At 42.8% G+C, this 144,179-nt stretch overlaps 1 protein-coding gene across 2 annotated transcripts; it reads right to left on the bottom strand.

Moving 5' to 3' along the window:
* Window positions 1–29,582: 29,582 nt before the first annotated feature.
* On the bottom strand, window positions 29,583–134,544 carry znf608 (zinc finger protein 608). Of its 2 annotated transcripts, XM_078566892.1 has the most exons (10): window positions 134,307–134,544; window positions 131,142–132,238; window positions 101,543–101,795; window positions 48,594–48,681; window positions 44,549–47,045; window positions 39,802–40,219; window positions 38,735–38,907; window positions 37,835–37,994; window positions 36,428–36,509; window positions 29,583–30,511 (listed from the first exon to the last, which is right to left on the bottom strand). In XM_078566892.1, exons 2-10 carry the CDS (start codon window positions 132,054–132,056, stop codon window positions 30,505–30,507), a joined length of 4,593 nt encoding a protein of 1,530 aa, XP_078423018.1. In that variant the 5' UTR covers window positions 132,057–132,238; window positions 134,307–134,544; the 3' UTR covers window positions 29,583–30,504. The 2 variants fall into 2 exon arrangements, with proteins under 2 accessions (XP_078423018.1, XP_078423027.1); XM_078566901.1 differs by lacking the exon at window positions 29,583–30,511 and having other exon boundaries at window positions 36,424–36,509.
* Window positions 134,545–144,179: the final 9,635 nt, after the last annotated feature.

The following is a 144,179-nucleotide window of genomic DNA, read 5'->3' as shown; positions in this document are numbered from 1 at the left end:
CAATGCCCCAACATTGTAGTTCAGCTTGAGACAGTGGCCAGGCAAGGGGATGGAATAAGAAGGAAAGGAACAAATTATGTAGCAGGCCCCAGTAACAATAGCTATGGTCTTCATTCTGATGAACTGGATGAAGCTATGAATCACCCAAGACTGGATATTGGACAAGCAGTCATACAACACAGAGTGATGGAAAGATGGAACTCTAGCCTCAATTTTAACCCATGCCTGGCAGGAGAAGATTGGTGAGAATTGTTAAAATATCAGGATCATGCAACCTGATCCCAACCTGACCCTATTCCCACCCAGTTAAATTTTGAAGCGCAGTAATTTGGTCGCAGATGAGGCTCCCATGAAAGGCAGGTGGGAACCTAGTTAACATACCAGAGTCATAAACTGATAACATAATTGGTGCCACAATTTAAATTTAATAGTGATTGAGGGGACCACATGCCTATGGCTGATGCTACTGAAGCACAGCAAATACAGCATGTAAATGGTTAACAGGAGAAGCCAAAGAAAGTTCCTTGAGAGATTATGGAAGTGACAGTGCAGGAGGGAAATGAGAAATTATTGTTGGAGAAATGTTGGCTACATTTGGATAGTTGGAATGGAATCATGTAAGAACAATCCCACAAAATTTGCAAATCAGGAAACATTTTGGAGATGAATGGTATGGTCAATTGTGCTGAATGTCAAGAAGAGGTCAAGGAAAATAAGGAGGCTTCATATGCTACTGTTGCAGTCATAGAGAACTTTAGTTAGAGTTGTTTCTATGAGAAAGGCAAGAGCTGGACTGGGGGAATTTGAATGTCAGCCAACATGATGACCTGGAAGAAAGCTGTGTGGTCAGGAGCTGACTATCAATGGGATCGAGGGAACAGGAGTGGATAGTTGTCATGAATAAGATGAGCATGGAGAGGCCAAGAGGGAAATGGGAGTGAAATTGCAGAGAAAATGGGCTTTAGAGCTCATGTAATACTGACTGACATCAGCACTGCTCCCTGGTTCTCCCCTCATCCCAACTTGAAGCTAATACTTTGGAAGATCAAAATTCTTTGATAAGGTGAAGGTAAAATTTTCTCATCTTGCAATAGCTTTGTAACATTAGGAGCTCCCACTGGTAGTATACAATAGAGCTTAATCTCTCTGAGCAGCAATTCAAGTAGCAATGAGGGAGGAATCATAGATTAGCAGAGCCAATACGAAGGAGTGTGAATCAGAGAAGATTGCTTCTGTGAATTAGAAGGGAAGAAGAGTGCTTGTTGGGAAGAAGAAGATGAAGCATGATACCATGAATTAGGGGGTTGGGAGACAGTGCTTCTTTGCCACTGTGACTATTTTGAAATAACTAAATATCAAACCTAGTAGCAGAGATCACCAGGGCACACCAACAATAGCCAACATTTTTCCACAAGGGCATCATGTTGAACACTACTTGGAAGAAGCACTGAGGGTAGCATGTGCATAGAATGCACATTGGGTGTGGGATTTCAATGCCCATCACCAAGAATGGCTTGGTAGCACTATTACTGGCCAAGCCTGCCAAGTTTAGAAGTATTGCTGAAAAAAGAGACATGTCTAAGCTTTTCGCCTTGCACTCATTGGGATACTTGCAAGAATACCAATATAATGGGAAGACAACAATTTATACTGTATGTGAAGAGAGTGCTGATTGGTTGGCAAGCTGCGTTGCCATGGAGAATGCACCATTGATGGTGACTGACAGTCAACTGCCAAGCATTGTTTGAAATTTAAACCAGGCAGCTTGATGGGTTGAGGCATTGCCCTGTGGAATGAGTCAGCAAATGGCTTATTTTGTTTAGCTGAAACAGGCACAATGTATGTACATGTTCTTTCTGCCCGCAAAGAACAGAGCCCTGCATGTTAATATATGTAGCTTCCAGCACATACAATTGTGCCACATTACGAGCCCGACTGACAACCTTAAAGACAACCTTAACTGGCTGTCAGCTGAATTCTCAGCACATTGAGGATCATTCAGAAAATATTGTCCAATCACAGAATCACATTTAATTTTGTACACTATTTTGAGTTTTGCAAACACAGATCGGTTGGATACAGTCTGTACCCTGCCCATTGCAAACAGCGGTTAGGACATGCTAGATCCACCAATTTTTGGGATGTATGGCCTACGTACTTAGCATCACACTGGCACTGAAATTCATATACCACATTACTCGCTTGTGTGATAGGCAGAGCATCTTATTGGTTTGATGGCAGCATCCTGTTAGTGACAAACACCACTCGTGTTGCTACTGCATAGTAGCAACGTGAAACATCTAACTTCACCTGTTGCTCAAATTTTTGAAATATCTTGCCCCTCCAGGGTAATCTGAGATAGACTGGGCACTTTTCAGGGCCGAAAGTGATGGCCTTGGGCCAGTTCATGAGCTTGCGTGATATACAGCGAGAAATTATCTGATCAGGGTAGCTATTATCCTGCAGGGTGCCTTTGATGTGCCCTATTTTAGCATCAAGCTTGCATGGTGAGCAAATGGCTCGGGCCCTATTTACAAGGTTGCCAATAAGACCAATCTTATAGCGATTAGAACTGTAAGAATCCCAAAGCATATCTTGACCAGTGAAGGTAGGCTTGCAGTAGACCGTGATAGAGAATCCCCTTGCAGATTTCTCAACTAGTACGTCAAGGAAGGGGAGTTCATTTGACTGCTCCATTTCATAGGTGAATGTGAGTGCAAGATGGAGCCCATTAAGACATATAAGGAAATTGTTACATGCAGCTGCAGATTTAAATATAGCAAACACATCATCATGAATCGGAATTATGCGAGAGGTAGGAGGTCAAGTGTCACTCCATCGATGGCATGTTTGTCATGGAACCCAACAAGGGTGTTTACGAGAGCTGGGCCTAGAGGGGATCCCATGGCAACACCATCTATTTGGGCAAACACAGTGTCATTAAAACTGAATTCAACTGGGCAAGTTGCCGAGTTCATAAGTTCAACTATTATTGATTGACGCAATGGTAGCAGGTCTAGATCACCATGATATAGTGCAGCAGTGCAAATATCTATGGCTTCTTTAACTGGGACATTGGTGAATAGACTAACAATGTCAAATGAGTACATGGACACAGCATTGCTTTCGATATGCAAGTCCTGTGTGGTCTTTGCGAATTTGAAGGGGTCCTTCACCGTGTATGTGTAAAACTTGGTCAAAACTGGTTGTAACAATTCGCCCAGACATTTGGCCAATTCATGCTGTGCAGAACCAGTCATAGATAAGATGGGGTATAGAGGGACATCACTTTTGTGTGTCTTAGGAAGCCCATACATATGTGGACACAGGGAGCCTTGAGGACTTAGCTGCCTGAATGGGCTTGTGGCAGGTCATGAAATAACTAACACGTCAACACGTAGGAAAAACCTTCTTGATCTCCACCGCATCAAGCTATCTGTCAAAGATGCACGTGTCCATTACAGTATTGATAGTAGTGACCAACGCACAGCCCTTGTGAATATAATGCCCTGTCTTCACACTGAGAATACCCTCCATCATGTGTGGCACTACCACTGTGCTAAATCAGTGAATTCAGAACAAGTCTTGTAGCTCAAAACAGCGCATCCATGAGGCTCTATATGGGCCATTAGTAGCAGCAGAATTGTATTCCACCACAATCTGTAAGCCCGTGGACCAGCATATCCCTCACTAGAACCATCAAGCCAGGAGACCATCCCTAAATCAATGAGGAGCATAAAAGAGCATGTCAGGTGTAGCATCGGGCATACCGAAAAATATGATGCTACAACACCGAACTTACATGCTTGCCAGCATGCGATAGTCAGAGCTGAGTGATCCCACAACAGATCAAATCAAAGCCCTGTCATGTCCATTCGTGAATGGTGGTGGACAATTAAACAATGACCAGGAGGAGGAGACTCCACACTGATCCCCAAAGCTATTGATGGTAGGGCCCAGTGCATCAGTGCAAAAGACAAGTTTGAAGTGTTTTCAACTACTTGCGGCCAGAAGTGCCAAGTGGATGATCCATCTTGGCCTCCTCTTGACATCTCCTTCATCACAGATGCCAGCCATCAGATAATTTAATTCATTCCATGTAATATCAAAGAAAATGGCTGAGTGCACTGGATATAGCAAAAGCTATGGGCCTTGAAAACAACACAGGTGTAGTGCTGAAGATTTGTACTCCAGAATGATCCATGCCCCTAGGCAAGCAGCTCCAGTACATCTATAGCACTGACATCTACTTGACAATATAGAAAATTGCCCACGCATGTTGTTTCCACAAAAAATAGGACAAATCCACTCTGGCCAATTACCACCACCCAGTCTATACTCTCAATCAACAGCAAAGTGGTGGAAGGTGTTGTTGACAGTGCTATCAAGTAGCACTTACTCTGCAATAATCTGCTCACTGATGCTCAGTTTGGATTCCCAAGGGCAATTACGCGACACCCACATCCCATGAAAGAATAAAATAAAATTGCACGAGGATCTTGGTTCCACATTTGAGACATCAATACAGCCTTGGATATGGACAACACATGGAGAAAAGAGATAAATTCCAGATGTGATTGTGACATCATGAAGCCCTAGTAAAATTGAAGTCAATAGTAATCATTCTGCTTGCTTCAGTCATACCTAGCACAAAATAAGATGTTTGTGGTTATTGGAGGCCAATAACAACACCCCAAGATCACCCTTGCAGGATTTCCTCAGGGAGGTGGTATAGGCTGAACCATCATCAGCTGCTGCATCAGTGATCTTCCTTCAGTGTTCAACTCCATTTGCAATCCTCAGATAATGAAATCCATGTCCACATGCAGCAAGAACTGGACAACATTCAGGCTTGGGCTGATAAATGGTTAAAAACATTCACTCCACACGTGTGCCAGGCAATGAGTGTTTCCAACAAGAGAATTTAACCATCTCCCCTTGACATTCAATGGCATTACCATGACTGTATACCCCAACATCAATATCCTGAGGGTTATCATTGATCAGAAACTTAACTGGACCAGCCACATAAATACTGTGGCTACAGCAGCAGGTCAGAGGCTGGGAATTTTACAGTGAGTTATTCACTTCCTGACTTCTGAAGCTATTCCATCATCTACAAGACACAAGCCAGAAGTGTGAAGGAATAGTCTCCACTTGCCTGGATAAATGTCTCCAACAACACTCAAGAAGCTCAATGCCATCTAGGACAAAGTAACCCACTGATCAGCACCCATCCACCAGCTTAAACATTCATTCTTCCACCACTGGTGCACAAAAACTGCACAGTGTACAAACTAGAAGATGCATTGCAGCAATTCACCAAGGTTTCTTCAACAACACCTCCAAAACCCGTGACCCCTAGTATATAGAAGAACAAAGGCAGCAGGCACATGGGAACACCACCATCTGCAAGTTCCCCTCCAAGTCACATACCATCCTGACTGTGGGTGTAATTTCACCACATACAAACATACGAACAAGGAGCAGGAGTAGGCCCTTTAGCCCCTCGAGCCTGCTCCGCCATTTAATAAGATGATGGCTTAACTGATAGTAACCTCAAATCTGCATCCCCATCACCCGATAACCTATCATCCTTAAAAACATTCAAAGACTCTGCTTGCACTGCCTTATCAGGAATAGAGTTCCAAAAACTCATGAACCTCTGGGAGAAAAAATTTTGCCTCATCTCCGTTTAAGTGGCAACCTCTTATTTTTAAAAAGTGACCCCTCATTCTAGATTCTCCCACAAGAGGAAATGTCCTCTCCATGTCCACCCTGTCAATACTCCTCAGGATCTTATATGTTTCAAACAGGTTGCCTCTTACTCTTCTAAACTCCAGCGGAAACAAACAAAAAACTGCGGATGCTGGAAATCCCAAACAAAAACAGAATTACCTGGAAAAACTCAGCAGGTCTGGCAGCATCGGTGGAGAAGAAAAGGGTTGACGTTTTGAGTCCTCATGACCCTTCAACTGTTGAAGGGTCATGAGAACTCAAAACGTCAACCGTTTTCTTCTCCGCCGATGCTGCCAGACCTGCTGAGTTTTTCCAGGTAATTCTGTTTTTGTCCAGCGGATACAAGCCTGGCCTGTCCAACCTTTCCTCATAAGACAACCCAACCATTCCAGGTAAACCTTCCCTGAACTACTTCCAACACATTTATACCCTTCCTTAAATAAGGGGACCAATACTGTGCACAATACTCCAGATATGGTCTCACTGGTCTCTGTATAACCGAAGCATAAATTGCCATACTTTAGTAATCAATTTCCCTCACAATAAATGATAACATTCTATTAGCTTTCCTAATTACTTGCTGCACCTGCATACTAGCCTTCTGCGTTTCATGAACTATGACACCCAGATCACTCTGCATCTCAGAGCTCTGCAATCTCTCACCATTTTGATAATATGCTTCTCTTTTATTCTTCCTGCCAAAATGGGCAATTTCACATTTTCCCGCATTATACTCCATTTGCCAGATCTTTGCCCACTCATTTAACCTACTTATGTATTTTGTCGCCTCCTTATGTCCTCTTCACAACTTACTTTCCTACCCATCTTTGTGTCATTAGCAAACTTGGCAAACATCCCATCCATCCCTTCATCCAAGTCATTTATATAAATTGTAAACAGTTGAGGTCCCAGCACTGGTCCCTGTGGCACACCACTCGTTACATCCTGAAAAAGACCCATTTATGCCTACCCTCTGCTTTCTGTTAGCCAACCAATCTTCTATCCATGCCAATATGTTACCCCCCATATCATGAGTTTTTATTTTCCACAATAACCTTTAATGTAACACTTTATCAAATACCTTCTGGAAATCTAAGTACAGTAGATCCACCAGTTTCCCTTTATCCACAGCAAATGTTACTTCCTCACAGAATTCCTATAAGTTGGTTAAGCATGATTTCCCCTTCACAAAACTATGTTGACTCTGCCTGATTACCTTGAACTTATTCAAGTGCTCTGCTATAGCTTCTTTAATAATAGCTTCTAACATTTTCCCTATGACGGATGTTAAACTAACTGGCCTGTAGTTTTCCACTTTCACTTTCTGTCTGCCTCCGTTTTTGAATAACAGAGTCACATTTTCTACTTTCCAATCTAATGGGACCTTCCCCGAATCTAGGGAACTTTAGAAAATTAAAACCAATGTGTCAACTATCTCACTAGACACTTCTTTTAAGACCCTAGGATGAAGTCTATCAGGAGCCAGGCACTTGTCAACCCGCAGCTGCAACAATTTATTCATTACCACTTCTCTGGTGATTGTAATTTTCCTGAGTTCCTCTCTCCCTTCCATTTCCTAATTTATAGCTGCTTCTGGGATGTTACTTGTATCGCCTATAGTGAAAACTCATACAAAATACGTTTTCAATTCATCGCCCATTTCTTTTTTTTCCATTATCAATTCTCCAGACTTATTTTCTATAGGACTAACGCTGACTTTGTTAACTCATTTCATTTTTAAATATTTCTCTGTTTTTATATTTCTGCCTAGCTTTCTCTCGTACTCTAAGTTTTCCTTCCTTATTAATCTTTTAGTTATCCTTTGCTGTTCCTTACATTCTGTCCAATCTTCTGGACTTCCACCTAGCCTTGCACAATTATGCATCTTTTCTTTAAGTTTGATACTGCCTTTAACCTTTCTAATTAACCACGGATGGTGTGTCCATCCCTTGGACTATTTCTTACTCGTTGGCATGTTTCTATTCTGTGTATTCTGAAATATCCCCTTAAATGTGACCTATCCCTTACCCTAATTTGCCAATTCACTTTAGCCAGCTCTGCTTCCACGTCCTCGTAATTGCCCTTATTTAAGTTTAAAAACATGGTCTCAGACCCACTCCTCTCTCCCTCAAACTGAATGTAAAATTCAATCATATTATGGTCATTGCTACCTAGGGGCGCCTTCACTACGAGATCATTAATTAATCCCATCTTGTTGCACAATGCCAGGTCTAGTATAGCCTGCTCTCTGGTTGGCTCCATAACATGCTGTTCTAAGAAGCTATCCCAGAAACATTCTATGAACTCTTCATCTAGGCTACCTTTGTCCATCTGACTTTTCGAGTCTACCTGTAGATTAAATTCACCCATGATTATTGCCGTGCCTTTCTGATAAACTCACATTATTTCTTCCTCTATGCTCCATTCTACCATGTGGTTACTGTTAGGGGGCCTGAACACAACTCCACAAGTGACTTCTTGCCTTTACCATTTCTCATCTCCGCCCAAACCGTTTCCACATCCTGGCTTCCTGAATGTAGGTCACCCCTCTCTATTGTGCTAATATTACCATTAACTAACAGAGCCACCCCTCCACCTTTTCCTCACTTCCTGTCCTTCCTAAATACTCTGTACCCTTCAATATTCAGCTCCCAAACCATGTCCTCCTGCAGCCATGTCTCCTTAATGGCTATCAAATCGTAATTATTTATTTCTATGTGTGCTCTCAGTTCATCTGTTTTGTTTTGGATGCTTCGTGCATTCAGATACAGAGCCTTTATTATTATCCTTTTATTCTTTTCATAACCTCTATTGATTTACTGTTAGATTTGAACTCTCTATCCCTTCCTGTCACAGTCAGTTTTTCATTTCATGTAATAATATCTTTTTCTTTTGCATTGCCTCTATTCTTTGATTTATCACATCTTCCCAAATTTGATTCCTTGCTCCCATGACTTAACTTAAAACCCTCTCTACTTCCCTAGTTATGCAGCTTGCAAGAACCCTGGTCCCAGCACAGTTTAGGTGTAGACCGTCCCAATGGTACAGATCCCATTTTCTCCAGTATTGGTACCAGTGCCCCACGAACCGGAACCCATTCCCTCCACACCAGTCTTTGAGCCACACATTCATCTCCCTAATCTGATTTGTCCTATGCCAATTTGCACATGGATCAATTAATAATCCAGAGATTATGACTTTTGAGGTTCTGCTTCTTAATCTGGTGCCATGCTCCTCATACTGGCTGTGTAGAACCTCCTTCTTTGCCCTGTCTATGTTGTTGGTACCAATATGGACCATGACAACTGGGTCCTCCCCCTCCCATAGCAAGTTCCTCTCCATCCCCGAGCAATTGTCCTGAACCCTGGCACCGGGCGGGCAACACAGCTGTCTGGACTCATGCTCTTTGCTGCAGAGAACTGTGTTAATCTCCCTGACTATACTGTTTCCTGCTACCACTACATTCCTTGTAACTGCCCCCTCTTGAATGGCTTCCTGTACCATGGTGCCATGGCCAGTTAGCTCATCCACCCTGCAGCCCCCACTCTCATCCAACCAAGCTGAAAAAACCTCAGACCTGTCGGATGATTGCAAGGGCCGAGGTTCCTGCTCTCCAGCCCTCTGGGTCCCCTTACCTGCCTCACTTGCAGTCACACCCTCCTGCCCCTGACCACTGGTCAAATCAGAAGATTCTATCCTAAGGGGTGTGACCATCTCCTGGAATAAAGTGCCCGCAGTGTCTGCAGCTCGGCCTCCAGCTCAATAGCTTGGAGCCAAAGTTCCTGCAGCCGCAAACACTGCAGATGTGTTTTCCCTAGATCACACTGGTATCCAGAAGCTCCCACATCCTGCAGTTGCAGCACATCACCTGCCTACCATCTCCAATATGTGTTAATTAATTAATAATTGCTATTTAATTAATTGTAATTAATAAAGCCTGCACCTCCCAATAGGTTTTGACACTGCCAGTAAACGTTACAATACCGATAAAATAATGCAGTACTTTCATACTGATAAAACAAGTGATACAAATTATTGGTTTACCTGCTCCTTCTGCTGCAGCAAGTGGAAATAAAATACTGGAGGCTGAAGAAGAGTAGAAGAAAATAACACCCCCTCCCTGCCCTTCACCGAACTCCCCACTCAGCACAATACTTGCAGTAAAAATTAGCTAAAGCACCTCTTTCCCCCTGTGCACCGAATTCCTACTTTGAACCAAATTCCCAAATACACTCACTTAATCTCTGTCTCACTCAGGCTGATGTCTCTCCTCGCTGACCATGCACCACATAGACTGTAGCTTTTCAAGAAGACAGAACACTATCTTCTCTAGGGTAATTAGGGATAGGCAATAAATGTTGGCCTTGTCAGTGAACGCTATCAGTGCCCACATCCCATGAACTAATATTAAAAAATAAGGAAACATGGCAAAAATGTTTGCTGTAATTGATAGAATGCTGAACTGCGGCTACGATAGGCTTGGCGGCTTTATTCACTTGGGTTTAAATAAGGGCGTGCTTTTCCTGAATTTGCTCTCCTCCTGTGTTCACTTGATGGGGTACAGTTTCACAGGCACAAAATGCAGCTTGAACCTTGAATCTTCCCAGCCTGCATTTGATCTGTTCCATACAGGACAGAATATTTCGCAACTGGGCCATTAGTATGGCACATACTTTGAGTGTATGTTTTACGATTGCCTCAAAGTATTTATGGAACATAATGGCTTTTTAAGACCCAAGAGCCCCATTCTCATTGCAACAATCTTAAGTCCAGTAAAATATTTGCAAAATGGATATCTGTAAACTCTAAGTGACTAAGCCTGACACTGGGCTGTTTACATTGACAAATTTTGATGTCAGGCAAATGTCAAGAGAATGGTAAATGCTTACAGGCATGCTTTAATGCGCTGATGTCATGGATTTTTCTAATCAAACATCTGGTATTCAAATTACAGATTCCTGTTGTGGATAAAGTTATACTGAAGTTTTCCAACAGGAACTGACCTCTGTAAAATTTAAAGAATTTTTGCCTGACCTCTTCAGTTAAAATCCCACTTACATTGAAAACTGTTTTCCTGATGATTTAGGGTCAAACTGCCTTGTGACCCGAAGGACATTGCAAACCTAAGTGTAATGTGAACAGGGCACATTTCACAACCCCCACTTCTTACTCACTAGGCAGGTATTAGTTTCAAATTTCTTCAACACTGGAACATGAAAATTGTACTCATAAGTGGACTATGAGATGTTGCAACTGCAAAATCTGTTTTATGCTATTGTTTCAGAATACAAGTTTTTTTATTATATTTACTTTCCCTGGCTAAAAAGTGTATTTTGTGTTGCTTATGTATCTCACATATTTGATGGTTGCAATAATAACCTTTGTTTTTTTATTAATTAATGTCAATAATTTTTGTCTCTCCTGAAGGTTTTGGCTAATTGCAGGAGTATAATTCCACAGATACTTGTGCATCTATGGGGACTTCATCCACGTTATCCTCATTCATGTGTAAATTGAGTCTAGACAGGAAGTACAGTTAGCTGAGGCAGAAGAGCTGAGGCAACCTTGGAGAAAAGGCATTTACACCTTCTTTCCAGAGTTTCCACAGCTCCTTCATCAAACGAGTACAAGAGCCCCTGCAGAAGCTCATCCCCTCTAACTGTGAGTGTGGTTGAGGGGGAGGCAGGGTGGTGATCCCAGCTAAATTCCAATCCTATTTCTACTCAAGTTCCACAGCAGGCACTTGTGAGTGATTGTTGCTTAGTGATAAGGAATAAGAAGCTTAACTAATTTTCCTTCCCTAACCCCCAGGTTAAGAGGCCAAATAAACAGCCCTAATGTGATTGACAAACATAGTCTGAGTGGGGATTGAACCTGGGATTTTTCTGGTCTATATAATTCAGCTTTACACTGTCTAACCCTCTGAGCCACTGGGAAAGCCCATAAGAGATTTGAATGTCCTTGACAGGTGGCTCGGTGCACAAAAATAAAAGAGAAGTGGATGATTGAGGAAAAATAAAGATTCAAATTGAACTCCAATTCACACAAGGAACCAACTTTGAATGCAGCTTAGAGAATTCCAACTAGCTATCCAATCACGCAATGGCGTAGAATTGGAGGTATTTCCTAAATCTGCACCATCACTCAATTCTACTATGAAAACATATTTTGCTCTGCATTGTAGTCTAGCTACTGGGGAATTCTTTGCAGTCTGAATATAGAAAAACAAGTATTTCCAGTTTCCTGGCAAATTCCCAAAACAGCGCGTTCTGCAGCCAGCTGGGCATAGTATAGCTGGAACAGCTGTATAAAATATGCATTATAACAGAAGTTGTTTTTTGTGATTGATTAATTCCTTAGCTTCAGCTTATGGTGGAATATGTACCTTCCAAATTGTCTTATCAGCTGTATATCGTAATATGTAAAACAAAAGTATCCTGTTACCATGTATGCATTTAAATTCTCATGCAATGAGTTCAGCTGTCCAATTAAGCACTGCAAAATACAGGGAAAGTTAACTGTAAAATGGTCATGTAATGTAGTTGCAGTCAGATTGAGAGAGCCCAAGATGGCAGACAGCTGAAGAGCCATGGTGGACCACTCCAACAACATGCTGCAGTGCTCGGTATTAATGGGCCATGATTGCCCACAGTGGCTCGGGGGATCACTGTACTTCTACCCCTCCAGGCCATCAATTCAGGTGAGGTTGGCAATGACTGTTTTTAACTGAGATTTTTCTTGGTGGGGGGAGCTGAGGCCTGGCGCAGTGTGAGGCCAGGTTGCAGGAATGGCTGGAAGCCACAGGGAGTGGAGAGTTGGAATGGCCCTGGGAGCTGCTCTGTGGAATCAGGGAGGGGGGCCTTTCCCTCCAGCACTCCAGCGATGCAGGGAGCTGTTCTCCAGATGCCAAGGGTCCAACTGGAGCTACGCTGAGGCCTCATGTTGCTGAATCGCATATTTTCTGGCCTGGTTTTAGCAGAGTAAGGGGCTAATTGGGAGTACTAGCGTCATAGTGAGGGGGTCATTACTATATTTTGGGGGTGGTTTTGCTTTGGAGAGGAATTATTTTTTGGAGATTTAGGGTTGAGGGTTTTTTTGTGGGGATTGATTCCTGAGGCAAGGGGTTTATTTGAAGGGTTTTAATGTCGTGGTGAGAGGTTTATTGGGGAATTTAGTACTTTGATGAGGGGCTGTTGGGGAGAGTTAGTGCTGTGGTGAGGCCTTTTGGGAGGTTTTAGTGCTGTGACAGGGTAGTTTGATGGACTGAGGTGGGTTAGTATTGAGATGTGGGTTTTACTGAAGGGATTAAATTACTGAGATGGTGAGCTGGCAAGGGGGTCTAATTTAACTTAATTTAATTTATAGTCATTTGGTAGCATAGAACTTGGGTATTGCTGAAAAAAGGCACTTTGTCGAAGCTTTTCATCTTGCACTCATCAGGACAATCGCAATAATACCAATGTCAGGTGAAGCAACAACTTTATGATATATGAGAAGAAAGTGCTGGTTGGCTGGCAAGTGGATCCCGACGCCTCTACCAATCAGTTCTGTACTACCAAACAACTATTAATTTGCTGAGGTGGAGACTCTATCGGGGAGAATCAATGGCTAGGCTGGGCTTCACCGACAGGCACCAGAGATGGGGGGCTGGCCGCCGTGAGAGGGGACAGGGAATGGCACACCTGGGGCTTAATTTTTACCTCATCTGGCAGGCACGGAGGGCGGGCCATCATGGACTGGGCAAGATCAAAAATAATGGACAATGCATTATGAGCATTCTGAACCATGCGTCATCAACACCCTCCAGGGAAGGCACTGCCACTAGGTATCATGGCATCACACAAGGGCTGGAAATTGGTACCAACTATACCTGGTTATTACAAGAAGGTGCTATCTGTCCAGTGTTCTCCACAGCCACACCTACTGCAGTGCAGTCTGCAACACCAGTCACTGTCTTGTCAGCAGCAACGTGAGGGTGCACGCCGAAAGTGTCACAGCTCCAAACATGGCGGCCCACCACACATCAACATCCATTGCAAAAGGAACAATGCCAAATATTGCTTTGCGCTGTCAGTAGAATGAGTGCCAGCCGCCAAAGGTTTACTAGGAAGCACTGATGCTGGTATCGATGAAGCTTGGAATTCACTGAGCTCAAACATCTAGGAAACAGTAGAAGCATCAATTGGTAAAGGTGGAACATACAATAAGGACAGGTTTGAGACCTGCTCAGCTGAGATGACATCTGTCATTGATGCAAAATACAATGCCTACATGATGCACAACATAAACCCAACAGCGAAAACACTGCATGACCTGAAAGTAGCCAAGACAGCTGTGCAAAAGATAGGGAGAACCTCGCAAATAAACACTGGATCAACTTATGTCAAGAAATCCAAACTGCCTGTGACAATGGAAATCTATGAGTTATGTAGAAGGGATCAAGAGGGTGCTTAGTCTTACCATCACTAAATTTGCACTCCTGGAATGGGCAGATGGTGAAATGCTCATGAACAGAAGTAAACAGATGTCATGCTGGGCTGAACACTACTATGAGCTACATACCTGTGAGATGGACATTTCCCAGTCCACCCTTAATGCTCTCCCTGTCATGGATGAGTAAGATGAAGAATCCTCATCATTTGGGTTCAAGAAGGCCATATTCTGCTAGCCAACGAAAAGACACCTGGCAAGGATGGAATTCCAGCCAAACTGCTCAGGCATGGGAAGTCCCACTTATTGCCACACCTATATGACTTTCTCCTGCTCTTAGCAAAAGGAGGCAGAGGAGGCAGTGGTGTACTGGTATTGTCACTGAAATAGTGATCCAGGGACCCAGAGTACTGTTTGAGAAACCTGGGTTCAAATCCCACCATGGCAGGCGGTGGTAAATTCAATAAAGCTCTGGGATTAAAAGGTGATCAATTTGTAAAAAAATAAACCCAACACATTTAGTTCACTAATGCCCCTTTAGAGAAGAAAATCTGCTGTCCTTACCTGGTCTAGCCTACACAGCAATGTGGTAGACTCTATAATGCCTGCTGAAATAGCCTAACAAGCCAATCAGTTAATAAACAGCTACAGAAAATTGGATAAGGAATGAAACCAAACAGACCACCAAGTATTGACCCAGCTATTGGAAAGGACAATGGCAAACTCAGCTCTGTTGAAGCTGCAACATCCTCCTCACTAACATCTGAGGGCTTGTGCCAAAATTGGGAGAGCTGTCTCACAGCAGCAGCCTGACATAGTCATTGTCATGGATTCATACCATACAGACAATGTCCCAGACACCACCAGCAGGATAAGAGTGAGCAGAGGTGGCAGCACAGTGGTATACAGTCTGAGAGGGAGATGCCCTGAACATCAGCTCTGGGCCCTATGATGTCTCATAGCATCAGATCAAACATAGACAAGGAAATCTCCTGCTGATTACCACATACTGCCTCATGTCAGACCGGTCTGCAGCACCACTGCAGACCAGGCTGGCCAAGTCCTGAAGGACATAGCTACTAGACTGGGTCTGTGGCAGGTGGTGAGGAAACCAACAAGCAGGAAAAAACCTCATCTACATCAACCTGCCTGCTGCAGATGCATCTATCCACAGTCGTTGTGGAGACAAGGGGTGGGATTTTCTGCACCCGCCCACCACTGGGATCTTCCAGTCCTGACGCAAGTCATATGGGCTTCTGGCTGGGGCACCACCTCGCCCGCAGTGGGTCTTGCCCAGCTGCAACGGGGCTGGAAAATACTGTCTTCATGTTGAGGATACCCTCCATTGTGTTTTGTGGCACTACCATCGTCCTAAATGGGATAGATTTTGAACAGATCTAACAACTCAAGACTGGGCAACCATGAGGCGCTGTGGGCCATCAGCAGCAGAATTGTACTTGAACACAACCTGTAACCTCATGGCCTGGCATACTCCACCATTACCACCAAGCCAGGGGATCAACCCTGGTTCAATGAAGAGTGCAGGAGGCATGCCAGGAGCAGCACCAGGCATACCTAAAAATGAGGTGTCAACCTGATAAAACTGTAACACAGGAACACTTGCCTATCAAATAGCATAAGCAGCAAGTGATAGACAGAGCTAAGCAATCCCACAACCAACGGATCAGATCTAAGCTCTGCAATCCTGCCACAACCAGTCGTGAATGGTGGTGTGAATGGTGGTGGACAATTAGACAACTCACTGGAGGAGGAGGCTCCACAAATATCCCCATCTTCAATGATGGGAGAGCAAAAGATAAGGCTGAAGGATTTACAACAATCTTCATCCAGAAGTGTCGAGTGGATGATCCATCTCTGCCTCCTCCAGAGGTCCCCAGCATCACAGATGCCAGTCTTCAGCCAATTCGATTCACTCCACGTGATATCAAGAAATGGCTGAAGGCACTGGATACTGCAAATGCTATGGGCCCTGACAATATTCCGGCAATAGTACTGAAAACTCAGGACTTACCACGCCCCGAGCCAAGCTGTTCCAGTACAGCTGCAACACTGGCATCTACCCGGCAATGTGGAAAATTGCCCAGATATGTCTACTACACAAAAAACAGGACAAATCCAACCCAGCCAATTACTGCCCCATCAGCCTGCTCTTGATCCTCAGTAAAGTGATAGAAGTGGTCATCACGGTGCTATCAAGCAGTACTTGCTTAGCAATAACCTGCTCATTGATGCTCAGTTTGGGTTCTGCCAGGGTCACTCAGCTCCTGACTTCATTATGGCCTTGGTTCAAACGTGGATAAAAGAGCTGAAATCCCAAGGTGAGGTGAGAGTGACTGCCCTTGACATCAAGGCAGCATTTGACCGAGTGTGGCATCAAGGAACCCTGGCAAAACTGCAGTCAATGGGAATCAGGGGGAAAACTCTCCACTGGTTGGATTCATACCTAGCACAAAGAAAGATAGTTGTGATTGTCGGAGGTCAATCATCTCAGTTCCAGGACATCACTGCAGAAGTTCCTCAGGGTAGTGTCCTAGGCCTAGCCATCTTAGTCAATGACCTTCCTTCCATATTAAGGTCAAAAGTGGGGATGTTCGCTGATGATTGCACAATGTTCAGCATCATTCACAACTCCTCAGATATTGAAACAGTCCATGTCCAGATGCAGCAAGACCTGGACAATATCCAGGCTTGAGCTGACAAACGGCAAGTAACATTCGCGCCACACAAGTGTCAGGCAATGACCATCTCCATGAAGAGAGAATCTAACCATCACCCCCTAACACTCAATGACATTACCATCGGTGAAACCCCCACTATCAAGATCCTGGAGGTTACCATTGACCAGAAACTGAACTGGATTAGCCATATAAATGCTGAGGCTATAAGAGCAGGTCAGAGGCTTGGAATCCTGCTGCAAGTAACTCATCTCCTGACTTCCCAAATCCTGTCCACTATCTACAGGACACAAGTTACTTTTGTCGATCTCACTACAGCATTCTACACTATCAGCAAGGCAGAACTCGACAAGATTTCAGGGAAAATTGGCTGTACACCAAAGCTCCTCAGCCTCATTTGATCCTTCCATGACAACATGTATTGAACTGTACAATTTAATGGCTCCACTTCTGACGGTTTCAGAATGAAGAATGGAGTGAAACAGGTCTGTGACCTAGCGCCCACTTTGTTTGACATCTTCTTCTCCCTGGTCCTGACCTTCCCTTCCCTGCAGATATGGAAAGAGTTTACCTGTGCACTAGGTCAGATGATAAGCTCTACAATCTATCAAGGGTAATGGAATAAGACGTCGTCTTGTATATTTTTTCTAAAATAGATAAAGATATCCTCATGGCTATTTTAAAAATTTTTAAAACTGGACAAAGACCTTATAAAATGGTTGAAACTACTTCAGCCTGTGACACTCAAACAAAGGGAGCTACCATTACATATCGAAGAAACTTGCACCTCGTTATCTCTGAAGAGTCATGAACAACCCCCCTGTGGGCTGCAAATACCACATTCAAAGAGAACTACACAAAGGTTATCTACATTTCAGAACTCAGGCTGGCCAACTGGAGCTTATTCGTTCGCCAGGACAAAAGTTCCTGCAACCTTCCTTTCAATTCTTAATGGTTGGGGAATTGAACAATCTCAGGAACCCAGATGAGGTATACACATCCCTTGTCAAAGACAATGTGGAGAGGTGGGAGTCATGTGACATGGACCTCGCGTTTGTGAAACCAGTAATATTGCTTTGTGGAACTGCAAGCTGAATTCTGTACCATCGCCTACAAGGCTGATTCATCTCTGCATTCCCATCTCATTGTGTGAAGTCAACACCAGCGGAAAAAGTGAGTTATGCGCAGAATATTACGCTCGGTGTGCGGGCACGGACCCAACATGCCCAAGCTTAAAATGACGTGCACTGACGTTGGGCGTGCGTCCTGACATCATCGCGCAGTCTCGCGATATTTCGTTCGATGGGCTTGCGCCAGAGTCGGCTGCGCACCTGCTGGTAATTAAAAGGCCTATTAAGGCCATTAAGAAGTTCATTAAATTCAAATTTACGCTGCCTGTCCAACTTAACGGTTGACGGGCAGGCGACAAGGTCAAGCGGCCTTTACATTTTTAGGAAACCTCATCCACCAGTGGGGTGAGGTTTCCTAAAGCAAATAAACATGAAATAAAAACTTTATTTTTGAATAAAAAACACGCCGCAGCTCATGTTACAGGGCCATATGAAGAGACATGTTTTATTAAATTTTTATTCTCATTATCTTTTTTAAACAGTGCTTCAATCTCCGTGAGGCACAGAGCTGCCTCAGGGAGATTGAAGCGCTCTTTCTCGTGCATGCGTGAACTGTGCGCTGGGCCCGCTCTCCCTCCTCCCCACTGCCGACACAGGCAGTGATCGGCGCTGCCGCTTGCAATCCACGCAGGGTGGGCCTTAATTGGCCTGCCCGCGTGAAATCGCGGTGTGGAGCTGATCACGGAGGGTGGTCGGCTTCCCGACCCCCCTGCCCGCCCCTGCTGAGCAACCCCGCCAAGGGCAAAATCCTGCCCTATATAGCATCGGTTTTCAGCCTGCCAACCTCCATGAAGGAATACCTCAGTGGGCTTTGATTGTGGACTCTGGAACCCATGTGAAACACCATTTATTTTCTCTGTGGTCTCTGTACTGTGAATCTTTCTTTTCACTATCTCTCTTTAACTGTATGATTGCAAAGGGGGCAATATTGCGACCCCCCCACTCCCGCGTTTGAGTTTGTGCAAATAAACTAGCCCTTTGAGTTCATCGTATTTTGATTTACTGTAGTGTTATTATTAAAAACTGGATCACACCAAAACTGAGTGGTTGGGAAATACACCATCGCTTATAAAGGGGGAAGCAAACTAAAACACCTTTCTGTTTACGGATGGGTGATGAGAGGAGAAATTAGTGCTGCTTAAATTAACCCCCGTCATGTCCATAACACAAGACTGAAATTGAAGATAAAAACACATCATGTCCTGATTTGAGAACCCCTCAACGCTGATGATGCTGCACTAGTCACCCACACAGAAACTCAGTACAGTTACAGGACTGTCTCTCCCATGCTGTAACTTGTTCTCCCTGACTATAAACATTAAAAAAAACCATGGTCATGGGACAAGGTGTTGCATTTCCCCCCCTGATCACACTAAATAACACCCTGCTGAAAGTGGTTAGCAAGTTCTGCTACCTTGGGTCCACAGTGACAGACAATCTGTCCCTTGATACAGAACTTGGTACACACATGAGAAATGCAGTTACCAGCTTTGGCCAACTCACAAAACGTGCATGAAATAACATCAAACTGAACCTTAGGACCAAGCTAATGTTTTATAAGGCCCGTGTTCTCAGCACCTAGTTGTATGGCTGTGAAACATGTATGACTTACAGCTATCAAGAAAGAAAGCTCAACAATTTCTGTCTTCACTGTCTGTGGCACATTATTGGTATATCCAGGCAGGACAAAATCACAAATGCAACAGTCCTCTCAAAGGCAGAGCTCCCAAATTTGTTAGCACTCATCAAACAGAGATGGCTTTGTTGGCTCGGACATATCCACAGGATGGAAGGCGGGTCACATACCCAAGGACTTTCTGTATGGTGAGGTAGCCAGAACCACACAACCAGTAGGATGTCCAAATCTCTGCTTCAAGGTTGGTTGAAAGTGTGACATGAAGACCCTAAATATTGATTATTGCACCTGGGAGTCACTAGCTGACAACAGAAGAAAATGGTGACACTACCTGTGGGCCGGCATGCACAACCATGATGACCAGTGGCTACAGAAGCTTGGCAACAAACGCCAAGGCCAAAAACAACAACCATAACGACACTTGGAAGCTTCATGTGCACCACTTGCGGCAGAACCTGCCTCTGAAAGATTGGTCTCTAGAGCCATCAGCAAAGGTGTGCTACCTAGAGACACCCCATCTGAAATGGATTGTTTCCTTTGTGTCCATCATCTTTCATAGGTGGAAGGATGCTGTAAAAACAAATTACAGACTGATAAAGAGAAACAAAAAAAAATGATTCAGCCATGGGTAAGGATGGAGCAAAGGGGATATTAGAATAAATAAATGATTGCTTTGCTGTTATATTTAAACATAAACATACAGGGATTATATCTAATTGATAGAGACAATGGGGTACAGAATAAAGTCCACATTACCAACCTACTGCTGACTGAAAAAACAACTGACTGCTTCACAGTAGCTACTAATAATGGTTAATTATTTTCTTAATTATATTTTTGCCACAATTATTATTTGTTTTAGTTAATCTGTTTAGTTATTAGTTATTACTTTGTTCCAAAAGGACCATTTCCTGCTGTGCAGTACACAGCAATTAAAACAGAGAGGCTACCATCAGTTGTTTCTGATAACCAACATTGCAAAGAAGGCATCCAACTTCTACAAATTTTCTTCCCAGCTCTGCTGAAGGCACTGATTCCTTGCCAGATTACAGTTCCAGGCACCAGAATAATGGTTTACAACTGCCAGCTGCCTGTTTCTTACCTGAAGCACAGCTGGCCAACAATTGAAAATGAAGAGTGTCAGGGGAGGGAGGGTGGTATTTCAGCCATCCCATTAATTCCTAAGGCCTGGTTGAGTCAATTCTAACGCGGACCTCTAAATTGCGAGCTGCCCACCCATCTGAAGAAAACAGAAGGCTGCTTAACTGAAACGGCTGTAGGAACCCAACTGTAATTTTCCCGTAAGAATCTGTGGAGCACATGCTGTGGAGGATCCACCCACTCGCAGCAGGAATTGAGCAGCTTAACTGATGGTCCTTAGGAGCCTACTGGAGGCTATTCATAAGATGACCCATGTGTATGGCCCACAAAAATAAAAACAGCCCATCCAAGGTCCTCAACCTCCAATCACCCTAAGAATTGGCTTGTCTAATGTTCTCCTAACCAATCTTCCACCTCACTTTCCACAAACTCCAGCACATCTGAAACACGATGGGTACACCCTCAACCACCCTGTACTCCCAACAGCCTCGTCGTCTCCAAGTTGCACTGGACCTCCATGCCTCAGCAATTCAAGATTCTTAGTGTTACTTTCAAATCCTATAGCCTTACCCCCAAATTGTTTATTCCTCATGCCTTACATACCCACAGGTAACCTCTGTTCTTTCAGCTGCCATGTCCCTGGCCTTTGGAATTTGCTCCCTAAATCCCTTCACTGTGGCATCTGCATTCCTCAAATCTTGATAATAGGCTCTAACTTCGGCCCCTGCCCTAAGCTCCCCTTTTCCCTTCTGCTCAGTATTCATAATTTTTCTTCCAAGTACAAATTGATTTCAAATGTGGGAGATGCTTTGAAAATGCAAGTTGTAGCTGTTATTACCGTATATTTAGCAACATAAAGCAACACTTTTCTCTCTTCACCTATTGTATGTTACAATTGTAACAATTGTAATAAGTTTTGAAAACTAATTGGTTCAGTTTTGTAATTTTGCAGTACACACAAAAATTTATGTAGTGCCTTTAATGTAATAAAATGCCCGATGATGCTTCGAAGGAGCATTATAAAGCAGTTTGACACTGAGCCACATAAGGAGATAATAGGTCAGATGACTAAAAGCTTGGACAAACAGGGAGGTTTTAACCAAAGTCTCAAAGGAGGAAAACAGGGTAGAGAAACACTGCGTTTAGAGGAGGAATTTCAGAGCTTAGGGCTTAGGCAACTGAAGGCATGTCCACAAATATGGAGCAATTAAAATCAGGGATGCTTGAAAGGCCAGAATTAGATGAGCACGGATATCTTGGAGGGTTGTGGAACTGGAGGAAATTACAGAGATAAGGATGGCCAAGCTATGGAGGGATTTGAAACCGAGGACGAGAATATTAAAATCAAGATGTTGCTTGACCGGGAACTCATGTAGATTAGTGAGCACAAGGTGATAGGTGAACAGGGTTTGGTGCAAGTTAAGATAGGAGCAGCAGAGTTCAGGATGACCTCAAGTTTACAAAGGGTAGAATGTGGGAAACCAACCTGGAGTTCATTGGAATAAATAAGTCTAGAGGTAATAAAGGTATGAATGAGGGTTTCAACAGCAAATGAGCTGAGACAGGGGCAAAGTTGGGCGACGTTACAGAGGTGGAAATAGGCGGTCTTAGTGATAGTGTGAATATGTGGGTGGAAGGTCATCTCAGGATCAAATACAACACCAAGGTTGCAAACAGGCTGGTTTAGTGTCAGGCTGTTGCCAGGGAGAGGGGTGGAGTCAGTAGCTGGGAGTAGGGAGTGCCAAAAACAACGGCTTCAGTCTTCCCAATATTTAATTGGAGGAAATTTTTGCCCCTCCAGTACTGGTTTTTGGATAAATAATCTGAAAATTTAGCAATAGCGGAGGAGTCGCGAGAATTGATGGCAAGATAGAGCTGGGTATTGGCAACATACATATGACAATTAATGCTGTGTTTTCAGGCGATGTTGCCGAGAAACAGCATGTCGATGAGAAATGGGTTGGGGGGGGTGCAAGGAAAGATCCTTGAGTGACACTAGAAGGAATGGTGTGGAAGGGTGAAGAGAATCTATTGCAAGTGATGTGCTGGATAAGATTAGATAGGCAAGAATAGAACCAGGTGACTGCAGTACCACCCAGCTGGATGACAGTGGCGAGGCGTTGGAGGAGGATGGTGTGGTCAACCATGTCCAAGGCTGCAGACAGGTCGAGAAGGACAATGAGGGAAACTTTACCATTGTCACAATCTCAAAGGATGTTATCACACTTACACTATAATTAATAATTGAGCTGTAGTGCATTTGTGAAAGTCATTATGAAACAATTGATGACAATTATGCTAAAAGTTTGTTATTATAGTATTATGTTTACACACACAACCCACTTGGCAAATGTGATCCTCTATTGTACAATAACCTTGTATCTGGTATTTTACTTAGTGGTTCAGGCAAAGAAATATCCTTTCTTAGATTTCGACATCTATATTTTTTCATTTTGCTTTTGGATTCAATGATTTTCCCATATTGTATTATATTGCTCTTTTTAAAAAAATTAATCAATAAACAAATGATATACTAAAAGTCAGTGCTAAACTAGGCCTGGGTATTCATCATGTCTCTGACAGCAACTTAATCAGAGTAAGAGTAACCACAGATACATACTGTGGATGAAAATATATTGAATGCCTGATATATGTTGTTGTTCACACAAAAACACAAAGCGTTCACTTGGACTCTGCTCAACTGCTTTAAAAATTGGCGTGTTTAAGGCCGGTAAATGAACAGAAAAACTAAACAATCACATTAAAACGAAATTTTTTTTTAAAAAAGCAAAAAGCTTAGCTAACTGATCTCAGGACTCATCTAATCTTGAGATTAGATGAGGAGAGATAAACATGAGAGGACATGGCTTTAGGGTGAAAGGGGAAAGGTTTAGGGGGAACATTAGGGGGAACTTCTTCACTCAGAGAGTGGTGGGAGTGTGGAACGAGCTACCATCTGACGTGGTAAATGCAGGCTCACTCTTAAGTTTTAAGAATAAATTGGATAGATACATGGATGGGAGAGGTCTGGAGGGTTATGGACTAGGTGCAGATCAATGGGACTAGCGGAATAATATTTCGGCACAGACTAGAAGGGCCGAATGGCCTGTTTTCTGTGCTGTAGTGTTCTATGGTTCTAATTGGCTAACAAGCAACTTCATTCTAGAAGTTGATTAGGCAAGTGTGAACATTAGATTATTCACTTTTCAAAGTAATCAATAATTGGAATAATTAAAATTGATAGCTGCAAATAACATGGCTTGAATCCACTGCTGGAATACCGATTGCATATTAGCTTCAGAAATCTAGGCAGTGGCATGGAACACTTACTTGCCAATTTGCTTTTAGCTGTGCACAAATTGCTTTAGCTGTATCCAGCTGATTTAGACCTTTGCCTGGAGGTGCACTAGATTAATTGGTAGCTACACATTCATTGCTTACAGAATGGACTCTGTAATTGGGGAAATTTGTTAATGCCAGTTATAAAATAGCAATATAGTTCAGCTTTCCTGATAGCATTTCATTAGAGAAACCATGAAATCTCACAGTCAAACAACATTGTCTTCAAGTTTTAAAATCCATTATTATGACTTTCTGTCTTTACATTTCATACATATTCTCATTAATGCTAATTTTTTGGAGTGCTTATAAAGTATGTTAAGAGCATGAAAATTAAACAATGACCATTCAACACTGAGGGCTTCATGGATAAGTGCAGCACTTGTTACTGAGCTGTTAAGACCAGGAAGGTTTCAGATTTGACATCCAATCTTATGTGGAGTGAACGGACTGATCTCAGCCAATTACTTTAGCTGACAGTGCAGTATTACACCATCCGCGTATCTATCCTTGGAGCTAGCGGTAGATGCTCACTAGTCAGACTGCTTTTACCATGACAAAACATTCTGTGCAGATGACCAATATTAGCTTATTCACATCTGTTATATCTTCATAAGTGAGCTAATTCATTGTACAGATCTTCGTGTCTTCAGGCATGTCCTCTGGACATGAAAGTATGCAACTTTAATTCCTACAGCACATTTAAAAATCTCAGAACTGATTCTACAATGTTTGAAAATTCTCCTAATAAAGAGCAATGTGTCTCTTTCCTCCACCTAATTACTGACCCTGTAAGGAAATTATGGGAGCGTGTGATTTGTGAGAACATGGTTTAGTTAGTAGACCATTAATTACAAGGAAGAAAAGACATTCATTGGCATGATTTCACTCCCCTCCAGTGATTGCCAAAAATAGCTCCATGAGGATAAGAAAAAAAATGATCAACATCTGTAGAACTGGACACGAAGGAAAGCTCTACTTCAACACCATGAGCAACTCTACTTCAACACAATTTATAGATATTGTGTCACGACCACCAGAGAGTTCAAAGTATCTTTAGAAGTGAACCTGACCAAATAATTTGTGTGAGTCATGGCCAACATCGCAAGTGAAGATATTTATCACCATGTGCTGGCCACTACAAATTCTATTTATACCACACGTTTAAGAGATCTTATCAAAAAAAAAAGATTGTAAGTGTGGAACTGGGGGAAAAAACTCTCCATGCTTTCCAGACTCTATGTGATATAAAAAGCTGCAACATTAGGACAGCTCAGCAGCATGGTTAGGAGATACAGTATAATCATATTTGAGGGTTGTAATGCAGAGGTCATGACACCAGAGGAACATAAACAACCTCCTCCTTCCTTGTGCTGACTTATTCACCTCAGCTATGCTATTGCAGGAGGTGTTGAGGGAGCAAGTGCAGAGAAAAGGTCTGGCCTCTCCTTACAAGGTTAAAGGAAAATTAGAGGGAGAATTACCAACGTAAGGTTTCCATGCATTATGCAGCACTCGGTCAGAGCAACTGGAGGAAGCCTAGGGGATTGGTTAATGAAAATTGCCAAATGTGAGAAATCCTTGCTCCTGAGGAATGCATCAAAATAGTATATATTTTATATGTTCACCAAAACTACAAAATAAATAGCTTTGGGGGAACAATCGCACCATTTTAAATCTTTGTTTATTAATAACTAATGGTAGGAGTTGCAGGGTGTAGCTAATTGTAACAACTGTCACCCTCCCCCACACATAAATTACTCAATGCAGTGGAGCAGCTTTTGTTTATACCAGCATTCAATACAAGTAGGCTAGAAAGGCCTTGTATAAAGCTTCTAAAGTTAATTCAGTTACCAGAAGGTTCATTAATTAAATTGATAAAAAGGCCATTTACACCGTTTTTACAAGATTCCATATAGTAGACCATCAGGAAAAGCGCCATGGAGTTTACTGACATGCTCTTCTGCTCAGTTTAAGTACACAACTCAACTGGATAGTGACTTAAAAAATTGAGCTATCTGATTTTCCCCGTCTGTGTCCTGAAGCTGGTGACCCATGAAGGGTTACAATCTCATAATTGATAGCAGTCTTCCTGCATTGTTTTTCATGTTAAGGTCTAATGAGTGAGAAGTGATAGATATTGTAGCCCAGCCAGTCCTTTCGTCATTCAATGTCAAAAAACATACACTTTTCCAAGGTCACTGGATAGTGAATTCTGGCTGATTTCCCACCCAGAATTATTGAGGCCAATTGTAGCATTCCTGTTGTTCCTGGATGAGACCGGCTAATTTAGCGCAGACTTGGGATCAGTCTGGGGCCTTCCTGGCCCTGTAGTGGCAAAACAAGTAAGCATCAACTGAGCTATTAGGGAACCATTCTTCTTTATTCTTCCTCCTTTTCTGCCTTCCAGGAAGTGTTTACTTCTTACAGAAGTATGGTTCCATAGTCACCCACTGGTCCCTGACCAAAGTGGACATTCTTTGTATTGAAACAGCAAGTATTGCCCAGCAATTCCCATGGAGAAGGATGTCACAGCTGAATCTTATCCTAACATCCAGGCCCCACATGCACTTTTGCAGCAGTCACTGGATAACAAACAGGAGCACTGAAGGCCATCAGTAGCCATACAGTGTCAGTGTCTGCTGTGGCTCAGTTGGTAGCATTCCTATTTGAATCAGAAACTTTGGGCAGAATTTTGCCCCTGGTGTGTGGGCTCGGCAGGGGCAGTCGGGAAGCTGACCGCTGCCCACAATTGGCACCGCACCGCGATTTCACGCTGGTGGGCCAATAAAGGCCCGCCCAGCGTGAAACACAAGCGCTACCTGTGTGGGCTGGGGGAGGAGGGCAAGTGGGCCTAGCGTGAACTTCACGCATTCACGTGAGTCAGCGCTTCATAAACTCCCTGAGGGACAGAGCTGTCTCAGGGAGATGAAGCGCTGTTTAAAAAAAAATAAAGAAAATAAAAATGTCATAAAACATGTCCCCTCATGTGGCTCTGTCACAAAGGCAGGGACATGTTTTTAATTCAAGTGCAAAATTTTTATTTGCTTTAGGAAACCTCATCCCACCTATGGATGAGGCTTCCTAAAAGTGCAAAGGCCGCTTGGCCTTTTTGCCTGCCCGCCAACCGTTAGTTTGGATGGGCAGCGTAAATTTGAATTTAATTATCTTTTTAATGGCCCCAATAGGCCTTTTAATTGTCGGCGGGCACGCTGCCAACTCCGGCGCACCCCTACTGAACGAAATATTGCAGGACTATGCAATGACATTGGGACGCTCGCCCAACGTCATCATGTGTCATTTTACGCTCGGTTGGGTCGGGCGCGCGCCCGCCCACTGAGTTTAATATTCTGACCTTTGGGTTCAAATCTCACTCCACAGATGTGAGCACAAAATCTAGGCTAACACCCCAGTGCAATACTGTGGGAATGCTGCACTTTTACAAGTGCTGTCCTTAGGATGGATAAAATGTTAAACCAAGGCCCTGTCGCAGGTGAAAGTAGAAGATTCCATGGCAATATTTTGAAGAAGACCAGGGATGTTCTTGCCAATATTTGTACTTCAGCTAATATTACTAAAGAAAAACAGGTTATCTGGTCATTATCACATGGCTGATTTTGGGGCAGTGCTGTGTGCAAATTGGCTGCTGCAATTTCTACATTATAATTGTGACTACACTTCAAAAGTACTTCATTGACCAAAAGGTGTCCTGATGTTTTGAAATTTGTTATATGAATGTAAGTCTTTTTCTTTCTGAATGACTCAACCACTGATTGCTTTATGAGCTTAGCCAAAAGAGTGGGTTTTTAATGGGACAATTAAAAATAAAAGCTTACTAATAGCAGTCAATTTGTCCTGTAAACAGGATTTAATGTTCCTGATGTGGGTCTCACCCATCAATTGGAGAACCAATGGGAAACCTGTGTTGCTTCAGTGGGGGAGGCCTGATCAAATTAAGCACCTATCAGACACTTAGCTGGCTAGCACCGGCAGTGATGTTGGAGGCAAGGGCAGGGGGTGTGTGGCTTTCAGCAGCTCCCCCGTTCCCAAAGTGAGGTCTCTCAATCGGGCTTCGAGTGCCTGACAACGAAAGCACCTCTCCACCCCCGGGTAGGCTATTGGCAAACCCTACAGAGTTTGCTGGGCAGCCTTCGGGGAGGCATGGGAAAGCTGCGTGACTCCCATTTAATCCCTGAGACACCACTAAATTCCAGTGGGCTCAGGAATAAATGGTGTCAATTGGCTCATTAATGAGCTTAATTCACAACCCACCTCCAGCGAGCGAGTTTCTTGCATCGGACCCTTCCCCGCCTTCAACTTAATCATGGAAGTTTTTCCCACTTGTGGCAGACTGATGCATGGCTTCTCCTGCGATTAAAAGGGCCCAGCTGCCATTTTTCCCACTGCGATGGATGGATTACATTCTGCCCTATGTTACAGTTATCAACGGCCAGCTAGTAAACATACTTCTGGTTATTTATACTATGGTTAAACTGCACAAGATATGTGGCAGGAACAGTCATCGCACAGCGAAATTGAAATCTGTTATAACAATGAGCAATTGGTTGCTTTTTTAAATATTCAGAAATACCAGACTATAAAGAAAACGAAATGGCTTTTATGGTACGTGGGCATCAATGAGGCTGTGGCCATTGTTCAGTTAATTTAATCTGTCAGTACGTCTTACATGAAGAATTAGGTGTCGACTTGATGGAATGCTGAAAGCTTCACCAAAGTCTTAATTTAAAATGAACAGTACTGTTATTGTCAGCAGTTCCAGGCAAGGATAACTGATGATGTATTTAACTGTGGCTTCAGTTCTGCATATATAAGTAACACAACAACTCAAGGTTTAACCCAGCAAAGATAATTAACAAAAATCAATAGTGAGGGTTCTTGTCACAGTTTTTTCCAATCTACATGATACATCAGAAGGCACATTTTAACACATGCTGGGTTTAGAAAATAATATTGCATTGATTTCTGTAAATACACTTAGTTTAAAATTCTTTGGCCACAGATTAAACAAAGACTACAATTTTATATAATACCAAAGATGGGACTGGCTTGGTCTACAGTGCCTGTTTCCATGGTATTGAGCTGGTAACCCCCCCACACTGGTCTTGCTTTGATACAATTCTCATCACCTTCACTCATGGGTGTGGTATTAACATCACTGCTGTGCAAACAAGACCTAGGATAACACTGGATTTCACCTTTGATGCCTCACACAATTTACCTCTAGGCAACAAGGCAACTGTGATGTGACAGGGCAACATCATGGTGCTGCTGACTAACCTGAGCAACGTGCTGGCTGCATTGGAATGTCTCCAGCGTGTTAGCTTGTAATAGTGTTAAAGAAACGCTGCAAATTATGGACATGAAACTGAGCACCAACTATCAGGGTCACTCCAGCTGCAAGTGCAAACAAAGATTTGCATTCTGCAAAAGCCAACAATAATGCTACTATAACATCAAAATATAGCATAATAAAAGACTCAACAACACAAATACAAAAACATTTTTTTTATTCTGATTGCCGAATTATTTAAGGCAAGTATAAAAAATGAAAGCATTCAATATACATTTTACATAAAATAAACTAGATTACAGCATAAAACAAGTAACCAGGCAACTGCACAAGTTCTTCCTAAATCTGGATAATTGTAAACATTTAAAACTGCTGAACTAGTTCAAGTAATAAACAATCACAGATGTCTTGTTGTATGGGTGGGTGGAAGGGGTTATGTAGGCTATGGGGTAATCAGCCATTCAATATCATAAAGACATTTTATATTCACAGATGCTCATTATTTTCCATTTCAAACCTGTACATTATATACACACACACAATCACAATGGGCGTTCTTACAACCCTCAGAGTCCTCTGCATGTATAATCTTCACAATAAACAACAATGCAGTGGACATGTGAATACAGTTAGCACACAGATGCATTTAAATAGTGTCTAAGTGTTTTCAAGGAGCCACCAAGTACACGTAAACACTGTACCAAAGTGTCACTGTCACAGTCAGCCTCTCCAAGGGTCTAAATGCCACACTCAGTTCAAGGGAACATCTACCCAGAACAGTATGCTCTACAAAACCAAGCAATTGTCTTCTTTTGTTGCTGACACTTTCAGGAAATGGCGAAGTACTGTGACACTGCCAACAATAATCAACCCTGCTTTTGTGAGCCTGGTTACCAATACAAAAAAAAATCAATAAACAAAAAGAATATATTTCAACAAAAGTTGAATTACAGCAACATTTGTAACTCAGTTATAAAATTTGCAATTTACAAATATGAAATGACTGGTTTTGCCTGACATCAAGGCATTTGAAATCAACACCATGGAACTGATGTCTGTATAAACCTCTTCTTCATGTGATCCAGTCACATGACTATGATTCAATATACACTCATGATGCCATCACTCCCTGCAATAAAACAAAACAAGATGTTAGAAAGGATTACATAGCTTCTGGGGATGTAACAGCATGTTTATCCAGTAACTAACAAAGCTACACAAATCCCAGGTTCACTTTCCAGTCTGTGCCAATAGCTGTCCTTGGCAAAAGAGGCCACAGAGGTGCTAGTCAGCCTCACTAACCCTGGGTTAAGGAAAGAAGAGTCAGCCAGGATTGCAGGTCATGATCATTGCCCAGTGAACCCTGGCAAAATAACACACGTGTAGATAATGCACAAGGACAGGCTGAGGTCCAGCTGTGGTTAAATAGCTATTCACGTTTGTATGTGAATAATGGCCACTTGCCCAAGACAATGGAGGATTCTTTGTGGTCAAGGAACTGTAGGCCATCAGGGAGTCTTTAGGAAAAAGGAGTCGTGGGGGAGTCAAAATTGGTAAAAGAGTTATTTTCTTTTAAAAAGACCAATAAAAACTATTTTATAAAGTGCTTTTTGTATCAAATTCCAAGTTGGCACAGCAAGCTTTCATAAAAAGCAATGAATGACCTGATCAGAGGAACTGGCCCCTCTCTGGTTTCCTAACCAACTGATTGATTTTTATTTATGAACATCTTAAGATGAGGTGAAACGGAAACCGCACCTGAACCCAATTCTTTCTCAGGGCAGAATTTTCTGCCTACCGGGCAGGCGGGCCCGATGCAATCCCCACCGGAGAAGCGGGTCCTGCCGCCATTTTAAGTGGGCGGGCCAATTAAGGCCCACCCAGTGTGACATCCAGCGGGAAGCGCTATGCGCTTCCTGTGCGGGCAGGGGGTTTCCCCAAAAGCGAGAGTGCGCTCTTTCACGCATGCGCATGAAATAGTGCACATCTCCCTGAGGCTAAGTGCTGCCTCAGGGAGATCGCCTGCACTTGTTCAAATATTAAAAATAGAAAAATAAAAAAATCCTTAACATGTCTCCCTCATGTGACAATGTCACACGAGATGGGACATGTTAATAAATTTCACTAAATCTTTATTGAAGTTTTTTAAAACCCTGCATGAAACCTCATCCCACCGGTGGATGAGGTTTCATGGGCTGAATTTTGCCCTTAACGGGTGGGCAGGCCCAACCAACTTGGTGGCGGGCGGGCAGCTGATCGCCACCGCTGAAACGGGCCGCGCTGCCATTTTGGCCAATTAGGGCCCGCCCAGCGGGTTTGTGACTCCTGTTTACAACAGGAAAATCGAATCAGCGGTGGGCGTGTTCAGACTGCCGGTTCCAGTTGGGGGAGGGGGTTGGGAGCAGCCGTACTATCTTCTGGGGAGTGATCACCAGTAGCGTGGACAGGAGCCGCTGGAGGCCTCAGATGGGCCACTGTGGTTGGGGTGTGGCGTGCGCGTGCAGAGTACATGGGTGATCAGCCCCAATAAATGCTCTTCTCTGTTCTGCAGCCAAAAACAGAGCACAATATGAAGGAGCGCCAGCGGACTGGTGGTGGGCACGCCGTGCTCCAGCACCTCACCACCTATGAGGAGCAGGCCATGGAGCTGGGGAGGAGGCAGGCGGCCAGGTCAGCTGGTGTCAGCGAGGCTGGGGTGCAGCGGCCAGGTATTTGAGGGCCACAGTCCCATCCACTCTGTCTTCCCACCATCCAAAGCACTGATGGTTGCTGCAATGCAGCAACACTGCTCAGTCACAGACTGATACAGTCAGACTTGTGGGTCATACACAAAGGTCCCTCGGCCCCTTGAGGATGCGTGTCTCTAGCACCTTCCAAAGTCGCCTTATCCCATTTGTGACCACTATCCCCATGGCCTAACATGCCATGGCATCGCTGCTGCACACCCAAAGACTTATTGCATCTTAGGAGGGTTTGTACCTTCACCACCCTTTCAGCCAGTGCGTCCCACATTACTCTGTCCAAAAGGTGTGCTCAGCACCTCACCTGTCAACCTCATGGCACTCAACTTAAATAAATGCCACCACGTTAGTCATCCCTACGCCAAGTGGAAATGTTGCCTTGTGTCCACCCGGTCTATGCCCCTCCTAACGGTATGAAGGTCAATAATGTGACCTGTCAATCTCCTGTGCTCCACGGCAAATGTCACAATGTTTCCTCATGACTCCAACTCTCCAGGCCATCATGCATCCAGGTCAGGAACCTCTGCACTCTCCCCACTCCAATGCCATCCCTCCCATGAAGCGCAGGTCACAACTGGACGCAGAAGTGCAGATGTGGCCTCAACAGTGTTTTCTGCACTTGCAACATGACCTCCCTTTTCCTACATTCTATTCCTTGGTTAATAAAGGCAAGTTTGGCTTTGACATTGTTAAACGCCTTATGTTCCTGTTCTGCTACCTTAACGGGTCTGCCCAGCAAGGTCCCTGTAATCGTCGTGACTTCCCAAGGTCCTACCATTGCTCATGTATTCCCGTACCTTGTTTGTCTTGCCCAAGTGCTTAACCGCACACTTATCCACATAACATTCCATGTGGCACTCCTTAGGCCACCTGACCAGCCTGTCTGTATGCGCGTGTAATGTTTGGGCCTCCTCTTGACTATTTACCACCCAACCAATGTTCGTCTCCTTAGGTTCTTGAAGGGTGAGCGCCTTACGAGGCTGGGAGGGAAAGGGATGAAAGGTGTTACTGACTGAACGCTAACTGATGCACTGTCCTTGTTGTTAATTTCAGCATCATCACCGCATGGCCGCCACCAACACGTCCAGAGCCCTCCCTCCACACCTGAGGGCAAACCACTTGCAACTTGCGGCACATCATTTCAGCCAGCCAGGCACCAGCGCAGCGACAAACACTTCGGTGGGGAATATAACGTTGGCTAGTGTCCCGGGGCACAGTGGAGAGGGCACTTCACAACCGCTGGAGGAGATGGCACGGACAGAGAGTGCCGATGGCGCCAGCAGCTGGAGAACTGCAGGGGACCAGGCACATGCTGAGTGGGGCAGTGATGATGTGCCTCTGGAGATGTCACCAATGCAGCAGCTGTAGGACAAGTGGCAAGATGCGCGGGAGCGTCTAGCAGGAGGGTGTGCTTCAGTTGGTCTCTGGGGTGGAGGAGTCTAGGCAGAGTGTCAGTGAAGGCATGAACCTCAGGACAGAGCTTCAGGCTTCCTCCATTGAGAGATTGGCGACTCTCATGGAGAGGGGCTTCAATCGGATTGAGACTCTTCTGATTGGGTTACGCTCTGACCTGCAAGCCCTCACAGTGCTAATGGCCACAGGTGGTCATTCCCAATGTGGGAGATGTTCTGGGCACCAAGTGTCGCCGCTCGATGCCCATCCATCTGCGGTGAGCAGGGAGGTCCAATGTGACCTCACGTCGGCGCAACAGCTACCTGTCGTCTCTGCGAGCTCCTCTCAGGGCAATCCAGATGAGGGCAGCAGCTCCTCCACCCATCTGCCAGTGACCATTGCATCCGTTGAGGTTGTGACAACTGGGGAGGTGCCAGTTCTGGAACTGGCCACTCCTTCCCAGGCTGGGCCATCACAGGCTCCACAGGCCAGAGGACGGCCGCCAAGGGCATCCAGGCCAACAGGACAGCAGAGTGAGCAGGCTGTCTCACAAGCCACTCCGACCGATGGGGCGGCACCTAGACGTAGCACCCGGAAACGTAAGCATAAGGCACGTTAAGCACTCCATGGGTTTGTCACTGGTGATTTTGTGTTGGCCCTAGATTAGGGAAAATATAATTATGTACGTCAGAGTGACGTTTGTGTTTTATGTTGGTGGGAATAAAGTCCACTTTTCTGACCATGGCTGAGGGTGTTTCCTTTGTGCTGCACTTGTATGTTTCACAGACATCTCATGAGTGTTTGAGTGGACATTGATGTTTCTGTACTAAGCCCTTAGTTGCAGCTGATGAGGTGGAAGATGTAGCACCTAAGTGCCACGTGTGGAAGCACCAGGCAATGCTGGTCCTGCTGATCGATGTGTGTGGAGCTAGCTGAAGGTTCGTTGGATTAAAATGTCCCGGGTGTCCCTGCCTCCTTGGTCGGCGTGTTGCTGTCACCCTGTGCTTCCTCATCCTCTGAGCCACTGCTGGATTCATCATGTGCAGCCTTATCCAGTGCATCAAGGTCTTCATCATCAACTGCATCCCCCCTTTCCAGCGCAAGATTGTGCAGAGCGTAGCATACTACCACTATCACAGAGATGCGATCTGGGAGGTACTGGAGTGCACCCCCTGAGTGGTCCAGGCAAAGGAAGCGCATCGTGAGAAGACCGTTGGCTCTCTCCACAGCCCTTGTGGTGCCATGGCTCCTCAGCTTCTGTTCTTGAATGGCAGAGAGGTGTCATGAGCCACCTTCTGAGGGGATAGCCCTTGTCACCCAGCAGCCATCCATCCAGCCGGGCCAGAGCACTGAAGAGCCCTGGCACCTGGGAGTGTCTGAAGATGTAGGCGTCATGGGAGCTGCCTGGGTACCTTGCACAAACTTACAGAATCTGCATCCTGTGATCACACATTATCTGCACATTCATGGAGTGGAAGCCCTTCCTGTTGACAAAGGCACCGGGCTGACCTGCTGGTGCCTTGATGGCCACATGTGTACAGTCTATTGCACCCTGGACGCGGGGGAGGCCAGCAATGGCCGCAAAGCCTCTGGCTCACTGTGTCTGGCTTGCCTGGTCGCAGCGGAAGTGGATGAAGGTCAATGCCCGTCTGAACAGAGCGTCTGTAACCTGTTTGACACAAGTGTGGACAGCTGATTGGGAGACACTGCAAAGATCACTCACCGAGCCCTGGAAGGAGCCAGATGCGTAGAAGTGGAGGGCAACTGTGACCTTGAGAGCCGCTGGCATGGGGTGTCCACCCACACAGTTAGGGGAGACCTCAGGGCCAATCATCTGACAGATATAGTTGACTGTTTCCCTTGGCAGACGGAGTCTCCTTCAGCACTGCACCTCAGTCATATTGAGGTAGCTGCTTCGCCGCCTGTATACCCTGGCAGCAGGACAGTGGTGTCTTCTGCGGCCCTTTCCACCTTGGACAACCTCTTGGCCCTACGCCCCTTGTGCCTGCGCCTGGCCTCCCAAAGGTGGCTCCCCTGGAGGCTGATTGTCCACTCCTGGCCTCCTCCTTATTCTAGCCCTCCCTTCCTCCTCAGAGGAGCTGCCTCCAATGGTGATGTCAGAACCCATACTCAGGCTAAATGGAGGCCTCCAGAAAGCTGCAGGCCCAATAAAGATTACTGTCTGCAGAGCGCTGAGCTGAAGCTTCAAAGTACAGAGAAAACTACTGGAAATCGATCTGAACTGCTAACAATCACACAGGCAAGTTTAAAACACTTTCTGCATTAAATACTTCAGAAAAAACATGAACAATCCCTCTGAGCCCACATATCCCGCCTGTGGATGAGATTTGTTAAAAAATCAGTTACCCGCCTGCACATTGGGCCCGTGCACCGAGCCGAAGATCACACGGGCTCCTCAAAATCGGCTTCAATTGCCGAGTTAAGGGCCTTAACAAGGCCTTTAATTAATGGCGGGCGCGCGTCGTGCTTCATAGTGCGCCCGCCGACCTAAATATCGCGATGCCACACGCTGACGTCGGGACGCTCACCCGATGTGTGGGCTCCGCCACCTGCACGTCACCCAGAAAATTCAGCCCCATGTTTTTTCAGAAGCTCGCCGGGGTTCCTGGCCTGCCCGCCAACCTTAAGGTTGGACGGGCAGGTCCTTTAATTGTTTTAATGATCCTGTCAATGGCCTCACCCCGATGTCATCCTGCGTCATTTTGCCGCCGGCGAGCGGGCCCCGCCTCCTGCTCGTCGACGGCAAAATCCAGCCCATAAAGTTCAGCAGTCAGCAACATGGCAGGGGGTGCAGAATGTGGACACTGCCACAAATATTCGCAACATCACATTTCCAAACCAGTACTTCTAATAATTTCACATGCAATATGTTTTTTAAAGCTGTACCTCACCTCCTCTGTGCAGGGAAAATGGCGGATGCAGAAGCCTGCGCAGCCACCTGCTGACCGGCAGCGATGGCAGCGGATGCCAGCCCTAAAAGGGTTTAATGCAAGCAGAAGGCATGATTTACAATTAGTAGAACATGTAGCCAACATATCCCAAATATTACAACTAGAAATGACAGGAACTGAAAAACTTAAAGCATAAAAATGGAGTCTGATTGAGGATTTGCTGGACTAAACCACATTGTGTTTAATTGCATCTATTGAAGAAAAGCAGGTGTGGCATCACTGACTTCTATTATTTGGGATAGTAAAAGGTACATTTTCCATTTTGCTTCCAACATAGATTCACCATGAGTATATATCCACAGACGGAAAGTGTCAATTTATGCACAAGGTTTCAGATATGTGTTCTTGGCAAATGAGGTTCCAAATCAGCTGACTGCATTGGGAAAATATGTCTTTAAGTGGCATGCTCCAGGTTTTAAAGTCATTGCTGCAGTGTCTATGTTACACCAGTTCCAAGTTATATTGTTGCTCATCTTTCATACTTTATCTCATCAATTTCTCCCCTGTACTTTGTCTCCTGAAGAGGATGACTCCTTTCTGGAGTACTTTATCATTGCTACTGGTCATTCCCCAGTACAATGTCACTATTCATATATTAGCCTAGACAGTGAAAGTCAGCAGTCCATTTAACAGTACGGCATGTTGTCATGTTCCAATTCTCTATTCACCAGACAGGTACCGTTCCAGTGTGGGCTGTGTTTTAGAGATTTTCCTCTTCATAAACCTGGGGACTTGAGACTAACTATAGCATGCCAACTGCTATGCCAGCTAAGTACTGCTAACTCAGCACAGATCAGAAATCAAACCTAGGCCCACGTCCATATGGCTCAGCTAAGAGAGGCAGAAATGCACTGAGTCATCAGGGAGCATAACACCTTTTGAATTATTTTGAAGTCTAAGTCAAACTGAAAGTAAACCAAGTGTTTTTACTCACCAATTTGGCTCACTTGAAGTTTAAACTATCAAATACCCAAGATGTAAAATACTAAAAGTGCAATTTTAATGTTTTCTAAGTGCCCTGAAGTGAGCTTGCCCTCCCCCTCCCTGGTGCTTCAGAAAATAGGACAGCAGAGAGCAGAAACTCGGTGCAATTAGGCATCAAAACCCACATCTCTCCCCTCTGTCCCAAAAGTACAACGTGCACCAAATGCTACAAAAAAAAAATTGTTGGAGGAATAGATGTTAATTATTTCTTATTATCAAGGTAACGGAAAAACTGATAGTCGATCAGTACAAAATGGAGGTTGAAGTGAAAGAGTACGTTAATTAACAGCACGTTTCAACTTTTACTGTGCAACACTCATCTCTAACAAATGAAAAAAAACAACGGCTCAATCAGGTTAGTACCTTGATATGGGTCATATTGGCCAGGTATTAGTGGATAGCCCATTCCAACATGTGTGTGGTGATGGGTGTGTACGTGCCGCTGTGCAAAAGGTGAATGCCGTTCTCTTTCTCGCTCTCGCTCAGCTTCTCTTTCACGTTCAGGTGGCGCCTTTTCAGCAGGCTACAGATGAAAAAAATTGCAACGTTTCAGAAAAAGTGTAGTTCTGCAGAATTAGACTAATTACAATATAAATTACCGTCTCCGACTCATTGCACCAAATATTTAGCTCATATGCATTAATTAAGATGCACAACTTAATATTCTACACATGTACCAATACAGCAGGAACGAACTTGAAAAGGAAACAGAAAACCGTGTATTTTTTCTCTTAACAAAACCATGAAGAGATAAAAGGAGGCATTTATTTATGGAGCATGTGGCTATGATTTACTGTACAAAGGTTGGTGTTCCCAGTAGGGGATCCCGATATTTCAAAATCTCTTAACAATGCTAAAACCTGAAACAGAAATGAACCAAGAAAACCAATCAATTTGCGGCTCAGTTATATGCCAATATGGATGTTTCTTCGACATTTGAAAATATATTCATCAACAACCACTGCCCAAAAGTGTGGGTAAACATGCCAAAAACAAATTAGGAACAAAAAGAAAAGCCACGTGTTGATAATTTATAGCGGCTAGTTCAGATTTCATTTCACGTGCTCACTATGGACATCTTTATCTGCAAGTTTTTACAAACGTGGTACATCACGCAGGACACATTGTCAAAGCAAATCATAAATTACTAGATTTATATCCAGGTTTATTGCACTGCTGATTTTTTATGATACTGCAAGCCTTTGGCCTGCGCTGTTTCCCAAGCTTGAGCAATCTTGGCAGAGCTACGGTCACCATACTCACCCCAGGAGACTTGCTGCGGTACTGATTGGCATGCTGCTGAAGCAGGTCGAGTGCCTTGGATTCAGCCGCTGGTTTAGTGTTTACATTGGGACTTGTGCTTGATTTCTCCGTCTCCTCTCGGCTGGACATCTTCCCATAGACAGGGTAGTGAAACCCTGGAGAGAGATATGCTCCTATGGATTGATAAAAGAAAACATGGTTGAAGTCCTTTTTAAGTTTCCAAGAACTTCCTGTTTTCATGCTACCAGCAACAAGATTTCATGTCATGTGCCATGCATATAAATCAATGAATTGTCTGGAGATTTTACTGGGTCTTTCTTTATGAAATCCAGGGCTATGGTTTGCATGCAACACTCTCTCATTTCTAGACTGTTTCTTTTTCAACTGATCTCTGCTGAAGCTGCTGTCTCATCTTAACGTACATGACCCCAGGATCTGGCAGCCCACCAGTGCTTTGGCCAAATGACCATCATATGAGCCATGAGAGCAAGCATCAGCTGGCTGTTAACTGTGAGGGCATCAAAGCACTGTGCAATCCTGCCTACACTCAAAATCCATACCGGCACCCTTGCCAGCAAGAGTCAATGGACAGTGTCCGGTAGCCTCAGTCATCACTAAGTTTTCCTCTCCCCAGTCCAGGAAGAGCAAGGCTAGTTGTAGCACCCCCACTTTTACCTGGCCGAGATCTGCCTAGCTCAGTGCTGACTGGGACCCGACACAGAATCTTCCTGGTTTGTATTTCTCATTTATACACAGTACAGTGCATTTATCATCTAACCATCAGACTGTTTCGGGTTTTTCTTTAAAATCAGGACAGACACAATCATACAATTTCAGTCATCCATGTTTCTCTATTTAATACCTAGAAACAGAAAAATTACATCAGAGAGCGAAAGAGCTACTGAATTTTTTTTCTCTCTTCTCTACCTCCATACCAGTCTTTTCACATTCAAAACGAATATGTCTCATGACCTCAACTATTGTAGCTCAAAACTTCTTTTATTATCTTTGATTCCTCTCCTATGCACCTACATATACACACACACACATGCATCAGAATGACCTACCTGGGTAGCTATGCATTAGCACTGGAGACACTGCTCGGTAGGCTGGGTCATACATTTGTGAATAAGGATTATAAGCGTGCAGGTACTGAATGTAAGATTGATGCTGATTCATTGGCGATGAGACAGCAACACGAGCTCCTCGCGATTCCTTCGCAATGACAGGAGTCTTACGATCATCAGCTTTACTTTTATGGTCCTCCACCGACAGAGACTGGGACTCAGCCCGTTTGGCATCTTTGGGCTCTTCTTTTATATTAGTTACTGCCATGGGAATATTAGATACATTTCCCTCTTTGCTGGATGCCTTCATTGGACTGTCTTCTTTCTGCTTTTTCTCTCGTTCAAAATCGTCCATCTTTTGCTGCTCCATATACTTTGGCTGGTAAACGTAATGGTGCCATGCCCGGGTATCTGGCTCCTGTGGAAGATCATAGAAAAGGTTACTTAGATTTCGTATTCCAGCACCTCAAAATGCGTGCAGTAAAATTATATGCTATTAATTCACATTCACACACACAGACACACACACATTAATATATTAAACGGACTTTTTGATACAATTGTCTTGCAATTGTGCAGTGTTTGTATTCATTTCTAAGTATGCTGCAATCAACCTTTATCCATTATGCATAAAAGGTACGAATCTTCTGCACTCTCTGGTAGTGAGCTTGGAAGGACATTTAATTAGGCAAGTCGGTGGCGTACCTGAACCCCGCCAGCTTCCTATCTCTACAAGAATTAAGGGAAGGCCACTGGCCGACCGTCCCGCCCCGCTGCTAATTGAGGCCTTAAGTGGCCAATGAATGACCACTTAAGGTCCTCATCCTGCCACTGTTAGTATTAACCCAGGTGCAGGCGAGCTTGTTGCCATGCGGTGTGCACGACAGCTAAAATTGTGAGGACCACTTGTCACCTCCTAGAGGGGAATCCCAAAATCAAAGCCACTCACAGCCTGGGAATCAGGAAGTCCCGGGGGGAGGCCACTGAGAGCCAGCCCCCACCATTGCTGCCCCCCCCTCTCCCCCCCCACCCCCACTGCACCCCTCTGCCTGGTGACTCCCACCCCACGAGAACCTCCCTCTCCCATTACTTTCCTGTGGCCTGGGTTGCTCCACAAGCCTGGGATTCCAGTGCCCCCCCTTCCAGCAGCAGCCATGGCCTCGCCATTGACGCTGCTGGGCACAAGAGCTGCCAGCCTCCGACTGGTCGGCAGCTCTCAGTAGGCGAGACTTCCACCTCTAGGTCCTTGACCCCAGGTGAAGGCCCGTTGCTGGCCTCGCCACTGCCTGAATGACTTGTGGTTTAGTGGGCCTTCCCGAAAAGAGGCAGCGCGGGTCTCTCGCCAGCTCTCTAGGCAGCAGGCAAGGCCCCCAACGCCTCAACAAGATTCCGCCCGAGGACTTTGCACCTCATAGGAATTATCAGGGGATACACTTCAAACTAATCTCTCGAAGATCTCTATGCAAAATGGAATCTGAAAAGATTTTTTCCAATTATAATTTTTTTCTTCTATGCAGAATAGAATCAAGGAGAATCCATTTTTAGTCTTAATAACTAGCTCCTCTGCTCAATGTATACCTTAAAAGTGCCTTGGGCATAATTTTATATGAAGAACTATAAACTTTCTGCAAGTATCTTGAAACTGCAAACTACATAAAGTGCAATGAAAGGTTTGAGTTTATATGTTCTTTTACATCTAAAGGGTGATCCAATCATTATCAATTATCAGCTCAAAGTGATCTACTTTGACTAGAAAGTGAGGTGGTTGTTTAAAATGAGCATTTCAATAAAGTTTTTCATATATTGTCACTTGTTTAGCATTACTTTTACACTTTTCTACAAAATTTTCAATCATTCCAAAAAGTATCACCAAAGAATATTCCCACCCCCAACTTTCTGATTCATTCTAGAATACAGCTGATGCAGGTAGTCTTCCAGGAATTGGCCATTTATCCTGCTGAGCCTGTTTCACCATTCAGTGAGATCATGGCTGATCTAACTCCATACCCCTTTACCCATATCCTTTAATAACTTTGGTTAACAACAATCTCTCAATCTCATATTTTAAAAAAGCAATTGATCCAGAACCAATTGTCATTTGCAGAAGAGAGTTCCAAGCTTCATCACAAATGTGTTTCCTAACTTCACCCCTGAAAGGTCTGACTCTAATTTTCACACTATGTCCCCTGGTCCTAGAATTCCTAGCTAGCAGAAATAGTTCCTCTTGATCTATCCTATCTTGTTCCCCTTAAAATCTTGAAAACGTCAGTCAAATCACAGCTTAATCGTCTAAATTTCAGGGAATCCAACCTTAATTTGCATAATCACTCTGTGCAATTTAACCCTTGGAGTCCATTCTGATAAATCTACGCTATGCTCCCGCAAAGGCCAAAATATCCTAGGGAGGAATTTAATGTCCTCCCTCAGGGGGAGGTTGTTGGTGGGGTGGCATCTGAAAGGGTGGGATGGTGGTGGGTGGGGACCACACTGCCTTCCCACCTCTGACCCTATTAAGTCCATGGCAGGAAGGCTTGTGGAGGGCCTTCCCGCTCTGCTAGCAATTGAGGCCCTTAAGTGGGCAATTAATGCCCACTTAAAGGCCTCATCCACTGCCACTGGTATTCACCCAGCAGCAAGTGGGGGACTCGCCATGCGGAAAGCCCAGGAAGCAAACCCTTTTAGGTTTGCGGTTTTCCTGGGAGTTCCTCATTTAAAGGCATTCAGTGCCCAATTGGGGAACCTGGCATTGGGAAGTGCTGGGCTGGGGGGTTGCCATAACCCTCCTTCCCATAAAACCCCCTCCTGCCATCACCCAACTGAAACCTGGGTTCCTCAGTGATCCTCGGCCTTGAGTGGGTAAATTACCGGCAACAGCAGCTGCTGCCTCCCCGGTGACACTGCCCAGCAATGAAGAGTTGCTGGCTTCTGATTGGCTGGCAGCTCTCAGTGGGCAGGACTTCTGCCCCTGGGGTCCTTGATCCCAGGGAAGGCCCGCCTCTAACCTGTCAAGTGCCTGATTGGCACTTAATGTGACGGGCCTTTCTGAAAAAAGGTGATGTGTGGCTCTCGCTGGTTGTGGATGAGACACCTGTCATCCACATTAAATTCCACCTATAAAGTGTGGTGCCAGAACTGCTCACAGTCCACCAGGTTTGGTCTAACCTAACTGTGAGATAACTTTCACCTCCTGGTTTTCTAGTCCCTCTGAATATAAAGGCCAGTATTCTTAGCCTTTTTGATTATTTAGATGGTGGAATTGTGAGACCACAGAAGTATCAAATGTTAGAGAGCCTCTAATGTTGGTAGTTTACTTCAGTGGGGAGGTGTTGAGGACAAGCCTGAACCTCTTTTTAGCTACCAGTCACACACACAGGGCGGTATGTTACGGCCCCATCACAGAAGGAGTGGGGCAGTAAAATGCAGCGAGCCGTTTAACTCCATTCACTTCAGCGGGACTGGAAAATCCCGCCGGCAGGAGGTGCCGTAAAATTCTGCCCATGCTTCCCAGTAGAGGTTGCGGCACAGCAACTGGGACAGGAAAGAATATTTTTCTTGTCCTTTTCCTCCTCCTCAATGTGTTGATACCAGTTGTAGTGCCTCTATCAAAGCTAAACTCAGTTAACCGCACAGAACGTGGATTGAAACTGTAACCTTCTGCCCTTTCCTAAAACCCATCCGCCCTTTTTCCCACCATTGAGATAAAGGTTTCAGATTCCTTGGTCCCATGGGCTGGATTTTCGGGTCACTGGGCAGACGCGGTAGGGCGGGCCCGGGCGCAGCTGGGAAATGGTCTGCTGCCCGTGGTTTCACGCTGGCTGGCCAATTAACGGCCGGCCGGCCAGCCAGCCAGCGTGAAATGCGCGCCGAAAGGCTCAGCGCTGACGGGGTGAGGGAGGGTGAGCGCTGAAGTCTGTGGGGGAAGCGTGAAATGAAAGCTCCCTGAAGGCAGAGAGCTGCCTCAAGGAGCTGAAGAATTTTAAATACAAAAGTAAAGATTTTGAAATTCTGAATATACAGATTGTAAAAATTCTGTCAAAACATTTTGTTTAAAATTACTATCGAAACCTCATCCGACCCATGGATGAGGTTTCCTCAAAAATGCGAAGGCTGATTTGCCCGCCCGCCAACTGTAACATTGGATGGGCAGCGAGAAATCGCTCTTAATTAATAAATTAATGGCCTTAACAGGCCTCTTAATTGTCGGCGGGCGCGCTGCCGATTCTCGGACATGCCTGCTGACCGAAATATCGTGCGAGTGCGCGATGATGTCTGGACGCTCGCCCGATGTCATCGCGTGCTTTATGCCCAATCAGGTCGGGTACACGCCCACCCGCCCTCAGGCCGTAAAATTCCGTCCCATGTTGCAGAACTTCCTCCTTACATCCCTCTGTTTCTCCACTTAACTATCTACCTTTAAAAACTGCTTTAACAAACTTTCTGCCACCTCTCCTAACCCTCACATCGTGGCTTGACATCCGTTCCTTCATCTATTTTCTCTTATCACACTGTAAAGTGTCATGGAGCATTTTCTATAATAAAGGTACTTTATAAACATTATAAAATCTAATATAAATGTTGTTGCTGGGCTCAGAACCTAAAACCTGATGTGCATTTAGCGACTAGCCACTGGGAGAGTAATATATATTTTTAATAAAAGTATGAAAATACAGAATTGATGACATAGGCATTGATTATCACGCTAGCCCCAGTATCATCACCCACCTACAAGCAATGAAAATCTAGCTACCTGTTTAAAGCGTATGGTGGGATCTACTCCTGTTTGTTTCATAGAGTCCATAACAGACTTCATTTCCACTGCCTCCTTGATGAGCTGGTGATTTTCCATTTGCTTGGCTTTAAACCCATCAATTGTCATGTGTTGCTGCTGCACAGGTTGAATGTGTGATTTCACAAGCTCATCTGGTTTGTTCATGGTCCCGGGCTTTGAGGATTCTGACAGCAAGAAAGAATCCTTCGCTTTTGTGCTACTTTTGTTTGGCTCTGGGGTAGAAGGGGCTTTTGAAATTGTAGCAGTCGGAATATTTTTCTGTTTTAATTCATCTTTCCCCAATTCCTTTTGCTGCCCTTCATTTTTTCTTTCGCTATCTCTCCCCATCTGCTGCAGCTTCTGCTCTGCAAACCGCTGCTCCTCATAAAATTTTTCATATTGCTGCCTGTAAGAAGGATTTGTCATTATTGACTTCTGGTCAACATAGCATAGGCCATATGCATATTGTCCATAATAGAGTGACTGGGCAAGTGCTGGGTGTCTCTGTGTAATAACAGATTGGTGCTGAGCTTGAACATTTACTGTATTTGTGTCACTTTTTTTAACATCCAAAACCTCCACCTTGTCCTTTTTCTCAGTCTCTTCCTCTGTCTCTTTTTTCACTTTGATGCTCTGGGATGAAAAAGTGTTCCCGGTTGTGGTGCTACTGACCTGACTAGGGTGCATGTAATTAGGGGAATAGTAAGGCTCGTAACCATGGTAAAAAGGTGAATGAGTCTCTTTGCTTTGTGTTGGCTGAGAAGAGGCTGAGGAGTGAGCTTTTACAATAGTCTCCTTGGAGGAAATTGTATCTGCAGGAGAATTAGTCTTTGACCTTGTGCCCTCTGACCTGCTGTCAGAGCCTCCATCATCAGCAGCATCAGAAATGTCCGAGTAAGCTGGGCTGTTTGTTTTGGTAGCAGTCCCATCGCCACCATTTTGTGTTAAAACGTGCAATGGTGTCATGGGAGATTGTCCATTAACCAGACTGCTGCATTCCAACCTACAGGCACTCCCGATAGAAGGGCTGGGTGCATTGTCTGTGAATGTGTAAACCTTATCAGCCTCGGCTTTTATGCTGGCCATTCTGCTCTCCTGAGAGTCACATAAACCATTCACAAGCACTTCATTCTTATTGAGATGCTCTTTTAAAAAATGTGCAGTCAGCTCTTTTGCAGAAGCTTTTAAATCCTCAGGTTTCCCTAGTTTAGAGTCCATCTTTGGGCTTACTGTCTCTTTGCCCTCTTTGTCTTTCAGCTTTCGCTTCTCTTTCTTCTTTTTATCCTTGAGTGAGGACAGGGCTGGGTTTACCGCACTAGGCTCTCCCATAATTGTAGGCTTTGGTTGAATAGGTTTCAGTGGTGGACTCTTTGGTGTTGCCTGGACAACTGTTGTAGTAAGAGAAGGTAGCCCTGGTATTGTTCCTGCAGTAGTGGTTGTGAATGTGGCTGTGGGAATAGCGATCAACTGTGGTGGGGGAGGGGCAGGGGCAATTGGTCTTGTTGTTTTCGGCTTTGATAATGTTTTATCTACTTTTCCATTGCCATTCTTTTTCCCCTTTTCTTTCTCTCCCATGCTTTTCTTATCTATGACTCCTTCTACTTCAAGTTTGGGCATTTCTGAAGCAGAGCTACCATCAGGAACTGAGCAACTTTCCAAAGCAGCAGTCATATTGGATATCACAGGAAGGTTATTCAGGTCATTGTTAAGACCTTTCCTTTTACTAGCATTCTTCCCAGGTTTAGAGTTGACTAGTGGGCTTTGAGTACTATTAGCCAACTCTTTGCGGCCCTTTGGTGTCCCTGGAGTGCTAGGAATAGGTGATGGAGGTGCTTTTATCTGATCGTAACTCAATCCGCCACCAGAAAGCAACGTGCCATTTCCTGCTTCAGCAGGTTCAACACCAATTGCCACATTACTCAAAGCCTCTTCACAATCTGACATTTTGTCTTCAATGTCTGGTTCAAATTCCAATTTATTCTCAGGGTCTAAGTGTGCATGAGCCTGGTGATAACGCAAACCATTGATGTGCTTGTACTTCTTACTACAGTTTGGATGGGGACAGTCAATTAACACTGGAGAAGAGCAGCCTTGATCCACAAAAGTAGCCTCAGGCTTCCCCTGCGGCGTGGTTGGAGTGCTTCTAGAATTTGTGCGGACTCTCTTCCCAGACTTGGTGTCCTCAGAACTGGAGTTTAGGTCCAGCTCCATGGGAGGCTTGTTCTTCCTTTTGTTGATGGGTGAGGGGCTTGTTTTCACATCCTCCATGGTACAGTTAGGGGGCGTCCTACGTCCACTCGAGTTAAGACTTCCTCTGCGTCCTTTTCCGTTGGCACCACCTCTGTTCTTGCTTTGCATGCCCCTGGACTCTGTAAAACTGGCTTCATTCATTGGAGCGTTAGCAACAGACCGTGCCCTTTTGCCTCGGCCTCGGCTCGCTCGCATTTCAACGTCACTTGTGGGCGATTCACAAAATCTGTGGAACATAAAGAACATTCAAATTAGTATTAGCCTGAACTGTACAAGGCGTGTATCAGTCAGCAGTAAATGAAGACTATTAAAAAATAGAAAGGCTACTTTTGACAGAATTTTAAATCAAGAAGCTCAATAGTACCACGTAAAATGCCGGCAAGATGCCATATATTTTTGAGATAAATTTCCATAATAGATTGTAAAACACTTCTTGTGACTGCTGGTCTGTAATAATACTATAGTTTTTTTTAAAAATGTAATGCCTCCATCGAAAGGGTTACCAATTTCTGTCAAACCCTGGTAGGGAGACTGAATAGTAGTGGATTACACTCTAGCTCTTTAAATCTGGGAACTGGGTTCAGAGCCAGTCCAGGCTGAAGAAACCAATGATCCCCCTTATCTGTAAAGTTCTCATGTCAAATGAGCCTGTCTAATTTCAACGTTGGGACTGCCTTACAACATAAAATTATTATACACTTTGGTAACTGCTGTGAAACTGGCAGCCATATATGCTTAATTAATGGTGCAGAACTAGCCAAGGAAGGGACTGTAAGAAACCTTGGATTGGGCCACAGACAAACAACAATGCAAGTAGAATGTTCAGCCAAAATTCGTAGAGTATAAGTCAGAGACAAAGGCTGTCGTGCTGAACTGTATTGTACTTTGGTCAGGCTGCACCCTGAGTATTACACTTAGTTTTGGTCACTAAGGCTTAAATGGAAGAGTCACAAAGCTAAGCTACAGTCCCAGAGGGATAAGCTATGTGGCCAACTTAGAACAGCTTGAATTCATCAACCTTCAATGGGAAAAAATGGGAGAAGACCATTTAGAGGCATTTACAGATCCTTTTCTAAATGGATTAGAAAACGTGAGTCCTGAGCACAATTTGAAGGAATTGAAGGATTGCAGAGCAGAGACACAAAAGTACAAACTAGGAAACGGCAAGTTCAAGACTGATGTCAAGAAGAACTTTTTTGTAAAAGATCTTCCAGGTAGGGCAGTGAAATCAAAACTCTCGCATTGCTCAAAAAGCAGTTAAAATAGTGTGATGGGGTGGTTTTCAGTGTTAATTGTAAATCAATTGGGTGTTAATTGTATTCAGGTGGGAGACATTAATTGGAAACTCATTAGTGTTTTTATATTTGAAAGAGCTTTTCTTGTTGGAGGCGCTCAGTATGCAATGTGTGTCACTGTATTCACTTACAAGATTTTATTTAAAGACCAGGCACCAGTATCCTACTGTTCGCCACCTTTTTTCCAAGTTCTGACAACAGGTTTCTATGGAAGAAAGAGCTAGATGGGCTGAATGGCCTCTCTGATCTGCATTTATTGTTGTGACGCCAGAAGCACATGCTTGGTATCATGCTCTGTTGAAGCCACAGAAACTAATACCAACTAGGTGCAAGCAGCACGTTTTTCTGTTTAGTGTATTTTCTGTAATATAACTTTTCCAAGTTGGCACAATTTAAAATTCTACACATAGAAATCAAAAGTCTTTTTGCAATTATCCTGGTCTACAGGAGGATTTCAAATGCATCCAAAGCGGGGTTACCTTGGAGGTGCCCAGTCATGTTTTGTGCAGTCCAAAAGTGTCCCAACGTATGTTTTATTTCGCCAGGTCACATTTACCACCAGAACACCTACAGGAGATAAGAAAAAAATAAGAGATAACAAATAAATCACCTATACATTTGGAGCCCTTTTAACTTTTCTGTCATGCACTTAATACACATTTGTTTTCTGCGACTGTGGTTTTGCATTCTTCCTCTTTCTGGCTTCACTGACCTCAAGTCAAGACCGACAGGAAATTGTTTTTTTTCATGTGTAATCGAGATACGGCTGACAGAAGGAAATGGTTCTTGCCACGTCCTGCTGTAAAACGGCAACACTCACCTCTTAATTTTTGCTATTATTACACGTAATTGCTTTTGCTTGGCAAGCTGCCAGCACACACTGAGCCAGTATGCAGAACTAAAAAGCTCTTTCTGAGCTGACCATGAGCAACCTGTGAACTTTTCCTTTTTGGTTGCTTGGTGAATTGAGGGGTGGAGGGGGTGGGGGAATCAACAACACAATCTTTCCCTAGCAGACGGATTTACATCAGTCAAACTCCTTCTCAAAGCACTCATTCACATTTCCTTGCCTCGCGTCTGAATTTTTGTCAAAGTTTTTTTCTTCACACCCAAAATCAATGCAACTAGCTCAGTTGTAAAATGATTTGATATCGTCTTCTGCACAAATTACTGCTGCCCATTACTCAACACAAAATAACTCCCCTTTCAAACTAAGAACATAAAATTGAATGTGATGAGCGCCCATAACACATAATTCTGAGAGAGTGATTATATGGCACCCAACAAAAGCTCCATCATTAGAACTATTTCTCTATGAATCGGCTTGCCTTCATTGTCTGAATGACATGTGATGTTGGTTTGCTGGTGATTAAATCCCTTACCCTCCTCCTGCCGTTTTTAATTGTGCTGCACTACATGTGCAATTGTCATCAAGCTGCAAGTAACTGTGGGTTTTTTTTTGCCTACTCAATTAGAATTACATATCATCATTTAGTATGCTTTATTTCTCACATTTCCTTCACCACTCTGTGGGTTTCTTCTCTTAGGAACTAAGGTGGAGAGATGGGTCACTTCAAAAAAGAAAAAATTCCATTTCAAAAACCAACTGAATTCGTATCAATATTTTCATATCTTCACACTTACAGGGTAAAAATACATTTAAAAAATAAACTCAAAATACTGACAATCCAATGTACTGCATTTCTCCTCATACAGTAAGGAATGTGAACTAATTTAAATTTTACTCTTAATGTTTTTTGCCCATTCGATTTCAAAGCAGAGATATTTTGAACTTGATCTTCTGCAGAAAATCTGTATCTTATCAGGACACGACGTCAAAGCCAGACTGTTTACCTTCATAACCTTCAGTTATCAAGTGTTTCATCCATACGGAATAAAACCAAAACCACAAAATACCTCACCTACACTGAGGTCACGTAGAAAGAAGCAGCTCAGGTCCCCAAGGGCCTGTAAACAGAACAATCCTGCAATTTAACTCCCCCAAGAACTGACAAAATGCTACTGTGGGGAAGAACCTAAACATACTAGTGTTCTTATCTCTAAGTAACACTGCTGCATTTTACGAGGTGAGGAAACAACACAGGCCTACTATGGACGATAGCACAGTACAACGGTTATGTGTCTGTAATCAACTTTTCTATAACTGTCCCTCCCCCAATAAAAAAAATCCCCCATCCAGAAAATCTGTGAAATAAGGGCATCTCAAACTACTTGGCCTTTCTCCTCCCTTCACAATACTAGCTATGGTATCGCAGACCTCTCAGCTGCGTTAAATTCTTGAACATGTCAACAATATTTACAACACTAATGCATTTGTATCGCCAGAGGGTTTTTTTGTCTCTCTCCCTAGACCCATCCCAGAGATTGCTCGTTCCAGTCACAACTGACTGCAGCAGTGCAGCTGTGGCAACAGAGAGAAAAAAAACGAAACACAAATGTATAATTAAAAATGCCTAAAAAGGGCTTTAGAATTTTAAAGAGAAAGGGACAAGCAAGTCCTTTCAGAGCTGCTGCAATAAAATTGTGGAAGACGAAAGACCAGTGAAGACACTTAACATTTGTCTGCAGTGAAAGCCTTTGTTTAAGCATTTCCCTTCAGGGTTTTGCGCTGCCAAACCAAAGGAGCCACTTTATTGGCTTGCTCCTGCTGTGAGCAATGCAAGCTGATTGGTTCTTCCTCAGCTCTGCAGCACAGAGCACAAAGAAAGAAGCTTTAGCAAAAGAGATGGGTGCCTGAGAGAAAACACTACAGCACCATAAGCAAAAAAATACTGTTTCCAGTGGCTCTAAAGAATCCAAATGAGTTTGTGCAAAGAAATCAATTTAAAAAAAAACTGGCAATGTTCATGCCTGACTTAAAAGGCTGTCCTGTCCCTTTTGGAATCACATCAAACATGAATCTTATGGCTGATAGTTCAATCGACCAGAGAAGGCGAAAAAAAAAAAGGCTTGATCAATTGGAGCTTGCTGCCAAAACCCATGCATCAAATTAACCTTTTCTCTCATGGACGCAGCTAACGATAAATCAACGCCCTGCTCACAAACCCGCACCTTATCCAAATCGAAGATTTTCCAGAGAGGCCAGCAGACCTGCAGCTTATTGTTGGAGGAGCCATGCCAGCTCCGGAATTCCAAACATCTTCACATAAACAGCCTCTGACCTTCTTTTAACTGCTAGAGGTTTACTGAAGCATGCCACATGCCGCCATGCCCTTTTAACCACAGGACTCATAAAAAATTACACTGTTAAATTACAGCCATGAACACCGTACACTGAAGCCCTGTCAGAGCTCCACTCAACACTTTCAATCTGTTCACTCTGACAAATTTAGTAGTGGAGTGCAGTAAGGAATCCTTCGTAGCTCGCAAACCAAACAACCGTAAATGCTTCTCAGTATTTAGATAATGTCAAGACAAATAAAGCTTTATGGAAAAATGCAGACTGGCGAGTCTGTCCAGCTTTCAAAAAGGCAAATAAGGACTGACTACAAAAACATGTTTTTCTTTAGTGACAGACTGCACAAGGTGATGAAAATTTACAACTTTTTGCATACGTGGAAAAAAGCACCAATTTCACATACATTAATAATTATTCTATTTATAGATAGAAGTGTTTTTGGCTGAGGGTTCTCTGTGCTGGATGAACAATGGGGCTCCGTGTCCAAATTGCACAGTAATAAATTTCTACATGTAAACCGGTAGTGGGTGGGCATGCCAAACACTCCCAGTTAAATGCTGTGTAAAAGTAATGGAATTAAGAGCATGCAGAATCCTACTCTACTTTTTCTTTTCTATTGAATAACAGATGGCGTTTTATTTAAGTGGTGCAACAAGGTGCAGCTAAAGGCAACTAACAAGGGTGCAACGTCTTATATACTTAGCCTGGTAGCCATAAGGATGACAGGAAGATCTGGAAAAATTATACGAGCACAAATAAACAATTTATTTCCCACCACTTAATGTATATTAAAATAAACCTGCTTCAGAAGATTCAGGTTAATCAGGCATTTCAATTTGCGCCGACAATAGACTGATCCCAGGAACCAGAAACCTTCCCTATCTGGGAGAAGAAACAGGTGTATGAAGTTTCACACGTGTTAATTTGAACATTTTAATTCCTGCTGCCAACAGGAATAGGAACTCGGCACACATTCTGTCCGCCGGCACTGGCAGGGTTTCTCCTACCATGATGTCATTTTTGTGTGCCTGCCCCCCGTGTCCTTCAGGGAGCGGGGACGTGCAGTGTGGAGCGAGAGGAAGCAGCAAGTGAAGGGGGGGGAGGGGGGGGGGGGGTTAGGAAGTGGAAAGCAATGGAAAAGCCCACTCCCTCACCATTAAGTTCCCTGACCTGCAAATGGTCATACTGTTTCAGCAGGGACTAAGCCCACAAAATTCTACCCCTTGTGTCTAAAAAAAAACAAGGGCCTGTACTTTGTTGACACAGGAGATTAAAAGGAAGATCTGCTCCTAAATAAAGGAAAATTGAAGTTTCTATAAATCAACCTATAAATGCAAGTGATGCCCCAGTGTAAATCTGGACGCAGGGACCAACCTGACTCTAGAGAGGTGAGGAATGTGACTTCTTGATGCAGGTAGTTGCAAACTCTTTGCGGGGGATTTTATGGAGGTGTCAATGTCTTCCAGCTAGCAGGAGTCCCTCTGGTATTAAGTGCCTTTAAGTGTCCACTGGTGGGCTTTCCCTGGGATCAAGGATCCCGGGGGCTGAAATCCTGGCGCTGCACCCCCTCCCCCCTACACCACAAGAGCTTTTGGCCAATCAGAGGCAAGCAGCTCTTCTGCTCACCAGCGTCAATGGGGAGGCGGTGGTTGCTGCGGGAACGACAGCCACCCAAGGCCCAGGATAGAGGAGCAACCCAGGCTGGAGGTAAGTCAAGGCGGGAGGTCACAGAGGAGGGGAAGGGAGGGGGTTAGGCAGCAAAGGTGGCGGTGGTTGGGGGGTGGCTCTCAGTGGGCTCCCCCCATTGCCAACCCCCACCAAGAGACCACAAGCAGCCCACAGGTTTACTTGTCGTGCTACCCGAGACAGGACTGCTCATCAGGATAATACCAAGGGATGAGACCCTTAAGTGGTTATTAATTGGCCACTGGGCAGGAAATCAGACCACAGGCCTTCTTGCTCCGGATTTAATTTTGGGGAAGGTGGCGGGATGCTCGCAGGCCACCTCCTGCCTGATTAAATGCTGTTCCTGCCTCCAAACAAGCCATGAGGGCATAAAATTCACCCTGAGTTTTGACACTGCATGGAGTGTAAATCTAGTGCAATGTCAAACCATGTGTCACGGACTTATTTTATGTGTTTTCTTACAGCCTGGGATCAGTGTGTTTTGTATGTGAGAGGCGTATGTTTTCTAACCCTCACAGCGATTGTCCCAATTTAAAAGCTTGCTGCTGGAATTATTACACAAAGAATAGATACGGATGAGGAAAAAAATAATGCAATTACAATTTACAATTCTCTCGATCTCTTTTGTAGCAGGCCTGTAGTTTCTTGGATGAAGGTTGATGCTTTAATTGAAGGCAAAGGATTCTCAGTAGGTTGTGGGATTTCTTGTGGTTGAATTTCCAGGAGGCCAGTTCTCAGTTGAACTCAAAGTTGGAACAGGTTGGGGAAAGTCCTTTTCTTTGTTAGGAATCTTCCATTTTCAAGGTATTGCTGTTTATTACCTTGGCTGTTTGTAGCTGGCAGATGGCCTTCAGTGGAATCCATCTCTAGAACAGTTTCTTGCTGTTTTTAAAGCAGGCAACAAACATGGCTGTCTCAGCATGTGACCTGATACAAGTCCAATGTTCTTTTCCAAATAAGGTGGGTGGCTAGGTCAATTATACATCCCAATGGTGGCTTTCACACCTTGAGAGTTTGAGACAGAGTTTGTCTTCGTACCTGAATGACCAATGAATTTGATTTTACCCTTTCGAATTAGTTTCAGGGAAGGGCATTGAGTCAACATCAGTCTGAAAAATTCCTTTTATTCCATCATGAGATGGGGGTGTTTCAATCCACACGAGATGTCGGGTGATCCTCGGGCAGCCATCTTTTTTGTAGAATTTTGTGGTTTTTAAAGCATTAACTGAAGGTTCATAATATACTAGAGTGTGACACAGGTGAAAAGTGTGACCATCTGGAAACTCTTTAAATCTACGAGCAATTAACGTTAAGTATTTAGATGATGAGATGCCCAGGCCACGGTAGACTTTCTATAGAAACAAGTTATTGCATCCCCACCATCTCCTCCCCCAAACATAGCCCTTTTGGTAAGGAGGCTCCATTTATGGAATTAAAAAACAAATGCCTTTGGGGTCCAAGCCACAATCATAGCCTGGATCCCCAGGTGAGCAGGCTCACCAAACACTAGGGGCAGGATCTTCCAGTCAGCGAACGCGGGACGGGCCTGCTCGCCGATGCATAACAACTCCCGACGTCACCCTGCGTCATTTCCATTTTCAGGTCGGCGGGGACACAGCAGAGTCAGCTGTGTGCCCACCGACCTGTCAACGGCCTATTGAGGCTATTGAAAAATGAATTAAGGTCGTTAATGGACCTGCCCGTCCAACGTTAAGGTTGGCGGGGAGGCCGGGAGCCCTGGCGGGCTTCGGAAAAAGCACAAAACCTCATCCACGGGGAGGGGGAGGATGAGGTTTCATAAGGATATTTAAATTTTTAAGAAAGGTTTCAATAAAACTTGGACATGTCCCAACTCATGTGACAGTGTCACATGAGGAGACATGGCAGGGAAAATTTTTAAACACATTTATTAAAAGTTTTAAATCGGAGCTGATCTCCCTGAGGCAGCACTTAGCCTCAGGGAGATCTCTGCGCATGCACAAAAGAGCACACTCCCAGCTGAGGGAATCCCCTCCCTCCCGCAAAGCGCTTCATGTAAAATGGCGGCGCGCCCCCAATCAGGGGAGCCAATCGGAGGTGCGCCCGCCCGCTCCTGCACTTCCCCCCTAACGGGGGTAAAATATTTCCCCAGGTTCCACTGAAGGTCTGGGCATGGGAACCTTTAACATAGGGAATCTCCATCCTGCCCAATATACACCTGACAGAACAGAAGATTTATTACAAGACCAGGACCCATTGTATCCAGGTGCCAGCCTAGCTAGTTTGTGGCTGTTCTGGTTGCAGCAGTATGCTATAATTGCCGTGGATTTCTGGGACCTGCATTTTGTACTATCCCTGACTAAAGGTGTTGTATTGGTGGTTACAGATCTGTCAATGGTGATGGTAGCAATAGGAGTAATTTGAAGTGACAAATTGAAAACATCATACAAGAAGCACATTACGTGATATGATAGCATATTACCCTAAGTGTAATTTTCTATTATTTCATACAGCTACTAATATACTGAGTAGCTTACGACACTGCAGATATTGCTTTTTTGCACTTGGGTGTTAAATAACTGTCTGGGTAGAGCTCATGAAGGAACACCCATTGCACGTGTGGAATGAAGTATGCCCGCCCAAGTGTACAAGAGGAAAATCTGTCCCCGTACAGCTAGTTAGAGATCGTAAAAGGCTAGCATTGGTACATGTGGCTGCCTTATGTCCCGTACAACTAATGGTTCTGTAAGAACTGCAGGAGTTCCTTATAAAAGTACAACATTCCAAGATATAATTGTGCTGCACAGTTCTGAACCTATAGGTCAAAGAAATGTCAATTCTTGCTCAGCGTCAAACTATCTTGAGTACAAAGTGGTGATTAGTAACCCCTTGTAATGCTAAGGACCAAGCTTATCTGAACAAATAATGTGTTGCAGTACAGTGGAGGGCAACAGCACAAGGAGAAATAGAATGAAACACTTTATGCTCTGGAGCACATTATGCCATAAATTGTAGGGCTGACTCTGTCATTTGTCTTTTGTGAAAGGACAGATGAACGCTACTAGATTATTGCTGATCGTCTCATGAATACATCTGCTCCTGTACCAAAAATGGAAGAGGAAGGTTTGAGAAAAATCTAATACAGTAAATATTTTAGTTATAATTGGAACACACACCAAGGTTCAGCAAACAGAAGTATATGTTACATTTGCTGTCACCGTTTTTCAGGCTATGAAAACTGTAAGGCATGAGTGTATGTTTTAAAATAAACTTATCCAGCGATAGAAGTTTCTCAGGTTTAAAGCTTCAGAAATTGTGTAGCACATTGACATTTAGGGAACAGTGCACTCTTGTTGGAAAACTCTTGTGGTTGTTACAGAACCAACAATGAAAGCCATACAACAGCCACATATACATAACAGGGCCAGGGTTTCACAACGAGACAGCTTCCCCAGTAGCTCAGTGAACTTATCCAGATGAGCCCTACAACCAGTGAGATTTGCGGTGAAATCCTTGGGCTATCTACAATTGGTCTCAGTACTTTTGAGCTAGAGAGGGAAAAATTATTGGCCAGGTTTTCCAATCCTCATGGATATCTACTGGTCTTGCCTTAAAGTACACATACATGGACATGGAGTCAGCTGCTGTCAAGCACAGTTGAATAATGTTTACTTGGGCTCAATACTGGAGGCTAATTGTATCCCTGCAAAGAGTCAACATCAGGGAAAAGCAGCAAAAAAAAGATTCAAGTCTTGATGAATACTCAAAAACCCAAAGTAGCATCACCTCACTCTGGTTGGTTAGTACAGGTTATTTCTTTCACTAATATTTCCTGTTATCCTTAAATTCTGAAACTGGACTATACTTACAGCCCTCAAAGTCACTGAGGCAATCTATTTGAAAAAGGCTGCATTCACCCACCTCCGCTCGCATAATTATATGGTATGAACAACTGAAAAATTGCCACCAGCCACCAAAGCAACGTTTGTTAAATGTCAACTCTTCCCATCTTTATCTGCAATTTTCAAGTGAAACTTGTTCTCAATTGCAGAGAACATTGTATTCACCGAAACAAAACTCCAACACAAAAAAGAGAATGTTTGCCATAAGGGACTGTGTTCCAATGCAATGAGATTTTCATCACTGTCATTTCTCTGCAGCCTTTGTTCTGCTGCTTGATGTGTAATATTGATCTCCAAAAAAAAATCACTGCAGTTCTAAGAAAACTACATTCAAGCTCATTCACTGATTAAGCACAGATGCATTTCTGAGTGATTAGCTAACATCTGGCTTTATGATTCAAAGGGCCTTAGAAACAGGTAACCCCTACCACTCTCCAATACATGTCCACTTGCAGCTACTTTTTTTATGGAAGGGATTGAGAACTGGAAACAAGATACTGAAATTTACTGCAGGTTGAGATACGCCTCAAGTTAAATTATTCCTTTCAGCTACAAGATCAACATTTCCTAATCACCAGGTTACCCTTATCTAGACAAACCCACAATCACAGCTCCAATTCACCTACAAGTAGAAAATGTGATTTGTGTCTCAGCACTCCAAATCAGATCCCTAGTAAGTATAATAAAAGCGTATCTGGGAGAAGCCATACAAAAACTGGTTAGTAAGCACCATGGTTAAGAATCATCACAATATCATGCAAAAGGATTTGCTTTAATGAAACATAAAAACTTACATTTATACAGTGTTTTTCATGTCTTCAAGATGTTCTAAAGTACTTCACAACCAAAGGATGACATTTTTTTGTAATACAATCACAGTTATTTTGTTGGCTAGCATGGTCGTCCCACACTGAGAACCCACAAACACAAAATGACACTAATGACCAGTTAAGCTGGTGGATAATGCCGAAATCAAGAACTGCTAGTGCCAGAAATGTGAGATATATGCAAGTTAATAGGTACATGGATTTGAACTTCATGTCTGACCATTGAAGCTCCATGGTGCACAGTTATAAAGCCCATTAAGACATACGTTTGGATGTCCTGTCATAGATTGCAAACATATCCGATTCTTAACTTAGCAAATGTGTTTAATTTTAATGCAGTGTAAAAGGCCAAGTGTAAAATAAAGATACAACTTAAGAATGCTTGCGCTATCTAAATTTTATTCTGCATATTGACTCCTCTTTTGGCAAACAAAACTAGAAAATGTTGTCCAAATTACACACTGTCCAGAAATGAGTACATCCTTGAAAAGGGCACAAACATGGACAGCCAAACCATGGATTCTGGAATAAGACTTTGCACTAGGAACTGCTTCAGCAAATAAATAATAAATTAAAAGAGCCCTGTAAATTTAAAGTTAAGATAAAATGCAAAAATTGTTCTTCAAAAACAGTTACACTGCAACAACAAAACACAATGGTATTTTTGTTTTTCTCAAAACTTTTGCTAAATGTCACTCTGAAATGAACCTTCTGCCTGTGAAGAGAACTTTGGTTTGTCCCCTATACAGTTCAAGGCCTTTTACCCACAGTCACTTTCTTTCATTTCAAACTCAAAAAGCCTTTTGATTAATCCCATGAGCTGACCTTTAAACTTTTCTTCAAGGACTTCCACTCTCTGTAAATCACACACACAATTAAATATCAATATCCTATCCATATTAATAAGCCTCATTGTGCTCCATGGATGAGTGGGAACTGGTAGCATGGCTGAAGCTTCCCCTCCTCCATTCCCACTGCAGCATAAAAGCCACAACTGCCCTTTCTTACAGCCATCCCTTACTGCTATCCTTCTACACGGCTGCACATCAATTATCATGAACACTCACTTGCAGGCCTTTCATCTCCTCTGTCACGGTTGTTTCCTGCAGCTTCATTAATTATAGGATCGCTGCAACTGTTTACTGCAAAAGATTTGGTGCCATTATCCACCAAACCAAGGCCGCTAAGAGCTGAATCCTTTCTCTCCCTTACACCAAACTCAGATCTGATGTTACCTTAATACCTTCCAAACACAAAAATAGACATATGCACAAACACATATCGCACCTTAAAAGGCTATTTACAAGGGGATTTAGCAATTTTTTGAAAAAGTTCAGATTTTTTGTTTTCTACCCAGTGATTGAAGTATTATAGTTCCAAATGACAGAAACAACTTATATTTTCTAATTGTTTTCCTTAACTATTTCCTAACTTGTCAGTCTGATCTTTTCTATTGCAGAGCTCTTAATACGTTAATATTTTTAAATCCTGCATGTCATTGTGTGGTGAATTTAATTTTTTTCTGATGTTAAGTCATTTATCAAAACACAAGATATCTAACTCTTCAACCACTTGTATAAATGCCTTCCCATTATTGCATCTTCACAAGAACCTTACAAAACCAACAAGTCAGACAAATTGCTTCAACAATCTTAATATTTTGACATTTGTTTTTTTTTTCCAAATAAAACTTCTTTTGAAAGCCTTATTTAACAAAAAAAAATTCTGGAACACTAAACTGTTTATAGTTCCAAAGCTACAAGGGTTCATAGCTTCCAACATGCCTGAAAGCCCATTAATGTCTTTTTAAAAATGCTGTACAATTTGTGCCAGCCCCAGGCTCTTTTTCAATCAGTTCCAAGTAAAACAAAAAGCATTCATAAGCCCTCTTGGCACCCAGCTGCTGTCTTCCTAAATCAGCACTCTCTTAACCAGCTCTTCATTAACACGGTCAAAGAAATAACTTCTTTTAAAATGCAATGCCTCGCTGACCACAGGCTTTAAATCATATTTACCTTTAATGCTGCAAAACCAAACAGAATAAAAAATAGAAGCCTTTTATATTTCAGAAAGCCTTACACATGCTATTTATACTGTAAAGCCCACTGTATTGAGATGTTTAAACTAAGGCCTTGTCTGGCTGTTCAGGTGGATGTAAAAGATCCCAGCAGGGAAATTTTCCCATTGCCCTGGCCAACATTTATCCCTCACCAACACAACCAGGCGAAGAACATGCAGATTATCTGGTCATTTATCTCATTGCTGTTTACGGGACCTGGTGTACAAATTGTCTGCCATATTTGCCCACTTAACAACAGAGACGGTACCTCATTGGTTGTTAAGTGCTTTGAGATATGACGGTGTGAAAGGCTGTGTATACTGTATTCAACTTCTTTCTTTTTATCGCCTGCATGCTTTAGTATATTCTCTTAGAAACAGTCTCTGCTTTGCCGTCTATTAAATAGCCTTTTAGACAATTGGTGAAAAATGTTTAGAACACAAACCTTAATTCTATGTCAAAGATTTTGTCCAGGTGGCAGAGTGGGTAATGACAGACAAATCAATAGATTTTAGTAGGCTTATATTGAAAGGTTATGGACATTTCTAAAATAGTAAGGAGATTGTCATGTACATTTTGTTCACTAATCTCTCCTTAATCCACAGCTTTCAATCATAATTATACTATTAGATGAAAGCCACTAACAGCTGTGTTTACTATTTCAGTAAGGCTTTAAGGTGAAAACGGCTACTGTACATGTCTTATTTTGCTCACAACAATGCACTGGATTGCACAGCAATGTCAAGAACAATTTACTTCAAATGGTACACTATGCTCTTTCCTGCATGCGTTTCTTTAAATAAAAACCTAAGTTACGTATATGGTAAGCACGGCTTTTCCATCCCTCAGTCTCTCCTGCCTTACATTCCAAAGTTCTTTATCCTAAGCATAAAATTAAACTACAAGTGCTTCAATCATGTGCTTAGAGACCAGAGCTTTTCTGTAAACAAGACTAATGGAGTGCAACTAATAGACTTCTCCAGGAGCATGGTTAGTTAACAGGGTCTTTGTCAGCAGTCACTGAAGCAAAGTCGCCTTTTGCTTGGATAGTAGAAAAAGCACCATTCCCAGAAAAGCCTTCACTTTGCTGGTTACAGATTGACTTGCCTGAATATATGTATCAGCATTATACAATCAACACCTTATCTTCCTCATAGAGCACATGTACAATTCAAAAGCCCAGCTCTGTTTACCGTGGCGTCCCTCGAGTTCACAGGCAGTACAATACAATTCTATAGTGTTAATTGACCCTTTATCTCTTTACAAAGCAATTGGGCAAAATTATTTTTTTGCAAAGCAAAAACAGCCAGCCACTGAAACCTGATCCTAGCAGTAACAAAACAGGGAATCAAGCAAGGGCTAGAGACATTTGGACAAGTAAGATTGATCAGTGTCATACTTCTCAGTGTATCGGGGTGCTACCAGATCTTTCCCATTTCTCCCTGTGTGCGTTAGCACACTTCCTGCCACTTGGACAAGTATAGATCAATGAGGTCTATCCATCGCTTGTAATGTCACCTCTGGTTTCTTCTGATGCCCACTGTAGCAATTTCTCAAAAGAAGCTCTTCTCATCAGTACACATCTTCCAGGTAATGTTGAGTTTGGGTTGCACCTTGCAGAAGCAGTATATTTCTTGGTTTTCAATTTGAATTTACCATCATATTCTTGAAACAGCACAGACAATAGAAGGTCTCTGGACCTTGGATTATGGGCCAAAGATTCTCGTCCATATTTGGTGCCTTGGCGAAACAACTCGGATTTCTGTAAAATGTGTAGTTAAAGTATTTAATCCATATTCCCTTTGATTCCATACGCTCTGCAGTTCTTGGAAAGATATGTTTACTCTTTTCTTCTGCTGTTTAGATTTTTAAAAATTCATTCACGGGATGTGGGCTTCGCTGGCTGGGCCAGCATTTATTGCCCATCCCTAGTTGCCCTTGAAAATATGGTGGTGAGCTGCCTCTTGAACTGCTGCAGTCCATGTGGTGTAGGTACACCCACAGTGCTATTAGGAAGGGAGTTCCAGGATTTTGACCCAGCAACAGTGAAGGAGCGGCGATATATTTCCAAGTCAGGAAATATATCAATTTTATCATTATTATATCAGGAAATAAGTCAGTTTTGGCTCCAAAAGCTCATCGGTATTTAATAAATTTTCATTCAGCCAAGTAACATTTTCTACCTCTTCAAGAGTACTCCTATTAAAACCAAAGCAGTTGGACCTTATGGCTCCTCATTGCCAATATTCATTGTTTAGTATAAAGACCAACTTAGACAGATAGTTTAAGTGTTTATTGACCTCAGTTGGCCCTTTTGGCTCTTCAAATCATCTGCCAAATCCAGGCCAGAAAAGGTTCAATCTCTGCAAATTCAACTTATGTTATAGGTCAAATAAAGATCATATGGGCAATCAATTAAAATCCTAAAAAAAAAGAATAGTTGTGGCTATATTGTCACTAGTCACTGCAATAGCCTTGCATTAAGTAAATAATGGGCAGCATTTTCCCTCCGTCGTGGGGGTTGTGCAGGAATGGGCGCGGACGGGCGGGTTCCCGATTGTTGCCCCCCCACACCCCCACCCCCCTAGTCGGTGGTTGCGCCGCCATTTTACATGGGCAGTCCAATTAAGGCCTGCCCAGCCTGACGTCCACTCAGCAGTGCTGTGCACACCCTTTGCGGGCGGGTGGGATTCCCTGAGCCGGGAGTGCGCATGCGCGCGAAAGAGTGCACAGATCTCTCTGAGGGAAAGTGCTGCCTCAGGGAGTTCGGTTGAAGTTATAAAAAATTTTTAAAGGTTAGAAAAAATTTTCCTGACATGTCCATTACTTTATTTAAAAATATTCCAAAAATTTTAAATCCCTCATGAAACCTCATCCCGCCCGTGGATGAGGTTTCATGCTTTTTCAGAAGGCCGCCTGCGCTCTTCGCCTGGCCGCCAACCTTAAGGTTGGACGGGCAGGTCCATTAATCATTTCAATTACTTTTTTAATGGCTTTAATAGGCTGCTGACAGGCCGGCGGACGTGCAGCCAATTCGCTGCGCGCCCGCCAAACTGAAAATCTAAACGACGCGCGGTGACATTGGGATGCACACCCGATGTCATTTTATGTGTCGGCGAGCAGGCCCCGCCCCCGCTTGCCGACTGGAAAAGGCTACCCAATGCATTGGCATTGGCCAAGAGTTCGGTCCAGATGCAAATTACACCCAATGTTGCACTGGCTCGCAAGTGATTCTTTTTGCTTCAAACCATTTGCATTTCATTGAATGTAAAATCTCCCAAGAACCAGTATAATTGGGCAGCATTTTAGAATATAATTTTTAAAAAACTGATATCCTTGAGAGTGGTAAGCGAGTGAAGTTTCATTAGTATAGCTGAAGCTGGGTTTATCTCAAAAAATAAGCATTTTTAATAAATAGGTCTAGTCCCCCAGCCATGACCCGATTTTTAAATAACTGAAAATGATTGACAGAACCATTTACTAGCTTCATTGGTGTAAGGGAATAATTTTGAGTATTTTTAAAATTTAAAACATTTTTTTAAAAAGTGCCCATTTAGGCGCTTGCACCTTTTAAAAAGCTCAGTTTTAAGAGTCTCCACTCACCATGGTGAAACTGAGAAGTTGGGTGGCATCGAACAAGATGGTCCTGACAATGATGACAGAATAAACTGCCACAACAATCTCTCCCTGCGCATTATGTGTACTACAGGACCACAGAAGTTTATGTATTTTCTATTTCTCTGGTATTCCCCAGTGCTGGTAACTAGAGGGTAAAGTCATCTTATCGAGGTTTCACAGAGTTCATGGGCTGAATTTTCCCCTCATCGGGGGGGAAGTGCGGGAGTGGGCACGCCTCCGATTGGTGCCCCCGATCGGGTCCATGCCGCCATTTTACATGGGCGGGCCAATTAAGGCCCGCCCAGTGTGACGCTCGCTCGGAAGCGCTGAGCGCTCCCTGTGCGGACAGCGGGGGATTCCTTCCGGGCCTGTGTTCTTTTGCGCATGTGCGCGACAGAGCACAGAAATCTCCCTGAGGCACCTCCGTGCCCCAGGGAGGTTTGTATAAGGTTCAAACATATAAATAAAGAATTGAAAATATTTTAAGACATGACCCTCATGTGACAGTCACATGAGCTGGGACATGTCAAGGAACATTAATTAAAAAATTCATTTAATTTATAAACACTTCATGAAACCTCATCCCGCCCGTGGATTAAGTTCCATGAAAAATGTGAAGGCCGCCTGGGCTCGTTGCCTGCCCACCAACCTTAAGGTTGGACGTGCAGCTCATTTAATTGATTTAATTAGTTTTAAACAGGCCTTAATAGGCCTTTGACAGTTCGGCGAGCGCGCAGCTGACACGTCTGCGCGCCCGCCGAACTAAAAATCTAAATGACGCGGGACACCCGCCCGATGTCACCTCGCGTCATTTTACGCATCGGCGAGCGGGTCCTGCCCCCGCTCACCGACCAGAAAATTCTCCCCCATATTTTTGTTTAAATGAACACCTAGCAATACAGGCAATTCCATCATCTAATAAACAGCATCTGCATAGAGACACTTAACTGCTGGACAGGTTGCATTCCTACTGGCAACAGTAATTTATAGATAAAACTCAACCATGTGAACACCATCCAAGAGTAAAGCAAGATTTCTGTATAAATTATTGATTACACTTTGCCCTCATCTCAAACATTGGCCCTACAGCTGATAAGCTAAACCCTGATGGCACATCAAGCCCTTACAGAAGAGGCAAGAACATTATTGCCTTGCACTAGGGACTGCAGTGTGAGAGCCGATCAATCAGCCTTGTGACAGCTTTTACAGCCTCTTTATGCAGGCCAATTTGGCCTGTAAGCTTCTTTTGTTCATTCTTTCCCTTTCTATTCTTCCCCACACTGATTAACCTTAGATTTTGAGAGACACAGCACAATTGAAAATGGGAGAAATCTTTACATTATATGAGTATCAGTATAAAGACTAGGTCCAAAGTGGTATTACCAAGTACCACAAACTGTATGATTAGATGATATCATGGTAAAATTTAAACTGTTTTGAAATAAAAAAACATCACTTTGAAATGTTTTATTTTAGATTCTTCTCAAATTTCTTTTGCACAAACAAAGATCAGTAATTTAAAAAAACTTGCAATGCAATATGTTCACTTTAACATCTAAGCCAGGTGGATTAACAGTTTGAGAGTGAGAGGAACATTTGAACAATAGTGCTGAGAGACAAGCAAGCATCAATTCCCAACAAAGCTCATTAACAAGGAAACCTAAAAAGCTGACAATAAATTGTTTTCAAAAGCAATAGGAAATTCAATCCAGTTTACACCCTTATGGACACAAAATTTTACCAAATGGGACTGCGATTAAGTACAGCAACAAGGAGATTGAGAGGTCAACTGATGGGATCAGGTACTGACAATAAAACATATCTGTTTGTAGAGGAGCAGAATAAAAGTACTACTGGATGTGGCTGTCATAATAGATCAGAACAAAATATTAGGAATGTTTTGTGTTCAATCTCAAGCCTGTGTTGAATTAGCTGACTTGAGGCAGTACAATTGGTCATAGCATTTCAGCATTTGAAGGAAACATTGACCAGTGTTCCTGCTCCTGATTGCTACACTATCCTGTGAGCAAACAAGGATAGGATCATGCTCAATTGTCAGACAGTCTCCCAGCATTCACTCTCAAGGCTCATACATTAATAATGGTTGTCTTGACCAGAGGCCATGGGCACCTGTGGAATCGTAACCCAGTGACAATTGTCTTTGGAAAAGCAAGACAGAGCAGAAAATTGAGGGGGAAAAGTACCAATGAACAACTCCCAAATGCATCGAAAGAAAAATACATCTAATATTTCTTTTACTTGTTTTGCTCCAGCCCTATTAAAACAAAAATCAATTTATGGAACCATGCACGAAAACAAAAATAAATTTAAAATATTCAGCCATCCAGTTTTAAAACAGCAATCAGTATCTGAATAGGGCACAGATGCTGCCTGCAATAAACTGAAGGCAGCTGATGATTCACATCCTGCCTTGTTTCAGTGCCTGTCACACCTGCTCCATTTGTTGTGACCGAGTCCTCCGATAAGACATGACAGCTCATTTCAGCAAACCTGTCAGCTGCTGAATCTATGCAATCACTGGGAGGCAAAAGAGGGAATCTGCATGCCAATTTGATCCCAGCTTTCAGATAGTCTGTTAAACATTAACTGACTGTGCTACGGCCATCCATAAAGGATGGTGTACCAATTCCTGCTCAACTGAAGCAAACTTTTGTTTATCTTGGCACACAAGTCAAAAAATCTGTGCCCTGTGGTGAGTGCTGTAGCATGTGTACAATGTCTCAAATATCAGGACAAAAAAAGCAACCGCCTTTACATTCTGTGCTGTATGATCACTGGTGTCATTTACATCATTTTCAAGGCTTTGCAAACATCGCAACCTCTACCACCTAGAAGGGCAAGGGTACAGATGCATAAAAACACTATTTATTATCTGCAAGTTCCCCTCCAAGTCACGCACCATCCTGATTTGGAACTGTATTTCCGTTCCCTTATTGTTGTTGGGTTAGAATCCTGGAACACCCTTCCTAGGAGCAGTGTGGTTTACTTACACTACATGGAGCGGTTCAAGAAAGCGGCTCATCTCCACCTTCTCAAGGGCAATTAGGAATGGGCAATAAATGATGGCCTTACCAACAACAATCACATCCCATGTATGGTTTTTTTTTTAAATTGAGTGGACTATAATTTCAAACTTGCCATCAAGTACTTGAAGTGAAATTAATCCCAAGTCTTTCTGCTTCAGTGGAATAGTAGGATTTCTTCATTCCTGTCTACCATCAGAAAGGTTGAATGGTTTCAGTAATCCACATTTTTTGTTTCAGTTCATTTTCAAGCACTTACTGGAGTGTGTATTTGGTATTAAAAATACAATTTGATTTGTGATTTTTGTAATACCCTGTATTATCCTCCATGAAGAATGGACAGGGTTGATGGGGTATTTAAACAGATTAATGGAATTCAGCTGGCCCACAGAACCGGAGCTTCCATCTGTTAAATCCCCCAGACAGAGCAGTCTGTCTTTTGAACCGTCACTCACATACAAGCCAGTGCTTCAAAGGGAGGGTGGGAGTTATGGGGATGTGTGATGAGCTACCACTGAACATGCTCCAATTGCATCGAGCAATGAGGCTGAGGGAAATGATAAGGCACTGTGCTGCAATCAGTAGCCCCCAAAAAAACCAAAATTGATCCACACTGAGTGAAACTTATGATTTAATGTCACAACAGCAAGTTTCAGACAGTTGATCTTGTCTGCGGATGCTGTGAATTTAATGAACAGCTAGGTTCGATGCTGTTAGTAAGAGGAGGCTGACATCAGTAGTACATGAGTTCCACTCAGATGCTGAGCTTTGGTACAGGAGTTGTCACTTTTTCTTAAATAAATTTGCAGATGTTCTACAGGAACAGCTATAAAAAGAATCTTCTTAAAACAAAGCCAACAGAGTGGAAAGCTATTATACCATAATGGGTGTAAAACTGTAGGAGCCCTGAGGCAATTTCACTTGAAAATGATTGTACATTTTCATACTATATCTTCAATGCTAGCATAATAAAACTGGGTACATTTCATTTCAATACCAACAAGGTGCCTCCAATTAGGAACAAGAGTGAGTTGTGCTAACCCTTTGAATCCTGAACTTTATTTGGATAACATCAGGCATTGACAAATGCGGTTTAAGTTATTAGAGTCCTGTACTCACCAACATGCTTCAGGCAACACATTGTGGGATCTTGTAGATGGGACGGGGGTCTTGGCCACCAGCTAGACAGCCAGTGAGACCCCCGGCATCGCCTCTTTATGAGAAAGCCCACTGCATCTTGTGCCACTGAGGCACTTGACAGACCAGTGGCGGGTCTTTCCTCTACATCAAGGGCCCCGGGAGCGGAAGCCCCACTGGTTGAGAGCTGCCAGCCAATCAGAGGCTGGCAACTCTTCTATATTCAGCACTGGGCAAGTGGTGGCTGCTGCCAGTACGCCCTCTACCCGGGGTCTAGGATCGGGGAGGAATCCAAGCACAGGTGACTGATGGTGGGAAGGGTTCGCGGAGTGCGGTCGTGAGGGAGAGGGTTTGATGCCAGGTCTCTCTATCAGACACTGGGTATCTATGGAGGAGGACCTCCACCCCACAAGCAAACACACCCTAGCAATCCCCTCCACCCACCTCTGGGTTAATACCAGTGGCGGTGGGATGAGGCCCTTAGGTATAAGTTGTCCACTTGAACGCCTCAATTGGCGATGGGGCGGGAAGGCTGTCCACGGGCTTTCTCACCACAGACTTAATTGAGGTGGAGGCAGGAAGTTGGTGCTGTCCCCACCCGTCCCCTCCCGCCTGATTAAACTACCCTGCCACCAAACGCACCATGGGAAGGGCACAAGATTCCACCCTTTATAAAAGTTACTGCTTTCAATGTGTCTCAATAAAATTAAGACTTCCCCAGGATAATGCTCTTTCCATATGAATGTTTGCAACACTACTTTTGCTGGAAGGGGCAGTTTTTCGGAACAAGAAACATTTTGAGGTCCAAAACTTTTCATGTTTGCTAAAAAAAATACAGTTCGTACCAAAGTGAGGCAAAAAACCAAAAAAGTTCTTAAGTCGAACTTCCAATCTGAATCAAACGCAGTTGTTGGGATAAGGATCTCAGCATATGTCCACCATCCAGTCTGTCTGCAGTATCTTAGTTACCTGCTCACCCTGTTACCACAATATCTAATTTGTCATCCATATTTGGACCTGAAGTGAGCCAAGACACCAAATTTGCTTATAAATTACAAGTATTACAGTAGAAAGAAGCCATGGGTAAAAATGGAATAAATGAAAGCAGATCCAGGAGACGTGCAAGGCCACACATTAAAATATGGATCTACATGGTTCCTCAGCAATTGCCTGATGGGCCGTCCAGAATGTTAAACAGTCCTGCCAACCAGTTGCATTAATTCTGCTAAGAATATGACTCTCCAGCCTGGGAGCTTTCATAACATCCCAGAATGCTTTACAGCCAATATATTAATTTCCAAGAATAGTCGTGGTTACCTAGGCAAACCTTTTACACATGTCAATTTACACATAGCAAGGTACCATAAATAGCAATGAAATAAATGATTAAGTAATTTGCTTTGATGGTGTTGATTGAATGGTAAACTGAATGAGAACTGCCCTGCTCTTCTTTGAATAATGTCATGGGATGTTTTATGCACACTTGGGCAGAAATACAGCTGGTAAAGGAGTAAAATTTAGGACGTTAAAATAGAGTCCATTACAGGGGAATTATGGGTGGAATTAAATGCCCTCCCCTTTGGTGAATTTGGTGGCATGGGGGGGAATTTAATCGGATGGGAGGGTGGCAGATGGAGATCCCGCCCCCTTACCATCAATGCCTCAATTAAGTCTTGGTGGTAGGCCCATGGACGACCTTCCTGCCCTGCTGCCAACTGAGGCCCTTAAGTGGTCAATCAATGCCCACATAAAGGGCTCATTCCACCATTTCTGGCATTCACCCATTGCCACGTGGGAAGCCCGATTGTGGTCCACAGTTAGGGGAGGAGGGGAAGGGGGCAGTCAGTCCCCATTCAAAGGCACTCAGTGCCTGATCGATGGACCTGCCATTGGAAAGTGGGAAGCAGGCTGAATGCCAAACCCCTGTCTTTGCTGCCGACACTCCCCTCCCCCTGCCATCACTCACCTGTAACTGTAACTGGGCCCATATGCCAATCCTAGGCTTTGGGATGGGTGAAATACTGGTACCAGCCATTACCTCCCAGTGGTACTGCCAATCAATGAAGAGTTGCCAGGCACTGATTGGTCTGCAGCTCTCGGTGGGTGGGACTTCCGTCCCCACAGGTCCTTGATCCCACAGAAGGGCTGCTGCTGCCCAGTTAAATGCCTGATTGGCACTTAATATGGTGGGCCTCCCCGAAAACAGGTGACGTAGGACTCTTGCCAAGACCCCTGTCGCCTCCATTAAATACCGCCTGATATGTGTGCTTTTGTTAAATATGAGCCAATGTGATGTTTTGAACTTTTATAAAAGATGAACTGTAATTTATCAATCTCACTGACTATAAGCAAAACAACCAATTCTATTCACAAAAATCGATGTGCAAAATTAAGGGCATGTGTCTTTATAGTGAAAGCAACAAGGTGTAGCAACATCATTTGTTACAATAAAAGGTCACAAATAACAGTACGTACCGAACAATAAAATTGTTCTCAAGTGCCTAAAATTAACACAATACAGCTTTCCTTTGCTATCTGCACTGGTCTGGGCATGTTTCTCTGAATTTGCTCCCAGCTCCCAACTCAGCAAGATAAAAAAGGGTAAATTTTGGAAAAAAAAATTGTCAGAAATTCTTGAGGCAAATGTATAGTTAATAAAGTATTATATAAATAGTGTGCCTTTGTTCACGTGTTCTAGTCTCTGCAGATTAATGAAGTGCTAAGCGTTTATTTGACGCCATCAGCAAGTGGTGTGTCGGTACAGTCAGCTCCTGCACAAGCTGTTTGGAGACAAGCGGATCTCACGGACTTTATACTGTACTCATTAAAATCACTTCAGCTGAACCTAAAAAACTTAATTTGCATTGTTCTATTTATTAGTGAGCAATTCAGGCTGCAGGATGTGGTTAAAAAAAAACAATTAGTTACTAACCCGATTAGTTGCTAGTCTGCTTTCATCCAGTAAAGAAATGATGGGGGCAAAGTAATGGCAAAAGCACACTGACCCAGGGCAACCATAGCAGAAAATCCTGATGTGTCCCTGAAACTGGCATTCTGCCGAATTATTCTTTGTGTTTCAGTTTGAAACAAGCAGTAGAAAAAAAGTGCACGTTCCTATTTGTAATGTGAAAATGCATCACTTTCTGTCAGTGTTTGTATGAATGTATGCTGTGTGAACCGCATAGTCTTTGTACAGAAGTGAGCATTTGCCTCTGTACCTGGTCAAAGTCTAATTTACTGTTATTTCTACAAAGTCGGCACTAATTACACAACGGATTTTCACTAATTTTCTAAGCACACAAGACAGGACATACGAATTAGCAGCAAGAGTAGGCTTTTTGGCCCCTCGAGCCTGCTCCACCATTTGAAAAGATCATGGCTGATCTGATTGTGGCCTCTACTTTTCCTGTCTGCCCGCTATACCCTTTGACTTCCCTTGACAGTCAAGACTTTATCCAACTCAAGCCTTAAAAATATTCAATGACCCTGCATCCACTGCCCTCTGTGAAACAGATTGATCCTCTGAGAAAAAATTTCTCCTCAGCTCCTTCTTAAATGTAAGACCCCTTTTTTAAACTGTGTCCCATAGTTCTAGTATCTCCCACAAGGGAAACATCCTTTCAGCGCCCACTCTGTTAAGTCCCCTCAGGATCTTATGTTTCAATAAGATAAAAGGACGATTGCTATGTTTATGTAGCAAAGTGGTTTTGAATGCTGTTATATGAAAAGAAAAAAAGCATTTTTCTGTCACTGTATGCAAGATTCAGTGTGTTCAGAATGTTGCACTAATCACCACACTGTCTTTTACATCATTCCACTGTTGATTCTCCCTTTTCTGATTGTGCCAAAATGCCTGTCCACCTCTCATTTTTCAGTTCGCAGGAAGCTTGTCTGTTGTCCCACAGCTGATGACATGCTGTATTTGTTGCCAACATTTTCCGTTTGTTTCAATTTCCAGCATCTGCAGTACTTTTCTTTTTACACAGTATCCACCACTCTTTCTTACATTTATTATTGAGAATGTTCCCAAGGGAGCAATACTCAAACCTCTCCCATTCCTTCTTTTCCTGAGTTGTTACTAGAGACATCCCAAGATTCCCATTGCTAAAAGGGAGTGAATCTCACTTCCCACTTTTAACTTTAACTGGCGATCTAATAAGAGCTGCAGTCAGAAAATATCTTTGATAAATTAATATATTTTTGACTGGCTTTCCTGCTGATTTAATACATAAGCAATGATTATGATGGCTTACAATTTTCAGAATAGTGACTACATATATCCACACAGTTGTAATGTCCCCAGTTGCAGGCTCAGTTATTCAATGTTATTGCCCTCTTTCAATGGAAAAGCAGTATTTGAATATGCAAGTAAATACTGTATGACAATTTGACAACATTGTTCATAATGCTGCCATGACAACACTGGCAATAGCAACACTGGAAGCAGCAATTGTAATAGACTCAAATATGAAGAGAACAGAACATTATTGTTACACAAGGTGCAAAGGAGTAAAGTAGCCACTTTATTGTTCAACTTATCCTGTATATGGTCTGCCAGGCTCATATTTGAAGTCATTTTCTGCTATAGTCAATCGCTGCATTCCAAACCCCTAATGCATGCTCGTGCCTGCTCTTTACTGCTATTGATACAAGTCCACATCAAAGCGGCGCCTGCTCAAGATCAAAACTAGTTAAAGATCAACCAATGTGTTATGATTAATGCATATATCTTCCATGAAAAGCCTTGCAGAGACTACAAATTTTTTAAAAAGTTCTCCACTCTTTGCCCAAGTAATCATGATTCATATCTGAGCCCCAACAGAGAATGCTGGCGAGTTATTTCATTTTGAAAGCTGGGGTAAAATTGGTCTTCATGGACTTGGCAGTGGTCCAGCAAAGCAGATTTCCCACTCGGTGTGGAATCCCTCTGATTTTCACTGCATTGAAATAAAATTAATAAAAACCGAATGGGTGATCCATTCAGTGAGATAATCGTCCAAACAGTGAAGATTTATCCCTCGATTTTGTGCTTACCAATATCCATGCATCATCACTGTCAGCATTTGTTATTGCATAATTATAAGCAAGCAGGACATCTAGATGACTTTCAAAACCAAGGGCAATGAAGTTTCTTGTACAGTGCTTCCACTGCCACCCTGGCAGTTCAAAGCAAAGACCTTCCTATTCTGCATGGACTGCTATGGTTCAGTTATGGACTGGATAAACTTGCCTAGACATCAGGAAAGCTCACGCTTCAGTTAATCTAATCAGGGTCCTACTGCATTCTTTATTGTGTGTCGCTTTCCCAGCTTGAAATTTCCCGTTAAGGGACCCTTTTAACCACTAGACCACCCACTCCACGATGTTTGTTCTTGTTCAGCTTTCTTTGAGTAAACACAGTGAAATGTATGTTTTACGAATCCTCCTGCCATTTACAACAGTCTGCAGCTAGGGAAAAAGTCGTTTATACAATTGACTTTTAAGTGACAAACTCATAAATTCCAGCAAAAATGCTGTCAACGCCACTCTACATACCACCTAGAATACAAAGCCAGGTACTAGATCAAGTCTGTTGGTTAAGACTGATTTTTAAATACTTTGAATACCCTGTCTACATAGGCAAGAGCAACTGTTGAATTCAAAAGTACATGGTAAACAGTAAAAGAAAACTTGGTTACTCAAAACGTCCCTTATTTTCATGAGGAATATAAGGATTAAAAAAGTCTTATTCTGATAGTCAATGTGGTCCATTTTTGAAAATTTACAAGCAAATTCTTCCAAAAAAAGTCTCCATTTTACTAAATTTTCAGTAGCATGACAGTCTACCAGGAAACGTGGAGCTGGATTTTATGGGATGCTGTGGTCCCTTGCCCCCAGGCTAAAATGGCGAAGGGGAACCCTCCCAGTGGACGAACAGCTGCCCTGCTGTCACTTGATAGTCAATTGGCTGTTAATAGGTTAGAGGCAGGGTTTTTGCCCCTAGAGACCGAAAGTCCTGCATCAAAAAGGTGCTGGACAACCAGATGGCCAGTAGCTCTGTGGTCCCAGCAGCACTAGGCAGGAGCGATGTCCACTGCTGGGGATACAGTCAGTCCCCAATGGAGATTGTTGCTCCAGCGGTCACCTAAGTAAGTGGGGGAGATTTTGCCGGGATAAGGATGGCAGGTCACAGCGAGAGAGGTGAGGGGGGAGCTGGGGGAAGCAGGTTTGAGAGGTCGGAGGAACAGTGCCTTCAATGGGCACAGGGAACCTGCAAAGGAAGACCCCCTGCCACCCCTTGCCTGACACCAGCCCATGCAGCTAAAGCTTGCAGACTTCCCACATGACGTGGGGCTCCCTCTGTCGTGGGTAAAGTATCTGCAGGGGCAGAATGAAGTCCTAGGGTAGAATTTTCTGCCTGCCGGGTGGGCGGGCCTGACCCAATCTCTGGCGGGTGGGGAGCCGATCCCCGTGCCATTTTAAGTGGGCGGGTCAATTAAGGCCCGCCCAGCGTGACGCCCGGCGGGAAGCGCTATGCACTTTCTGTGTGGGGGGGGGTTTCCCAAATGCGAGAGTGCGCTCTTTCACGCATGCACACGAAAAAGCGCACACCTCCCTGAGGCTAAGTGCTGCCTCAGGGAGATTGCTGAAAGTTGCACAAAGATTAAAAATAGAAAAATAAAAAAATCCTTAACAATGTCACACGAGATGGGACATGTTAATAAATTTCACAAAAACTTTATTACACTTTTTTAAACCCTACATGAAACCTCATCCCGCTGGTGGATGAGGTTTCACGGGCAGGGCCTTTAATTGTTTTAATTATCCTGTCAATGGCCTCAATTGGCCATTGACAGGTCAGCGGGCGCACAGCTGATTTGGCTGCGCCCCCACCTTCCTGAAGATTTAAATGGGGTGGGATATGTCAGGACTTCCCACCAACGTCATCCTGTGTCATTTTACGCATCGGCAAGCGGGCCCCACCCCCTGCTCGCCGATGGAAAAATTCAGCCCCTAATGTGGCCAGTAATTGGCCACTTAAGGACCTCAATAGCCTGAAGGCATGACACCTTTACCACCACCCGTAAAGTTCCAGACAGGTTGGAGATGAGGAGGTAGGCAGCACAAAGGCTTCCCACTAGATTTTGCTTGCCTTCCCCCCGCTTCCAAACCCGCTGCACAGGAATGTAAAATCCAGCCCCTGGCCATTCCATAATCTGACACATGACACAAGCAAGCTGGCTTTGCCAAAGAACAAGAGTTAACCTTTCAAACAACCTTGAGCATGGGTTCCTCAGGTCTGTTCAATGGGAGTCCTGTAGTTCTTTTTGGGAAGGAGTCATTTACAATGAAATAATTGAATATCAACAAGAAATAGGATATTCAGAAAAGTCCTTTTGAATTGAAGGGTGATGTTCAAACAAAATTAATGTGCAGGCTTTCAGTACATTTTATTTTTAATTACACCTGTATAATAAAAATAAAGTTTCTCAAGGGCAGAATTTTCTGGTCAGTGTGTGGGGGCGGGCATGACACACCAACATGTAAAATGATGCGCAATGACATCGGATGTACATCAGCTCCATGCCTCAGGGAAATTGCTGCGATCTATCATGTGCATGCGTGAAAGAGCGCTGGTCCCGGCTCTCACTCCTCCCCCCGCTGGCACAGGTAGCACTGAGCGCCTGTGCCGCATATTACACTGGGCGGGCCTTAATTGGCAGGCGACGACTGCTTGCCCCCGCTCGCTCCCGCCAGCCATAGGAAAATTCCTGGTCTAAATATCCTTTTTAAACAGGGAGGCTAAGATACTGAACATCCTTTCTTAAAAGTTCTTACAAACGATGTTTGTTTGTAGAGCTTTTCATGTTACCGTTCCTGCCAATAACAGTAGACAAGGCATCGGCTCAAACAGCAAAGAGCTGAAAGTCACTGAGCCGTGAACAATTAAAATGTTTATTTTCATAATTGACTTCAGGTCTATATTAGACAGCAGTATATTAGTTTTTTTTAAAATAAAGGATAATCATTCATTGTCAGGAATGTGCAACCCAAGTTATCTTAAAAGAATAGTGCACTCTTCAGAAAAAAAGTGACTAAAATAATCTTTTAAGCAACTTTATCTTCAAATATTCCTGTGTATGAAAAGAGAAATGCGGTGGAAAACTGCACATTAATTTGTTAAACAATGACCATTTGAATACAATGACAATATATAGTTTTCTGATTATCCTGTTTCGATTCTACATTGATGTTTTGTCACTTAACCAATAAAGTCACACTCAGTTCAACTGAACAGTACATAGTCAATACTTTAGTATAGCCCTTAAATAATTATTAAAATACATTCATATTAAAATCCATTCATGTGACATGCATTTCCTATCCATTAATGTTACTTACTGTCACGCTTTTCATGGCAACGTTTATGATGGAAACTTCCTATGAGAACATTTATAAAAGGAGTTCTGTATAAAAACATTTATAATATTATTCTATTATAATCCTGTTTTCCCCTATGAACACATTTTATAAAGGAAAAACTCTATTTAAACATTTCAAAATCACTGTTGTTGGGACAATTAAATTGCTGAAAATGCTTCTTGAAAAATCTGTTAAGAAGTTTAAAATATATATTTCACAATAACATGATTAAATGTATCCATTTTGTACTTTCTAATAACCTCATCAAATCCTTTAATTGTAGGCGTCTTCCAAAACCTGGATTTGACATGTTTTGCTCAGAATGGTGACTCTGTAAGCTGAAGAGAAATAACTGCAGGCTGAGCATGAGCAATGCACAAAATTTCCAGCTTGCCAGATGACAAAATGCTTTGCCCTCTGTCTCTACCAATGTCTTTATGGTTGTTTTCATAACGATTAGAAGCAAGGCCATAATACAAATTTCAAAAGCGTCATTCCAAAATCAACAAGAGTCTTTTTCTTAGAAAAAAGTCTGTCCATATGTGTGAGAGAAAGACAAGATGTTGGACTGTACTGAGCTCTTGTTAATTTTGAATTACAATCGCGATAAAATTTCAGAAAGCATATTAAGCTGAAAAAGACAAACAATGGGCTTGATTTTCAATCAGGCATCGGGATCCGACGCCCAGGTAATTCAGGGGTCCCAAACCCGCGCTGTGTCTGTGTCTCTTGAATGACAGTTGTCAAATGTAAATATCCGAACTGGGCCGACGGCAAGCTTGGCACCCAAGTAATGGTGCCAGGCATTACCAGGAGGTGAGAGCTGCTTTCAGAGCACAAATGGCAAAGACAGATGGCAGCCATGATGGGGCCTACACTGCCTTGCAGGAGGCATAGGGCAGGGTTTTGCCCTTGGAGGGGGTGCTCAGCAGGGGCAGGTGAGGGCAGTTGGGAAGGCGACTGCCAATTAAGGCCCGTCCAGTGTGGAACGCGAGCGGCAGTGCTCAGCACTGCCTGGGTGGGTAGGGGGGAGGAGGGCGAGCGGGCCGAGCGTGATCTTTGTGCATGCGCGCGAGAGAACGCTCCAATCTCCCTGAGGCCCAGAGCTGCCTCAAGGAGATGAAGCGCTGTTTAATAGAAATAAAATAGTCATAAAGTATGTCCCCATATGTCACATGAGCTGGGACATGTTTTTAATTCAAAAATAAAATTTTTATTGTGATTGTTTATTTGCTTTAGGAAACCTCATCTGCCCCGTGGATGCGGTTTCCTAAAAAATGTAAAGGCTGATTGCCCTTTTTGCCTGCCCGTCAACTGTTAGGTTGGACGGACAGCATAAATTTGAATTTAATTTGCTTCTAAATGGCCTTAATAGGCCTTATAATTGTCGGTGGGCACACAGCCGGCTCCGGTGCACGCCCACTGAACGAAATATCGCGGGACTGTGCGATGACGTTGGGACTCTCGCCCGGTATCACCACGCATCATTTTACGCTCGGGCATGTCGGGCGCACGCCCACAGGCCGAGCATAATATTCTGCCCATAATGGAGCAAATAGGAGGGCCAGCCACCTCACCATACACAAAAGTGGTCAAACGGCCAATGAAAGGTACTGCACCTGATATGGAACAAGAATCCATCTTCACAAAAATTTTCCATTGTAAGAGAGTTCCCCGGATTGAGCCTGATACCTGTGCATTGATGTGCACCAAACTGTTCGGGTTTAACGATTTGCAATTTGAAAATAGTCTTCTTGCTTTTCCTGGCCCATTAACAAGCTCCTCAAGGAGCTTAATAAGCCCTTAATAGGAGGTGAGCACGTTAATGGCTCCACACCCCCACCCTCACTTTGAAAATTCCAACACGTCCCAGGAACACCGCATGGACTGGTTGGGCCAAATGGCCTGTTTCTATGCTGTGTATCCTATGTAATCCTGTCTTCAAAACACACCCATTCCTGTTCTCGCCTGCATGGGCCATTGAAAATATCTTTTCTCATCAAAACTTAAGGTCCTTTTAAAAAAATCACAAACTGTAACAGAAAACAGAAAGCTGATCACTTGAATATCACCTATTTTGTTTATAGTTAGAAAAGGTAAAAACTGAATTGCAGTTATGAAACAGAGATTACAAGGGAGATAAAAGTGTCAGAAAATGATATGAGGCAAAGAGCAAGCAAGACAGACATACAGACAGAGTGACAGCGTATCTTTCCTCATCCTTCTTTAGCATAAGTGGGCTGAAGTAAAGGAAACAAATCACATACCGTCCTGACCTGGACATATATTGCCATCCATCATTGGGTCAAAATCCTAGGACTCTTTAGATAACAGCATAGTAGGATTACCTTCACCACAAAGGCTACAGCGGCTCAAGAAGGTAGCCCACCACAACTTCCTCAAGGTAAACTAGGATGGGTACTAAGTGCTGGCCCTATCAGTGACATCTAAATTTAAAAAACGAATAATAAATACATTTCTGAATTATCACCAAATTATCAATTGTATTTTGTTGGTTGTTAGAAAATGTAAATATTCTAAATACTGGCACCTGCGAGAATGAGTAATAGAGACAGAAACAGAGATGTACTGCCAAGTACTAAGTACAAAATATCAACTATTCTGTTCACAGAGACCACTTAGAAAATTACAAAACATTGGTGCCAGACTTGAAACATCCTCACCGCTACTCTTTACATTCATTCTTGGTTGTGAGCATCGCTGGCAAAGCCAGCATTTATTGCCCATCCCTAACTGCCCTTCAGAAGGTGGTGGTGAGCAGTGCAGTCAAACTCTGTCCCTCTCCTCATTGCTAACAAGACACCAGGGCCTGAAATTCCTTGGGGCTTCTACTAATCTGCCACTGAAGCTCGAGGAGTCCCCAAGGTTCTGCCGTTCTCCTGCCAGAGTTATGGCGGGAGGCCTGTGGAACTCAGAATTTAATGGCTCAGGCATCCACCTCCAACCCTCTTCTGTCCAACCTCAAGTTCCTCCTGCACAGAATTTTCTCTTTCCCCTACCCGTAGTCCCTTCACTAAACCATAGCAGCCTAGTTCAGTATTGGCAAACTCTAGGACCACACCCTGGTGTTATTAAGCCTCACTTACCCACCCAGTACTGCTAAATATCAGTCTTCTAACTTCAACCTGTATTTGTGTACCACCTTAATGTGTTCTCAGCTTTAAAATTAAGGCGGTAATGATGAAATACATAGGGAAAGAAAAAATAGAAAATAAAGGTCATTCACAGAATGCGAGTTGTGGAATTTGATCCCATAACATCAACAGAAAAGGAATTTGATGCACTCATTTGCCAAGTGACCCTGATGTTATGCCTATTGTAATAAGACAGCGAATCCTCTGACTCACATGAGCAACACGGTGGCAGATCTGCTAGCAACCAATAAAAAGAGCCCACATTATCTTGTTATTGCCTCTAACTACTGCTGAAATTACTACTGAGCTTGTCAAAAATGTTGTTTTTATTCAGAATATGTTTTTGTCTATCCTCAAGTTAATGAGCATTTACTTGTTCAATGTGGAAACATGTACTGGGCATTATGCCTTTTTTTTTAGAAACAGTCACGCAAGTAACACGATTGGAAAAGGCATTTCTGCCAATCACAGGTACCTCTTTGAAAGCTGGCAGTCACTGCGCCATTTATGAAAAGAGTTTAACAAACAACTTAATTGGCAAATGCCATGATGCATTCCTTTTTATAGCTGATGAAGGTGTAGAGTAATATTGTGTCAGGCACTCGTGAGGGGGGTTTTTGTCTGCCTACCACCCCACTCACACTGAAAAGACAGGACAATAGGTTGTCAAAGGTTTTTTTTCAAAAAATACTCAGTGGCTACCCAAAGTCTGGCTGACTTGTCTTCAAGCAATGGGCTGCCTATGCTTTATCAATTGAAGCAGGCATGGTCCTTACTGTAACATTTGAAGTGGGATCCTGCGTGGATTGTAGGATCTATGTTGTTTTGTACTTCTGGTAGGTGAAATGGTATATCCATAAAGGAACCACTCCAGATTGTTCCAAATGGTCCTCCTGATTTCACAAAAATCTACCCCCACCAACACCCCCAACCCATCCCCAATCCCAGTCACTTATTGTTCCCCACACCTCACTCCTCCTTTAAGTGCCTATTTTGGGGCAGAGTTGCCTGACCAAACCACAATGCCCCCACTCGCTTCCCGTCTCCAATCAGCAATATGCCTGTCACCACCTTATTGAACAATGGCAGCTTGTCGAAAGTGTTGTAATAAGACTCAGTCATAAAAATGGTTTGGGCCTCTGCTGGTGCCATTGGGCAAGCAAATGCCCACCTGGTGTGCGTCCAAGCCAAAAATCATCCCCTTTGTGCCCCAGTCTCAAAACAACATCAATTAAAATCAAGACTACTGCAGAACCATTCACTGTATGCTGCTGCTGAGGATAATTAGCACGCGCTGGGCAAGACTTGATTCACACAGGACCCAGGTCAACTCAGGCCCATATTAACTCTCTTCATTTTAACAGCAACAGGGGGTTTCCACAATTCTAAGTTGTGAACTATCATCTGACACTAGCCCATTCATATCCTGGTTATTCGACAGATAGGAAATACCATGACTTCAAATACGATGACTACAAACCAGCTCCTGATGTCAGGAATGACCACTGAATTCTTCCTGAATTGTAACCAACAACCAAGTTGTTTCGATATACCTGTCAGTAAGCTGATTCAAATTGTCTTTAAAATGCAAGGTGGTGCCCCTTGTGTAAATGTACATTCTCAATGGCACAAGTTTGAATGTGCATTGCCGGTATAATCTATCTAAGTTGCCAAAATCTATCATTGTGGTTTCGTAAGTGAAATTGTAAGAGAGTAAAGCCTATCTTCTATTCTGCCAGAAACAGCCAATATAATCATGGTACTTTGTTTGCTTCTGTGAACAAAGCTTTGCAAACACAGCAACTGCAAAAAGCAACCCAGGAATGAAAGATCTAGTACTGGACTAAAAATCAAGATGATCAGTGACAGCCGGCACACAACTCCCTAGAACAGATTATTCACACACGTCTGTGGCTCTGAGATGCAGTAAAATCGACAAAGGCACAATCTAGCACAGGAGTCACTGTCACTCAGGGAAACCAGCCACAACAGCAAGAACTCAAGTTGTTCAAAAGGGCTGCCCTTCCTTTGTATGAGCTCATTTCATTAATAGTCAAATAATTGCCCTTTTTATCCATGGAAGAAAGAAACCAATCTCAGTCTTCAGTGAATTATTCTTCACAACAGCCCTGCTGTGAACATAGTTTTTGGTTTTTACATTAACGATTCCTCTCACTTTTCACCATATTTATCTATAACCTCTCACCTTCACATATCCTTTTAGCTTATGCTAGTTGAAAAATGGGTATGTGGAGCTGGATTTTACGGGGCGCCACGGCCCGTCAGCTAAAAGGTCGGGGGGAGCCGCCCACTATCAGGGCAGCTGCTCCAAAATAATTTAACGGAGCGGCGTTAACTGCTTTAAGGCAAGATTTCTGCCCTATCTCTGGAGGAAGCCCCACCTTAGAGAGCTGCCAGCCTATCAGATGGCCACCAGCTCTGTAGTCCCTGCAGCGCCAGTGGGTGCGGTGGCTACTGCTGGGACTACAGGCAGTCCCACCACACCAAGGGGCCCAGGATTGGGGGTCTCGGTGAGGGGACAGAGAGGGGAGGGTTAATGGGGAGGGGGATGATCTTTGGGGGTGGTGCCCAGGGGATGTGTTCCTCCCTGCCTTACACATTGCCGGTAAATACTGGTGGCAGTGGGGTGAGGTCCTTAAGTGGCCATTAATTGACCACTTAAGAGCCTCAATAGGCTGAAGACCAGATGGGCAGCCTACACCTCCCCCACTCCACCCCTCCCCCTGTAAAACTTTGGACAGGTCAGGGCAGCGTGAGGGCTGGATTTTATGTGCCTGCCGGCAGGGGAGCATAAAATCTGGCTCATGTTTTCTGCATAAACTTCAAAGATTGCAATACTCCATTTAATCAACAGGAGCTGCGCCCCTGTCAATCAGGTGTCCCTCTTTCCAACCAGGGTGAACTCCCATCGACTGTAAAGCAGTCCTGTTAACACTCATTCAGATGATAAGGAGTTTGACTAAAAGGGGTGTACAGGAATCCACACTCAGCTCTTACATGCAGTTGGAAATATTCCACACACGGAATCAAGATCAAGGGGTTCCAAAATGGTCACTAGGATAACCAAGCCCAATCATGCAAAGCCTTTTAAAGCCCTCTGTAAAACTGAAAACAAATTATCAGCTTTGCTGGCTTCAAACTGTTCGTGCAGATGAAGCCTGCTTTCACAAAAGACTTCACTCGCACTGCAAGAAGACAGCAGTTCTCAAAGAATCTGCCTCAGGGATACCAAAACATTTTCTGTAGCTCATTTCCTGTCACTTTCTTGTCTAGACTGGTACAGCAGCCTCAAAACCTTATTGTTATCCTCCCCCACAGCAACAAAATGCTCATGTGCTTTCCTGCGTTACTGAGATCATTTAATACGGGATAAAGTCCAATAAGCTCAGCCACGCATAGCACGTTCTCTTTTAATAGAAGCATCTGTACCTAGCAAACTTAGATGACCCAAAAGGCAAAGAATCATGCACTATCTTCTTAGTGTCCCCCAGGATACATCCACTCCTGGGCATTCAGAAGCAATGTGCATCCTGACTGCCTAACAGGCTTTTTGAAGCCAGCCCTGGCTATCAGAATATTTATTGAACATTGAAATGTTTCATGTTTTTAATAGTTGTTTTTCCTTTATCCCGAAGTAGTATCTTTAGAAAGGATATTAGGAAATATGCCACATATGAAAATCCCTATAACACCCCATATGTTTCGGTTGGTAAATGTATTAGCAAATGTGGAACTGAATCATACAGACTAGGAAGACCCAACTCCTAGTCTACACTGAGCTTGCCGATCTCAGCTAGAAACATTATTCCTGGGCTGCATAGGGAATGAGCCAAGGTTTCTCTTCCTGATCACTATCGAGTGACTCCTGCTAGAAACTGTATACATGTAAATAGGATCCGGTTGTGCTTCCCCTGTTGATGAGTCAGCTGCTGTTATTCAAAGGCTAGTCTCGAATGAAGATGGATACTTGGCTGAGTTATATCTGTTGGCACCCGTGCAATCATATCCCAGTATAAGTCACTATTTTCAGGACAGCATGAGAGAAAGGGAGGGCATGTGTGTTTCCGCGTGCGGGCAGGGAGGTTCATGTCATTCCGCAAACCATTTCAGGACACATCCCTAACAGCTCAAGTCAGGTTTGGTTTATCGGTGTTTATTTAAAAGAATGGGAAAATGGCCCAAATATAAAGTTACAAAACAAAGGTGATACAGCAAGTAGTTTTTAACACCTTTAAAGAGGCATTAGAAAAACATGACACTGAGCCACAAAAGGAGATATTAGGGCTAATGCTCAAAAACTTAGTCAAAGAGATAGATTTTAATATGTCTTGAAGGAGGAAAGCAAGCTAGAGAGTTGGAGAGGTGTAGGGAGGCGATTCCAGAGCTTGGGGCCTAGACAACTGAAGGCAAGACCACTAATGGTGGAGCAATTAAAATCCAGGACACTACACAGACCGGAATTGAGGAGCACAGATATCTACGAGGGTTCACAGACTCACAGAATTTTAATGGTACAGAATGAGGCCATTCGGCCCACCTTGTCTGCACCGGCTCTCCAAATGAGCATTATGACCTAGAGCCATTGCCCTGCCTTTTCCCCATACCCCTGCACATTGTTTCTATTCAAATGATCATCTAATGCCCTCATGAATGCCTCGATTGAACCTGCCTCCATCACACTTCCAGGCAGTGCATTCCAGACCCGAACCACTCGTTGTGTGAAAAAGTTTTTTTTCACGTCACATTTGCTTCTTTTGCAAATCTGTGCCCTCTCGTTCTTGATCCTTTTACGAGCAGGAACAGTTTCCCCCTATCTATTCTGTCCACCCCCCTTCATGATTTTGAACATCTCTATCAAATCTCCTTTTAGCCTTCTTCTCTCCAAGGAGAACAGTCCCGACCTCTCCAATCTATCTTCATAACTGAAGTTTCTCATCCCTGGAACCATTTTTGTAAACCTCTTCTGTACTCTCTCCGATGTGTTCACATCCTTCCTATAATGTGGTGCCCAGAACTGCACACAATATCCTAGCCGAGGTCCAATGAGTGTCTTATATAGATTCAGCATAACCTCCTTGCTCTTGTACTCTATTCCCCTATTAATAAAGCCCAGGATACTATATGCTTTATTAACTGATCTCTCCACCTGTCCTGCCACCTTCAACGATCTATGCACATATACACACAGGTCTTTCTGCTCCTGCACCCCCTTCAAAATTTCACCCCTTATTTTATATTGTCTAGTCGTGTTCTTCCTACCAAAATGCATCACCTCACACCTCTCCGCATTAAACATCATCTGCCACCTATCTAACCACTTCACCAACTTGTCTATGTCCTTTTGAAGTTCCGCACTGTCCTCCTCGCAGTTTACAACACTCCCAAGCTTCACATCATCCGCAAACTTTGAAATTGTCCCCTGCACGCCAAGATCTAGATCATTAATATATAACAGGAAAAGCAAGGGTCCCAATACCGACCCCTGGGGAACTCCGCTACAAACCTGCCCCAGCCTGAAAAATATCCATTGGCCATTACTCTCTGCTTCGTATTTTTGTATCCAATTTTGTATCCACATTGCCACTGTCCCTTTTTGTTCTATGAGCAACAACTTTTCTCACAAGTCTGTTGAGTGCCACTGTATCAAATGCCTTTTTGAAAGTCCATGTACACCACATCAACAGCAATACCCTCATCGACCTTTTCTGTTACCTCTTCAAAAACTCCAGCAAGTTAGTTAAACACGATTTCCCCTTTAGAAACCCATGCTGGCTCTTCCTTATCAAGCCGTATTTTTCCATCTAATTCTATCCTGAATAATTGTTTCTCGAATCCTGCCCACCACTGAAGTTAAACTGACTGGTCTGTAATTGCTAGGCTTATCCTTACAACCTTTTTTGAACAAGGCATAATATCTGCAATTCTCCAGTCCTCTGGCACCACCCCTGAGTCTAGGGAAGACTGAAAAATTATGGCCAATGCCCCTGCAACTTCTATTCTCACTTCCTTCAATATTCTTGGATGCATTTCGTCCAGTCCCGGTGCCTTGTCAACTTTAAGTACCAACAGTCTATTCAACGCTTCCTCCTTATCAATCTTGAACCCTTCTAGTGACAGAGTTTCCTTGTCTGTCACCACGGCCTGGGTAGCATCTACCTCCTTGGTAAAGACGGATGCAAAGTATTCCTTTAATACCTCAGACATGGCCCCTTCGTCCATGTGTAAATTCCCTTTTTGGTCCCTAATCAGCCCTACTCCTCCTTTTACCACCCTTTTACTATTTATGTGCCTATAGAAGGATTTTGGATTCCCCTTTATGTTGGCTGCCAGTCTTTTCTCATAATCCCTCTTCGCTTCTCTAATATGCTTTTTCACCTCCCCTCTGAACCTTCTGTATTCCTCTTGGTTCTCAATTGTATTTTCTACCTGACAACTGTCATAAGCACACTTTTTCTTCTTTGTGGGGCTGGAGGAAATTACAGAAATAGGGAGGAGCAAGGCCTTTGAGGGATTTGAAAACAAGGATGAGAATTTTAAGAATCAAGGGGCTGCTTAAAACAGAAGCCAGTGTAGGTCAGCGAGTACAGGGATGATGGGTGAACGGGATTTGGTGTGTGTTAGGCCATGGGCCGCAGAGTTTTCGATGACTTCAAGTTTACAGAGGGTAGAATGTGGGAGGCCAGCCAGGACAGCATTAGAATAGTCAAGCATGGAGGTAACAAAGGCATAAATCAGGATTTCAGCAGCAGAAGTGTTGAGCAGGGGTCAGGTGATATTAAGGCAGTGAAAATAGGCTGTCTTAGTGATGGCGCAGTTATGTGGTTGAAAGCTTGTCACAGGGTCAAATATGACACTGAGATTGCAAAGAGTCTGTTTCAGTCTCAGACAATTGTCAGCGAGAGGGAGGTGGTCAGTGGTGAGCGAATGGAATTTGTGGTGGAAGCCAAAGGTAATGGATTCAATCTTTCCAATATTTAATTGGAAAAAAAATTCTGCTCATCCAGTACTGGACATTAGCCAAGCAGTCTGACAATTTAGAAACAGTGGAGAGCTCGAGAGAGGTCGTGTAAGGAGCTGGTAACTGGGAAATACTGTGTAAGTAGACTAAGTTTCTTTCTTTCTTCCAGCTTTAGGCAGGGTAAACACGCTTTGTTGAGAGAGCTGAGTAGTTAATGAGCTAATTGGTTCAATCTGGTTTCTCTAGCTCTAGTTCAGTTTCCTATAAATTAAGGGTTCTTTAGTGCAACTAAGGCAAACAAGTGCAGATTTGAAACTGGCTGTATACCTGGGAGTCTGGTGAGTGGGGGAGTTCAGTGAAGAGGGAAGGAGATGTTCCTTTTATTTTGCTTTTTCTACCTTTTTCACTCCGTAGGAATAGGTTCTTACTCTACTACATGGAAAGGAGCTAGCTGTTTGGTGAGTAAGTGGTTCAGGTCTGTTCCAGTCCTCAGGTTTAAAATAGCAGACAAACTGGTGGTAACGTTATAAAAAATATACAAAAAAGGAAAATAAATAAGTGAATAATACAATTAAGCAATTAAAACATATTAAGGATGGCAAAGCAGATAATGTGTCAAGGCTGCATCATGTAGGAGCTCCTGGTGCCAATGTGATCCAGGGCAAACATGTCTGCAGTGAGTGTTTGCTGCTCAAGAGCTTCAGCTCAGAGTTATTGAGCTGGAGGCTGAGCTGCAGACACTGCGACACATCAGGGGGAAAGCTACCCGGATGCTTTATACCAGGAGGTAGTCACACCCCTTACGGTCTGGTTGCCATTAAAGAGACATGGCTGCAGGATGACAGATTGGGACCTGAATGTTGAAGGGTACATGACATTTAGGAAGGACAGGAAGCTAGTAAAAGGTGGAGGGGTGTCTCTGTTAATCAATGATGGTATTAGCACAATACGGAGGGATAGCTGAAGTTCAGGAAACCAAGAAATAGAAGTGGCTTGGGTAGAGGTGAGAAATGCTAAAGGTAAGAAGTCACTTGTGGGAGTGGTATACAGGCCCCTTAACAGTAACCATACAGTAGGACGGGGCATAAAGGAAGAAATAATGGGAGCTTGTTGATAATCATGCAGGGTTTTAATCTGCATATAGATTGGGAAAATCAGATGGACAAAGGTATCCTAGATAAGGAATTCATTGAATGTTTTCAGGATAGCTTATTAGAACAGAGTATTCTGGCACCAACCAGACAGCAGGCTATACTAGACCTGCTATTGTGCAACGAGATAGGATTAATTAATGACCTGATAGTGAAGGTGCCCCCGAGGTAGCAGCAATCATAATATGATTGAATTTTACATTCAGTTTGAGGGAGAGAGGAGTGAGTCCATGATTTGTATTTTAAACTTAAATAAGGGCAATTTTGAGGGCAATGAAAGCACAGCTAGCTAATGTGAACTGGCAAATTAGGTTAAGGGATAGGGCATTAGAGATGCAGTGACGGACATTTAAGGGGATATTCAGGACTACACAAAATAGGTACATTCCAACGAGAAAGGAAAATTCCAAGGAGAGGACCCACCATCTAAAAAATTAACTAAAAAATTAAAGATAGTATCAAACCTAAAGAAAAAGCATAGGCAGGTCTGAAGATTGGATGAAATATAAAAAACAGCAAAGAACGAGCAAAAGATTGATAAGGAAGGAAAATTTAGAGTATGGGAGACACTTAGCTAGAAATATAAAGACAGATAGTAAGAGTTTCTATAGATATTTAAAAAAAGAAAAGTTAATAAAGTGAGTGTTGGTCCGTAGAAAGTAAGTCTGGGGAATTAATAATAGAAAATAAGGAGATGGCAGACGAATTGAACCGGTAATTTGCGTCGGTCTTCACTATAGAAGATATAAGTAACATCCCAGAAATAGATGCAAATCAGGAATGGAAGGGAGGGAGGAACTGACGAAAATTACAATCACCAGGGATGTGGTACTGAGCAAATTGTTGGAGCTGCAGGCTGACAAGTCCCCAGGTCCTGATTGACTTCATCCTAAGGTCTTAAAAGGGTGGCTAGTGAGATATTTGATGCACTGATTTTAAATTTCCAAAATTCCCTAGATTCAGGGAAGATTCCATTAGATTGGAAAATAGAGAATGTAACTTCTTTATTCAAAAGGGGAGGGAGACAGGAAATTACAGGCCAGTTAGCTTTACATCAACATCTGCCATAGGGAAAATGTTAGAAGCTATTATTAAAGACATTATACAAGGACACTTGGAAAAATTCAGGGCAGAGTCAACATGACTTTGGTGAAAGGGACATCATGCTTAACCAATTTATTGGAGTTCTTTGAAGAAGTAATATATACTGTGGATAAAGGGGGACCTGTGGATGGTACTGTATTTAGATTTCCAGAAGGCATTTGATAAGGTGCCACATCACAGAATCACAGAAATTTTAACAGCACAGAAGGAGCCCATTTGGCCCATTGTGTCTGCACCAGCTCTCTAAATGAGCATTATGACCTCGTGCCATTGCCCTGCCTTTTCCCCGTACCCCCGCACATTTGTTTCTATTCAAATAATCATCTAATGCCCTCTTGAATGCCTCGATTGAACCTGCCTCCACCACATTTCCAGGCAGTGCATTCCAGACCCGAACCACTCGCTGTGTGAAAATGTTTTTTCTCACGTCACATTTGCTTCTTTTGCAAATCACTTTAAACCTGTGCCCTCTGGTTCTTGATCCTTTTACGAGAGGGAACAGCTTCTCCCTATCTACTCTGTCCAGCCCCCTCATGATTTTGAACACCTCTATCAAATCTCCTCTTAGCCTTCTTCTTTCTAAGGAGAACAGTCCCAACATCTCCAATCTATTTTCATAACTAAAGTTTCTCATCCCTGGAACCATTCTTGTAAACCTTTTCTGCACTCTCTCTGATGTGTTCACATCCTTCCTATGATGTGGCGCCCAGAACTGTACACAATACTCCAGCTGAGGTCTAACGAGTGTCTTATATAAATTCAGCATAACCTCCTTGCTCTTGTACTCTATGCCCCTATTAATAAAGCCCAGGATACTATATGCTTTATCAACTCCTCTCCCCACCTGTCCTGCCACCTTCAATGATTTATGCACATATACACCCAGGTCTTTCTGCTCCTGCACCCCCTTCAAAATTTTGTTCCTTATTTTATATTGTCTGTCCATGTTCTTCCTACCAAAATGCATCACCTCACACTTCTCCACATTGAACATCATCTGCCACCTACCTACCCACTCCACCAACTTGTCTACGTCCTTCTGAAGTTCTACACCATCCTCCTCACAGTTTACAACATGCCCAAGCTTCGCATTGTCTGCAAACTTTGAAATTGTTTCCTATACACCAAGATCTTGGTCATTAATATATATCAGGAAAAGCAAGGGTCCCAATACTGACCCTTGGGGAATTCCACTACAAACTTTCCTCCAGCCCAAAAAATATCCATTGACCATTACTCTCTGCTTCCTATTTTTCAGCCAATTTTGTATCCACATTGCTACTGTCACTTTTATTCCATGAGCAATAACTTTTCTCACAAGTCTGTTGTGTGGCACTGTATCGAATGCCTTTTGAAAGCCCATGTACACTACATCAGCAACAGTACCCTCGCCAACCTTTTCTGTTACCTCTTCAAAAAACTGCAGGAAGTTAGTTAAACACGATTCCCCCTTTAGAAATCCTTGCTGGCTCTTCCTTATCAAGCCGTATTTTTCCATGTGACTACTAATTCTATCCCGAATAATTGTTTCTAGAATCCTGCCTGCCACTGAAGTTAAACTGACTGGTCTCTAATTGCTGGGCTTATCCTTACAACGATTTTTTGAACAGGTCATCAAAGGTTATTGTGAAAAACAAAAGCTCGTGGTGTAGGGGCTAACATATTGGCATGGATAGAAAATTGGCTAGCTAACAGTAAACAGAGGGTAGGCATAAATGGGTCTTTTTCTTGTTGGCAGATATAACTAGTGGTATGCCACATGGATTAGTGCTGGGGCCTCAACTTTTTACAATTTATATAACGCCTTGGAAGAAGGGACCGAATGTATGGTTGCTAAATTTGCTGATGACACAAAGATAGGTAGGATAGTAAGATGTGAAGAGCATACAAGGAGGCTACAAAAGGATATAGATAGGTTTAAGTGATTGGGCAAAGACCTGGCAAACGGAGTATAATGTGTGAAAGTGGAATTGTCCATTTTGGCAGGAAAAATAAAAAATGAAACATATTATCTAAATGGTGAGAGATTGCAGAGCTCTGGGATGCACAGGGATCTAGGTGTCCTCGTGCATGAATCGCAAAAGGCTAGTATGCAAGCACAGCAAGTAATTAGGAAAGCCAGCAGAATGTTATCATTTATGACGAGGGGAACTGAATACAAAAGTAGGGAGGTTATGCTTCAGTTATACAGGGCATTGGTGAGTCTACATCTAGAGTACTGTGTACAGTATTGGTCTCCTTATTTAAGGAAGGGTGCAAATGCGTTGGAAGCAGTTCAGAGAAGGTTTACGAAACTAATACCTGGGTTGGGCAGGTTGTCTTATGAGGCAAGGTTAGACAGGCTAGGCTTGTATCCATTGGAGTTTAGAAGAGAAAGAGGAGACTTGATTGAAACATAAAAGATCCTTGACAAGGTTGATATGGAGAGGATGGTTCCTCTTGTGGGAGAATCAAGTACCAGACGCCTTATTTAAAAATAACGGGTTGCCCATTTAGGAGAATTTTTTTTCTCTGAAGGTTGTGAGCATTTGGAACTCTCTTCCTTAAAAGGCGGTGGAAGCAGAGTCTCTGAATATTTTTAAGGCAGAGCTAGATAGACTATTCATAACAAGGGGGTGAAAGGTTATCAGGGGTAGGTGGGAACGTGGAATTGAGATTACAATCAGATTAGTCATGATCTCATTGAATGGCGGAGCAGGCTCTAAGGTCCAAGTGACCCACTCCTGCTCCTAATTCATATGTTCATATCAAGGAAGCCCTACAGGAAGACAGAGACAGCATAATATAAAGTAATGAGCTTAATCTGAAAATCAATTGTTTCAAAAAAACATCTACTTTAACTGTACTTTGACATCTGGTCACATTTTTGAAAATGAACATTAAGAAAGTAATACAAAAGGAAAGTACTGCAGATGCTGGAAATCAGAAATAACAGAATATGCTGGAAGGACTCAGAGGTCAGGCAACACCAGTGGAGAGAGAAACGGAGTTAAAGGCTTATACTTTGCAGTGGTAACAACAGTGAAACGGTCAGCCTTTGCCACCATCATTCCACTGAAACTGACAGCAACTGGGAGTCCGCACATGCACAGAATAACATGGAAATCCAGAAGTTTCCATCAGTAATCTACATTAGTACAGAGGTGTGCCACTGAATACCTCCCAGAATGCAATCCCTGGGAAATCTTTGAACTGATGTGAATTTCCACTGCATGCTGTTAACCTCACTGTAAAGCCTTTGAAAAAGTTTACACCTTGTTGAATGAGGTGTAACTGGGTTTTTAACTGCAGACTAAGTTCATAATTACTACTAAGCGCCCACAGTGGCCCCAAAAAGCTAGTTCTTTATTTGTGGGATGTCAAATTTTTCCAATATGCTAAAACATTCCACATATTTTAAATTTTTAAAAAACTTTATCTTTATTTTAGCTTAGCTTCAATATTAATTCAATCACAATAATTTATTCCACCATCTGAAATTTTAAATTAGAAGTAACTTCCCAATTAGCCGCCTGGGAGAATACTTCAATGTGACTGGCAGCCAATCCTGCTTGATGACATCACTGCTGCTGCACCACTGGAGATACCTTGCCTTGGCACCAGGAAAGGTGGCGTCCACGCCAGAGAGACTGCTAGACCTTTGTAGGCAGTTTTTTTTCAAATTCAGTGTCAAATGCCACTACTCTTGGTCTGAGAGGTCTCACAATATTGAGAATTTCACTTCTATCACCCTGCAGTGATACTGCAACTGGCTGTAGAGTTCTTTGCAGGGCAGTCACAGCATAGAGTTGAAGCGGTGTCCATAAGACCATAAGACATAGGAGCAGAAATTAGGCCATTCGGCCCATCGAGTCTGCTCCGCCATTCAATCATGGCTAATAAGTTTCTCAACACCATTCTCCCGCCTTCTCCCTGTCATCAGGCTGTCCAGGCAGCCAATCACATTAAAGGATTTTCATAAACGCAAACAGGGAGCAAAGCAATAAGATAACTTCTAAAAGTCTGCTAATTAATTATTTAGCAGCACTTTATGAATACTGTATAAAATTACTTTTTCAGGGTCAGTTCTGTTGTTCATCATATTTTATTAATCACATTGCTGTTAAAAGCCCATTTACATCTGATTGAACAAAGCGTAACTTTTTTTGGAGATTCTAACAATTCTCAGTGATTTCAGTGGTTGCTGGCTCTGGAGGAAGCTCACAGGACAGTCTGTGTTAGAACCCTGAGGGGCAGACTGCAACTTTGGGATTTCCGTGCTATGTGCGCGTGCTCGATACCCTGAAATTACAGTCAGTTTCAGAGGTGTTATGATGGTGAAGGCTGATAATTTGCCGTCAATCCCCCACCCCACCTTACACTCCTTCAAAATCGGGGCCATTGTTCACTCTCCACAGATGCTGAATGTATCTGCTGAGGATTTCCAACATTTTCAGTCCTTACTTTATAAGGTTTTTTTAAAAAAAGCCCGTAGTTCACAAAGCAACATTCTTCTCATAAGCTGTTTTACACGCAAGCTTCAGTGATCTACACATCAACGTAATGAGACAGTTGACAGTAAATGCAACTTTACAATTAGTCTGGCCATAAGAAAGCTTTTTCATTGAGAGAAAATTCCATCCTCTATATTATAAGGCAGCAAAGCAAGATAGAATGGAGCCCCACTTGGAGGTTCCAAAACCAATGAATTAAGAAGTCTTGACATGAAATTAAATACAGAACGAAGGGAAGGTTTGTTAGAAATATTAAGTGATTCTTTGCTGCAGGATTTATTTTATGAAATTTTACCTAGCACAATGGATGAATTACACTTAAACATGCTGCCGCTTCTCAAAATCCAGAGCCCTGGTGTAAACATTAGTTAGCGATCAATACAATGCAACAAATGATTTGTTTCGTAATTTATGACTTTTTGTAGAGTTGGCTTTCACCATATAACAGTATCAACTGAATGGTACACAAGGTACTGGTTTGTGTAAGTATTGAACCTAAATTTTAATGTATTTTTATCTATAATTCACAATACCTCTAGACCATCTGAATAAGTTGTGGAAAAGTGCTTGCCCCCCTCAAAAGTTCAGAGACATTTTGGCTAATCCAAACAGTATAGTTCAGTTATTTTCCTGACTAAACTGGTTCGTGCAAGGCATGAGCCAAAGCAAATAGTGCCTCACAGTTTCAGTAAGACTCGTTTACTTCCACTTTTCACACAAGCCGCTGTCAAAGATACAGCTTTGATTTGTAATCTGGACAGCATACCAGCTACATTCCAGTAGCACAACTTTCGAGTGTATGCATTTAAAACTTCAGCAATCTCAACAGGAAAATAAAATCAGCCTTTAATTCTTGTATCCCATGGATTTGCTATGGCCAGCTGCCAGGAACACCAGTTTTTTTTAAAATCGGATCTTTCCGCTGGCACATGTTACAAATTGAGTGCTTTTACTTTGGGGTTATCAGATGCACATGACTGCAAGACCTTCATGTTCGGAGCCACGAGCCCGAACTTCCCACTAAACCTCATATAAAAGAAGCTAAGGAGCACACTGAACCCAGGAATGCAAAGTTCACTAGCCCACTCAAGGAATCTCACTGTGCAGGAATTACTGCTTCAATCAGCAAGGACACAAAATGTTCTCTGGGTGGGGCCTTCAAAACCCATCACCAAGAGTGGCGCAGTAGCACCTCGACTTACTGAGCTGGCTTTGCCCTGAAGGACAATGGGTCTCTGGCAGGTGGGAGGGAGCCAATAAAAGGGGAAAACCTGCTTGACCTGATCCTCACCAATCTACCTATTGCAGCTGTATCTGTCCATGACAGTATGGGTAGGAGTGACCACCGCACAGTCCTTCTGTAGGTGAAATCCTAACTTCACACTGAGGACATCCACCATTGTGTTGTGTGACACTACCACTGTGCTAAATGGAACAGATTCAGAACAGATCCAACAACTCAAAACTGGCATGCATGAGGCGCTGTGGGCCATCTTCAACAGCAAAAATGCAATCCATCATAATCTGTAACCACATGGCCCAGCATTCCCTTCACTTTACCATTACCGTCAGGCCAAGGGACCAATCCTGGTTCAATGAAGAGTGCAAGAGTGCATGCCTGGAGCAACACCAGGCATACCTGAAAATGAGGTGTCCACCTGATGAAGCTACAACATAGGATAAGTGCATGCTAAACAGCGCAACTATTATGCTACAAAGCTATGCGGCCCCATAGCCAAGAACAGATCTAAGCTCTGCAGTCCTGCCACATCCAGTCGTGAATGGTGGTAGACAATTAAACAACTATCTGGAGGAGAGGGCTCCGTGAACATCCCCATCCTCAATGATGGGGAAGCCCAGAACATCAGTGCAAAAGACAAGGCTGACCATTTACTGCTATCTTCAGCTAGAAGAATGGATGATCCATCTCAGCTTCCACCTGAGGTCCCCACCATTATGGAAGCCAGTCATTAGCCAACTTAATTCCTTACACGTGATATCCAGCAAAAACTGAACGCACTAGATACCCTGAAAGCTATGAGCCCTGATAAAATCCCAGCTGTAATGCTAAAGACCTGTGCTCCAGAACTAGCTGCGCCCTTAGTCAAGTTGTCCCAGTACAGCTACAACACTGGCATCTACCCGACAAAATGGAAAATTGTCCAGGTATGTCCAGCCAATTATTACCATATCAGTTTCAACCATCAGTCAAGTGATGGAAGGGGTGGTCAACAGTGCTACCAATTAGCACTTGCTCATTGATGCTCAGATGGCATTCCACCAGGGCCACTTGGCACCAGAACTTTAACCTTGCTCCAAACACGGAGGTCAGCAGGCCCTAGGGGAAGGGTGCCTCAGTCATATGGGGCCTTCTGATGGAGGTACCTCCACCCCACCGCACCCCCCTCACCCAAGATCAAACTCGGTTTATTTCCGCACCCCCCCACCCCCCCCCCAACCTGTCATCAGCCTCAATTTTTAGGCTGACAGACAATGTGGAAAAAGGCCCTTAGGTGGCCATTAAGTTGCCACTTAACAGCCTTAATTGGGGCAAATGTGAGCTTCCCGTTCATGCAATTTAATGCTCCCCCACACCTCAGAACCCGCTGGTGTGGATGGGAGCGTAAAATTCTGGCCACAGTGACCGCAAGGGTGGGTCAGAGGCTGGAAATTCTGCAGCAAGTAACTCACCTCCTGACTCCCCAAAGCCTGTCCAACATCTACAAGGCACAAGCCAGGAGTGTGATGGAATACTCTCCACTTGCCTGGATGAGTGTGGCTCCAACAAAGTCCAAGAAGCTCGACATCATCCAGGACAAAACAACCTGCTTGATTGGCACCCATTCCACCATCTTAAATATTCACTCCTTCCACCACTGATGCACAGTGGCAGCCGTGTTTACCATCTACAAGATGCACTACAGTCACTTGCCAAGGTTCCATCAATCGCACCTTCTAAACACAAACCTCTATCACCTAGAAGGACAAGGGTTGCAGACACATGGGAGGACCACCGCCTCCAAGTTCCCAAGCTCCTTCCAAGTCACACAGCATCCTGACTTGGAAATATATTGCCATTCCTTCACTGTCACTGGATCAAAATCCTGGAACATTCTTCATAACAACACTGTGGGAGGATCTTCAGCGGTTTAAGAAGCTGGTGGGCAATTAAGGATGGGCAAAAAGTGCTGGCCTTGCTAGCGACACTCACATCTTGTGAATGAATAAAAAAAGTGGCTCAGCTAAAAGCTATCCGAGTATTTTTATACGGGATGAAGAAACATTAAAATAACATTGTTTTACAGACAAAATAATTGTGCATTGCTTGGGTAATCACCCACCATACATTTCATAATTAACCATACAGCCATTTACCAAAAGTATTGAACCAGTGACCTTGGCGTATACACCTTTCCTGAACCATTAACAACCAGCTGCTGGCTGTGGTCTGGCTGCCATTTCAAAAAAACTGGGAACACCAATGATCAATAGCACAATTTCAGTTTTCAAACTGATGGCCGTTATTTATATTTCAAATTTTTAAATAAAATTAGACAGCAATGATTAAAAGCACCACACTGTGACATTGAAGAGTTCTGCTCTTTACCTGTAATAGGAATACCAACCTGCCTTATGGCAAAACAACCAATCACATTTTCCTTCTGAAGGAAAGCTGGTAAATGGCACTAGAGTTTTTCAGTGACCTTATGCTGCCGTTTTCTAACTGGCCTTCCCTAGGCAGAGACCATTAACTGCCTGTTATTTTATCTACATTTCAAAGCAAATTTAGCTGGGCTTCCCAGGAGGGTTTCTTGTATCTGTGAAGACGTAGGCTGCAAGATGATTTTTTTTTTGTCGTTTTGTTATAAAGCCACCAGCTTTTCCGCTTTTGACCCCCACCTTTTGACATCATCACTTCCTGTGCCATCAGCACAACCAGAGTTTCCAACGCTGCTGCGGTTTGAGGCCATAATAATATCACAGTATTTGTAAAGCAATTCAGATATCAGTCATAAATTATTCAAGGAAGGTTCTATTTGTTCAACTAGCAGTAAGAAACCCTAAGCTGTAATTTCAGTAGCACAATTCCCCCCTCTAACTACTAACCTGTTCTATACCCACGCACCATTCTTCACAACAGACTAACAGTTTCATCTTTCATCACTTAACACCTTCAATTGACCATTTAATTTTTTAGCTTTATGATTCTGAATCAGTGTTTTTTACAGACAAACCTACTCAAGCCTCCCATCAGCTCCCATCCCCCCAACTACTGAGCCTCATTATCCCACTCTACAGCACACCCATGGGCTTGCAGCTTGAGATGGTCACACTGCTCCGTCTGTCTCTCTCTCCCTTTGTTCCTTTAATGTTTGTTTAAAGATGAAATAATTTTGTTGTGTATGTACAAGAAGCACAGGGGACCTTGCGTTGAGATTCTGTGTCTGGCAGAAGGCAACTAATGTGGGCCGGTTACATTTTTCATACAAATCCACAAGATGCAGTTCACAATCCACCCAACCAGTCATGTCTGGCCGTCAGCACAGAGCTGCAGGAACTCTTGTTTGGAGGCTACATTTAAACATTGTGGAGTATTCAAGGCACTGCTGAACACTAAAGCATTTTAGTCTATTGAATTTCGTGCTAGGAAAATTGAATATGTTAATTCAATGCGAGAAACAATGTGACATCCTTGACACTGTAGGGAAAATTCTACTTCCCTCTCCCTTCCGAATTAACAATTTAAATCTTTTTCTGATGTTTTACATTTGTCTTTAGCAAACAGCTTAAATGTCATTAGCAAAATGATATATATTAAAAAGCACTATTATTTTATTACAGTTTAAAATGGCTGCACAGACAGTAAAGCATACATTAGCTTCCAGTTTCATGAATACATTGAAGCTCCCTGCTTCAGCCCAATTAAATCCATTAATGTCTTTGCAAATCTTAGCTCAGTATGTAAGATTCTTTGCTGTGGTTAGGCATCCCTATGCTGCAGATATCTTCACAACTATTCACATCACTACTGCAATACACAAACATTATTAAAGCCTGACCTTTGTTCTTTATTTAAGAAAGATGCTTTTGAAAATCTTGCCTTTCCTCTCCATTCACACTAGATAATCACAGTCATAAGAAGGTCTGACAGTTTATGTAATGGTCTCCTGAGGCAATTTGTCATGCCAAGTATTAGCCATCTTCTGGAGCTTAGTAGCCCATTTGTTTCCTTTTTGCTGTGTGCAAATGGTTTAACAGAGAACTGGAAAAAGAATTGCCTTTCATTCAGTTTGACATCCGAGCTGTTTCTACATGTCCATTGTACAGGTTCTCTCAGCAATTCAAGCCTTAGGCAATAGCCCCATCCAACCTTCAAATTATCACTTCTGATGATTGGGACTTTCACATAATAATAAGCTCTACTTTTTGGTATTAGTAAAGAACTAATCATCTTTTCAAATAGAATGTAGGACTTATTTGTTTTCTACTGCTAACAGGCTAAGACTTGGCACCCTCCTCATCTGCCTACACCACCCTTTTTTATTTATTAGCAAAATACCCAAGATCTAGTAACACAAAAGAGACAGAATGGCCATTGGAAAACAATCAAGATGGTTAGCAATAACTCAACCAATCACACCAAAGTACTCCATTCTATTTCAAAAGATGGAGAGAAAATCACAACAGCACTACAAAAATTTGCACCAATTTCTGAACAACAGCTTTATCCATGGAATATTATTTTACCATCAGCCCCTGACCCATTTTCCACAATAAAAACAATGCTTATTTTGCATCTGAATCCAAAGCATTTCTTTTTATACATTTCCTCTATTATTTCTATTTGAAGGACAGCAGAAAAGACCTCATTCTTGCAATGTTTAATTAGCCCAGTGTGTAATTTAATCCTTTGACAAACATGGGGAGCATATTCTTGATCATTACTGTTCATCCACTGAGCTACTAATTTACATGATTCAATTATATCTTGTGTTTGTTACCATTTGGTCAGTAAGTGAGGGTACTCAGCTTTTATATGTAATTTTACTGCTACTGAACAAATTTAGACAAAAGATTATTACTTCAACTATATTTGAAGAGATCTTCAGAAACAGGAGAAAATGTTAAATAAAATTATGTACACAGTAGTAAACAGGAATCTCTTTCTCCTCAACTATTAATTCTGATCAAGCATAAAATATTCAGTGGGTCAGAAGGGCATTTGATTCACCATGAATAACTCTATTAAGGTCACCACAGGCTCTCTTATTGCACCACAAACAGCCACACATTCTGGTGCTGGAAGGCAGTTGTTTCCAGGAATCTAGTTATTCTGAGCACACTACACCACATTTTGTATTGAATTTATAAAAGCCCCCAGCTATTTTTAGCATTAGTCATTGGCCATTTAAAAAGAAAGCTTCTTTCTATTAGTTAACCCGAGAATGAATGTTGTAAAAAGTCAAACACTAAACCAGAGCTATTAACCACAAACATGTTCCAACTTTTAATATTAACTGTTTAAGCACTAAGTCCCAATTTCCTTACTGATTATAAAAACAGGACACACACATCATTACACATTTGTAATACTGATGGCTCCTTTTCCCCCAGCGTTGTATTGTCATTGACATTCATTGATGAAAACCTTGGTCATTCATTTCTCCAATTTATGGTAGCACATAATGAAAAAAAATTAGTTTTTCAGGTAAAACAAAAAGGAAACCCACTGCACAATGCTGCCCTCCATCACACACAATGCCACAATGGAAGCAGAAAAACACTGATCTATCACAAACCCACATCAAAACTACAGAAGGGCGGAGTACAAGATTCTTCAAACAAATTGAACTTTTAACTTTCTGTTAAACTTTGTGTGTGACGCCTAGGTGGTGAATTTCACAGTAACTCAAAGCTATCAAAAATACAAGTTGAATTATAAACTTCAAGAGTTGACACAGCCTTGTCTAGTTACTGCTTTTAAACAGGTTAGGTCTTTGCTTGCTACAAACTTTGAGTGCTAAACCTGCTTTAATATTGTGCTGAGATCTTAGCTAATGGCATAGCCTGAAAACTAAATGTAAACTTGCTGGAATTAACTAAGGGCAACAGCCAGGAAGATATTTGTGGTGTCGCTGCACTCATATGGTCTCACACAATGTAAAAGCAACTTGAGAAATGTACTGAAATAAGCTTGGGTTTGCAATCATGTTCGATCACAGCCTGCATTGAGTTAGCTGCTCAGCTGGGGTAGTAGTTGGAGCAATTGACATCAGAACCTTAGGTTATTGAAGAGAAATAATAAACTTCAGGTTCCAGCACCTAATTAATATCCAGTCAGAAAGTACACTTGTGGATGTCAGGTAAAATAGAATTGGGCTTAGATATGGTGTCCTCTAAGTTCAAAGAGCTTTCCAATACGCACTGCCTAGGATCACGCATAATGCAATCCCCAGATAGGAGAAGGTTACTTTGTACACATGGAATGTGTGGGCCTATTCCTGCTCCTAATTCTTTTGTTCTCATGAATTGTACCCCAGTAAAAATCAATGCCTTTTAAACGTTGTGAGGAAAGAAGGAAGAAAACTGGCAAAATAAATTCTATCCCTGGTTACTCAATTCATGCATCTTACCTCAAAGTAATCCCCTGAACTATTACATAGCAATCACAGTACAGAAAGAGTCCATGCAGACCAACCGGTTCATGTTCTACATCAGCATCCTCCCAACCCTCTTCAACAACAACTGGCATTTATATAGCACCTATAACATGGTAAAATGTCCCAAAGCACTTCACAGGTGAATTATCAAACAAAATTTGAGAGCAAATAAGGAGATAGGTCAGGTAACGGAAAGTTTGGCCAAACAAGGAGTGTCTTAAAGGAGAAAAGAGAGGTAGAGAGGTGGGTAAGTTTAGGGAGGATATTGAAGGCACAGCCAGGGATAGTGCATTGATTAAAAATAGGGATGCTCAAGAGGCCAAGATTGGAGGAGCACAGGTATCTCAGAGGGTTGCAGTGCTAGAGAAAGTTAGAGATAGGGAGGGGCAAGATTGTGGAGCGATTTGAAAACAAGGATGGTAATTTTAAAATCAAGATGCTGTTTAACTGGGAGCCAATGTAGGTCGCCAAGCACAGGAGTGGTGGAAGAACAGGATTTGGTATGAATTAGGACATAGGCAGCAGAGTTTTAGATGACCTTATGTTTATGGAGGGTGGAAGATGGGGCACCAGCCAGGAATACACTAGAATAATCAGGTTTAGAGGAAACAAGTAAATGGTTAGGGATGAGTTGTGGCAGGGGCAGAATCGGTTGATGTTACAGAAGTGGAAATAGGTGGTCTTAGTGGTGGCACTTTTGTGTACTTCAGCTCAGGGTCAAATGAGACACAAAGGTGATGAACAGTCTGGTTCAGCCTCAGATAGTTACCAGGGAGAATGATGGAGTCAGTGGCTATGGGGTTTGCAGTGGGGACCAATGGCTTCAGTCTTCCCAATATTTAGTTGGGAATTTCCACTCATCCAGTCCTGGATAAGGAAAAACTCTAACTCTATTTGCATAGCCTTCTGTTCCTATCTATGTTTATCTAGCTTTCCCTTAAATTGAAACCTTATAAACTATCACGAACCGAACCTCACTAATCAAACTTGGTAATCACAAACAAAACATATAAATGATTTAAAACTCTTACCTTCCTCGGTTTCATGCCACACAATCCCTTCCAGGTTTACACTAGTTCCTGGTTCACAAGGTCCAAGGCATTCTGGCTCAGTCACTACTCCAACCTCACATGTATTTATACCCATTGAACGAGTCCTTACTAAAAGCTGCTCAACTGGTGCAGCAATGCTAGATGAAGAAGGAAAGTAGGAAGGCAGAATCTGAGGCGGCATGCTCACAGAGATTGGTGGTGGAGGTGCAGGCACAGTGAACAAGGGATCAACCTGGAAAAAATAGAAAAATATTACCATCTGTATCGATAAAATCACAATTTAATATACATAGTCTAGGACTGCTGCATCCTTTTTTTTTGCTGGAAGTAAACTACACCTCAACCATTGCCATAATCAAATAATTTTTGGTACACATATAAGCCGGAAAGCGACACTCAGCCTTCATTGCCAATTAATATTCCTGTACAAATATTGTGTGGTTTCAAACCCTCAATAATGTCATCACAAATAAATACAGCAAATGTCAGTTAAAGATACCTTTGGAAAGTATGTAGAAGTGTGCAAATATTAAAGAATGATATGACCATCAAAAATAATCAGTCAGTCTTACGCCACTATTCCTCAAAGAAAAAGATACTAAATAAAAATGTCACACTCTAATGAGCAAGTGCAAAACATTAATCACCCCAGAGAAGGTTGCAATTGTGGAAATTAATATTTGGCAGTATGTAATGGAGGCAACGGGGGTCTCACCCGCCAGCTGGTGAGCCAGCAACAGTCCTTTTAGGCAAGGCTGCCAAATTAAGTGCCACCCAGGCACTTAATTGGGCAGCAGTGGGCCTTCCCATGATGAACTGGGGAGGTGGGGGAGGCAGTGGATAGTGGATGCTGCTGGTCTGACACCCACCCAAGGCCTAGTATCATCACTGGATCCCAGGACAGGGGGATGGCAGGGAAGGCAGGGCTGTCTCTCAGCGGGCCTCCCCTTCCCGATGCAGTGTCCCTCAACCAGGCATTAAGTGCCTTTGAACGAGGTACCCGCACACCACTCCCGCCCCCCCGCCCCCAGGAGCCTGCAAGCAACCCACACAGGTTTGCTTCTTCTCTCCACATGGTAAGCACTGCCCCACCACAGGATAAGACAAAAAAGTGGGCGTTAATTGCTCTCTTAAGGGCTTCAATGGCTTGGGGGGGGGGGGGGTGTTGGCAGGGGGAATGCCTGTGGGCATACTTCCTGGAGTTAATCAGGGTGGAGGTGGACAGGTGGTGGGGTGACCCAAGTCAATATAGAATGAAACCAGACAGACCACCCGGCATCGACCTAGACACCAGAAGCAACAATGGCAATCTCAGCCCTGTCGACCCTGCAAAGTGCTCCTTACTAACATTTGGGGGCTTGTGCCAAAACTGGGACTAGTCTGTCTCACAGACTAGTCAAGCAACAGCCTGACATAGTAATACTCACGGAATCATATTTTACAGGTAGTGTCCCAGACACCACCATCACCATCCCTGGGTATGTCCTGTCCCACCAGCAGGACAGAGCTGGCAGAGGTGGTAGCACAGTGCTGTACAGTCACAAAGGAATTGCCCTGGGAGTCCTCAACATCAACCCTGGACTGTTTTTGCAGTCTTATGGGTCAGGTCAAACATGGGCAAGCAAAAGCAAAATACTGCAGAGGCTGGAAATCTGAAATAACAATAGAAAATGCCAGAAAAACTCAGCAGATGCGGCAGCATTTGTGAATTGAGAAATAGAGTTAATGTTTCGAGTCCACATGGCTCTTCTTCAGAGCTCCAGACTTGAAACGTTAACTCTCTTTCTCTCTCCAACGATGCTGTTAGACCTGCTGAGCTTTTCCAGCATTTTATGTTTTTATGGGCAAGGAAACCTTCTGCTGATTACCACGTACCGTCCCCCCTCAGCTGATGAATCAGTGCTCCTCCATGTTGAACACCACTTGGAGGAAACTGAGGGTGGCAAAGGCACAGAATGTACTCTGGGTGAGGGACTTGTCCATCACCAAGAGTGGCTCGGTAGCACCACTACGGACCAAGCTGGCCGAGTCCCAAAGGACATAGCTGCTAGACTGGGTCTGCGGCAGGTGGGGAAGGAACCAACAAGAAGGAAAACCATACTTGACCTCATCCTCACCAACCTGCCTGCCACAGCAGCATCTGTCCATGACAGTATCGGTAGGAGTGACCACCGCACAGTCATTGTGGAGATTAAGTCCCGACTTCACATTGAGAATACCCTCCATTGTGTTGTGTGGCACTACCACTGTGCTAAATGGAATAGATTTCGAACAGATCTAGCAACTCAAGACCGGGCAACCATGAGGCTCTGTGGGCCATCAGCAGCAGCAGAATTGTACTCAACCATAATCTGTATCCTCATGGCCTGGCATATCCCCCACTCTACCATTACCATCAAGCCAGGGGATCAACCCTGGTTCAATGAAGAGTGCAGGAGGGCATGCCAGGAGCAGCACCGGGCATACATAAAAATGAGGTGTCAACCTGGTGAAGCTATAACACAGGACTACTTGCGTGCCAAACAGCATAAGCAGCAAGTGATAGACAGGGCTAAGTGATCCCACAACCAAAGGATCAGATCTAAGCTCTGCAGTCCGGCCACATCCAGTCGTGAATGGTACTGGACAATTAAGCAACTCACTAGAGGAGGAGGCTCCACAAATATCCCCATCATCAATGATGGGGGAGCCCAGCATATCAGTGCAAAAGATAAGGCTGAAGCATTTGCAACAATCTTCATCTAGGAGTGCCGAGTGGGTGATCCATCTCCGCCTCCTCTGGCAGCCCCCAGCATCACAGATGACAGTCTCCAGCCAAATTGATTCGCTCCATGTGATATCAAGAAACGGCTGAAGGCACTGGATACTGCAAAGGCTATGAACCCAGACAATATACCGGCAATAGTACGGAAGACTTGTGGCCCAGAACTTGCCATGCCCCTAGCCAAGCTGTTCCAGTACAGCTGACCGAGTGTGGCATCAAGGAGCCCTAGCAAAACTGGGGTCAATGAGAATTGGGGGAAAACTCTCCACAGTTGGAGTCATACCTAGCACAAGGGAAGGTGGTTGTGGTTGTTGGAGGTCAATCATCTCAGCTCCAGGACATCACTGCAGAAGTTCCTCAGGGTAGTGATCTCGGCCCAACCATTTTCAGCTGCTTTATCAATGACCTCCCTTCCATCATAACGTCAGAAGTGGGGATATTCGCTGATGATTACACAATGTTCAGCACCATTCGCAACTCCTCAGATACTGAAGCAGCCCATGCCCAAATGCAGCAAAACCTGGACGATATCCAGGCATGGGCTGATAAGTGGCAATTAACATTCACGCCACACAAATGCCAGGCAATGACCATCTCCAACAAGAGAGGATCCAACCATCGCCCTTGTTGTTCAATGGCATTACCATCACTGAATCCTCCACTATCAACATCCTGGGAGTTACCATTGACCAGAAACTGAACTGGACTAGCCATTTAAGCACTGTGACTACAAAAGCAGGGCAGGGCTGGGAATCCTGCGGCGAGTAGCTCACCTTCTGACTCCACAAAGCCTGTCCACCATCTACAAGGCACAAGTCAGGAGTGTGATGGAATACTCTCCACTTGCCTGGATGAGTGCAGCTTCAACAACACTCAAGAAGCTTGACACTGTCCAGGACAAATCAGCCGCTTGATCAGCACACCATCCACAAACATTCAATCCCTCTACCACCAATGAACTGTAGAGCAGTGTGTACCATCTACAAGGTGCACTGCAGGAACTCACCAAGCCTCCTTCGACAGCATCTTCCAAACCCACGACCACTACCATCTAGAAGGACAATGACAGCAGATAGATGGGAACACCACCACCTGCAAGTTCCCCTCCAAGCCACTCATCATGCTGACTTGGAAATATATCACTGTCGCTGGGTCAAAGTCCTGGAACTCCCTCCCTAATAGCGCTGTGGGTGTGCCTACACCACATGGACTGCAGCGGTTCAAGAAGGCAGCTCACCACCACCTTCTGAAGGGCAGTTAGGAATGGGCAATAAATGCTGGCCCAGCCAGCAAAGCCCACGTCCCATGAATGAATGAAAATAACCCCTCCAACTTGATTAAATGCCATCCCAGCACCAAATCCGGCACAGGGAAGGGTATTAAATTCACATTAGAGTTGACATCAGAGGGCCGATTTTAACTGTGCAAGTGGATGGGTTTTGGTGAGTTAAAATCTTGCCCACATTATACTTTGGAGGGGAAAGAAAGTTCACTGAACAATTCTAAACAAACATATTCGGCATATTTAATTTGCAGCACTCCTTTGATTTCTTTCTGGATGCCTGCACCGAAACTCTTATGTTGTAATAATGAACTCTTAAAGCATGGGCTGGTTCTGATCCTTGATCATTTGAGAGTTTGATGACTCCCCATATATGTCCAAACAAGCCAGAGGATGAATGTGCAGACAAGACCAATTTACTGGGATGTGCTGGTACCAGTTGCATCAAAGAGACCAAATTGTGCAGGATGTGAAGCTAAGCACAGCTAAATGCCTCCAAACCATTTTGATGCTTTAAAATGATTTACAAAAGTCAACTAAAAGAAAAGCATCACAATGCATCAATAGTTAACCTCCAGCATGGCTTTGACCATTAGCCACATGGAAAGTTTCTGCACCTGGGTGAAGATTGTTAAAACTTGCCAGGGAATCACACTACAGTGCCTCTGTACTTCCTTCACTGATCTATCACATTCATTGCATTTTACATCAAACAAAAGAAAAATGAAGCCTATGCGATTATAATAGATTTTGATATATCATGAAATACCACCTCATGAAGAGCACTGTGTCATCCTATTAAAAGATCTGCCAATGGGTGGAATTTTCCTCTCCTGCCAGCGATGGGAATCGTGACGGGCGGGGGTACTAAATTTGGCAAGATGGAGAAAGTCAGTTTTCCACCAGCAGGAAATTGGTTCGGAATTTTGTTCTCCCAAGTTTAATGGTGGGTTAAAGACAGGCCGAGTTTCCCGCTAATCTATGACGGGAACCATATTTGCATGTCATGAATGCAGAATAAAAGGCCAACTCGCCGGAATTGCGTTCCTCCTCCAAATGAAGTGCCCCACCAGCAAGAATTTAAAACGGTCTGTTTCCCGACTGCATATAAATGGCGTGCACCTGGCGTGCTTCATTTCATCAACGACTTTGGGGGTCCGTAAATGTTGCTTCCTCCTTCTCAGGGACCTCGTATAACTTCACTCGAGTGCCGTTAGCAAACACTGCGCCAGGCCTGCAAACGGGAGGCAAGTGAAGGCTGGGAGGTGAGGGGGCGGCAGAGGTTGTAGGGTAGAATGGTGGCGAGAAGGGTGGATAGAGGAGGCAGGCTTATGGGGGAAGGGTGGACAGAGTGTCGGGGTGGGATGCCAGGGTCTTAGAGGGTGGGGTTGGTGGTGTTGGCGCTGGGTTCCGAGGGAGTGAACTCAGGGCACTGGTAACAGGAGGGAACAGTCACAGTCAGAGGGGGGAAGTGGGATGCAGTAGGGTGGGAGCGCAGAGCGCAAGTCCGGGAGGTGACAGTCTCATCAGGGTGGGTGGGTGGGGGTGGAGTTGGCGGGATGGCACCAATCATCCATGACATCCATCCTACCAGATGAAAGTTCATGGCTGACAAGAGATCATGCCGTTAGTCTTTCTATGCTCCAAGTCAATGGTCTCTCTATAGAGTCTCAAAGGTAGTGAATACAAGCAGGAAAGTGTCCGCATGAGGCTTCTTGCACATGGCTTCCATCACCCTGGTCAAAGAGCAATGTCTCCATATGCATTCATTTACCAATGCGAGGAACACCCATCACTGGTCCTCCAGGTGTCCTTTACCTGGGAGGAGTTGGATGGGAATGCCATGTCTAGAGGGAGGTCAGATGAAGGGCTTAGAACTTGCCTGCTGGCTTTGAGATGGAGGGAAACCTGTAAGGAACATGCTCACTTAATGTATCACTTCAATTCACTCACACATCCAGGAGGAACAAGGGCCTGAGCAGCAAGAGGCAGTGGGGCCTCTATATGGCCAAGAGGCTGGCGAACATTGTGAGCTGGTGAGCACTGGCCCGACCACGGGTGTACTGCCGCTGGTGCTCTTATCCAGAGATGAGCGAAAGACGAAGCCACCTGCTGGCTTCTCCAGTACAAGCTGTGGCTGCAAGGATTTTGGGAGAGTAATGCGGAGCTCCTGGCCTGCAATGAGTGAATGTGTTTCCGTGTGCCCTTTAAATATGACGCCAGAACCTTGGACCCCATAAGGTGACAGCGGAGTGGGTAACTTCCTGCCCGCCCCACCATGAGCTCCTTGCAGATGCATAATTAATTAGGTGAAAAGCTGAAGAAGGTGTGTATTCACCTGCCCTGCCGTCCAGCGGGAATCACGTCAACTTTCCAGCCTCCAGAATGGAAAATTACACCCATGTGTCCGCAACTTGTTCCCTCAGTTTACGGGAGGGCAGGCAAAGTCTAGTGCTAATGGGCTGGATTTTCGCGGAGTCAGGGAGGCCCTGTGGACCTCTAATGAAGGTGTCCGGGACACGATTCCAGGATTCCTGGCCAAATTCCCAGCAGCCCCAACTTACATCAGCACAGGATATGGGTGAGGGCTGGTGCAGGTCGCGAGCTGCATTCCTGACCTGGCTGGCTCCATTGTGGGGATGGGCATCTTCTAGCCTTCCGCAATTTTTGTGGCATTGAGCCAGCTTTTCAAGGGCTCGTGGTTTGCGGCCCCTCGGAGGAGTCATGAACTATAGTCTGCATGAGGGAAACTTTTGAAAGGTGAGTTCAAAAGCTCTTATCCATGCCTCATTGCCAAGCTATGCCCTCCAATGACATTCCATTGTCCCCCACACCCTTCATACCAATCTATGGCACTTCCTTGCCCATTTACCCAATATACACTCTGTACAGAAATACTAAACCCTATAGTGACAATAGCATGTGTGAAAAAGTTTTTAAAAACAATCATTCATCAAAATTATTTTTACTACAGCCCTATAAATGTGTCAATCATCCAGAGAGTTTAAAGTGTTAGGAGCAGAAACTGCAAGCACTTGAAACCTCTTTAACTGGTCGAAATAAATATTGTGCAATTAGATCAGAGAGAAAGAGAACAAAGCAATGTGTTCCCTGGGGGCACAGCTGTTTCAACAGAGTAATGAATGTCTGGGCTCTCAGCCACACCTCAATATGCAATTCTTAGCTGAGCACGTGCTTGCTGGGAACTTTCCTGACTCCTATTATCCACCTCGAGTTGAAAATCCAGTCCAAAGTTACTGGACTAGTAATCCAGAGGCCAGACTAATGCTCTGGAAAAACAGATTCAAATCCCTCCAAGGCAGCTGGTGAAATTTATATTCAATTAATAAATCTGGAATTAAAAGCTAGTCTCAGTAATGGTGACCATGAAACCACTGACAATTGTTGTAAAGCTTATCTGGTTCAGTAATGTCCTTTGGTGAGAGAAATCTGCCACCCTTGCTCGGTCTGGCCCACATGTGACTCCAGACCCACAGCAATGTGGTTGACGCTGAAGCCCTTTGAAGTAGCCCAGCAAGCCACTCAATTGTATCAAACTGCATGAAGTCTAGAAGGAATGAAACCAGACGGACCACCCGGCATCGACCTAGGCACCCGAAACGACAATGGCAAACCGAGCATAATCAACCCTGCAAAGACCCCCTGACCAACATCTGGGAGCTAGTGCCAAAATTGGGAGAGCTGTCCTATAGACTAGTCAAGCAACAGCCTGACATAGTCATATTTACAGAATCATACCTTACAGACAGCGTCCCAGACACCACCATCATCATCCCTGGGTATGTCCTGTCCCACCGGCAGGACAGACTCAGCAGAGGCGGCGGCACAGTGATATACAGCTGGGAGGGAGTTGCCCTCGAAGTCCTCAACATTGACTCCGGACCCCAGGTAGTGTCATGACATCAAGTCAAACATGGGTAAGGAGATCTCCTGCTGAACGTCACGAGTCAGAAATGGTGGTGGACAGTTAAGCAACTCACTGGAGGAGGAAGCTCCACAAACTTCCTCATCCTCAATAATGGGGGAGCCCAACACATCAGTGCGAAAACAAGGCATTTGCAACCATCTTCAGCCAGAAGTCCTGAGTGGATGATCTATTTCGGCCTCCTCCTCAGGAGGTCCCCATCACCACAGATGCCAGTCTTCGGCCAATTTGATTCACTCCATGTGATATCAAGAAACAGATGAAGGCACCGGATACTGCTATGTGCCCTGACAACATTCTGGCAATAGTACTGAACACTTGTACTCTAGAACTAGCCACAACTTTAGCCAAGCTGCTCCAGTACAGCTACAACACTGACATCTACCCGATAATATGGAAAACTGTGCAGGTATATCTTGTCTATAAAAAGCAGGACAAATCCAACCTGGCCAGTAACCTCCCCATCAGTCTATTCTCGATCATCAGCAAATTGATGGAAAATGTCATCGACAGTGCTATCAAGTGGCACTTACCCAGCAAAACCTGCTCACTGACGCTCAGTTTAGGTTCCGCAAGGGCCACTCACCTGCTGACCTCATTACAGCTTTGGTTCAAACATGGACAAAAGAGCTGAACTCAAGAAGTGAGGTGACAGTGACTGCCCTCGACACCCAGGCAGCAATTGACCGAGTGTGGCATTAAGGAGTCCTAGAAAAACTGATCTCAATGTAATCAGGGGCAAAGCTCTCCACTGGTTAGAGTCATACCTGGTGCAAAGGAAGCTGGTTATGGTTGTTGGAGGTCAATCAGCTCATTCCTAGGACATCACTGCAGGAGTTCCTCAGGGTAGTTTCCTAGGCCCAACCATCTTCAGCTCCTTCAACAAAGACTTTCCTTCCATCATAATGTCAGGAGCTGATGATTGCACGATGTTCAGCACCATTCGCAACTCCTCAGATACTGAAGCAGTCCATGTCCAAATGCAGCAAGACCTGGACATCATTCAGGTTTGGGCTGACAAGGCAAGTTACATTTGTGCCACACAAGTGCCAGGCAATGACCATCTTCAACAAGAGAGAATCTAACGACCCCTCCTTGATGTTCAATGGCATTAGCATCACTGAATCCCCCACTATCAACATTCTGCAGGTTACCATTGACCAGAAACTGAACTGGACTAGGCATATAAATACTGTGGCTACAAGAGCAGGTCAGAACCTAGGAATCCTGCGGTGAGTAACTCGTGTCCACCAGTTATAAGGCACAAGTCAGGAGTGCGATGGAAAACTTTCCACTTGCCTGGATGAGTGCAGCTCCCACAATACTCAAGAAGCTTGACACTGTCCAGGACAAAGCAGCCCGCTTGTTTGCCACCCCATCCACAACATTAAACATTCACTTTGGCGGGGGGGCCTGGGGTGAGGGTTTGCTGGTGAACCTATGAAAGCAGGCTACAGGGAGGAGAGCTCAGTGTGCATCCGCAGGTGTGTACTACGTATGTGCAAAAACCAAACGTCAAAAATACAGGACAAACAACATCCCCTAAGCAAACAGTCTGTGACTCAGGTTGACAACGGGACTATGCTGTGAAATTGGGGATGGTTGGTCAGCCTGCCTCCACGCCAATGCATACTGGGAGCAGTGTGCATCTACAAGATGCACTGCAGCAACTCACCAAGGCTCCTTCAACAGCAGCTTCCAAACCCGCACCCTCCAGCACCTAGAAGGACAAGGGCAGCTGGTACATGGGAACACCACCTACAAGTTCCTCTCCAAGCTACACACCATCCTGACTTGGAACAATATCGCAGTTTCTTCAAAGCGAAAGAGTCAAAATCCTGGAACTCTCTCCCTAACAACACTTTGGGTGTATCTACACCATGTGGACAGAAGCAGCTCAAAGCACTCACCGCCACCTTCAAAGGGCAATTAGGAATGGGCAATAAATGCTGGCTTTGCCAGTGATGCCCACATCCCATGAACAAATTAAAGAAAGGAAGCTTCTGAGAGTCGGGGCTGTAGCAGGTAACCGCTCAGTGAAAGCACGGGCAAGCCCTTGCAATCCAATTGGTGTGGATCACAGTAATAGAACTACTGATTGGCAAAGGTATCACATTCTCATTATACCAACCCTGTACATTGTAATTTAATATCTTTATAAAAACTCTGATATCAGGATAGAATCTTTCCTCCCCAACAAAGCAAGATCTGCCAGAACACATAGGCCAGGATTTTACGGGCCCTCCCACCTGACGGAATATTACAGTCCTGCCGAACTGAATGGAGTTTTAAATGGCTCGCCGCATCCACTGGGGGGTGGTGGGCAGACATGCCGCGGTAGGGCCGTATAAACCTGGCCATAAAGCTCCAGGGAAAGACAATGAACATTTTAATACTGAAAGACGCATTCTTTAATGAAACCTTCCTTGTTGTTTATTGAAAGCCCAATTCAAATCTTACCACAAGCAAAATACTGTTATCAAATGTAGCCCCCGTGGAGCACATTACAGGATATATATTTTTTACCCTATGCGTAGGCAAAATTCAAACTGAATGAGAATAAAAACAAGAGACACAAAACCTTATTCAGTGTAAAAAGACTAACAATGTGCCACTGATGAGGCAATTTCCATTAGGCAACACTCTGATACCATCTGTTTCACTGAGCAACCCCAGTTTTTAAAAATTCTCACAGAAAATAACATAGCACACTAAATGCAAGAAAATCCCTATTTTATTTTAAAATGTATTTTCTTTTGAGAGGATCAATTTACAGTGTTCCTTCCCACCCCCACTCCCATATATTACTCTCATAACCATCCTATTGTGAAAGCAATTAAAGGCACATGGCAGTCTTTTCTTGTGGCAGAGGAGCACGTTGAAAGCAGGGATCAGCCTTATACAAAGCACTAGGTGCACAAATCTTAACAGCTGGACGTGGCAGTCTGTTAAAGCAGGGGAAGGAATGTCAGAATCAGACTTTCTGCTTTCCACTGTGTTACTCCAAAGTGATTATTCCCAGGTGCTACTGTGTACTGATCAAAATTCTGACAATTCATTACAGAAACCAGAGCAAAGAGAGGGAAAAAGTGAGAGCCAACAGATTAGGTTATCCACTCTGCAAAGAGATTCACACTTAACTAAAACTGCACCCAACTGTTACAGAGAGTCCAAGTCTTTTCAAAGGTTCTTAGCCATCACTTATAATGCTTGTAATGCAAAGTGCTTGATTTTTCAATTTATGGTGCATTGTGGTATAAAATATTTTAATGATCACCAACCTGTGTCGCACAATAGGAGTTTTAAAAGATGCAAGGCTTTTGAAGCTAACTGCAGAAGCATTCCAAAAATAATTGTGCCACCTATTTCCAACCAAATCCTTTTGTATGCTTTAGTGATCCTGATAAGTAAAAATGGACACCATCCTCCAATGCCTTTCTTGATTGAGTAACGTGCATTCTTTCTTTTGTTCCAAGTGTTAGAAAAGTGTTCGGGCATTCTGTAATTACTCCAGTCTACTAGCAACGCTTCTGTACAATAATTTTTTTAAAAAGCCAACACTAATTTAACTAAAGGACATTACAGTACTGCCACCAATCTAATCATTAGTACTCCAACAGCAGTCATGTGAACACATCAATTATGGGCAAGTGCCAAAAGCTCCAGAGATCCAGCAGATTAACAGGCAATCCTCTGTTTTACAAGCGCACATCAAAAGGAATATTAATAAGAGGAGGGGGCGGTGTGAGAGCTTGTCAGGCTGATTCAGCCATGGATGTAAAGCATTTCCTCCAGCCTTTTCCATGAAACTATTCCATGAAAGAAACTGGCACCAACTACAAAGTCTATAGCCTCCACCTTTTCAAAAGCACTGTTGCGATCACTGTAACATTTAGAAAAGTAAGAACTCTGGAGTTAATTTTATCCTGCCAATCTATTAAGCATTTAGGGGATGGATACTTTTAAAAACATCTGTCCTACTTCTTCCCATTTTCACACCTCTTTCATGATAGCACCCAGTTTTGTCAAAATTAAAAATTCCTTACGGAGCTAATTTCAGCACATGGTGATTAAGGGCGCTGACCCAAAACATTGCAAAACAATCTGAGTCATATCAAGGTGCAATCCTTCATATACTAATATAGTAGAATCTGCAATGAGTATTCAGAAATTCAGATGCCTTCCAGCTCCAGAGTTTTATTATTTAATATGCTTGGGATAATTTTATCTCAGGTATGTATTCATATCTAATACATAAAAGCACTATTAGTCTCAAGAACACAACAAACTGGTATAAAGACAGAGTGGTTTGTTACATGTTTGTCCCATCTTCATGCTGTGAACAATCATTTCAAATGCAGATGGATTTTTTATTTATAGCCTCCAAATCTACCAATGCTCTTCCAGACCACTCTAAGTGGCCCAATGTAAACTACTGAATACAATATTGCCAAAACCTCTGGAAATCTATTACTGTCACCGAGTAGACCAGCGGTAATTCCCAGCAGGACACACACTATTGTGAGTTTTTCTCCCTCCCTTAAATCCTAGTGCTAATACAGCTCTAATGACCTGTACTGCAACACTTGCTCTGCACAGTTACCTCCTGATTTTAATTCATTGCAGGAGATTTACAAGGTCAATGGCATCAGTCAGCATTAGACATGCAGAGATTTTAAGAGGCCTGGAATGTTGTACATAGAAAAGCATAACTGTAACCAAAGGGTGAGGATTAAAGGAAAGGACAATAAAAAATGGAGTGCATTATTTTCCATGGCATGTAGCTAAAGAATCATTTTCAAAAACAAACCCGAGCATTTTACATATAAGGGTGTGATTTTTTTTCTTTTAACAGAAAAACAATACAATTTTTCTCTGTAATTATCAATCACATTCTCAAAAATTACACATCTCAAAGTAATGCTGTCCCAATTTTCATTAGCAGGTCATTAATTGTCGGAAAAATAGGCAATCTCCCATTTTTCATTAAAAAAGAAATTTTAACACCTCCCCACCCCCTCCATAGAGGGAAATTATGATCTATAGATCCAATCTGCTCAATATGAAGAAGCATTAAATTAGGCTAGCAGCAAACGAATATTCAAATAGGGGTAAAAATGTGGCCGACAGTGTTGTTTAGTCCTCATCTAGTAGAAGGTTCTGGTATCTGCAATTAACATATGGATGCAATCTTCACATTCACTCAATTAGTCACAGACGTTGTGGGTAAGCTGAGAAAGCAAATGCTGCTCATCACAAGGATTTACAACCACAAGCACCACACAATAAGCTCAATTCTTCCTATTATGCATGCACAGCCAGTAAGTGCAAACCAATTTTTTTCTTCCTCAGTCCCCTAAATGAGCACGGGTTCTGCATAAAACCTTTAAGCAATGCTCACTGTCAGAGAAAGGAATGAATCCAGAACAATAATGCCTTTCATGGCAACTGTACTCAGCACAATTAGTCCAACGAGTTTTATGTTTCCTTTAAGCTATGGAGATGCAGCAAAGCAAATGATTCACTCATGCCACAAAAGGAACTAATATAAATGTCACCTAACACTAGAGTATGGAATGAAAGTGCACGTTTAAAAACCAACACCCACTGTAAATATAGCTTATTCCAGATGAAAAACAAAGTGATTGTTCTGATAGTCCACAGAAAATGGGAGTTCCTCTACCCCACACTAATTTTCTCCCCTCCTCCACGGAAATGAACTCACGCAGGATTACAGTTCTACGCTTCTCAAGTATCATTCTTCATTTGCGACTCCAGGTAGTTAGCACCAGCAGGCTATTTCAACAGGAGGGCACCGCTGTTGAACCTGGTCCACATATGATGTCCATAAACTTATTCTCATTGGTGGGTTTGGGGAGTGGGAGTAGGGTTGCATAGCATCAATTTATTGCTGTCAGAAGCAGGGGCCTTCAGTGATTTCCCCGCTCCTTAGTCGAGGAACTTTAAGGGAAACTGTGACAATACCCCTGCCCTTTGAACCACCATCCCAGCTTAAATCAGTTAATTCAGCATAGACCAGAGATGGAACCTGAGACTTCCTTGATCTGTATTGCTGAATAGAACAAGGCTCCTATTAACCCACTGAGGCTAGGAGTTCCTCTTATTCAAATCTGCAATTTTTCCTGGTTTCACAAGTATGCTTGCACTTAAACAGCCAAAGCTTTTTAAATATTAACACTTCTTTAAAACACAAAGAGAAAATCCAACAAGAGGTCCAGAGCTCAATAATGTTAAAAAACAAAAACCCTTGTTTGTTGTATTACAATCTAATCACTATGGCCCCTTATGACACCAGTGCCTTTTGAACAACAAAATACCTTATTTTTGTTCCCAATTTTGACTAAGTATTCCTTAACATCAATCATTGGTATAGGTTGAGGAAATTTTAAGTGCAGTGTAATGTCCAATTATCATATTTAATCACGGCAGTCTGCCAGAACAGGTCTTGCAACGTATCACACGGCCCATTTTGTGACTAATAGTGCTTAATACTGTTCTTAATGGTTGTGCTGAGTCAATACGGTATTTGACGGGATGGGGGTGGGGAGGTCCAGGAGGATTAGTGTTGTTTAGAATTGAATCATACTCCTACAACAGGAATTTAGATACAGAAAATGCTGCCATCCTGTTTCAGCTTCAAAGTGTGGAAAAACTATTAAACCCACTCTTCCTGATCTTATAATAACTTCCTAGTTCTTTTACTTGAGGCAGCAGTGAAGAACTGCATTCAGCAAAAACACAAAATAGAAGTGACTTTTCATATAATTGTTAGGTTCAGCCCCATCCTGTGTAACTCCACTCAATAGGTATTTGTGGTGGGGGTGTGGGAGGAGAATATAAGTTTATTAAAAAAACAAGTTAAAGAGCCATGCATTTTTGCAGATGTAAAAATGCACAGCATTCAGTTAGTGTGTTTAATAGGTGTTATCACAACAGTAATTTAGCTCACTCTGGAAATGTCTGAGATGAAGGTTTGCAGATACAAAAAACAGGATCTGCAAAGCAACAGTTCAGTTTTTTTAAAAGATCCAACCTACGAATTTGTAGTTAAATATAGATCATTACCAACAAAGCTAAAATAAAATCACAAAACATAGGGTCATCTGAACTGCTTGAGTAAATGATGGGTATCACCAGCAAGGACACAAAATGTACAAATCATCAGCCATCTAAAACTTAGGGTGGACGAGTTTATTTTACAGAGACATGGCCTCACAATTCTTGAGGGTAACACCATAGGTAAAATTCTGGTGATGCAAAACCCCAGTTCTGCCAAACTCAAAACTGGAGGCTCCATCCACCTCCCAAGGATGGGGTAATTTTCAGAACTAAAATGACTTGTCTTGCCCCAATACTTCTGCCAAAAGCTGCACCGCATGAAATGCCTCCCAGACCCTTCTGGGCCAAATAAAATCAAACTTCTAAAAAGAAGAAACATTCTTGTTCTCAGTGGGGTCTTTGTCTCTTCAGAATAAGACAATCGATCACCACTGGGATCAATCACCTTATTTTAGCAAAGGATAGGGGCCAATTTAAAGACCTCAAAGGGACACACATCAGCTCTCAGCTGTGGCATACCAAGCTTAAGAACTTCCCAACCTACATCCTTAACATGTGGTTGGGAAATCTGCCCATATTCCCTTCACTAAAATTCAACAGGCCGCATCAAATGGGGCAGCATCTCATCATTGTTGGATTCCACCCCTGGGTCCCTCCCAAGTGAAAATCAGGTCTTCTGCCCTCTCTGGCCCGGGACTTTCTCGGCCCAGGTCTTTTAATGAATACTAGAGTCGGCAAGAAGATGGATAAGATTGGGTTTCTCAATGCAAAGTGCAAAGCTTCATTGTATATTCACCTCATCTTTTCTATCTAATGGTAGAAACAGATCTAACAATCAAGTGTCATCTGCACAGTTTAATTTAGTGTCATTCTGCTGAATTGACAACAGTTTTGGTGCAAACATAAAACAGAACAACAAATAAAATTCCACACAATATTGAAGGTCATGTCAAAAGGAGTATTGTTCACACATGTAGCATTCAAATTGTATAATACAGCTTAGATAGACACCACATTGATTTGCAACATCAACAATAGTACAGTGTAATATTGATGAGGCTTTACCTCTGGAAAAAAACATTTCATTCCAATTAACCGTAAAACCATCAAAGAGAGAGCAATGTAGCAGTAGTTTGAGTATTGCAAAATGCTCAGCAGTGATTCACAATACAAATTAATGCTTGCATATGGTAATTAAGCCACTGATTTATGGCTGTGTATGCTTAGTGCAACCAATTACAAAATGCAAAGCTTCAGAGGCACTAATAAAACAGGAGGAAGCTTACAGCAAGGAATGATGTTAGCAATCCCTAGCAGGAAATGCATTACTACATTTCAGCTTCTGAAATGTCTTTGGATTCCACCACCCCGCTGAATCAGTAAATAAAAAGGAATTACATTGATGTAAAACTCAAGTATTCAATGTGCCTGTACATTTAAGATTTTGATGCACATTTATACCATTTCAGAATTTACAGTTCATTTTTAATGACCTCACATATCATCGCCAATATTAGGAAATGTCCACCTGACGAAACAAAATGATCACATGTCATACATCACAGCCTGGTCCAACAGCTATTCACAAAATGTCAAGCACGGCAAATTAAATCGCTTCAGATTCTAGCTACCCATTAACACGGGTCACTAATTAATTAGGGTGCCGAAACAATGGCAGATTTACAGCATATAATTTTTTCCCTCCCAAAAAGTTCAAATCACAACTCAAGGATTTACTTTGATTTATTGGAATGTTTTTCTAGGCCCCCTCCCCCACTCTGTCCACAGTGGATGTAAACCTACTCTGCCAACAACTGGTGCCCAATAGCTTGTCAAGTTTCTGTCAGCCTACGAAGGTACTCTGCCATTGCCCATCCCCCGCCCTTTGTTCTCCTGAAAGCACTTACTGTGCTCAGCAGCGATCTGCCTTTACTCGTTAAAAATGCATTTTGCCTCCTGTTTTGACTGGGGTGCGGGGAGAAGAGGCACAGACTCTAGAGGCAGCTTAACAGGAATAAGAAACTGCCATTGCGTTTCCAGCTCAACCACGTCAAATTCTTTCTCCTTCTCAACCCCATTTTGAACATTTGGCTAACAAATTGGACCTTCTCTTTATAAACAAATGATTTGCTCTACAATTAAACCATTCATAGATTTTCCTTCTGTTGGCCATCGGCCAACTGCAAGCTCATAGGCTCTATTATAATTTAGTGTGGTTAAAAAGGCAATAAAGCACATTTCAGCTTCATTTGACTACAATGTGATAAGAAAAGCATCATCAGAATCAAGCTGACAGGATAATGACCGCAATTGTGTTGATTACTTAACCCTTTGCCCTCAAACCACCTTTTTGACCAAGACTCCCATTTCTCTAAGAAATATCAACTCAAGGGAGAGATAGACAAAAGGAATAAAATTCTGAGGCACCCACTTTTCTAAATATCTATATGATTATCAGCACAATGTTCTAGCCTGTCAGTTAACAAATATGCAGGTGTAACGTACATTAGCTACAGCAGGTTTTACAAGTTTGCTTTTTAATATCTGTTGGCTAAGTAACAACCTGACATTGCTGCATATGTAAAATGAAAATTTAGGCTTCAAATATATGCATGCATGTAAAATATCAGGGTAATACTTGTAGCAAAATATTTTGGTAAATGGCTGGTCTTAATTATTTTGGGCTTCAAAATTATAAGTTTATCTTGGACTGCCAAAACCCGGAGATTATATCAAATCTATCCCTAAATACCCCACCCTCTCCTCACATGCTGACCTTTGATGACACCCTCTGCAGACATAGGATCAACTTGGCATCCTATCTGAATTTAAGCCGAGCTTCCAATCCTTAACCTCTCCGTCACCAAGAATGCTTCATTCCACCTGCAGATCACGTTCCGCCACTGTCCCAACCTCAGCCCATCTGCCACTGAAACCTGCATCTATATCTTTGTAGCCACTGGACTCATTTATTCCAATATTCTTTTGGTTGGTCTCTGATCCTCCACCCTCCACAAACTTAAACTAAGCCAAAACTTTGCTGCTTGTATCTAAATCCTACTCGCCCAAAAATCCCTGATCTTGCTGTTCTACATCAGCTCTAGTGCCTCAAATTAAAAATTAGCATCCTTGCGTTTGAACCCCACCACTGCCTTGACCCCACCAACCCCCAACACATCGGTATCCTCCATATCAGCACAGCTTCCATCAAAAACTCTGTTCATTTACATTCTCCCCACGCAACCCCTACCACTACCTACCTCCATTCACTCCACTATTGGGAACCATGCCTTCAACCACTTTGATTCCATGCTCAGGAATTCCCTCCCTTAACTATTAAACAGCACAATGCATTAATGTGGTCAATGTCTTCTTGCTGCAAGCATTATACTAAGTGTCACGGCAGTGGATTACAGTCCCAAATTATTTGTGGGAATATTGAATTTAAGGAAAACATGTTTTTTTTAAAAAAGACATACAAGCAAAGACACTGAACAAAAGATGGCTGAGAATTTAAAGTAACCACATTCTGGAAAATTCCTATGTGGATTATACTTGACTGACTTGTCCAGAGAGAACATGGATGTCGCACCTAAAAAGGTGTCAAGGCCTACTTCACAGAGACACTTGAAAGGAAGAAATTAAATGCAAAAGACTGAACTTTAATCTCCTGTGGTTGCGGAAACAATGGAGACAGATTACCACAACTCAGCAGAAACTATCTCCTGTTGAGTTACATCTCAGAATGTGGAAATGATCGAAGTTGGAACAAAACAGACTCTGGGAGAAAGACATGTTTGTTTCTTCCCTTCCAGGAATATAGAAGGAAAGGGGTTAAAAAGGTGGCTGCAGACCTGACCAATGCGTTCTAATTCTGTAGTGCTAGTGAGAGTCACAGCAGAAGAAGATCGACTAGGCACCCGTTTGCAATTTGTAGGCAAAGGCTCTCTACTCTCTGTTGCTGAGGGGGGGGGGGGGGCAAGACAGCAAAGCCACAATCAAAAAAGGAAATAGGACAGCTTCTTCAGCTAACCTGCAGAACCAAGTGTCTCCAAACCAACTGCTAAACTGCCAAAGTCAGCTCTACCGGAATCACCCAACTTAATGGCCACAACATTTTGCCATCTACGCCTCTTGGACAAGCTAAACACTGATTTGTATATCTTCTTTAACTTTCATTTTTGGACTCAACTTCTCATTTCTGATCTGTGTGTATGTGTGTTGAGTTTTCTTGGGGTTTTAGTAACTAATAAACTTACTCTTTCTTTGACTAAAGAAAGCCTGGTTAGATTGGCTCCTTCTAAAACATAGGGGAGAATTTTCACATCGGTGTGCGGGGGCGGGCCTGGCATGCCGACACGTTAAATGACATGCAGTGATGTCAGGTGTGCGTCCTGACATCACCATGCATCATTCAGATCTTTCATTCGGCGGGCATGCACCGGAGTTGGCTGCGCGCCCACCAAACTGTCAAAGGCCTTTTAAGGCCATTTAAAAACCAACTGAAATCATTATCAACGAAGAGCCCAAGCGGCCTTTGCATTTTTCAGGAAACCTCATCCATGGGCGGGATGAGGTTTCCTGAAGGTTTTAATAAATAAATAAATAGATTTTGCTCAATTCAGGTGACACTGTCCTATGAGGGGACATGTGTAAATAATTTTTAACTTTCTTTATTAAAAATTCTCAATATCTTCTAAATCTCCCGGAGGCAGCTCCATGCCTCGGGGAGATTTCTACTCTCTTTCACTCCGACTCTCCCTCTTCCCCCCGCCTACTAAGGTAGTGCTGAGCGCTACCGGCTGTGCTTCACAATGGGCAGGCCTTAATTGACCCGCCCATGTAAAATGGCGGCGCGGAGCCGATCATGGGCGGCGATCGGCTCCGTGCCCACCCGCGCCCACTCCTGACCAGCCCGCCCGACAGGGAGATAATTCTCCCCATAAATACATTTGGACTGAGAAAGGGTACCCACGAGGGATGGGATCCCTTTTAAATTAACCTTGTTGCGACCAACCAAGCGGGCTGAATAAAGAGGGGAGCCAGCTAATTTCCCCTTACCCAGGAGCATAACAAAATTGGAGTTCTGTTTGGGAAGATAACAGTTTGGGGTATCTCATCCGGGATTATAACAAAATGGGGGGGACCTCGCCCGGGGACCGATCGTAACACTAAGCCCAAAAAGAAAAATAAACTGCAGTATTGTGGTAATCCTGCACAAAATATTTCTTGATCCGAGGCAACGCCCCCGAGGTACATTGTGCATTCTGCTGCCCTGGACCCTTGAATGTTTGCACTACTCATATTTTATGAATACATTCTGCAGGAGCTGTAAACAGCAAAACTAATGACAGTAAAGGAGATGGCACTGGGAAGCAAAAACTGACAGCTTTGAAGAGCCAGAGGCAATTTAAGTACCCTGGGATTGGAATTAAAAATGTTACACTAATCACACATGACTTCTCCCATTACAGAATAATAATAACTCAGTTTCTTTTGCTTTGGGTATTTTTAGTAAATTGAAATATGTCGTCCATTTATCTCCTAATGAAACCAAGTGATCTTTCACTACCCAACCTCCAATTTTAAAAACACAATTTCATCTTTGGAACACTGCTAGCTTTAATTTTACCAAAATAGGTCTCCACTGGCTTTTAAATACAACTAACATTTTATGACAGAAACTGTATAATTGCAACGTTCATCTATACACAAACTTCCAGAGTCAACATTTTGTGCTGCACGCCAACTGCACAATTAATTTTTGACAAGATTTTATTCAATGTTTAGGATCCTGTTCTTTAAAGTTTAATTTCTATAAAACTAGGAATGGAGCAGAAATTTTACGGAGTCGCAAAAAGCATTTTAGTCTAAGAAATTTAGCACGCTGCTACATAGGTGGAAATGCTACATGGATACTCATCTTGCTGATTTTTAAGTGGCAAACAAAAACACTAATTTCAAAAAAGTTTGTCCAACAGCATAAATACTCGAATAGCTATCCCAGTTTCCCAGTCAATCAAGCATCTTTGGGCCATTGTTTCATAATAGTCTGATCTACAAGATACCAATTATTTCTGTTACTGCATTTACCGCATTCACTATACAGAACTGTGCTTTTATTCAAAACAAAACTGAGTACAGGCCTTCTGAATACACCAGAATTATCCTAAACAATTAATTTCCTCGATAAAGGGCTTCCATGCTAAAATTAAAATACTCTACTGGCTTTCACTGTCTTTGCAACTAATCTTGTGCGACAATGGTGTGCCATTACTTTATTCACTGGGAACTAGAACAGGTCCCTTTGTGCATTAGTAATATATTATTTTAAAACAGGAGATTGGGTAGCGAAAGATCATGGCTGTAAGGATAAAAATGGAAGAGAGGGATGGGTCTTTCTAAGCACATCTGACATTGCCTTACAAAGGCAAGATTGTCCAAAACCAATGACTGCAGGACAAAGAAGGAGTATACTTTCCACGTCAGGAGAGGAGGCCGGATTTGTTTATTTAAAATGAATGTATGAAGGCGATTAATCTAATAAGAGTTGCCGTCAGGATTAAAAGTACACAGGCATTCCCCAAGATACAAAAACCGAAAGAGCCAGCAGAGAATGCAAGCAGAGTTCTGACAGAGGAAACAGATTGTGTAGGATAATATAGCGATGGTGTAATGGAAACAGCTGCTTGCTTTATACTCCAGTGTCTGGCATCTGCTACAGCATCATGGGAAAGGTTGGTTTAGGATTTCGACAGCAAATGTAAATTCAGACAACTAGCCAAACAGCAGGATGCAGAATGTGCACAAAGAGTAGGATGAACTCTTTAGAAACATAATGAAAGAATGAGAAAACAAATTCCAGCAGAGTTTGGGTTCTGATGTACTACTGGGAAATACAACTGGAAGGTTGTAGGTTTAAATGGAATGTCCTGTCCAGTTTGGGTTTGTATCTGGGCATTAACGCACAATGATTATAACAATTAAATATGCAACGTAGCGTGCAGAGACTTAACTACTGCATCTGTGGTGTATTACTTCTCTGTCTTTGTACTGACTGTAGAAGCCTGAATAAGGATTTGATGAAATGCTTCACCTGTCAATGCAAATCCACTTAGTCAATATTCAGTGCTAAATGTGCAAACTTCAGGAGAAAGTTGAAAAAATAAATACACCCCATTGATAAAGCTAAACCAGTACAAAGCCATCTGCTTCAATTAGAGGACGCAGATGAGAAAAAAATACAGTTATCACGATGTTTACAAGATAAACTTGTTCTCTTTGAGGAAACACCTCTTTGCGCAGTCAAGGATGTTGCAGGCCTCTTATTCACTGCCAGGATACTGTTCTTGTTCAAAATCAGCTTATCCCAATATCAAAAAATTGTTTCACTTAAAAGGGCTTAATTATCTCTAGTTTATTAATAAAGAATAAACTATGAACTAGAAATATGAGAAATTGAATAGAGCTGTTCTTTTACATGGAGTATCTTTTGGAAACTAACACAAACAAATGCTGAGCTCTTAACCATACTTCTATGTGTAACAAAGTTCAACATACTTACATAGAACGGATTAAACAGACTCGAAATGGCAGGAAGACGGGTAATACAGTCCCAATCTACCCAGTTACCAGGGGGCCAATAAACATTCTGTTCCATACTGAACAAAGCAGCTTAAAAAAAGTTAAAAGGCAGCAGAGCTCATTTTACTTTGCATACAACAGTATAACAATGGCAAAATACCTATCCAGAGCATATTCTACATCCTGTTTTCCAGTAACTAAATTCATTTCAAAATATATTTTATTACTTTTATTATACTTTTTACGTGGTGAAATTAAGATTCCATTTCTAAATCAGCATTTAAAAATTGTCCAGTGCCAGAAAAATTGAACAATTTAGTGAAAACCTAGAACAGATACAATTCACATCCCCTGCTAAACCTGCTAATGGAACAGCAATCCTGACATGTGACCCCAGAGAAATGCATCACCCCTCCCCTCACGAATTTGCTTTCAGCTCTCAAAAAATGATACAAACAGCCCTATTGTCAGCCAATCCACATTTAATCCATGCATTAATGTCTGAATAGTTTTACAACCTTTCATTCAAATGCAAAGGCTTTGTTCAACTTGCCAAGACCATTTAGTTTGGATTAAAGGGAAAAAAGCAACAGACACACTGTACTAAAAACCATCACAGACACAAAGCAGCCTTTGGTATTACTGCTGTCCTTCTCCTTTAATACCCTTTAGTGGCAAATTATCGCTTGGCCTGATCTTCTGTTCTTCACTAACAAAGGTTATCCAATTTGAAGATCTCGCCCCAGTTAATGTTCCAAGCTGCTGAATTAAAATGCTGGTTCAAGCATCTATTTAACCTGCTGAATACGTTTTTTGGGCACATTTTTCACAATGCTTAAATTGAGTTTCCTTTAAAAATAGGATTTGTGAGTTTCAGCTGGTCAAAAGCACACATGCACAGTGCTTCATTCTAGTGTTTTCATTCCCCACACAAAAAAGTCTCAGTGTGGAAGAAAGGGACAGAAAGAAAATGTGCAACCTACCACAGCATACATTTCTAAAGACCTCGAGCAATTCTATCGTGTTTTTGGGAAACACAGAACTTGTCCATTTGACAAACTGAAATACCATAAATCATATATAACGTTAACTTAAGTGATAGTAAAAGTTGGGTTTGACATTTTAATAGATTACTATCCTTGTACTTGAAAACTTGACAGCTTTTATTTTACTTATGGAGGCAAGCTCTGTACATACAGATACTCTCAGCCTTTGGCTTTCTATAGGGATTGGAGAGCTCGTGTTTGACAGGGTTTATCTAAGCTCAAGGACAAGCTTTATGCTTAGCTGGCTGCAAGATTTGATTACACAGATGGATTTCCTATCTCACTTCCATGCTACTTCATTTTGGATCCTGTGTTCAACGAAAACTCTACAATCAGGGTAATCTTCAGCTGCTGACAAGTAACAGATTCCACTGAGAGTGAAAACATACACAATATGAAAAAAACAAATGTGAAACTCTAATCATTTCCCATTGTTTATACAAATATGTCTACAAATGTTAGTTACTCTGAAAAATCATTACAGAAATCTTTTTTTTAAAAAAACACAGGAAACTCCCAATCTTCCCAGATCAAATATTTCTAACAGGCATACAATGTAGTCATTGTACTGACACTGGGTGTCAGCTCGACAGAATTATTTTTGCTTTTTGAAAAACACACAAGGGTGTGGATGACAAACTGACCTGCAATCTCTTTTTCAAAGTGATGCAGCCTACCACAGGAAAATCTTTCCTAAAATGATCTACGATAAATTGAAATTAAGAATGTCATTGCTGTGGTTTGACATCCATATGAAAACACACCATTATGCTTCTAATTACCTTGACCCACATGGGAAAAGCAGGAATGCATTATGCGCTAATGATCACAACTAGAGGTCCTGCCTTTTCTTTTGCAAGGAACAGGGAAGATCCTCCCTGCAGCTTCACTATTAACATGTCTGTTTCCTGTCAGCCCACTCAGAGATAATGTCATTTATCTTGGAGCGGCACAAGACCAGTCATTAGCCTCAATAAAAAGACCTCGAACAAAGAACAGTGATTGTTATCCATTGCTCAGAGTCTGCGGCCAAAAAACTAATTTCTTTGGGGGAAGGGGACATGGAGACATTGCATTGAAGTGCTATTTGCGCACACACCAACCAGAAGCATGTCTCCCCTAATGAATGTTGATTATTGTAGATGATTTAGGTAACCACATAAAGCATTAAACAAGAACAGTCAACAGAATTTAATTTTAAACTGGAATTAAAAAGTGCAGGAAACAGTCAGCAAGTCAGTCAGCATTGGTGGAGAAAACAAACCAGTCAGCCTTTTATGAAGGGTCCAAACATGAAATATTAGTTGGTCTGTTCTATCCACAGATGTTATGTTTTTCCAGCATTGTTTCTGTTTTTGTTTAAGATTTCCAGTATCTGCCATTTAGTTGTTTTTTTATTAGTTTAATTTCATTAGTTTTTGATTAAGCTAGATTCTCGTGACAAAGATCAATGGAGCTTTGTAGGTAAGGGTATCAGGGATGTGGAACAAAGGTGTATACATGGAAATGGAGCTGTGAATTTGCGTTACAAATCTGGCATGATGTAATTGAATGGTGAACAGGCTGCAGGGGCTCAAAGGTCTACTCTTGTTCCTATATTTTAACAATTCTACAAAAATTTTTTGCTATGACTGAACAGCACTTCAGATCTTGCTTATACAAATAAAGGTTTACCTTGGTAAAAATAGGTTTGTGTTATGCAACATCCCGTTCAACAACCCTTTGCATGAAGCTCAATGACTTCTGCAAATTTAATTGCGGTCATGTGTCTTTGGTACCTAGAAATCATTGAGGAGGCCCGTTCAGAACACACACATCAAAGCAATCTGCTAAGTGCTGGCTAGCTTTCAGATTAATCCTCCCTTTCCTTGTTTCAACTTTATACAAGGAACCCCTTTTTCAAGACCAGATGCACATTTCAGATTCCATATTCATAGTATTTCAATGGCTGTGTTGTAATACTTCAGAAAGTCTACAGTAGTTAAAGAACACACACATAATTCCTCTCCAAGGAGACTCATGTGATTTGCTTTCTCCTAACAGTCCTCTTAAATTTGTTACTAAAAATTTGTCGCTCTAATATTGGTTGATGAAAGAGTTTGCATTTGTATAGGGTCTTTCATGATCTCAGGAGATCCAAAACATTTCACAGCCAATTAAGTACATTTGAAGTGTAGACACTGCTGTAATGTAGGGAAATAAATGTTAAGGCACAAATATTAAACTCACAAAATGAAACTGCAATAAATTTTGATAATAACATGTTCTAGTCTGGTCTCCTTTTAAAGTTATGTCCATTAATGTGATTTTTAAAAAGAATTTTAGTGGCCTTTACAAACATACCATTTTACAAAGGAAATTAGAAATCCAGCTCATTAGCAGGAAAAAAATTCAATAGCAACTCTGGTCTCACAGACCTTGGGAGGTCACTACAAGTTCGTCCAGAAAGTTCTCAGCAGTCAAAGGCCACCAGTTCATTCACCCTCTCTGAAAGAGCTCTGGTCACACTATTCAAAGTTACAAAGCGTTAAGTAGACTGAAGAGTTTTTTGTTCTACAGAGACTCGTGCTAGGTTGTGGTACCATTCACCAGCCAAATCTCTTCTTGCAGAGTTTTGAGTCAGCTTTTTAAACCGCTCACATTCAAACAAATCTGTCCTTTGTTTTCTTCATTAATGACTGCTTGCCACTTACAGTTCTTTGCTACAGAATGTAACAGACATGTAATAGCAGGATACAAAGAACAGGAAGGTATATGTATGTTTCCATTCAATTAATCAGCAGGAACAAAAACAAGCACAAAAGACCCAGCAGAAAATGTGTTTCTGGCTGCAACTTATTTTCAGTATTACTCCTTTCTACTTATTGGTCTTGTGTGACAGAAAAATAGTTGCTAGCATTAATGGTACGTCAAGTCATTTGTGAACACAATTCTCAGCTGTGAAATGTATCACTGCATCACTTTCAAAAGGTGACAAATTCCTCCCTGAGATATTAACAGGGCTTAAGAGGACTCTCAAGCCTGCACTTGCATACGCTTTCTACAGTCAACTCTCTGTGCTACTTAGAAATCTACAGCATGGTGTATAAAACTGAACTGGCTTTGGCCAGTTATGCTCTATATTCCAGTACTGTACTTTATCAATTAAATCAATTAATCCAGCTGATGATTGCAAACGTCATTAATGCCCTACCTCGAGCCAATCAAATGCATAATTCTATTCCATGGACTGCATACATGAAGTTGGTGAAGGACTGGGTGCTGACAAGCCTTTATTAGGTAATCCTATATTGGAAGGATTTTGCAAACTCCTAGGAGTGGTTACTGGTCTTGCCAAGTCTTCTTAAGTCAGACATGTTAGCAACAGCTAAACCACAAAATGGGCTATATAGAAATAGCTCAAACAACTCAAATTATAGGCTGCTTTTTACTTGAGCAATACTTGTAGGGAGTGGCAGATTTTACAACATACTTGTGGTTTTCTGCATAAAAGGCAGGCAGAAACAGAGTCACAAAAATAATTAGTTTTAATAGGCTCCAATTTATCATGTTTTACATGACTAACTGCAGCAAACAAATAGAATAAACAGGCCAAGAACAGACTTGCAAACACACTGCAGAGATTAAACAATGACTACAACTCCTAAGGATTTACCTCGTACCTTTGGCAACCTGCTACTCAAACAAGTATAGTTGGACATATTTGTCTTCAACCTCATTTAAACCAGACGACTGTATAAATACTTCACAGCTTGTTACAACATGATTTAACAAAACGTGCCTTCACCTTTCAAATAAATAACAAGTATAATACACAAGTGTATATATTAAGACCATGGGTTCCATATCAATACCAAGTCATTTCCTTCAAGCCATATGCTGTGAATGCTGCAGGTTTAAATCTGAATGATCTCTGGAGCAGTCAAAAGGAAAACGGGCTGTGCTAGAATGAATAGAATGTGCTTGTCAATTATATCTTGGAAGAATCAAGACAAGCAAGCAGCAGTACGATACTGGACATTTTTCTGTATGACTCACTGACTGAATATCAGCAAGCACTGGTTTTGTACACACAGTCTTGATTGTTTTGAGGAATAGACACACTAAAACATTTTCCCCAGGAGACTATTTGAGGTATAAATAAGGAAGAAATAGGAGTAGTGAAACCACACCACTCTAATCTCTGTTGCCATGACACCTGCCTCTAGGATTTGAAAATGTACAGATTGCCTGCTAAACAAAACTGTTGAATCTGAACATTTGGCTGAAAGATTAAAAAAGCTCGGGGGTGCAGTGAGCAATGCTTTCTGCATTCTGCACAGCCAGCAAATTCAATCAAATGGTCTTGAAACTTTAACCACAGCCATTGTAAAGAACAGATTAGAGCAAGTTATCTTGATATTTAAAGCAGATTAAAACGGTTCCCAATTTGCAGTCTGCTGGAGACCAAAGTAAAATGATTTGATTGGGGAGTTGTCAAGCATGTCAAACAGTTTGCCGATCTCCTCTTCATTCCAAATCTGTTTAGTTACCCTTCTCATGACTAATAGACTATGGAACATTAGCCTCTGCACCTTACTGCTTAAATCTTTATTAACATCTCAATGTCTCCTTGAAACTGTTTCTCCAGCAATAAAATTAATCAAATAAAATAGCGTTTTCCAAGCCAACCAATCTTGCTGCTGTCTAAAGTTTCCAACAGTAGTATCAGCAGAAATGCAAAGGTCACCACCTCAACAAGCTGGGAATTCACTTTATTATGCACTGGAACAAAATCCTCTCTGACTCAACTGACCAATTCCATTGCAGGGAATCAATTTATTGAGTTGAATGGGAAGGGAAAGGTTGAAAAGTGAATTATAAGGTGCCCGACAAACTATTATTAAAAGGATGTAATTACTCTGAAAGGACTAATTTTATTTAAGTTTTCTTCACTTAAAATCACGTACATCACAAAAATTTCACTGTACATTTCAACACAAAGCCATTTTATACACTGAGCACTGATCTGAACATTCTCACTTGAAATAAGATACTTGCAGGACTTTTTTCGGGATGGTAAGGGCATAGCTTGTGAAACTATCACCCACAGTAGTTGGCAAGCTTTGTAAAATGGCACAATTCCCCATAATTATCCAACAAACAATGGATCAGAGCCTCCTGAGAAACTCCATAGTCTTTGGATAATTACCAACATACCAAAAGCTCGGTTGCACACTAACAATGGAAGGCAAGGGCAAACTTCCTTTTCACATTGGATCTACAAAACAGAGATCATCGTGCCCATACTGATGTTAATAAAATGCCAGGCACCATATCGACCATCTCTGCACTCCAAGAAGGCAAGGCCAGTGCAGCTTTTATGAAGGCGTTTAGTGTTGTATTTGATTACAAAGCACCTCCCCCCACCCTTCAGGCAAACAGTAGTGATTACAATAACCTAATTTCTCTCCAGCTGTGGGGTTTGTTCCATTGTTTGTGTGTATGACCATAACACCAGCCTGTTACTTAACAAAACTAAGTGAAAATGTTGCCTTTTCTCACTGCTTCAAACCCTCTAAAAAGCCAGATCACATCTATTATTGCACAAATGAATGACTATAATTTTGGGTTGTTAGTGACAGTTGTCAGCAGTTAAGAAATACAACCACAAATTCTTTCATTACCCTCAACCAGATTACAACTGACGGATGCTCAAACTAAAGCAACAAAAATATTGCCTCTGATGTGTAAAAGTCACTTTAAGCAAGGCATCATCATTCCTGTTACATTGCTCAGCTCAGTGCACCATTCACGTCATAAGTCTGCATGAAATAAATATTTTAAAAAAACAAAGGAACCAACAACAATTTTTAAAAAACAAAATCGTGAGTTACCTTTTCAGTTTTCAATTTCTTGATGGGTCGGGCACTCTCCTCGTCATGCTCTTCATCATCTTTTTTCAGCACAATAGGGTTGCTTAATATTCCTGACTCCAGAGTGTTTTTAATGTCCTGGATGCGGGCTGTGGGCTCCCCGCAGCACTGTAAGGCGCTGCTGCCGCCTTTGGGACCGAAATTAAAGAGATGAGCAGCGGCTGTCACGGGCACCGACATCGGGGGCTGGCCAGGGTGCACCCCCACCTCCTGCTTATTGCCATCCTTGCGGGACCTGCCAGCCTCCTTATCCCGTTTCGAGCCTCCTCTGCCCGAGCCCTTGCCCGCTTTCTCCTCCTTGTTTTTAGTGCAATTGCCAATGGTGGGGTTATTAATAATGTTATTATTATTGCAACCACTGCTGCTGCTGCTGTTGCTGCTGCTAACTGTTTGACCCAGGGCTGAATTCATGCCAGAAACCTCTCCAGGGCGCCCTTGAACTTCCTGCCTCTTGCCAGCACTGCTAATTTCAGGAATCCCATACAGTGAGGCAGAGGAGAGAGATTTATTAGCATCCTTGGAAGTTTTGCTTCTTTTCACTTTGGATTTGCCAGTCTCCTTGTGGGAATTGCCCGGGGGAGGCTGGACGGAAGAGGAGGTAAATTTGAGGCTATCAGTGAGGGCTGAAGCTGCTGCTACATTGGCCCCGCAGTCTTTGCTGTTGTTGCTGCTGCTGCTGCTACTGGCTGCAATGCTGGTACTACTGCTGGCACTCGAGTTATTCATTTCCAATTTCTGCCTGTCTTTCTCCAAATCCGCGTCTAAATCGATGATCAGATTCCCCACTCCAATTTCCCAGTCATCGCCACTGTCGTAAGTATCAACCGCGTTTGAATCAACACCTTTACTAGTAGCAATAGAACTGTTCACTGACATCCTGAAGATGGGACCGCTTGGATAAAAATTGGATGAACTTCACTGCTTTGGATCTGGGAGGACATTCGCTTCTCCGCCACGTGTTTCAACCCTCTCATATGTTTATTTTATATAGAAAGAGATAGAGAGATATTGCCCTTATTTTCGAATCACACGATCCACACACACGAATAAATTACTTCCTGCAAAAAGATAAAACTAATAAATCGGTTGTTGGGTAAGACCAACATGTTTCTTCTTTCGTCCCCCCTTTTCTTTTGCATGTAGATCTGGTGTGAACTTCCCAATATTAAAATGCAATCCGATTACATGGTTTTAAAAATAGGTCTTTCCAGTCGCCCTTTTCATTGATGACCTTTGTAATTTCACACCGAATGAGAGGCGATAACAACAGCCACAAAACAGAAATGAAAAATAAAAAAAACTCGGACTTGACTTTTTTTTTTCTTTTTTTTGCGAAACACTAACATCTGAAAAAGTTATCGTAGTACAAAAGAGACGCGTTTAAAAAACACATTGCTGGAAACGGATCAGCCAGCACTCGTTCGCGCTCCATGAGCTCTGCACCAAGGTGGCCTCAGTGACCGCAGATGAGGTTTGTTTGACAAAGATCAGTGTAACCATTCAAAGTCTGAAAAGCATGCATCATGGGTAGCTGCAACTCTTACCTTGAAATCATTCAAACATCTCTTCCCCGCATCACAACCCCACACCAAAAAATTTAAAACCTGCAACATTTCCCCACACATCATGCATCCTGCACAACTTGTGCTAATATCAATGTAATACAGAATGGAAGAAACATTCTAAACCTCAAGTCAATGTTTCACTTCTATCCCCTCCTCCTCCTCCTCCTCTTTCTCCTGGCACACAGACCGGATTCTTTCCCTTTTCCCAGCAAACGAAAAATAATTTAAAGTCCACACTCGCGTCCCGAGCAACAACAAAAAATGCATGGGAACATATATTGATTTTTTTTAAAAAAAACTGTTACACGGGTCCAAAAATAAAAATCATTTAAAGTTTTTAAACTTCACATTCTTCGCCTTAACCGCACACTTTTGGAAACATCGTGATCAGTAAATGATTATGCCAGAAGGAGAGGTGGGGGGGGGGTTAAAAAACACAGAAAGAAAATCTGCAAGCGTCCGTTTGAAAGAAGACAGAAATGTGCTAACCCTGGGATAAATTAGTAAAAGGGAAAATAACAGCAGAAACCTGGACTGGATTACACATTTTGTCCGGACGTGGCACCATCGTCTCTCAAAACAGTGTCAAACATACAAATTAAGCGAGGAAACGACGCCAGTCAATCATGTGGTAATTTCATAATCGACAGTTTCAAATACAAGACAAGGACAGGGGGAAAAGGTGGGGTAGCGGGGGAGGGGGGGGGGGGGGGTATGTGGGAGGAGGTTGGAGGAAGGGGGGGGGTGGAATCTTACACAACCAGGACCGGTTTGTTGCAAACGTTGACGATTGTCTGCTTACCATTTTCTGTCATCTTGTACTCGGATTAGGAGCTACACAGTTTAATTAGCTGGCGTTTAGAGCTAAAAGCTGTAATGAATTGTTGATGGATTTGAAGGGGGAGGTTGCAACAACCAACCACCTAAAAGCAGCTATTTTGTTACATTTCGAGCTTCAATCACGTGAATCCAAGATTCCCTGTAGCTTGACGTGAGAACAAAAATCGGTGACAAGCGTATCAGAAAACCGATCTTTCCTTAGTGAGGAAAAAAAGATAGGGGAGAACTTGAAATCTGCAATTTTAATGTAGGGAAATCTCTTAGGGAGCTGCTATCGCCTGGGTGAGATTAAACGCAAATCTTTAGAACACGCTGCTTGTTCTTTTCATATCAGCAATAAAAGCAGGGGAGGGGAAGCATTCGTGATCGACAGTTGTAAATGCTTATTAAAGTCAACTTCAGCGAAAACTTACAGCTATTTACAAGCTTAAGTTAGCACTCTAAGTGTCACGAGGGACTAATCGCCAAATTTGTTTCCTCTTTTAAAAAATCGTGGAAGTAAAATAAATAAGGAAACGGCACCGGATACAATTTTCAAATCAGAAAGATGAATCAAAACTATATCATATTCAATAATAGCCCGATTTTATCCAAAACTCGGGACGGGCAGTAAAGTTAAAAAAAAGGAACTTTGTAAAGCGCTCACTTCTCTTGCCAAAAGATACGATCTCTGGTGTGATTGATAAAACTTTACACTCAGATTATTGCACAATATACTTACGATCAGTACTGGCTCGGTTTTGCCCTGGTCTTCTTGTGATATGAAATGCATTTTTTTTTGCTTTGTTTTAAATCAGACCTTGTGCTAGCGTGACTACCTGTCCTTTACCTCTCTGCCTATGTATCGGTGTGTTTTGCTGGGTGCATTAGCTTGTTCTCAGTGTCGATGTGTTTTGCTGGTTGTATTGGCTTGTCTTCACTGTGTGTGTTTTTTTGCTGGGTGCACATTTCTCTGTCTCTCTCTCTCTGCTCCAGACCGGGCTCCTCTCCTTTGTTTCACAGCCATTCGCCCTACAGCCACTCAGAGCGCAGCTTTTATGAAACTCAGCCCAACCATTGGCTGCGCGTTTTCCCATCTGTGTGTGTGTGAGAGAGAGAGAGAGCGAGGGGAGCTAAGCTTCCAGCACAAGAGTCAAGTCAGTTCCTGTGTGTCAAAGGAGCTTCCAGCAGAGCCAGCACTGGAGCATTCAACTCCCAGCAGTGGAGCGTTTAGCTAGCATAGCCAGCAAATTCAGCTACTTTCACCCTTGTCTCGTCACAGCCTGAACCAAGCACCCAGCTCCAAGTGTTTAGCTCGCAGCACCCAGTGCCTAAAACAAATGGTTCCATTGACTTTCTACTTCATCCAGAACATTTTACTACGGAAAGCACACATTTAGATTTTCTTCAGCCCTCATCCAGAACGCTTAGGTCATGGGATTTGGATTTACAATAAAGTGCATCCACCATCCAGATAATTTATATCGCGCCTATTTACAGTTAAAGTAACCTATCCTTCACCCACAAATTACTTTCCTGCTCATCCAGGAAATACTGATTACAGACAATATTTAGATTAACAGTCCTTTTGTTTAACACCTCAACCAAAACGATACCTCACACAATTTTACATTGAGCATTCAAATCGGAAAGGGGATCACTATTCCATGTAAATAACTAAACACATTTCGAAAAAGATGTCGTTATCCAGAACATTTTTAAATGCATGACAACTGGAAACATTCACTTTGCTCTGTAAAGGAATCATTTCCCTCTATATGCATGTGTTGCTCCTAAATTAAATATGTAAGAATTTTTACTCTTCCAATGTATTTTAATTGTTCAATAGTTGGGAGAAGGCAACAATTACAAGGGAACTACGGGGCGGGGTGGAGTGTATCCTTGATCCGTGTCCTTTTAGCCAACCATTGAAGAGCGGAGAGACATTGAATTAAAAACAGATTGAAAACATTGCCATTTTTAAGGTACACGGACTCTTGTTTCATTACATAAATAAAAACAAAAAACTACTGCGGATGCTGGAAATCCAAAACAAAAACAGAATTACCTGGAAAAACTCAGCAGGTCTGGCAGCATCGGTGGAGAAGACCCATCTGTTGAAGGGTCATGTGGACCCGAAACGTCGACTCTTTTCTTCTCCACCGATGCTGCCAGACCTGCTGAGTTTTTCCAGGTAATTCTGTTTTTGTCTTGTTTCATTACCACAGGCCAAATGAGATGGATATTCTGCAGTGCTGAGAAAAAAAATGTTAGAAACAATTTGTAGCACTTCTTAAAATAAAGTTTTCCCCTGTCTCTTTGCAATATCTCATTTCTTCTTGTGCGCAAGTATTTATGTTCAAAGTATGCACGGCGAGTATGCCTGTTTACATTGGTGAGGTTCCTGCACGTGTCCCTTGTGTATTCGTATGTCCAGAGAATGATTGTCTGTTATCTCTGAGTGATATTTATGAGCTGTGTGTGGTGTTTATTCTTGTACTTGCAGCGTTTATATCTGTGCGTGTTGTATATATGCATTGGATTACTATGTGTATATTGTCTTGGTGCATATGTTTCTGTGGTGTATGGTTTGACTGTAGTATATGGTGTCTGCTGTTTTTCTCTGGTGGGAGACTTGCATTGTTTATGTGCGTTTGTCTTGACAATGTGACTTGGATGCGTTTGCTTTTCTATGTGGTGTTTGTGCGCGTCTCTACATGTGTGTCTGTTGTGAATGCGTTTGTTGATGTATGCGAGTCGGTTTCTCATTTTTAATATATTTTTCCCATTTATTTCTGCCATTGGGCACATCCATGTATCGCCTTTCGATACCACGCCTAAGCATTTTTTCTTCAACAGCATAAAGGCCAGTCTGGCTGAATTCCACCCAGCCGGGAATCAAATCTGGAATTATCCTGGTTTGTACGCCTCGGCAACTCCCAGTTTGATCAGCTGAGCCATGTGTTCTGTGTGTGCCTGGTTTTGTGCAGTCTGTGTGTTGTACGCTTCTCTGCCGTGTGCAATCGGTGTGTGCATGCATGTGTGGCAAGTGAAGCATATGGCGAATGGTGTTTCTCTGACGACTGCCTGTGTATTTATTCCTCTTTGCTATTTGCCCTTGCCCTTAGTGCGCCCTCCCCCACTCGATTTGTTAGATAACATATCAGAGACAATATTTGCAGAGCAAACGTTTGCTCGAGTACAGAACATGCAATAAGAAGCTGCTCAATCCGAATGCCCGACAATCAATGTCCTCATTCTCTCTCTCTCTCTATATATATATATATAGGGGCAGGATGTTAAAATATGATGTCGTATTCGCAGCGATCACCCTGGATGTTTGCAGCCGAACGCCAGTTTAGCTGAAGTGCAACCTTCATGCTTCACTCACATTGTACTAAACACATTCTGCAGAGGTCGTAGTCGCTGTTTCGCAATAGCTTCTTTTCGTTGTGTGTGTGTGGTTGATAACAATGTTTCTGTTTGGACATGTTGAGCGTGTTTTATTTTGAGCCCGTGGCAATGCATTAAGCAGCGATCATTTCCTCATCCTTCCACTGAGTGTTTCGACAAAGGCGACTGAGTGGGGGATGGGGAACAGCAAAGCTCTCACAATAACCTCACTGGCGTCTGGAAAGCCACATCCAAAACATGTTTTAACGCTGGGCCACTGCAGTGTTCTATTAATGAATCATTCCCGTTTGCACTGATTCGTTTATATATCTTGCTTGCTACAACAAAATCCTTTCAAGAGGTTTCACCCTTTAAAAATGATAAAATGAAAGTTTAATATTTGGCTAGCCAATGAATAGCAATCTATGATGTACACCATGAGCATGCTGAGGAGGCACGTTATCATACGTAGTAAATCTTTATTTTCTATCAGATTATAAACAGACAATAACGATGTAAGGGAAAGGCTTAGGCTCACGGTTTAATTAGACACAAATCCCTTTCGTTGACCTGCTTTGTAATACAAAAATAAAACAATAAATCAGAATTTGTAACATTCTTATCAACACAGCTTAATTTTCTCTCCAAAATAAAAACAGATACAGTTTGCTATGATATTTGCCAATCAGCCATTACAATATTTTTCAAATATTATGTCTATATATAGCTTTTAAAATAATACGATTTTATACAAGTACAGGAACATATTACTGATTTTTTTTGTTTAACTTTTCACACGCTGAGTCTTAATAGTATTGATTCTTGAAAGGTAATAGTTTCCCATTTGACCTTTATGTCTTTGCAGGATAATTTATGCGCCACAAATGTTGTTTTGTGGTTTTACTTCTGTAGCTGTATGTATTTAAATTAAATATGATGTAAAAGTATATTTCAATATTATGAAATAATAGAATCATAGAGGGTAATAGTGTAGTGTAATACATGCCATTCCATCCATCAAATCCACACCAGTATTCTACTCTATATGAGTCACCAGGTCTAATGTCAATTCTGATTTACTCATTCCCCACTTCATTTAATATTATTTCCCTTCTCAAGCAGCTTAATTTGTGAATATTGTTTCCACAATAGTTTGTGCCAGACAATTCCACATTCTAACCACCCACTGTGCAAAGAATTTAGTTTCTAATCTTCCTTGTAGTACATCACGTTATCAGCTCCCATTTGCCTGTCTGCTGGATTTGAGTGAGTTCCACAACACCTACAGAAACAACCCCTGAGATCCTGGCTCCCTGCCCCATCCTATGAGGTTAAGTTCATTGTGCTAGCAAAGTTGCTCTGGGGCTTTAGCCTATGAACCAAAGTGTCCAAACTAACATAAACTGGCTTCAGGCCCAAATGTTATTTATTTTCTGATTCATACCCAAATACTGAATTGCACATCTGTCCTTTTCTTCTTACTGTGGTTGAATTTCTAAGTTAATGCACTGGATCAAGTTCAACAACCAGATCTATGCATCAGAGGAGTGACTCGGTAATCTAATGCCCCAGCAACATTCAATTGAGTGCACCTTGGGAAACAATTAATTTCTTGCCAGCTCTGTCAATTGGTTCAACGTAATTGAAACAAAAATTCCACTCAGTACTCATAAACTGCAGTTGACTAACATTGCCAGAGATATTTTGATTACATGGCACTGTCTTCTGAACCTGTGAATAAATTATAACTTCTCTATTTTCAAGTGTTACTTTTTTCCATATCAGCTTTAAATGCATCATTCTAGAATAGCATAATCATGAGGGAAATATTGCATCGCTTTGAGGTTTTTGTTAACTTGTTTTTTTTCTGTCCTATTTAATTGATTGTGTATTTTTAAAATTCAGTTAAAAATTAATGTTTTATTTTATATTTATCTCTTTAGATTACAATGGATACTGGAAGAAGTGACAATAAGCTTATTGCTCAGTGCTGGGGCCCTTGCTGTTTGTGGTGTACATAAATGATTTGGACTTAAATGTAGGGGGTATGGTCAAGAAGTTCGCGGATGATACGAATGTTGGTAGGTTGGTAAATGGTGAGGAGGATAGCCGTAAACTGCAGGAGAATATCAATGGACTGGTCAGGTGGACAGAGCAGTGGCAAATGGAATTCAACCCGTAAAAGTGTGAGGTAATGCACTTGGGGAGAGCTAACAAAGCAAGGGATTGCACTATGACTGGTAGGACCCTGGAAAGTACTGAAGATCAGAGGGGCCTTGGTGTGCATATCCATAGATCCCTGAAGGTAGCAGGGCAGGTAGATAAGGTGGTTAAGAAGGCATATGGGATGCTTGCCTTTATTAGCAGAGGCATAGAATACAAGAGCAGGGAGGTTATGCTGGAACTGCATAAAACGCTGGTTAGGCCACAACTGGAGTACTGCGTGCAGTTCTGGTCACCACATTATAGGAAGGATGTGATTGCACTGGAGAGGGTGCAGAGGAGATTTACCAGGATACTGCCTGGGCTGGAGGGTCTGCGCTATGAGGAAAGATTGGGTAGGCTGTGGTTGTTTTCCTTGGCGCCACAAAGATTGAGAGGGAACCTGATGGAGGTGTATAAGATTATGAGGGGCATAGATAGGGTGGATAGGAAGTAAAGAGGTCAATAGCCAGGGGCCATAGCTTTAAGGAAAGAGGTAGAAGGCTAAGAGGAGAGTTGAGGAGAAATTTTTTCACCCAGAGGGTGGAGGGAGTCTGGAACTCACTGGCTGAAAGGATAGTTGAGTCAGAAACTTTCGTAACATTTAAGAAGTATTTAGACATTCACTTGCATTGCCCTAGCCTCCAGGGCTATGGCCAAGCAATGGAAAATGGGATTGGTGTAGTCAGATCTTTGTTTACCAGCATGGACACGATGGGCCGAATGGCCTTCTTCTGTGCTGTAGACGTCTGTGAGTATATGAAAGTCTTATTCAAATTTCAATTTTGAGGAAGACCTTGCACATCTTGAGGCTACTTTTACAGGCTTTGATGCAAATTGATTTGAAGCAATGCAGTGTAAATCATATTTGAATCCTGCATCTGTATAGCTCCAACCATATATTGAATTGAAAATGCATATTGCCCCACCAGTGCTATCTCAACTCAGTGACATGCCACATGGCACAATAAACCAGATATTCTTTTCTTACCTAAACTTTCCATTTCGATATTTTTTGTTCCAGGTATCAGCATTCAACAAGTCCAGTTACACTTTAATGCAAGTGATTGCAGAATAAAGCTGACTTTACTTTGTCCCAATAATACTTTGACCCAATCATAGGAAATCACCTCTGCTTTACCCATGCGAACTTTTTGATTTTCCGTATCACTCATATTTTATGATTTTTCTGGTTAAGATTGGCATTTCAATGTCAATTTGTCTTGAATTGTGACCAGCTTGTATTGTAGGGTTGTACCCACTAGAAATCAGCTTCCAAGTGACCAAGCTCTTTCCTCATTGGACAAACATAGATTTTTATCTCACCAATCTGAGCTGGATTCAAATATAGATTGCAGAAATCCAAAGACATCATGGTAACCCCAAACTATTACTTAATCTCCATTAATTCGTAAAGCTAGAGGTGGAGCAATAACTTACACTGATATAGAACCTTTCATATGATGAATATTCCAAGGAATTTTACAGGAGACCAGGAGACACAAATTAGAAAATGGGAGCGGACATAGCGAGATGACAGAATATATCGTTGCGAGGTAGGTTTTGAGGAGGCTTTGAGCTGGGGAGGTTTAGGAAGAAGAGTTTCAATGTGCAGAGGATGGTGCCTGGAGGCATTGGTGAAGAGTCAGAAGAGCAGAGGATGCATAATGGAACACAGGGATGAAGAGAAATGCAAATGTAGGTTGGAGCTAGACTGTTGTAGGATTTGCAATTAGAGACAGGGATTTTAAGACAATATAATTGGGAGAGGAAATCCAAGGATAAGTGAGCTGGATTTAGTGCAGGACAAAATGCGCATCAGTGTTCCAGATGAGATGAAGATTAAGTAGGGCAGAATTTGGAAAGCCAGTGAGGGAAATCAAGTCCTGGAATGATGAAGACATGGATGGGCACTTCAGTGACGATGAATATGCAAAGAGGATGAAGGCCGCTGATGTTTTGAAAATAAAGTTCAAAGTTCTGCTGTCTTGATGAGAGACCAAAAGTGCAGTTTTAAGCTCTGCTCATGGTCGAACTGAGGACATCAAGTTTGTGCACCAACAGGTTCAGCCTGAGAAGCAATCAGGAAGGAGAAATGGGATCAATGTCTAAGGAACCAAACATGATTGCTTCTATTTTGTCAATGTTAAACTGGAGAAAATGATCAATTTTTTCCCATTAATTATTAAATCCTAATTGTCTTACTTTTTCACTCGGCGGGTGTGATAGCTAGTTGTCATGTGGTAGCTAAATGCTAAGCAGTAAGTAACCGATACCAAACAATGTCATCTGACATGAATCTTCTAATCAGATTTATTTAGAGCTCTTCAGTCCCCATACTTTTCAAATCTTGCACATTATACTTGCTAAACTTGACTCAGAGGTGGGGGGACATTTAACTCTTTGAACCACCATGAGGCTGGTAGCAATGACAAAGCTAGAAATCTGGGTTTCCCTGCATGCTGTGAAGTTTTAACTCCGCAACATGTGCCATATATCACTTACAAGCCCCGCTCCCACAAGAAGACAGCCCAGTTGATAGGCTTGGCTTCCAGTCACGTGGGAAACATTGGAGAACAGGCAGCAGGGCCAGATATGTCCAATGTCTACCCTAGCAGTGGATGAGGGGAGCTGGGCAAGGGGTACATACCAAAGTGGGGATGATTCCCAGACGGGTCTAATTCATGACCTCTCCATTCCCAAGTGTCCGATTCCTGATCCTCCAGGGAGGGAGGTCCAAACCCTGATCCTGGAGAGGGGCGGTCCGTTTCCTCGCCCCAGGCAGGGTGTCAGATCCTCGGGTGAGGGGGGATCTGAACCTAGAACTGAGGCCTGTCTCAATCACGGTGCTTTACTGTGAGGAGGGTGGTGGGGAACATGGGGGTCAGGAGGAAGCTTCCCAATGCTGTCCTCACCTTGCTTCAACTGCTGGATTTCTCAAGGCCTGGGAATCCCAACCATTAAAGCACAGTTAAAAACTGCAAAGCAGATTAAACTCAAGGCTGTCCTGGCCCCCAGTTTCATTTTATTCTTCGGCTCATCCGACGCCTTAATAAGAAACTTTGTCTCTTTCTTTCAGGTGCTAAGGAACGCAAGCTCCAACAACTCATCGACACCAACGCCCATCCAGGACCCTCCACCCCTGCTCGTCCCTCTGACCCCATCCCATCTTCTAATCCCAGCCCTTGCCGTGTATTCATCATATCCCCTAACCTTCCCCTCTCTGATGCTGAACGTTCAGTGCTCAGCAAAGGACTCAGTTTCATACTCGTATGCCATCGCCTCAATGAATGAGGTCCCACATGGGAGACTTATAAAGAAGGCAAATGCATATGGGATACAGGGTAATTTGATAAGGTGGATTGAAAATTGGCTTAGTTGTAGGCGACAGAGGGTGATGACAGAAGGCTGCTTTAGTGACTGGAAGCCAGTGTCCAGTGGCGTACCACAGGGACCTGTGCTGGGCCCCCTATTATTTGTCATTTATATAAACGACATAGATGAATATGTGAGAGGTAGGATTAGTAAGTTTACGGATGACACAAAGATTGGCCGGGTGGTTAACAGTGAGGTTGAGTGTCTTGGGCTACAGGAAGATATAGATGGGATGGTCAAATGGGCAGATAAGTGGCAGATGGAAGTTAACACTGTAAAGTGTGAGGTGATACACTTTGGAAGGAGTACATTGGCTCCTGGTTAAGAAATGCCTCGATTTTAAAATTATCATCCTGGTTTCAAATCCCTCTGTGACCTTACCCCCTTCTAGCCACAACCATAAGAGATATCTGTGCTCCTCTAACTCTGACCTCTTGAGCATCCCAATTTTAATCACTACACCATAATTGCCATGCCTTCAGCCATCTTGGCCCTAAATTCTGAAATTCCCTCCATAAATCTCCCCACCTCTTTACCTCTCTTTCCCCCTTTAAGACACTCCTTAAAACCTACATCTTTGGCCAAGCTTTTGACCATCTGCCCTATTATTTCCTTATGTGACTCGGTGTCAGATTTTAGAACCATAGAACTATAGAAAAGTTACAGCACAGAAGGAGGCCATTCAACCCATTGTGTCTGTGTTGACCAAAAAATAAAAAACTAGCTGCCCTTTCTAATCACTTTCCAGCACCCAGTCTGTAGCCTTGCAGGTTACAGCACTTCAGGTGCAGATCCAGGTACCTTTTAAATGAGTTGAGGGTTTCTGCCTCCACCACCAAACCAGGCAGCGAATTCCAAACACCCACCACCCTCTGGATAAAAAAGTTTTCCCTCATATCCCCTCTCATCCTTCTACCAATCACTTTAAATCTGTTTTATAATGTTCCTGTGAAGTGCTTAGGGATGTTTTGTCACATTAAAAAGGCAATATAAATACTTGTTTTATGCAGCACCTTTAAGGTAGAAAAACGTCATGCGCAGGGGAATTGCACAAGATGTGAAATGCATGGGGATTAATTAAGCAGCTGCACATCAGTGGGGATAAGAAGATTGATGTCGCATAAAAACATTTGGATTTAGAATGCCATGAATTAATAGGCCAGTTATTGGTTCAAATGCAATTACAATTGGAAACTGAATTGGGGAAAGAAAATAAAGCAGGGAAAAACATCTGCAGTGTGTGCTAACCTCCACAGAAAAATTCTGGCAGTGGAATTGTAGAGCACCAGAGGTCCTGATTATAACATTCTCTAAAATATGTGGAGCAGTAGTAACCCTCATCCATCTCACCTTCCAATAGCAATATAAGCAGTAAATAGAACTGTCCCAACTGAGCAGGATCCACTTATGTGTGAGCACTCCAACTATTAGCAGATAAAAAGTATTACTTGGATGTTGCCGATGCTGCCAGACCTGCTGAGTTTTTCCAGGTAATTCTGTTTTTGTTTTGGATTTCTAGCATCCGCAGTAGCTTTTAGCTTTTTGTTTTTATCTCTGTGTTTAATTGACTGCCACCTCTCTTCAAGAAATGCCCTCTTTGAAGAAGTACGGTTCTGTCCTCCGACAGGATTTCCGACTGTCTCTT

The sequence above is a fragment of the Cetorhinus maximus genome, chromosome 2, assembly GCF_964194155.1.
Source record: "Cetorhinus maximus chromosome 2, sCetMax3.hap1.1, whole genome shotgun sequence".
Classification (NCBI taxonomy): domain Eukaryota; kingdom Metazoa; phylum Chordata; class Chondrichthyes; order Lamniformes; family Cetorhinidae; genus Cetorhinus; species Cetorhinus maximus.
Note: the sequence above shows the minus strand (reverse complement) of the source record. Positions and strands in the feature narration are given on the sequence as shown.

Coding starts and splice junctions, on each gene's coding strand:
- znf608 (XM_078566892.1), bottom strand. CDS start 132,056: ATGTCAGTGAACAGTTCTATTGCTACTAGTAAAGGTGTTGATTCAAAC. Junction 48,682..101,542: donor GTGGCATGAAACCGAGGAAG/GTAAGAGTTTTA, acceptor TATCTCCTGTAG/GTGTTCTGGTGGTAAATGTG. Junction 36,510..37,834: donor CCAATATGACCCATATCAAG/GTACTAACCTGA, acceptor AAACCCTTTTAG/GGCTGGCATCCGCTGCCATC.